Raw genomic sequence first — 144,179 nt, 5'->3', positions numbered from 1 at the left:
TGTGGTAATTCAGTTTCCAATTAGTTCTGGGTCTATATCACCCTGGCCCAATATTGCATATGACTTTTATTGCATTGTGATCTGAGAAAGATGTGTTCACTATTTCTGCCTTTCTGCAGTTGATCATTAGGTTTTTATGCCCTAGTACATGGTCAATTTTTAAATAAGTACCATGTACTGCAGAGAAAAAGGTATATTCATTTCTATGACTATTCAATTTCCTCCATAAATCTACCATATCTAGTTTTTCTAATAATTTATTTACCTCCTTAACTTCTTTCTTGTTTATTTTATGATTCGATTTATCTAGATCTGAGAACAGGAGGTTGAAGTCTTCCGCTAGTAGAGTTTTGCTGTCTATGTCTTCCTGCATTTCTTTCAGCTTCTCCTCTAAGAATTTTGATGCTATACCATTGGGCGCATATATATTTAATATTAAAATCACTTTATTATCTATGGTACCTTTTAGGAGGATATAGTTTCCTTCCTTATCTCTTTTAACACTATCTATTTTTGTGGTTGCGTTGTCTGAGATAAGGATTGCTACTCCTGCATTTTTCACTTCAGCTGAAGCAAAATTTATTTTGCTCCAACCTTTTATCTTTACTCTATATGTATCTTTCTGCTACAAATGAATTTCTTGTAATCAGCATATTGTAGGATTCTGGTTTTGAAGCCACTCTCCTATTCGCATACATTTTAAAGTAGAGTCCATCCCATTCACATTCAAAGTTATAATTATTAATTCTTTACTGCCCTCCTTTGCTATCATAACTCTGTAATTTTCTTTTCCCCCTCCTTATCCTTATGCCCCAGTATTTTGTTTCTGAATACCACCCCCTTCAGTGTGTTTGCAGTCCTATATCCACCCCTCCCCTTTCTTTCCCCTTTCCCTTTTTCCCTTCCCTTCTTTTTGTTACATCCCCCTTTCTCTCCCCCTCCCTTTCTCTGTCCCCCCTTTTCCCCTTTTAATACTTGAAAGGTTAGATGTTTTTTAAGTTAACTAAATATGTGTATAAGTTAACTTTAAGCCAAATCTTATAAGAAGAGGATTTAAATGTTTCTCATCTCCTCTCTTCTTTCCCCTATTATCATAGATCTTTTGTAGCTCTTTATGTAATAAAATTTATCCCATTCAGTCCCCTCCTTCCTCCCAGCTCCTTCCTGTTCCCCTTTTTAAGGAAAAGGTGTTTTAAAGTCATTCTATCTGAGTCATAGAAAATTCTGAGTATATATCACTTCTAGCTAAATACATTCTATTTAATAGAGTTACAATTCTTGAGAATTATTAGAGTCTTTCTCCCAAGTAAGGTTATAGTCAGTTTTATCCCATTGGATAGGAGTCTCATGGATAAGTCATGAGTGTCCATCACTTCTGGCTAGGTATATTCTCTCTGTTAGAGTTACAGTTCTCAAGAGTTATGAGAATCTTTTTCCCATGCTAGGATATAGCCAGTTTCAACTTATTGGATAGCAGTTTTTTTTTTCCTTACCCCTTTTAGTTAATTTTTTTACCTTTGTCTCCTTTTTTTACCTTTTTTTTAACCTATGTCCCTTGAACTTCCTTTTTGATGTCCAAATTTTCTATTTAGCTCTGGTCTTTACATCAGGAATTTTTGGAATTATTTCATTTCATTAAATGTCCATCTTTTCCCCTGAAAAAGAACACTGAGGTTTGCAGGATAGTGGATTCTTTGCTACATTCCTGGCTGCCTTGCTCTTCAAAATATCTCTTTCCAGGCCTTTTGATCCCTTAATGTTGATGCAACCAGGTCCTGCATAATCCTTACTGTGGCTCCTTGGTATTTAAATTTTTTCTTTTTGGCTGCTTGCAGGATTTTCTGTTTTATCTTATAGTTCTGGAGTTTGGTCACAACATTTCTTGGTGTTTTCATTTTAGGATCTCTTTCTGGAGGGGATTGATGTATTCTTTCAATAACTACTTTGCCATCTTGTTCCATGATATCAGGGCAATTTTCCATCACTAGATCCTTTAATATTATGTCCAGACTTTATTTTCCCTTCAATGCTTTCAGGAAGCCCAATAGTTCCCAGGTTACCCTTCCTCAATCTATTCTCAAGGTTTTGCTGATGAGTTATTTTACATTTTCTACTATTTTTTTCTATTTTTTTGGTTTTGTTGAACAGGCTCTTGCTGTATCATGAAGTCATTAGTTTCCACAGACTCCATTCTTTTTTTTTTAGAGAGGAGTTTTATTCATTTACCTTTTGCAACTTCTTTTCCAATTGGCCAATTCTATTTTTGAAAGAGCTTTCCATTTGACCAATTGATATTTTGAGAGAATTATTTTCCTTTTGCATTTGCCCAATTGAGGATCTGAAAGAATTATTCTCATTTTGTATTTGTCCAATTGTATTTTCCAATGATTTGTTTTCTTGTTGCAAGCTGTTAATTGACTCTCCCAAATTTTCCAATTGATTTTTAAACTCCTTCCTTATTTCTTCAAGGAAGTCTTTCTGTGCTGGAGACCAGATCACATTCACCTCAGAGGTTCTAGGTCTCTCTCTGTTAGGGTCTTTTCCTTCCAAGAATTTTTCTATGGATCCACCTTTCCACTGACCTTTCCTTATTTTGCTAATATCTTGAGTTGGGGAGGGGTTGGTTCACAGAGGTTTGGTCTTAGGATGCCTAGAGGCTTTACTCACTGAGTTTAATACCTCCAGCCAGCCAGTAGGAGAGGCCAGTTGCTTTTTCTGGAGTGTCTGTGATCTTGATTGAGGCCTTCACCCTTAGCCTGGAGGGAGTGATTGAAGTTATTAAATACTTTTGTCTTCAATCAAGGATGGGTTTTACCCTGGGGTGAGGTCATCTCTCTCCCTATTGTCAGCTGGATTGTTTCTTCTGCTCACATACCTGTGCCTGGGGCAAAAGTAGTCTGTAGTTGTGTTTGTTCTGGGAAGAGGCTTCAGCAGCAGTGGAAGCATGGACTCAGAGTTCCTTCAGACCAGAGGAGCCCAGGGATGATGTCTGCAGGTCTCCTGCACCAGAACTCTCTCTCTAGCCCTGCCTGGGAGCTCTAGACTGTCAGTGCCAACACCAATGCTCCTGCTCCTTAGTTGACCCAAGCCACCATGGTCAACCAGGCTCTAGCCCTGCTGATCAAGCAGGTCTGTCTCTTGGGCCCTCAGGATTCTGGGGCTCCAACCCCACAGCTAATCAGGCTGATCCTTGGCTGATAACCCTCTGTGCCTGGACACACCCATGATTGAGGAAGACAAATCCTGAGGTAGATGTTCTTTCCCCTAGCTCTTCTTTCTGGGTTTTGTTGATCAGATTTCTGTTAAGAGTTTTGTTTCATATCATAGATGAGGAAAGATCAGGAGATGTGTCAAACTAGCCAGATATAATAGCAAGAGCTAAAAAGAGAAATCCCATTTGCTCTAAATCACTTATTAGAGAATTTATTAGAGAAATGCAAATTAAAGTATCTCTGAGGTACCACCCCATACCTCTCAGACTGGCCAATATGATCAGAAAGCACAATGATGAATGTTGGAAGAGACTTGGGAAATCTGGGACACTAAAACATTGTTGGTGGAGCTGTGAACTCATCCAACATTTCTGGAGAACAATTTGTAATTATGTGCAAAGGGTAATAAAAATGTGCATATCCTTTGATCCTGCAATACCACTACTGGGTCTATACCGTGAAGAGATCATGAAAAAGGGCAAAAACATCACTTGGTCAAAAAATATTCATAGCAGCCCTGTTTGTGATAACAAAAATTGGAAATCAAGGGAATGTCCATCAGTTGACAAATGGTCAAACAAATTGTGGTATATGTTTTTTATAGAACTCTACTATTCTATTAGAGATCAGGAAGGATGAGATTTCAGAGAAACTTGCAAAAACTTGCATAAAGTGATGCTGAGAGGGACGAGCATAACCAGATGAATGTTGTACACCTAACAGTAAAATGGAGGTAACACTCAACCTTAATGGACTTGCTCATTCCATCAATGCTATAATCAAGGCCAAGTTTAAGGTATTTGTGATGGATAATACCTTTTGTAACCAGAGAAAGAACTGTGGAGTTTAAACAAATACCTTCAGTTTAAAAAAAAAAGTTGGCTCATGTACTACATAATTTTGCTATCTCTAATATTTTATTTCTTACTCAATATGGTTTTTTTCTCTCAAAAATTCAGTTTTGATCAATGCATATCATGGAACCCATATAAAGATTTTCAGATTGCCTTGTACTGGTGTGACGGGAGAGGGAAAAAAGGTTGGGGGGGAAATTGTAAAATTCAAAACCTTACAAATTTGATAGGTAGAAACTACCAATACATATAATTGGAAAACAGATAAAATAGTTATATAATAAAAAATAGACTATAGAAATAGGAAAGCTAGAAAGAAGAGTAGGCTTGTGACAAAAATTTTGAGCTCTGTTATAAATATATAGCGTTAAAATACTGTAATCCCTTAAAGTGCATGATGACACAACTGATAAGATATAAAAAGCACTATTAAAGATGGGAAGGCACACTATAAAGCATATTATATTAACATATTGCATTCAATATAAGGTTACCAAGGTTAAAGAGCCTGCTCCATATTATTATCTAAGTCACATTTATATTATAGAGTCTATATTTTTCTGAGTTTTTCTTTCAGTGTTGAGATGGTCCCAAATAGGTAAACTATAATAAGCCTTCTAGAATGTGATCCACCAGGAATGAGGCATCCTTTACTGAGAGGATAATATTTATAATATGCCTCTTTAATGATGATTTTTTTGAAAGTGTTCAAATAGCTACTTACTCTTCTGATTTCTAGTTTCGTCTATTTCCTCTTTGCCTCCTTTCTCTAACTTTTCCTTTGGTTGAATTATTTTTTTATATATGCCTACATTGATTGACTTAAGGGACTAAAATATTCATATTAATTATGTTGATTTCTAATGTGCTCCTATTTGCATTGATTGCTTCAAGAGTAAGAGTTTTTTTCACCTTTTTGTACTTTATTTCAATCTATTTACTGATTTTTTTAATTATTTTTTCTTACTGATTGTATCCTGCAAAGAAAGGTAAGGGAGTAAACACACACACACACACACACACGTGTGCATATATATCACCTAATAAACATACACACACACACACACACACACACACACACACACACACATATATATATATATGCTAAATGCTTTTAGCAAGCATATTGTTTAATCTTCATAATAACCATGTTAGGTGGGTATCATTATTATCCTGATTTTATAGTTCAGGAACCTGAGACAAATAAGTTAAGTGACTTGTTCAGTATCACATAGTCAGAAAGTATATGAGGGCTAATAATCCTGGTCTTCTATTCACTGCACACTAGCTGCTAAGATATATGTGGTTATCCAAAACAGTCAGTCAATGAAAAAAAAAAACAATTGTGAAACAGTTACTCTTGTTTCATATCATGCTAAAAATAAAAAATAAAAAAATCAGAAAAAAATGGAAAAGAGTTCCTGACCTTAAGTAGTATTCTAATGCTGGAAGATAAAATAGAAATAACATGAAATAGCATGAAAGATATATACAGAATAAATAAAAGTAGTTTGAATGGAGAAAGTGTTAAAAGCTGGAGTGGGAGAATTAACAAAGAATCTCTTGTAGAAGAAGAGATTTGAGCTGAGTCCTGAAGGAATTCAGGGAATCTAAAATACAGAGGTAAAAGTGAGAAGCATGTAAGTCATCAAGGTTAGTCAAGAAATATTTGCTAAATCATAGCCATGGCATTTTAAAAAAAGTTGCAGAAGTGTCTTTTTTATAACAAAATTTTAAAAGATTTTTTCTTTTAAAATTCAAATTAGAAGATTCAGAGCGTGACATATATTTGTAATTTTTTTATGAAATTACAAGAAATCAATTTATATTATCATTATTTTGTGTGTGAACATACATACACACACATGCACTTGTGTATGCACACATACGTACATATATACATATATGTGTGTATATATGGATACCCATGCATGCTCATCGATATATGGGAAACTACTTTTAAAATTTATATGTACAATAATGCCTTATAAAGTCTTTGGACAAGAAATCCTTTTATCTGTTAGCTCTTTAGTTCCAGTGCCAAGTGAATTTTTCAAGTTATTTTAAATTCACCAAAAGCATTTTATACAATTAAGTGTTCTTGCATTTGAGAATTTCACTCAGTTAATCTCAGTCTGAATAGTTAGGTGGCACAGCAAAAGAATACCAGACCTTGAATTAGAAAATTCATTTTCCTGAGTTCAAATCTGTCCTCAGACACTTACTTGCTATGTGACCCTGGGAATGTCACTTAATAATGTTTACCTCAGTTACTCAACTGTAAAATTAACTACAGAAGGAAATGGCATGCCACTCTAGTATCTCTGCCAAGAGAAACCACAAATGATATCATGAAGAGTCAGACACTACTGAAAAATGACTCAATAAATGTCTTTTCCCTCCCTTATTAAAAATGTTCTTCAGCTTGCCAAAAGACCCATTTTATGATTGCATTCCTTGAAAAGTTGCTTCTCTGCAGCTCTTGTTGGAATCAAATCTTGCTGAAAGTTATCCATAGTTGAAGCTCAGCTGTCCATAGGTTAAGGAATAAAGAAAATAGAACACTTATTTAACATTTACAGCTTAAAAAAGTCATACATATGATCTAATCAATTAGTGTCACAAATTTATATAAATCTGAAACAATAGAAAGATCACAGACTCTGGAGACAAAATACTAGGCTTTGTGTCTTCTCTCTGATGCTTATTACTTTTCTGAATTTGGACAAGTCACTTAATTTCCTTTGACTTTAGTTCTTCATCTATAAAATGAGGATGAAGACTTCACATCCTTGGATACACAAACCTCCTGTTTTTTTCCTTATTACTTCTACACATTTCCTTGTTCCTCACAACTTACATCTAGGATGAAAATGCTATGGTTTCCAACTATCCCAACATAATCAGTTTTACAAAAGTACAAATTGTAATGGAATAACAAGATCCTTCTGTGAGAATGCTTTCTGACTCCACTAAACTATAGAGTCATGAGTGACAACAAAGTCTGCCCCAAAGTAAATAATCCTTTCTCTATTGAGAGAAAAATAGTTCAAGGATGTTAAAATAACATTCTTTCAAAGAAAAATCATTTCAGAAATTGAAGGTGGGGTTAGTTTTCTGAATTTTTCTTATTTGTGATTCATGGTATTTTTCAAATACCATAAAATTGAAAAATAAATGTCATTTGAAATATTAGAATGTTCATTGATGGGCAGCTAGGTGATGCTATGGTCAGAGCACTGACCTCGGATTTAAGAAGACCTGAGTTCAAGTTCAAATCTAAGCTATAGACTAGATACTTAAAAAAACTACCCAGCTGTGTGACCTAACCCTATTGCCTTGCAAAAACCAAAAAAAAAAAAAGAAAATGTACATTGAGTGAGGTCTTAAATTTTCCTCCCAATTTATTTTCACATAGGACATCTTTTTTTACAAGTTTAGAAATTTTAGGCAATAGTAAAACAAGAAAAAATGTAAAAAATGTTAAGTATCTCTGAGAGCTGAATACACATTTCCTTCCCTTTAAAAAGTGCATTATCTAACATCCAGTTAAGATATTATTTTGCCTATGACTATACCTCCCTGAATCTATACTGTTATTCCCTTTCTTTTACCTGTCTAGTGAAATGTATTTTGTACTGGACTGTGTGCATATTCTTCTCTCCTTTCCTCCCATCCTTTCTTTCTCGAACAAACTTTATATTCTTCTATTTATTTTCTGACATAATTTCTCTCCACCCTTACCTCTCCTAATGCATTCCTTTTTCATTTTTCTTCCCTTTCTCCTTTTATAATCATCAAAAATAAGAGAAGTACTCCTTTGTCTTATTTGACTCCCTCTATTAAGCCTCATATCAGGGTTGGGATAGTCATTTATGTCCTCTCCCTTTATTAGTCATGTAACAAATCTTAAGTAAATAACTGGTCCTTCTTACTACTTTTAAGTATGAAGTAAATGAATTTTATTAATTTGAAGCTTCCAGAATTATTTATTTGCAATAGTATGACTTCAAGCACATAAAGATTGTGACCAAAATAATTACAGTAGTTAAATAATATTAATTTTAACATGTAAAATGAATAATGTGATATAAGTTACCCCTTCATTTTTTTGTCTCCATTTTGTACCTTGATTTTCAGTTAGTCATTGGATTACATCTTATCTCATACCATGATGGCAGAAATTAATGGGATAAAAGTACTCTATTCAAAGACAAATTATCATTTCACTGATCTACTTCAGTGAATGCAAATTCCCTGTGCTCCCATTAAAAGGTTTAAAGCAGTAGAAAAGTGCTACTTAATGAAAATTGTGTTTCCTTTCTCAGACTATAAAATTTTCATATATTCTTTCCCTAATACCCTTGGGTAAATATAGTAATTTTGAGGACTTTCATTTTCGGGTGATACATATTCAGGCATTGTTGCATGTCTGGATTTTTTCCATGGTACTTTAATTTTGTGGTTCAGTGAACAAAACAAAGAGTTCTTCTGGAGGACTTATTTGTATTGTACTTAAAACTGTCAGGGGTACACTGCATGCTGAAACAGTCAATCTTTTCCCTTGATGAGGATGTCCAGTCATAAAACTCTCTTCATGAAACGAGGTCAGGCTCTAATACAAATAGTCTCCTAATAGAAAAAAAATCAACTGTAATCTTTGAAAGTTAGGTTGTTATAAAGACTCAAACTCTAATTTCCATTTGGTAAATGCATCTTAATGGCAAGCCAAGATATATTTTTTACATTTGTTTTTCCCTCAGGTTTAAATAACTTTGAAAAATACTTTAAAGTGGAAGAAACACAAAATTAAATATCAAAATGAAAAGCAAACCCATCTGACAGTTAACTGAACATTCTTGCCAAATAGGAAAAAAAATAAGCTAAATGTAACTAATAAGGAGTGAAAATATATCAATTAAATCTAAATTCTTGGAGAGCTGGGGTTATTTTTTTTAAAAATTCTTTTTATTCCCAGACACACAGGACTAGGAATATAGTAATATTCTAAAAATGCCTGCTGGATAGAATTTAATTGTCTAAAATGTGGGAATTACTTAGATAGGAGATGAGAGAATTACAAAGAATAGGATAAAGATTTTCCCCTGAAGAACTTAATAGTTTAGTTAGAAAATGCAAATGGTATCTTTCTGTCTGGACAGTACAAGTAGTACTCAGGGTTTGTTTTGTTGTTGTTGTTATTTGTTGGTTGGCTTTTTTTGCTTTTTTTTCTTTCCACTATTGAAAAATTTTTGATGGGGATGTTAGGTCTTCTAATGGATCTAGTGATGGACCTAGAATAAGGAAGACTCATTATCCTGAAATAGAATAAGGCTTCAGATTACTTTAACTCTGTTTGTCTCAGTTACTTAACTATAAAATGATCTGGTGAAACCCTCTAGTATCTTTGTTAAGAAAACCTTTAGTTCAAGTTATTAGACATGACTGAAATGATATAACAAATTTTCTGGTGGTTGGATGCATGTCAAATCTCTTATAAAGGAGTGTATACATATATTTTCCTTCCATGGCAGAATTTATGTTATATTTCTCAGAACTCTTGGATTTGGATTGATTTTGGATTTTGACAAGGGGAATTTTTGAGTTGTAATCCAATGGCTGATTGGATGACTGACCCCAGTATCTTTTTTTTAAATAAGATTTTATTGATGTCTTTTGCTTTTTATATATGACCATATTTCCCCTCAGTATCTCTCTCTTCCACTCAGTAATTCCATATAACAAGTATTTCTAAGACAAAAAAAGAAAGACTAGTTATAACTGATCAAGACATGAAATATTCTGAAAATAGACATTCCACCTTTGCAAAAGGCTGGAGAGATGGCACATTTTAATCTCTCTTTTATTATTTTTTTAAGAAATTATTTTAACTAAGAAAAAATTTGGAATTTTTGAGTGTGTGGTGATTATTTTTTAACACTGGTATAATCATTGTATGTATTGATTTTCTTTAGCTCTGCTTCTCTCTGTATAGTTCATGTAGGTCTCTCCAGCTTTTCTGTATTCATTCATCCATCATTTTTTGTATTTCAGTAAGATCCAATTACAAGTATTTAATGCAATTTGTCAATTTGTTTAGCCATTTCCTAAATGATAGGGATCTACTTAGTTTCTAATTCTTCGACATCAGAAAAAGTATCATTCTAAATATTTTGATGTATATAGAAAATTTCTTCTCCTGAATTGACCACAGTCTCTTGATAGATGTTTTCTTGTTATCAAGCATTGTTCACTTGCTTATTGATTTTTATGCCAAGAGAAAACTTGCCAAATATAATATCCAAGTATATTTGACATATTATGCCAAACTCAAATGACTTCAGATTGCTGAAATATAGCAAGCTCAAGGAAAAAATGCAGTTTGGTCAGTAAACTACCTTAAAAGCCAATTTCTGATTGAGTAAATCCAGAAATCCTCATAACCTTTGACAACAAGGCAGCACTACCCCTCAAGGAGAGATAGAGCCAAGGGACAGATTTCTCACTGTGAACTAAAGAGGATGTGACTTTGACTTATTACTTCTGCTCAGTTGGGAAACATGCAAACTGCTAGGATGAGTGTTGGAATCCCCAGGACCACATTCCTGATAGCTGAATGGGATCAGTTTAAAGTCCTAGCTATTCTCCCTCCTCCTCCACTACTGTTCTTTGACAAATCCAGACCTGAGCTATAATTGTGATACTAATAGGACATATCCTTTTTCAGATTTATTTCTGAGTGATATTTGTGGTACTCTTTTGACAGTTTCCTGTTTTGAGATCCATGGTTATAAGATATTGGCAATAATTTGCAACTGAGGAATTCCTGGATGATTAGGAAGTCAGAATTAAGCCAAAAGCAACAATGAAGAAGATTTGTGGAAGGCAAATGTCCAGAAGTTGCTTCTGAAATGTTAACAATGACCAAAAAAATAATTAAAGTACGGTCAGAGTGAGTGTAAATGCAAGGCAAGGTCTGGGATTCACGATACAATAGTTTAGCCCCAGATTTGTTTTTATTGTTCAGTCATTCGGTTGTGTTTGACTCTTCATGATTCTCTGGACCATAACTTGCCGAAACTGTCCATTGGGTTTTCTTAGCAAAGATACTGGAGTGTTTTGCCATTTCCCTTTTCAGTGGTTTAAGACAACTGAGATCAAAAGACTTGCCCAAGGTTACATAGCTAGTAAATACCTAGGATCAGATTTGAATCCAGTTCTCCCTGACTACAGGTTCAATGCATTATCAAACTCCAGATAGGCAACATCAAAGCCATTTAAATTTTCCCCTCCCACTTGGTGAAGTTGATATTAATTTCCTTCTCACCTTTTCCATTCTAGGTCAGGTCCTGCTCATCATCTGTTTCCAGTCGCAACTCATAAACCATATCCTATATGAAGTTTATCCTGATGTCTGCAGATGTTAGTATTACTCTTCTAATTATCTTGCAATAATTATTTAGTGCCTCTCAAAATATAGCCTAAGTGTCTTCTCCTACCTACGGCATTTGTTGATAACTTCAGCTTTTGGTGCTCTATCCTTCTTGAAATTACTTTCTATGTGAATTATATATATACTTCCATGTTTACATGTTGTATATTTCAAAAATAATTTAATTTCTTGGAATATAGGGACTATTTCATTTTTTGTCTGATCTTACACACTTAATATTTGTTTATTGAAAAGAATGTAATTAATATGTGTTCTGTTTTTGAATCTTCTGGGAGGATGTCAGGGTGAGATAAGTATTTATTAAGCATCTGTTATTTGTCATTTGCTGAATTAAACACTTTACAAATATTATTTTTGCACCCCATATTACAGTAAAAGAAACTAAGGGAGGGAGAAATTTAAGAAGTGACTCATTCTGTTTCATATAACTTGTAGCAAGTATCTGAGAATGAATTTGTAATGAAATATTCCTAAATCTAGGCCCCATGCTCTAGCCACTGAACTAATAGCTTTCTCAGAGATAACATTAGTTCTTTGAGGTCAATGATTTTCTTTTTCTTTTTATATTTTCATCTGTAGTTTTCTAACTATAAATGTAAATCTTTCAAATAGTTACTCCATAGTTACTACATATCTCACTACATAGTCTTTATATTAATTGTTCTACTTCAGGCACAGCATATAACAAAAAATTAGATTGCTAGCAGTGATGGTTCATCTTCTTTAGTTTCTATGTTAATTTTATAAATAATCCCATAATATTGTATTTGCTATCATCTATGTTTAAGCCTTCCTAAATCCTCATGGTTCTTTCAAGGTTGAATTTAGGAGTCATTTCTCTCATGAAACCTTTCCTCAAAGGGAAAATACTGAGTTAATGATGAAAACAATTTGATTCACTAAATACCTCCATTTTTTCAAAGAATCATCAATTTAGAGTTGTAAGGGTCCTTGAATATCATTTTATCTAATTTTATTATAAATATATTATAAATATAAGATCAAAAAGCAACCCAGAGAGTAGAAATGATTTGTCTAAGCTTATTCAGGTATGATGGAAGAGCTAGAATTTGAATCCACATTCTCTGATTTAAAAGCCAGTATTCACTTTTTTTTACACTTCATTAAGTACCAACTGTATTCAGAGACTATGATGGATAAGATAACTATACCACATATACATTCTATGCTTTTGCTTTAATTATTTTTATATATATATACAAATTAAGTAAGAAATTTAAATAGCTTAAAAAGTATGTGCAGGAATACTTCAATTAATGTTGCTAAAAATGATGTTATGAATGAGTGATTAGTTGAATTACTTTGAATTGGGGAATCCCTCAAACATTATACTTTTTAGTACAAATGGATATATTCTGAGCAAATTGATATAGTAAAAACTGTCATGTTCAGTGTAAGTGTTGCTATTATGTCACATGTATATATATATATATATATATATATATATATATATATATATATATGTATAAATTAATGAGCATTTAAAAAATTTCCTGGGTTATATAGTTATATACTTGACATCAAAATACATATTCTTTATATATGCATATGTATATATAAAGAATATGTATTTATCTATCTATCTCTATATATATACATACACACCTGGACGTATATACAAATAAGACTCTATACATATTCTTCAGAATGTGGATTCAAATTCTACCTCTTCCATCATACCTGAATGATCTTAGATAAATCATTTCTACTTTCATCATGTGCAGGGTGTGTAGGACAAATGCTACTTAAATAAATTTTGGAGCTTTCTCAAGGTATGAAGAGAAAGCTTTATTTGTTTCTCCAGGAAGGGACCACAATCAATTACAGTGATTAAGGCAAAAGAAAAAGGCACAAGAATCACATTTATCCTAACTTGATTCCCACCCCCACTGACCCACCCTCATTAATGAGGAATGTGGTTTTACAATCTAGACTGGCAAACTAATCTAGGGAAAAGAGCATAAAATTCAAACTGAAACCAGATTCTCTCTTCAAACCCAGGAATTGAATGGTCATCTGGACTTCAACAGATAAGGTGGGGTCAGTTGACTCTTCACCAATATCCCAGAAGTTGCTTTGTGAAGAGAGGAGGGACACATAGTTAGCTATTCCCCAATCTTTAATATTCTACTGAAGAAATCTCAGACTCTATCCCACTCAATCCCTCCTCTTTTATTTTGATGAGATTTCTTCAAATTTCTGAGTTGGTCCTTAAGTCTAAATAACAACTCACTGATCATCTCCTTACTTCCCAGGGACTCTTTTAGATAAGGACTATAATCACCATGATAACAGGTACATTTCCAAAGTTACTGTACCTCTTTCCACTGCATGTTTTTATACCAAAGTCTTTAGAAAGGTCTTCCAGACTCCAAAATTGATCAAACTAAATTCCTGATTTTGTGCCATTGGATCAACCCCGAGATTAGCTAATATAATACCTAGTGATGTTCCTTAAATTATTTTTCTTGCAAATGGCCATTTCCACACTTTCCTTCCAGAGCCATACCAACTCATCATCAGTTTCCCTTAATAAATACCCCAGTTTGTGCATCTTTGCAAAGGATCCAGGTACCATCATTAATCTCACATGAGTCTGAGGCCACCTATCTCTAAATTGTACAATCCAGAATATATACACCCTGCTTCTGGACATATTCAGACATATTCTACTCCCCAGGTAAATATCCTGGCCAGTCAAGTTATAAACAATAGTCACCCTCAGTCATATGCCACTGGTGTTTCTCTCCCCTGGATCAGAACCCTGTGCCACAGTGCACCTCTGATCAGGGACTGAGAATCTAGGTCAAGCCCAGGGGTACTGCCACTCACTAATCTCTCTTTCTCTCACAATGGAGAACATTTCCACCCTGCCTCCCCTCTTCCTTTCCATAAGGAGAAGGACATAAATAGGGGTGTCACACTTAAAGAGTCAAGGGAAAGTTACAGATAAACAATGTACATATAGGTGAGAGATGGTGGAGATGAACTGGTTCAGTGTCTCTCCTCTCCTCTCTTCTCCTTCTCTTCTCTTCTCCCTTGGAGGCAACCAATGTCCTTCAGCATCCTCTGAATCTGTTCCAAAAAGTCCTCTCCAGCTCTGGTGACTACTTGTCTTCTGGTAAAGTAACTGCTTAACATCTTATTCAGTTCTTTATTCACAAAACAATGAGATTCTGGAGCTTATTACAATTTACAATTTGACTTACTGCCATATTGACACACATACTTCACTTTTAACACTTTTAACTTCTATTAGTATTTTACTACATGAGCAAACTCCCAATGAGAATGATCACATTGACTGAATCTTGTAAGATATACATTCAATAATCATCTTTGTTCTAAGAGTACCTAACATCTGGTTTAAAATAAAACAATTTTAACCTCTGTTCTCATTACAATAACTCAAACATCCTTAACCAAAATGATTTTTCCCCAAATATTCCTATTTTCCTTTTCTTGGTGTACTTATCTAACTCACATTCCTTTCCTTAAACTAGAATTTGAAACTCTAATTCTCCTAAGAATTTCCCATTCTTCTCCTTACCTAAATATCCCCTCTAACACAAAAACTAAGGAAACTTAATTCCGATATTAGCAATGTAGCAGGTGTTAGAGCCAGACCCCTAACCTATCTCTGGATATTAGATCCAATGCACCTAAAACTTCTTTTTTCTAGTTTGCTTAGTAACTAACTATAAAGATCCAGGACATTAAAGGAAAATTCCATTACAGAGAGAAGTATTGAGTGTCAATATCTAGGCAGGTCACATGGGTAAGTCAAATGTCTTAGGCCAGATTTATTCTTCCAGTTGAGATATTATCCAAATGTCATTTTAGAGAAATCAAGTCAAAGGGGTCCAACCTCAGCCATACTGAGAAGCTGCCCATTCAGCTGCCCATCCCTGTCACCTGACATCCTTGGCCCATTGGCTTCCTTTGCTCCAAGAACATAACATTTACCCAGTAGCATTTCTTTTTGTTGACCATCCTGGTATCTGACATAAGAGAAAATCAATTAAAAGTCCCAAGATCTAAAATGGTTGTTTTGCCTAGTTAGAACTTACAGTGAATACAATTCACTAAATTACAATTATAATCTTAATGGAGTCCCAATTAATGAAACCCCTACCTAAAGCTCGGATTATCCTTCCTGGGTCTTTGGCTAAAATCTGATATTCTAACTATGACTGGCCCTACAGGCCTGTCCCCTACCTCTTACTAGAGACATCCCTTTGTCTGAAATCATATCTACTCCATCTGTATATAAAGATGGCATATCAGATTCCACTTGGCTAGAGAAACCTTCTTCTAGTCTGTTGTATCTTACAATAAATAAATGCCTCCTTTGTCCAGGAGATTGTATAGAGAAATATTAAATTATCTTATCATTATCTTTCCTATATTATATAGTGCTTCTACTTCAAAGCAAACAACCACTGCTTTGGAATATACATATATAGATCCAAAATATTCCCAATTCACAAACATAGCTAGAAACTTCTATACATAAACTTGTTTATCTACTAGCTGTCCTCAACATACAAATGGTTATTTTTTCCCAAGGCAATTGGGTTAAGTGACTTGTTCAAGGTCACACAACTAAGCAATCACTAAGTGTCTGAGGTCTGACCTGAACCCAGGTCTCCTGACTCCGGGGCCAGTGTTCTATCCACTGAGCCACCTAGCCACCCCCCCTAACATAAAAATTACGTTTCAGAATTCTTTAAAACCATTAAAACATCTTAGGTAGCTTTAAATTTCCAACATGCATTATTAATTTCATTATAACAGGACATCAATAAGAGTAACAGAGTAACACACAAATTACTAGATTGTACAAAGAAATTCCTCCATTATTGCATTATTCATGAACCCACAGATCTATCCCAGAAAGGGTCATACTTTTTCATATTTCCCTTATTGCCCTTCAAAGTAATCACATTAATCTCAGGCTATAACAATATGGTATTTAAATAACATATTCACAACAGATAGCTAAATATTGCAAATATAATCTTATGGTTACAAAAGAATATCATATAACTGATAAAAATATCTTATTCATCAATAAGTTACCTTACAATAGGGCCCACAATTGCAATTTGTTCAGAGCCCCCCATCAGCTGTCTGCAGTAAGAGAGAAGTCCACATTCTTGACTTCTTTAAAATTAAACATACGTTATTAATATACATTAATCATAAAATTCTTATTTAAACATTACATTTCCCTTAGTACAAGAGAAAAATGAATATTCCATGTTCTTTACACTTTTGTCTCTTTACCCAAATTCTCAGAATCCAATCTCATACATATGACACATTTATTTTTTTTTTTCAGGGAAAGTATATTCACAAATGTTTAATTGCTGAATCAAGTTTTGGGGGTGATCATGGATGCATTAATGGCACATCTCCATACAACTGAATCCTCTAAGTGCATTAAGTTTTAAATATGGCTACAGAGTAGTACTAATGGTACATCCCTAAACTGGGCTCTCCAAGTGAATATACCACTGCTATTCGCATACTAAGAACATGTCTGTAATCTTTCAATTTAACAAGTCTTCAAAACAGGTACTTAGCAAGTCAGGAGATCATATCTCCAACTGAACTCCTGCAGTGATGGGATGCCCTTTACTCAGTCCTTAGACAGTACACTGAAATGCCTTTCAACAAGTTAAAGGCAGTATTTAATGAAATTATTATAATTAAGTTACTTATTCACATAGTTAGGTAACTTAAGATGGATTCAATAGGACTGGCCTTTGGATAGGCTGGGGCATAATGCCCCCCCCCCCCGCCCAAGAACAGTGCCCCCACCCCCAAAACCCCATAACAGGTAAAAGTCATATGAAATTATTTAGTAGGCTTTCCCCATAGTTTGGTGAAAGAAGCCAGATTTAATTAAAACTTTTCTAAGACGTGGGACACAGGCACCTAGCCCTTGCTTTTAAAAAAAAAAAGTTGCCTAAATCTTTTAAAATAAATATTCAAGTGTGACAGCTTGGTTGTGACTGGACTTATGGGCAAAACAGAGAGAAGGGATATTTCTTACCTAAACCCAAGCCTACCTCATCTACATAATTTCTCTATTAGAACAGTCATTCATGATCGAAATGCTCAGGTCGATGAAACCAATTTAAATAGGGTCATTATGGTACACGTACAAAAAGGAAAGAAGTCTTATGGGCTGCTTCTGACAATAAATAAGGCGGCGGCATGCATTACTCGTTGGTGGCCTTCTTCAGGTAGGCTATCAAGTCGGCCCTCTCACCCTTCTTCTTGATGCCTGCGAAGATCATCCTCGTGCTGTGGATGTACTTCTTGGGGTTCTCCAGGTACTCCATCAAGGTGTCGTCTCCCCAGGTGATGCCTTTGCTGTTGTTGGTGTTGGTGTAGGAGAAGCCAGTGGCCTGGCCTGTCTTGTGGCAGAACAGCCCATGCAGGTTGGGGCCGGTCTTGTGCTTGCCGCCCTTCTCCACCGTGTGGCCCCGGGTGCACTTCTGCATGAAGATCTTGCCCTTCTCTGTGTCTCCCATGGCGGCCCAGTCCCTGGCTTGGCCCGCTGCGCCCGGTGCTGCCTCTGCCATATGACACATTTAAAACCCCAATGTAATTACAACTCAACTAACTTTCCAACAATTTAGTTTGATAAAAACTCTAGAGTACAGTGAATCCAGCACTCACATTCCAAAAGCTCTATCCAAAATAAAAATACAATTGTTAGCAATATTAGGCTTAACATTAAAACCAATTAGAGCTTTTCCCAAAAGAAATCAGTAAACAGGGGCAACTAGATGGTGCAGTGGATAAAGCACTGGCCCTGGAGTCAGGTGTACCTGAGTTCAAATCCAGGCTCAGAAACTTAATAATTACCTAGCTGTGTGGCCTTGGGCAAGCCATTTAACCCCATTTGCCTTGCAAAATCCTAAAAAAAAAAAAAAAAAAAAAAAAAAAGAAAGAAATCAGTAAACATCCCTGATAAGCTAGGTATTTCACTTCTTTGTAACCCAATACCACTTTTTGTTAACCTAAAGCTGTTACAATAAAGTTTTAAATCCCAAACCACATCACTCCTTGCTAAAGCTACAATAGTGTTAAAATAATTTAATCCTAAACTAATTTAACAATCTAGGTTATGTAATTCCTCCCATTCTGTACAAATTTTGTCAGAATGTTACAACACCAGTATCCCTCTTTTAAAACCCTCAGTTTGTTTGCCAAAACTCTGGTTCAGAAATGTTACAAACAATGAGAGTCATCACTCAGGACATGTGGCCAGCAGATATTCATTAAATGTGATTTTCTTTCAATAAAGGAGTCTCTTAACTCCTGGATCTTAGATATTTTTTTTTCCCCAATTACATATCCCACCTGTGGAGAGGTCTCTTTCCCTTTAAGGCTTAAGAACTTGAGCTCTCCTGTCTATCCCCATTCCCTCCACAGGTGGGTGGGGCTCTCAAGTGGGCTGGGTCTAGGGTTCAAGTCTTAACAAGATGATGGATGGGATTGAGATCACCACATGTCCAACCCACCAACCTTTCCCCCAATCCAGGGAGAAAGCATGGAATCTTTCCCAGAATCTCGTAAGGATAACAAATCTTTCCTCCTAGAACTTCTCAATCTTCCCCTAAACTTTTCTAAACTCTCCCCAAACCACAGCTTTTCTCTTTAAGAATTCCCCTCCTGGAGTGGCTAGGTGGCGCAGTGGATAGAACACTGGCCCTGGAGTCAGGAGTACCAGAGTTGGAATCCAGCCTCAGACACTTAATAATTTCCTAGCTGTGTGGCCTTGGGCAAGCCACTTAACTCCATTGCCTTGCAAAAACAAAAACAAAAACAACAACAAAAAAAGAATTCCCTTCCCTTAACTCTGCATAGCCACTACAAGTTCCGTGAGGGAGGGGTCACTGCACAACCACTTCCTTCTCTTCTTAGAATGATTTGGAAACTGCTTTACAAAGTTCCCAAAAATCCATCTTTAGTATACGAAATCAAACCTGCTCAAACCTGTCTACATGCTTCAACCAATTTCCACACTTAAGTCCTTTTCATTAGCTCTTCTTGACTTTAATTCATACTACTCTGAGCTAGTCACTTAGCTTATACAGCTATATAAACCACAGATATGATTCCACTTGTCACAATACATTTTCCATTCCAAGCTTTTAATAGTTAGCATTTCTTGATTATAACTGCTAAAACCCTGGAGAAGGGAAATAGTCATCCATAAATCCCTTAGCCTAATCAGAATATTCCCTGTCCCCCATTTCTTCAAATAGAGTAAACTGAATAACTTTTATAGAGGCAAAATTCTTTGGGGGGGGTGGTTGATCTATTCTTAAATCCTTACATGTCCCATAATTTTCTGTAATAACTAACATTACCATACTCTAAACTGATAAACTCCTGAAGCTCTGTTACCATATCATTCTGGAAAAAAGATGAACTATTTAGTTTCCCCTAAATGGGCATATCTTGACAACCACATTATATATATACTTAAGGATTAACCTGACTCTCTAGTCTTTCTGAAATTTACTTTCTAGCAACCTCTTTTTTTCAAATTAAAATAGCATTTCTTTCTATGATAATGTTTACTGTCTCTTTCCTGTTTCTTTAACTTCAAAATAAGGTCACTTTGAACATTTATTTTGCTAATTCTTCCTGAAGTAACTCCCCCAGCCCCATCCTTTTTCTAAAAGAGAGTGAGGGAAAAACATTCTAGCACCACAGAATCATGGAGAACTTGAAATAGAAAGGAACATAATGGTAGAATATCAGGGTGAGTAGTTTAGCCTCCATAATCCATCCCTTTTTAATCAAAATAAAAATCCCTCTTTTAAGTGCTCAAGAGACAACCTAGGAATGAGGAGGGAGGGATTGATCATATTATCTATTGTAACACAGGCAGAAAGCAGGCTCAAGGGAAGAGCCAGAGAGAGTTAGATAGATACTGCCTAAAAATCCAAAACAAAATGAGGATACTCAAGGAACTCTTTAGGGGAACTTGCTAACTTCTCCTTTCCCTGTTTAACAAATCACACAAGTAAATAGACATTCTAAACATAAAGACAGACAAGGCACAAACACAGATCATACAAAATGCAACAGAATTTTCCAAACTGACAATTTTAAAACACAGGCCAATGGCAAATTTCTGATGTCTCAGGAATGCAGAGGGGAGATATTAGCCTCTCTTCTGACAATCTCTCCCTCCCAAAGCAGACCAATTTCCTTCCTTCCTTTATATCTTTATTTTCCCAGATAAGATAACAATACATAATCATTTTCTTCTTACTTTTCCTTTATATTTTAGTCTTATTTACCTGATTTACCATGGGGGAAGGCTTAGGACAGGGTCTTTCCCATTTTAAATATTGACAGAGATCTCTTAGGATCAAGTGCCCTTAGATGCAAGTCTCTTATGCCCAAACTGGAAGGGGTCACCCCCAACCTTCAGTCATCCAAATGGACCCTCCAAGAACCTAGTGCCTTCAGATTCCAAGGTCTAGGCTTACCCAAATGGACCCTCCAGGAATCTAGTGCAGATTCCAATGTCTAGGCTTACCATCTTTTGTCTCTCTGTGCACAGGAGTTCAATGACTGTTCTTTTTCCTCACTGATGGTCAGGTTCTTGCAGTGGATTTGCAGTTCTCTTCCTACCTAGTCTCTCTGCTTTGGGTCATTTACACAGAGGGGAAACCAAGGTTTCCCAGAAAAATGACAAACTGCCAGAATTTGGGGCAGTGGTGCCATTTTGCCAAGTCTTGAGAGGCCAAGGTCCCCAAAGGGCATGCAATCCCGTTCGAGCTCCCAAACTGTGTGGGACAAATGCTACTTAAATAAATTTTGGAGATCTCTCAAGGTATGAAGAGAAAGCTTTATTCCTTTCTCGAGGAATAGATCACAATCAATTACAGAGATTGAGGCAAAAGCAAAAGGTCCAAGAATCACATTTATCCTAACTGGACTCCCGCCCCCACTGATCCACCTTCCTTAATGAAGAATATAGTCTTACAATCTAGACTGGCAAGCTAATCTAGGGAAAAGAGCATAAAATTCAAACTGAAACCAGATTATCTCTTCAACCCCAGGGATTGAATGGTCATTTGGACTTCAACAGATAAGGTGAGTCAGTTGACTCTTCACCAATATCCCAGAAGTTGCTTTGTGAAGGGAGGAGTTAACTATTCTCTGATCTATAATCTACTGAAGAAATCTCAGACTTTATTCCAATCAAAGGGATACAGTCATAATCAGAAAAGCCTGGATATTTTGACACATTCTTATATCCTTTAAGAATAAGAGATTTATACTCATAATATATCTCTCAAATACACTGAATAACGTAAAGAGTTAATTTAGAGCATAGTACATAGTTTCCTTGACTCACAAATAGTTGCATTAAGGGAAATGGAGGAGAAAAAAATTAGGAAAAAAAGGTAGGCTGAAGCTAGATACTGGGAAGCATTGTTTCTACTCTAAGGTGTTTGAACTTTCTTCCTTAAGCAACAGAGCTATTTAAGTTTTTTAATCATAGGAATGAATTGATCAATTCATCAGAATTGTACTTGAAGATTATTAGTCTATAATTTCTTTGTAGCAAAAATTAAAAGAGCAAGAGATCTAAGACTAGGACATATGTTTAAATGTATTATTCAGTTTGACCCAACAGGGTATGCTTGTGTTTCAAGAAAGGGTAAAAACAGATTTGAAACAACTGTTGTAAAATGTGCTAAAAAATAAATATGATTTTTTAAAAAATTGCCAACCAGTAGTGAAAAGCTGATTAAATATGAATATTATTCTATAAAGTTCCATAGATGCACATTTCTTTGACTTTCTCCAGTTATCTTCTCAGAAGAAATGGAAACAGTAGATGACAATGGTATTTCAGGGTTGGACATTTGCATGGTGGCCATATAGAGAGTTTAAAATTTCAAGAAAGTTCACAAGTAAGGATTGTGTAGTATAGCAAATCTCACGATGCTTTCCAGGATATAGGATTTCATGTAGAATCAATAAGGGACTTTTGTTATATGTAAATTGGTAGTTCTGATTTGATGAGAGTGGTGGTGTTAAAGGACTGGAATTTCTGAGGATAGTAAATGTTTTATGTGTAAAGAATGTAAGAAACAAACACCTTACCAAGAACTCATAACTGCCATTAGTTAAGAAAAGAGAATCCTTTATTGAAATATTCTTAAGAACTCAGTGTCCCAAAACTGAAATGGGCATACCTGGAGGTCAAAACCATAGATTTTTATCCCCATCTAGAAACACAAGTCCCTCCTATGTCCCGAATTGGCTGGGTATTTCAGAGACCAAACATCTATCCAAAATACTTAATTCTCTACCCGTGCAGGTCACAAAACCTTATCAACCTTCTCTTCCCCACAATTTGGTTAACAGGCCCTTGAGAGGTATAACACAGAGATGTGAATTTGAAACTTAAACTGGTGCTAGCTAGTTTATTCACTATTTCACTCAGCATTGTAATTCTGTGGTCTCTTGCTTTCCTTTATCTACTTCTCTAAAGAGTGAACTTTTGTTCATGGTAAGATGTAAATAGCCTTGATTTACATCCTGTAAATCTACATTTCTCACTTCATAGTTTTTTTTAATTCATTCTCCCCAGCTGTCTTTCTAAGACATAGACTCCTTTCCTCAATTTCTAATTAGTAATATAGAAATGAAAACTAATCACTTATTCATTTATTACAATGAATAAGATAGAAAATAATGTTTCAGGGAAATGCACTAATAGAATGTGAAATGTCTGGAATACTGATGGTCTAAATACTTATCCAGTTGTTTGGTATTAAATAAAAAAAAGTATTCATCAGAGTTCCATTTGTGAGGAATGAAGGGCATTATTGGTCTTTATGGGTTGTGGAGGGGGGGCCCTTTGAAATCCATTATAAAGGGGGAATGGCCCCAGCCAGTCACTAAACTGGGAGAGTTCTCCTAATCCTATCCAAAAATGATTAGATTAGAAGAAACTTAAAGAGTACCCTAGAGTCTTGACCTCCTTTGCTCATGCTCAAAGAGTTCTATCTGTTATTGCTCACTAGTATAATGAGGAAAGAAAACATATAGGAACCAATGTATCAATTAGATTTGGGACCCCAGCCTATGATTGGCAAGAAGGGGCAGGAATAGTCTTTCAAAGTGCATAAAAGTGCTTGCATGTTGGGATTTCCCCACCCCCTCTCTCCCACCATGAGAGTGGTGTGCCATTTTGTTAAGATATATTAATAAAACTATTTTAATCACTCTGGAATAAGTATTCTCAAGCCATTTATAACACATTTTTCTTTTGGTTCTTTGTGACTTTTTTATTTGGGAGACAGTTATTTTATTTTAATTTTGGAATTGTTGTGTTATAAAAGACTTAGTACTTCTGGATGATCAGGATCAAAATTTGATCCTTCAGTAGATTCCATTCTGTTTACACTGTGGAGTGGATCTCTATTTTCATCTTTATGGGTATTCTTTCCAATGGTAAAGATTATAAACCTCACATACTTATTATTTTGTTCCATTTTACCTAATCTCATAAGATTATAAACTTCACATAATTTATCTTCCATTTCATCTAATCTTCTCATAAATCATCTAAAGAAGATTTCTTTTCAATTTAGTATTTATTAAACACATATTAGACTCAAGTCTTTGAAGACCTTCCTCTAGGTCATTTTACATTTTGTGTATATCATTTGAATGTTAGACTATTTACCCTTTAGGGTTTATTCTCATTACCAGCCTAGGCCTTCTTGTTTTCTAATCAATTAATAGATAATATCTGTTATTCTATTTAAATGTAGGCCATTAGAGGCAATACTGAAAGCCTACTTACTCTGACAATGCATCTCTCCATTTTTTAGTCCTTCCACAATTTTGATTCTTCAATAATTATAGTGTTTAGTGATTCAATGTCAAATTCCCAACTGTATGAAAACTTAGCCACTTAATAAGGAATAAAGTTATTGCAATTTCACCTTACTCCTAGAATAATAGTCTTTTTCTTGAAGCAAAGAATGCCCATTGTGATCAGGGAAAAGGTTTTTAGATTGTTCACCTTCTAGGATTGTTCCTAAATCCATGCATATTAACAAGCCTAAAAACAGAACAAAACAAAACATTCACTAAATGGTTTCTCTGATGTTGTGTTTAATTTACATATTGGTATTTTTCTCTCTTTTTAAATAGTAACTAGCTCTGAGGTAATTCATATTAGTATTTATGAGGTAATTTATTTCATTCTTTATGCTTTCCTTAGTAGTTGGATTATGGAGTAGCCCAAAATGAGTAGGGGTCTTCATTTAATTTTGGCCTGTGAAAATAAATATGTATTAAGTTTCCCAGAGTTTGTCCCAATGAGGGATAAAGATTAAATTCAGTTTGTCCTAATCATGGTCAAATTTTACCAGGGTTTTGGCTTTAAGGAAGAGCTACACAGAATTAAGTTAACATGTGCATTTATTAATAATTCTTTAAATCACAGATTATTCAACATTGCATGGAGATCTATGGTAGGATTTTTATAGTTTTGATTATTAGAAGGCAGGATCCAAAACATTACCTTTAGTTGATATAGTCAAAAAAGGGCCTTCCCCAAGCCAGATTGAGATGTAGACAACCCAGGAAGAAGCAGGGTCAACTCAGGTTGAAGTGGGAGAGCTAACATTAGAAATTCCAGGAAAAGGAATGCATTTGTGCTAAAGACCTTCAAAGTTTGGAGATGGCCAGAGAGGTTAAATTGATGGGTTTAAAAAGGCAAACCTTTATTCTATTTACAATTGAGAAGGCTCTCTCAAAGCTCCCTTTACAATTACTAAGTTGACCTGATCAAAAGGAGATCTTCTTTAGTATCCATATCAAAATTAGGTCATTCACCAACTTTGATCATAAAGACCCTGAAAAATATTCACACACACACACACATACACACACACACACATACACACACACACACACACACACACACACACACACACACATTAAAAGGAAAAAAAATTCCTTGCTCATAGTATTTATTTACCTTTTGGGGAATTTTGATTGCTTACAGTATATAAAAAACAAATACCATGCTTTCCTTCTTTTTTCTTTTCTCCCTTCCTTCCTTTCTTCCTTTATTAACTCTCCCTTTATCTTCATTCTTTCTGCTTTAGAGATTGAAGACAGAAGTTTTAAGGCCACTGAAAAAGTGAAGAAATTTGCAATTCTTTGGGGTGTTAAAACTCCTCAAGCTTTTATTATGGCAAAATATTGCTACAAAGTACACAGGTCAAGAATCAAGAGACCTCAAAGGGTCAGCACTTCCTGCTAAATACCCTGCTTTGGTAGGCTGGACAGAGAGGATGGTGCTTGAGGGGCAATCCTACACCCTGGACCAAGTGTCCTTCAATGGCAAGCAACATACTGATGATTCTTGTCCTGAGGTACTCAACCCCCAAGATCAACATGTCATTTCTTACTGGCCAGCTTCCAGGCCAAGGTTAAGTGAAAAGGAAAAGAGGGACAAGATACAGACAACAGTGTCCAGGGGAGACAGGATCTCAAGAATAGGAACCTCTACCCATTTAACAGATTTTGTTTCTGCCACATTCATGATTCTCTACATCATTTCCCTGCATCATTTCACCCCCTTTAAAATTATTTGGGACCCAGAGACTTCTGGGCCTTTCAGAGACCATTTAGCAATGAATGCATTGCAATGAGAACTTCTTTGAGGCAGGGTCCAGAGAATGGCATAGCTGGCTAGCATCCTGCAGAGGCTGGTCTTGGGCAAAAACCAGAGAGAGATATTTTAAGAGAGAAATCTATTTAACAGAGATCCAATAATTTGGGGGGTGGGAAACTAGAAGGTATATAAAAAACAGAATTATACTTTATGATCCTAAACCAGTATCAGAATACCTTTTAATAAGAACATGGATTCCAACATAACACAGTCATTAATGCATTAAACTATAACCAAAAGTTCACATACAGTATAAACAAATGTACCAAATAAGCATTTTAAAACTGCACGTGTCCAAAAAAGTAATTTGTGACAAAATTTTCTATTTTAGCCCTGTCCATGTTTAGAATGAACAAAAAAAATTCTAGTTGAAGAATGAATCTCTCCTTTAAAGCAGTTAAAATATAAATTAATAGATATTATCCTGATATAAGCAACCACACTGATATTTCTTTTCTTTAAGGGAACTTGTTGTGATTTAAAAAAAAAGTCACATCCTGTGTTCAAAGGTCAATACAAAATACTTGCTAATTACAATTTAAAAGATAGAGTTCCACTCTCATACTTAATTATCATGTACCTGGAATGATTATGGCAATTTGCTATTATAGAACAGAGAGAGAAAGGGAGGGAGGGAGGGAGGGAGGGAGAGAGAGAGAGACATGAGTACCTGTTTCCTTACATTTTAGATCTCTTTTACAGGAAGAGTTTATACAGATAATTCTTTTCCACTGAGCCAGGTAACAGGTTTGTGAGGCTAGTGCTTCCTTTAAGGGAATCCTATCTCAGCTAAGGCTGCAATATTCCAGTGAAGACAATAGCCCTATAGGGTTTAAGTAGATCTTTGAGGGACTATCCTCAAAGACTGTCCATCTATTTTAACATACCTGATGTAAGACAGATCAATTATCAATACATTATAATATAGCAATAACCTATAACCAGAACTTCAGGTGACTTGAGTACTAAGAAGAATCAAAAGTGTGCCAGTCTGTAATTTGATATGAGATCCAGAGAAAAATCAAATTTAATTGTTTGTCAGGTACCTAGGACAATGCTGTAACTGAAATACAATAAGCAGAATTTGTGATACAATAATCTTAATTTAGAAATGAATTGTTTATAAAAGCAACCTTTTTTGAAATGAACTCATTTAGTTATTTAACTATATTTAAAAAAAACTAAATATTTCCTTTGGCTAGGAGATTGCCATCATCTCCAGACTTCTCATATAACAATTAGTTAGAGATTGCCACAGAGAAATCTCAAATTGTCACTATTATTTTATCTTCCTCATGTTACATAGTTGCTTTTCCCTCAAAACAAATAACCACACTTTAGTCCCAGCTTACATCTTCTATACATAAACTTGTTTAACTATTAGCTATCTTCAAAAAACAAACTATTAATTTCAGAATTCTTTAAAAACATTAGAACATCTTAGGTGACCTTAAAATTCTAACATGTTATTGATTCCAATGCAATTAAACAATAGTAAGAACAACTTTTATTTAAGACAATTAACATATGAGTTAAAAGTTTACAAAATAATATTTCCACCATTATATTATACATGAACCCACAGATCCATCCCAGAAGGGGTCATAATTTATGATATTTCCCTTTTTAGACCTGTAAAGCAATCACATGTTTTTTTTTTTAATTTTTATCAAAGATATTATTTGAGCTTTACAATTTTCCCCCAATCTTGCTCCTCCCCCCAGATAGCACTCTGTCAGTCTTTACTTTGTTTCCATGAAGCAATCACAGGTTAATTTCAGGTTTAATCCTCTTAGAGTATTCAAATAGTGTGTGTGTGTGTGTTCACAAGGGATAACCAAACATTGTGAATATAACTTCCTTGCAGCTACAAAAGAATATCACATAACTGATAAGTATATCTTACTCATCAATAAGTTACCTTATAGTCATCTGTCATAGCCCCCCATATCACCTATCTGCAGTAACCATGAGAATTCTTGATCTCTAAAATTAAACATGTTATTAATTTACATTAAATGTAAGATCCTTTTTAAAAAATTCCATTTCCCTTAGAACAAGAGTCAAATGAACATCCCACTGTCTTTATACTTTTGTCTTACAGACCTCTTTACCCAGATCCTCCAAGAATCCAATCTCATGCATGTGATACATTTAAAACCCTAATGGAATTCTCATTTATGTTATACATGTTAGGCACTGTTAATGCACTATCTTATTTTCAAATAACAGTAGATTTTACTTTCAATCATATATATATATATATATACATATATGTATATGTATACATGTATATATATACATATACATATAAACACATAAACATATATGTATGTGATGAAAGACAAAAATTACTATAAACTTTCTTCCTTTACTAATAAAAGGCCTTATGAGAGTGTTGACAATGTATTAGCAATATCAATTTAACAACAAAACAAATCAGAATTCAGAATTTTCTTTCCCAAAAGAAATCCCTGATAAATGTCCCTGATAACATAATTATATATTATTCAATATTACCATTTTTCACATATAATTCGTCCTAATTATATTTTTCTTAATAATATATATATATATATATATATATATATAAATTCCCAGATTTGTTACAGAATTTCCAAATAGCTTGAAATTAAGAGATTAAATTATTCTTCAATTTAGTATTTTCCTTTTTAACCACAAGATGGGGGCCTTTTCTATCCCCTTAGAGAAGCTTCTTGAGAGCAGGAAGTCTACATTTTCTAAACTTTAAAGTCTCAATTAACATAAGTCCAATACAAGGGTCAATCAACATTAGGCTAACAAAAACTTAGTTCACAGGTGAGAACATTTCACAAACTTGGAACTTACACACTTTTCAATGTACAGTTGGTATTCAAATTCCCTAGTAAGGGGGTAGGCTCAGATCTCAACTCCGTTATCAATTACTTGACTTTAAATTAGCCTTTTTAAAACAACTTAATTCAATACCCAAATTAAAAGGAGTAGCATTTAACTCAGGTAAATTTAAGTATTTCAGATCTGAATTACCAAAGGTTTCAAATTTGACAAAGTAAGATTTTTGGACACCCTGTCTGGCAATGAAATTTCAAAATATAGAAACATTTTCCTATCTCTCCAGGCCAGTGGTCTGGATTGATGTTTAAATACACACATATACACACATATATTTATATTATTAATTTTGAATCATACCAATTAAGACTAGTCAAAAAATAATTTTTACAATGAATTGAGACTATTAAGATTTTGAAGTAGTCAATCAATAGTTAAAAATCCCTTAATATAGTTGAATGTTTCTTAAGTTACTTTATAAAATTCAAATCCAGTTACTCCATTACAGATATCTTAATTATTAGCATAGGCTTACTTAAAAGATATATCTGAATTTCCTAGGTCCCGAAGTTTCTTCCCTCCCCCCCTTTTTCTTCCTTTAATGAATTGACCAAGTCAATTGTTTGAAGCATGTCAATCATTCTTCCTCTTCCCCTTCTCTCCCCATGAAGGCTAGGGTTTTCTCAGTTGAGGTAATGCCTTCAGGGGATGGGGCTTGGAATAGATAACCATGTGTAGTCTAAGGAAAAAATTGTTTGCCCAGCCCCCCCCAAACAGGAAGAAGTCATAAATATCCCCTTTTAAAAATAATGGGTTAAATCAAGTTTTGGGTGGAGTCTTACATTTCTGCAGTGAAGCATGTACTTCACCTGAGATATAGGTTTGAACTTCTAAACTCTAAAAAAATAAGATTTTTTCTCTCCCTCCCCCCCCTTCTCCTGAAGTAGTTGGGGGCCTGACCCAGGAACTCAGGTGTTTTACTACTAACACAGTTAGCTTTTATCAAGTCTAATTGCTTCCAATGAGATAGCGCACAACCTAGGGGGAGGTCTTTGGTACCAAAGCAGTTTTCTACATATATTTTTTTAGTTTTTTTCAAGGCAATGGGGTTAAGTGGCTTGTCCAAGGCCACACAGCTAAGTAATTGAACTCAGGTACTCCTGACTCCAAGGGCTGGTGCTCTATCCCCTGTACTACCTAGCAGCCCTCTTTCCCCATGTTTTAATTCTAACAATTATTTCCTAGACTTCTAGATAAACAGATAACACCCTAATTGGGCCCACAACCAAAAATTCTTCTATAATCCTTTAAAATATGAGACAAAAAACCACACTACAATGGGAACAAACCCCAGGAATATAGCACTCCTTCCACCAAGGATGCTCATTGAGCTAATGTGAACCCCATGTCCAGGCAGACACCTCTGTTAACCCCCAACATACACACAATTCTACCTTCTCCCGCATAACCTCAGGGAACAAGAGAAGAGGAGAAGGAACAACTAGAAAGGGGGTTTAAAAAGGTCCCATTTAATTTTTCTACTTGTCTAGCAATCTTGGGTCTGGGAAAGCTTGCTTCTCACCTCTCCAAGCTTGAACAAGTTTCAAGGTTAAGGCAGAAATGAATCCTGGCTGGCTCATTATAAATATTGCTGATTATTAGAAAATTTAGAGAATGAAAACAGAAGACTTAAGGTCCCTGAAAAAATGAAGGAATTCACATACTCTCTGGGATGTTGAAACTACTCAGGATTTACATATGGCAAAATATTATTGCAAAGTACATAGGCCAAAATTAGTAAGAAAAGCAGGAAGCACCATAAAGAGAGGCCAGGTGAAGTCTGAATAAGGAGGAGGGGAGGGAGAGAGAGGAAAGGGCAGGCAGCTGTGGGGCTTGGTTTAAGCAGGCCTCACGATGAGGCCCAAGATGCTTCACTTGGATTTGGGAAGAGCCAAAAAAAGCCTCTTTCTTCTGGATGGGAGACCACAAGGAGAAAGAGAGTTCAAAGGTGTGAAATATGCCTTTATGTTAGATTGGACAGAGGGTGGCTCTTGGGGAAGCAAAAGTTCAAGTCTTTCCCTTTTGTTAATCATCTATCATTTGTTTCATTGATGAATAGCCTCAGTTTTATAGAATATGTTATTTTGAGTTGCAGTTTGATCTTGTTTGCTTTGTAGAATACAGTGCTGTAATCTTCTATGATTTATGAGTGCAAAATAGTCTGCATTCAAATTGATTCTTCTTGTTTTATAAGATCTTCCTCCCATGCTTAAAGATTGTGTTGTTTGAATGGTAGTTTTGGGGATTTTTTTTTTTGCAATATTTTTGTTCGTTTTCTTAGAGGAAGTTTAGTTTATTTTAATTGCTATTTTGCTTTAATATATGTAGAAGTTCTCAGTAGTTCATATATATATATATATATATATACATATCTTTTTCCTCTTCATGTTAATTTTTTTCTTGTTCTTATGTTTTTCTGGGAGGTCAGTAAAACATAATCTATCTTTGATAGCCTACTATTTTGCATGTATGGATATCAGGATATTTTTTTTACATTTTTCTCCTTTATGCATTCTAATTATTAGGTTTATATTAGTTAAGCAATGTTTAACCCTGCTCAAATCAATTTATTCAACTTAAAATCATTTTTTTTTAATTTCACATTTATCCCATTATTTATTCTTTGGATTCATGGAGATGTTGCAGAAGATATATATTTTTCCTTTTAATTTCTTTTTTTTGGCAGTCTAATGGGTTTAAATGACTTGCCCAAGGGATTTGAACTCAGGTCCTCCTGACTCCAGGGTTAGTGCTCTATCCACAGTGCCACCTAGCTGCCCATCCCTTTTAGTTTCTATGTTCAGTTGTCACAGTTATTTTTCCCCTGTCTCTAAAATTACATGAAAAATAGTATTGAAAGTTCCCAGATTTATTTCACGAACTGGAACTGTGTGTCAGGGTCAGGTTATACCATCTGTTGTTCATTTCATAGGGTGATCAGATTTATAAGGCTTTGTCTATGATCTCCTTTCTGTCTGTACTTCAAAAACATTGAACCCCTGGTCTTTCCTTATCTGAGTGTTTTTTTTTTTTTGTACTAGTTACTACTAACCCACACTCCCTACTTTTTGAATTTCTCAGGGAACTTCTGTTTTGCTTTCTGAAGTCACAGAGTCAAAGGATCTCTGATCCATTTCTTATTGTGCTGGGACTGTTTTGGCATCCTTTCCTTTTTCCCTCAGGCTTCTGGTTGATCTAATGTGTTTGCAAGGAAAGAAATCAATTATTACCATTTCTAGTTAGCTTTCTTGATTTTTTTTAAGTCTGATGCAGGCTTCAAGTTTTAACAAAGACAGTGTTTGCAAGCTGAGTAGTCTTTCCATTTAGGCAGTTTTCTTTATTGGAAACTACAATTCAGTTTTGAATTATTGCCTCTAAATGGTTTAAATGTAAGCTCAAAATAACATTTTTAATGTATATATAAGTCAAAAAACCTTGGACTTTCTGTTTTTTTGTTTCCTACATTATTAATTTCTTATTTTTTAAAATTTTAATTTTTAATTAATTAATTTATTTTTTCATCCACATGTACATATATATATATATATATATATATATATATATATATAAATACATATATTTAAGTTACAAAATATCCTTCTGCCTTCCCTTCCCAACCCCCTTCCCTCAGGGGCAGTCAGGTTTGTATTGTGCATAAATATTTTTGATAAACATGTTTACAGATTAGTTATTTTCAGTATGAGGAATTAGAATTAAAGGAAAGAGATAAATAAGAGATAATTTTTATAAAGTGTTAATCAGATTCTGAAGGGTTGTTTTTCTCTGTGTGTGTTTGTTTTGCTTTGTTTTTCTTCCTCTGGATAGGGATAACATTGTCCATAGTTGGTCTTTACCATCAAGGTTGTTCAAGGTTGGTGTTCATGCTGTTAATGTGTACATTGTTTTCTTGGTTCTACTCCCTTGTTTCAGCACCAGAACTTGTAAGTCAATCTATGCATCTCCAGAGTCTGACCATTTGTGCATTTTCATAAGAATAATAGTATTCCATAAGATTCATATGCCATAACTTGTTTAACCTTTCCCTAATTGATGGGCATAGCTCAATTTCCAATTCTTTCCCACTACAAAAAGAACAGCTAAGAATATTTTGGAAAATGTAGCACTTTTCATTTTTTTATATTTTCTTCTGGATATAGGTCTAGAATTAGAATTGCTGGGACAAAGGGTATAAGTAGCATTATTGCTCTTTGAGCATAATTCCATGTTGCTCTTCAGAAAGGTTAGATCTGTTCACAATTCCATCAGCAATGCACCAATATCCCAATCCTCCTACAACCTCTCCAACATTGATCACCTTTCCTTTTTCTCATCTTGTTTAATCTAATAGGTGTGAGATGATATCTCACTGTTGTTTAATTTGCATTTCTCTAATTAATACTGATTTTGAATATTTTTAATGTAATTATATATAGCTTTAATTTCATTTGAAAACTCTCTGTTCATATTCTTTGACCATTTATTATTTGGGGAATGAATTGTAACCTTATACATTTGATACAATTCCCTATATATCTTAGAAATGAGACCTTTATCACAACTGATAGTTGTGAAGATTGTTTTGCTGCTTTCAGTTTTTTTATCTAATTTTGGCAGCAATTTTTTTTTATTAGTGCAAAACCTTTTAAATTTAATGCCGTCAAAATCATTCATTTTGTAGTTTGTATTTGCTCTAATTCTTGTTTGGTCATAAATTTAGACTCCACCAATCTGATAGAGTATTTCTTGATCTATTAATTTATCTATAGTGTCACTCTTTCTATTTAAATCCTGTACCCATTTTAACCTTATTTTGGTTTAGGGTGTGAGATGTAGATCTATGCCTAATTTTTGCCATACTATTTTCCAGTTTTCCCAACAATTTTTGTCAAAAAGTTAGTTCTTATCCCAGAAGCTGATGTCTGAGTTTGTCAAATAGTAGATTGCTGTAGTAATTTACTGTAGTTTCTTTTGACCCTATTCTAATTCATTGATCTATTATGCTATTTCTTAACCAATACCAGGCAGTTTTGATGACTGTTGCTTTATAGTATAGTTTTAGGTCTGGTAGAGCTAGGCCACTTTCATTTACATTTTTTTCAGCAGTTTGCTATTCTTGTTTGCTCCAATTGCTCCAGATGAAATTTGCTACTATTCTTTTCTAGTTTGATAAAATAATTATTTGGTAGTTTGATTGGTATGGCACTGAATAAGTAATTTAATTTGAGTAGAATTATCATTTTCATTCTATTAGATCGATCTCACCATGAGCATTTGACATTTTTCCATTATTTAGATGTGATTTTATTTGGGTGAGAGCTGCTTTATAATTGTGTTTGTACAGTTTCTATGTTTGTCTTGGGAGATAGATACCAAATATTTAATGTTGCCTATAGTTATTTTAAGTGAAATTTCTCTATCTCTTGCTCTTGGGTTTTATTTTTCATATATAGAAATGCTAATGATTTATGTGGGTTTATTTTATATCCTGCTACTTTGCTAAATTTGATAATTTTTTCAAGGAGATTTTTAGATAATTTTCTTGGGTTCTCTAAGTATACCATATATATCATCTGCAAAGCAAAACACCTTTGCTTTCTCATTGTCAATTCTGAGTCCTTGAATTTCTTTTTCTTCTTATTTTGATACAGCTTACAGGGTATTAATTTCATTAAAAGTTTTTTACTGCTTCTTATGTTTTAATTAGAAGTGTCAACCTACCATGAGGATGGAGCCAAGATGCTGGTGTGAAGGTATGATTTACCTGAAACTCTTTCCCCCCAAAACTCCAAAAACCTTTAAATTATGACTCTAGCCAAAATTTAGAGGGGCAGAATCCACAGAAAGACTGAGTGATACAATTTCCCAGTCTAAAACAACTTGGAAGTTCCACGGGAAAGATGTGTTTTCCCTATCTAGGGGTTGGAAAAAAAGTGTCGGCCTCAATGCAGCCTGGGGATCAGAAGGAACAGCTTGAAGGGGAGATGAGAAGTCTGCTCCACCAGAGTGTGGGAACACCCACCTCAGAACAGCCCTGTGGCAAGAACCTGCAGCGGGAATCGGGGTAGCCAACCTGTACCTCCAGGGCACAGCCCACAGATGGTAAGGGGTTAGGGGAAGATTGTAGAAATCTCTCTGCTCTCCCTGGGACAGGACTCTGCTGTTTTCCCATACTCAGATCCAGATTGCATTTTGGGCTTCCATACTAAGATAGCGGAGCAGGGACCCACCTTACAGCTCCAGGGTGGAGGGGAGCAACTGTGGTCATCTACATATCAAAGCACAGGCAAGAGAGTATAAGACCTTGAAGGAATAAAGGTCCCAGCTGGGTGTCCCTAAAACCCCCCAAAACCTTGGAAGTGCAATAAATTTGTCTTAGGCTGAGGAAATGAGCAAGCAAAAAAAAAAAAAAGAAGAATCTGACTATAGGAAGTTACTTTGGTCCCATGGAAGATATAGAAGACAACAAACTCAAAGCTTCTGTATCCAAAGCCTCTAAGAGAAATAGAAAATGGATTCAGGCTATGGATGAGCTCAAAAAAGACTATGATAAGCAATTGAATGAGGTGGAGGAAAAATTGGGAGGAGAAATGAGAGCAATGCAGATAAATCATGAAAACCAAATCAGCAGTTTGGTGAAAGAAATACAAAAAAAAAATACTGAAGAAAATAATATATTAAAAACCAGTTTAGGCCATATGGAAAAAACAAAACAAAAGGCAAATAAGGAGAAGAATGCCTTAGAAAGCAGGAAAAAAAATCAGGCCAGCTGGAAAAGGAGATAAAAGAGTTCTCTAAACAAAATAACCTCTTGAAATGCAGAAGAGAACTAAGGAAAGCTGATGACGTTGCAAAAAGTCAGGAAGAAATTAAACTCTTCCAAAAAAAATGCCAAAAGTGAGAAGAAAATGTGAAATATTTCATTGGAAAAGACAAGTGACCTCAAAAACAGGTCAAGGAGAAATAATTTAATAATTATTGGGCTACCTGGAAGTCACAACCAGGAAATGAGCTTAGACTTCATTTTTCAATAAAAGATCTAAATTGCCCTGAGATCCTAGAAGCAGATGGTAAAATAGAAATTGAAGGAATTCACCAGTCACCTCCTAAAAGAGATCCCAAAAGAAAAACTTCCAGTAATATTTTAGCCAAATTCTAAAACTCCGAAGTCAAAGAAAAAATACTAAAAGTTGTGAGAAACAAACAATTCAACTACTGTGGCTCTATGGTAAGGATTACACAGGATCTGGCAGCATCTATGTTATGGGTCCATAGAGCTTAGAATATGATATTCCAGTACTGTGATCCCCTGACCAGCAGGGGATTCATTCAGCTCAGGAGAGAATACAAACACACATATACCTGTGTGGGGAATACAAGCAGAACAACTGGCAGAGCTGGTTTATTGAAAACATCAAGCAATTCTTATAGAACAAAACCACAAGATTAGCATACAGGATAAAAATATTGATGTAACTGTTATGGGCAGGAATTAACCCAGCAGGATGTGACCCAGGTCAAGAAGTTCGGAAACAGGGCTTATCAAACAGTGAGGCCACAAATGACACAGTTGTGTTATCAAATCAGAGTTCTGTGGAAGCATTCAGCTCAAGGGTCAGCAGAGCTCAGGTATTCTGGCCATAACTGTCCTCTTGACCTCAAACTCTCTTGAGCAACCTCTACACTTTCTTCTTTTCTGTTTACACAACAAGTTCACAGTTGCCCAACCTGATGTTCAATCTGGGTAACAGGATCCTGAATTCTATTGATAGCATATATCGTGGCTTTTGGTTACAGAAAAAAATAATACTTTGAAAAAACTTGGTAAACAACAAAAGAGAAGCATAAAGAGAATTAGTGCAAGACATAGCTTCTGGGCCTAATGCCCTCAGAGGGTTGGATGTACATAAGATACAGGGCAAGTGATATAGATGAGCCTATTAGAGATACAAGCATAATAGCTCCAACTACAAAACAACTGATACATTTCTTAAACCTTCCCGATGGGAGGTTTTTGTGTTATTGAATTAATTCACCAAAAACATGTTAAGTGGTGGATTTGTACTATACTTTGGTTTATAACATCTTGAACGTGGAAGCCATATTCTTACTTAGAGCAAAGATAGTTTTTTTTTTAATGAGAAACAAACAAGTGATCAACATCATATTTACAACAAAGAAATAAGCATAAATGATAACATGTAACCATGTACCAATTACAGGTGGAAAATACAACTAATCATACAAGTTCTTGCTCAAATCTATATATTCTTCCCTAACACAAATTGTTTATTACAGAAGTTTGTAATGCATTAATCAAATGATAAAGATTTTTATAAAGTCTTCTTCTGAGCCTTAAATGTTCTGTTAAAATTTTCTGACAATTCTTTTTTTAGCCCACTTCTTTTATAAATTAAAGATTTTATTTATTTTGAGTTTTACAATTTTCTCCCAATCTTATTTCCCTCCCCCACCCCCCATAGAAAACAATTTGTCAATCTTTACTTTGTTTCCATGTTCTGACAATTCTTGAGTAAATTTTGCTTCTGTCTTTTCTTTATTCATCATTTCTTTACACATGAATGCTCAAATAATACAATTGTAACCATTAAATTATTTCCCCTCTTTTTTCCAGTAATGATCATAAATTCTTCTATATGGGGGGTTGTGATACTATATAAGTCAGAAAAATTATACCTAACTTCTCAGCATCTTTTCTTTGACATTTCCAATAATAATTTTGCTATATCCCCAATAAATTTTCAGCTTCCCCTATCAAAATAACGTCAGTCATACTGTTATCTCCATAGTATAGTTTTGAATACAAGTCCAATATTCAGTTCTTTTTGCAGTTCCCAAATTGGCTTTCCTTTTGCATGGTCTGTCCTTCCTTCTCCTCTTATGCTTTCTTTTTTGATCTCTTAAATATAAGCTGTTCATTTTCTGTATTACTTGATCATCTGGTCTGATGTTTATTTCTGACATCCAGACATTTTCTACATCTATTGACAAAACAAAATCATAACACCTGGGGCGGCTAGGTGGCGTAGTGGATAAAGCACCGGCCTTGGAGTCAGGAGTACCTGGGTTCAAATCTGGTCTCAGACACTTAATAATTACCTAGCTGTGTGGCCTTGGGCAAGCCACTTAACCCCATTTGCCTTGCAAAAAAACCTAAACCCCCCCCCAAAAAAAACAAAATTATACCCTTGACCCCAGGTTAGTAACTGATCAAGTCTTTTCCAATGTCCATATTTCGTATCCTCCCATATTACTCTATGAGTACTCTTAGGGATGTTTATTATGTTATCTATAGTAACCAAAGTGTTTTTCAGCCAAGGTTTTATTATTATCATCCAAAGTCAAATAATTAATGAATACAAAGCTTTATTTAGGTGTAGTATTTAGGTGTAGTCTGGTATCTGCTTCCATGTATTCCATTTTTCTGTTTATGTTTTTTAATGAACTATAGGTTAGATCCAATGGATTATAATGAATGCCTGTAATATGTTTTATAATGTATAGACAGAATTGTTTAAATGCCATAGAAGTATATCCAAGGCCATTATATGCATTTATAAATTTTGGTATCCCTGCCAAACAATGTAATAGATGATCAATCACACCTTCAGTAGCCTCTGAACTTTGTGCTGTTGCTATTGTATAGGAACTAAATGTATCTACAGTAACATGAACAGATTTCATTTTTCTAAAAGGTGCATAATGAGTCACATCCATCTGCCATAACTCATTAGGATTCTGGCCTCTAGGATTCTTAAATAATTTGGAGGGGAAAATAAATAACCCTTTGTGGAGAGGATTTTACTATATTTATAGCTTGCTATCTGGTGATATTAAATTCTTTCCTTAGTAGAAGAGGCACTATGATTACTTTCATATATACAGATCCAGGCAATCCAGGGTGGGAATTTATATGTTTAATAAAAAAGAATTGTATCTAATTTTAATAACTTCTAGTAATTATTTAAAGAGATGATATAATACTCCATCAGTGCTATGATTAATAAAGGCTGTTATTATGTGTCTGATGATATGATAATTATACTTACTATCGATAAAATTATTAAGGAGTTGTGGCCATTCTCTTAATACCAATAATGTAGCTTATAATTTCTTTATGTATAGATGTAAATGTAGTATATAACTTATTTTTTATTATTGAAATATGCTTGTACATACAGGTATATAGAATAAAGTCCATTACATTGTTTAAAAATGTCAGGGAACCCAGAGGGTCATAACTTCTGATATTGTCCCTCATCTCTACAAAGTAATATAATTATTAATCAATCTTGAAAGGAAAGATAAAGGATGGACACCTGTGTATCAAGAGCGCTCATAAAGGAACATCAGGCAATTAAGATAAATATATTTTTTTAAATTTTTCATCAGGTCTAAAACAGAGAGCATTAAAATGGAACAGGGACAGTTTAAGGATAGAGGACATTATTTGAAAGTGCTAAAGCAGATAGTTAAAGAAAGAGACTTGTTAATAACAACAAAACAATTGAAAGAAATTATTAAATGTGTACAAAAATGCTGTCCTTGGTTTCCAGAAGAAGGAGTATTGAGTATTGAAAAATGGGAAACTGTGGGGAAAAGATGAGTGAACATTTTAAACAGGAAGGTCAGGAGATATTTCCTATAGGAGTCTTTTAATTGTGGAATATTCTAAAAATCTGCCTGACTCCACCTGGAGATGTTCCTTTGACTCAGAGGATATTAAAAGTTGACGTAGATGTTCAAACTATAAAGCAGGAAGATAAGAATAAAAAAGAGGGCTTTTGCCTCCAATGCCACCTCTGGCTCTATGCTGCCTTGGGTGGAGGGAGGGGTGTGTAGGCCAAGGCTTTGGCACCATACCTTCCCAGGAGAATTGTCCTCCTCCTGTCTCTCTCTTTAGGAACTTATACCAGAAAGTCTCCAGGAGGCCCCCCCACCCCCTCAGATTGCTGCCCCACTTCCCCCCACCCCTTCGCCTTCACTTTCTCCTAACTTTTATAACCAACCCACCTTCTTCTCCTTTATGATCTAAAGAAGAAAACACTAACAGAGATGGAACATATAAATGTTACTCAAAAAGCAGTGGTTAAAAAAGAGGAGATTCCATGGGACATGAGAGAGTTATTGTTCTCTTTTCCCGTGCTTCAGAGACCTGATCCAAAGTTTCCAGGGACTGTTTGAGAGAATATGATAATATAAATTTTAAAACATTTAAAGAATTAAAATCATAAACAAATAATAGCCCAAATGTTTTAACTATGATAGAAATATTAGCTAGACAAATATTGGCCCTGTAAGATTGGACTATGATAGCAAAAACTGCTCTTATACCAGGAGATTACTTAATTTGGAAAACTGAATTTTTTGAGAATTGTACTAGTCAAGCTAAAAGAAATGAAATAGCAGGGTTAAGAATAACATTTGAAATGCTTTCTAGCACTGGTCCATGGGCAGGAGTAGATATCAAATTGGGTATAGTTTACAGGCACATGAACAGGCATGGTTAAAATTGCCTGAAAAAAGAAGGAGGCAATGGGTGTGAGAGATCAAACCGCTTGTTTGCTCATGGCTTCACTTGCTTATCTAGATCTTGAAGTTAACTGAGAGGTGAATTAAGAAAAAGCACTTGATGAGAGAGAGAATTGGTTCATGAAGACTTGATTAAAAAAAATAAAACAAAATGTTAAAAAATTCTATTTAATTTCAGAAAGACAAAATAATCAAGTTCATTTTAAAGTATACAATTTGATTATTACAGAAAATAATGGGACAATTGAGGGTTTAAAAATAGAAGACAGCTCCCAGAAAAGATTTAGGGCTGTTCCTTTAAAAAGGAATTACTTGGTTTACTCTAAGCTGAAAGGGGACAGAGCATATTCCAATTAAGCTGAGAGATTTTTGAGTGATTGTTTGCCTTCTCAAAAGTTATAGTTATCTATAGTTAAAATCAAGAAAAATGTATTGTGAAAAATGGAATGTTCTCTGCATTTTTCCACTGGTTTCTTGGAAGATTTGTCACCTTTGGTGGTGTTTTGTTTTGTTTTGTGTGTTTATCTGATATCTTGTTTTTTTCTTTGTGTAATGTTTAAAGGGACCCCCTGGTAAGAGAGCAGAGTGGGGTTTCCTTGGATTTTGGGGGCCTCTCTGGTTCTAAATGCTCTGACTCCAGTTAAGTGTCTATATGTGTTTGCTTTAAAATACAGGCAGAGAGAAGCTCTCAGCTGTCTCTCAGGCCTGCTGTCATGTCTCTGTCTTGACTGGTCAATCTTCTTTCCATTCTCTCTTTTCAAAATTAGATCTTTTTTTTTCCCCAAAAACTCATGATTGGTGCCAAAAAAAAGAGATTTTCCTGAGAATCATGTTGTTTTTGGAGGAGAAGGGGTTCTATTATTTTCTCTTATTTTCTATTATCTCTTTTCTGGTTTGATAGACTAATAGAATTTTATTTACTGATTTGTCAAATTATACTTATAAGGGACCTGGGAGAAATTGATATTGTCCCTAAAATTATTTTTTGGACTGGTCTTATTTAGCATGTTAAAATATATATGTGTGTGTATTTACATATATACACACACACATATATATATACATATATATACATATATATGTATATATATACATATATATATAATAAATTTTGGGTGAGCAAGGAATGATAAACAGTAAAGGTAAATAATTAGTACATACTACCTTGATATCTCAAAATGTGAGGAATCTCCAATTCCCAGAACATCATTTTGTCAGTGAGGTTAGGATGCTCTTTTAAGTTAGAGCATTTAGAAGTTAGAATAGCAGTGATACAGATAAGAAGGATTTGCAAACTTTTATATTTTGAAAAGGAAAATATTTTAAGGTAATTTTGAATATGAGTTTGGAATTTATAATATTAAGAGAATTTTAAAGAAAATCTTGTAATAATAAAAGGGATTTTAGAAACATCTGTCTCAAGAAATTTTTGTGTATTTCAGAGTTTTAGGGAGTAAAGGGAATATACATTAAATTGAAATGTGTTATGTATAATTAGTAAACTTTGTATAAGAACAAATTCAGATAATTTTTTTAAACTTTAAGATTGTGTTACAATAACAAACAATGGATGAATTGAAGTATCATCTGTTATCACCTTTGTAAAGATTTGTTATAAGAAAAGTGGAGAATACCTTGCCAACAAGGTTATAGTTCTCAAGGTCTTTTGCTCAGAGAGATTGTGAAAAGCTGTGCGCTTCCACCTAATGTTTCTTAAAGGGAATATTTATATGTAAGATCAAAGTAACTTGTTTAATATCTGCTATTTAAGAAGAAGAAATTATATATGTATCCTGTAACCCTGGTACTGGTAAAAGTTTTACACTGGATTTTTTGAAATTATTATATATATATATATATATATATATATATATATAAAACTAAATTCATAGAATCTTATTTTCTTTTTGAAAATAGGTATGTATTTGAATAAGAAGAAAATAAGCTTAGAAAACTAATGTGAAAGAAATTTATATGTAACAGATATTTACTTATAAGGTTAACTAAGAGAATGAGATGTCAGCATGGTAACATTAAGTTTCATGTAGATTAAGAATTTAATGTTTAATTTTAAATAAGTAAAAATGGTAAACGTAGAAGACGGTTGTATAAGAAATTGGGAAATAATACTGAATAAAAGTGAGAGGCTTTGAAAAAATCATTGGGAGATTGAAAATTATGTAACCCAGAGTTAGGTAATTTACTGATGAACAAGATGTTGAAAAGTTATATGATCTAGTTTTATCAACATAAATCATTTTACTATAATGATGTCAAAGCCTGGGGTTAATAATTGATTGCTCTGTAGAGGTAATGAGGGAAAATATCTGAAGTTATGACACTCTAGGTTTCCTGAAATTTTTAAGCAATGTGATGGACCTTATTCTAGACCTGTAGGTCCAAGCATAAATGCATAAATCAAAGCATAAATCAAAACAAAAGAAAGGGGGCAGCTAGGTGGCATAGTGGATAAAGCACAGGCCTTGGAGTCAAGAGTACCTGGGTTCAAATCCGGCCTCAGACACTTAATAATTACCTAGCTGTGTGGCCTTGGGCAAGCCACTTAACCCTATTTGCCTTGCAAAAACCTAAAAAAAACCCAGAAAGAATTATATGTCCAATCAATGGTATTATTAGAACAGCCACAAACTGTAAACATTTTCACAGATAGTAAGTATAGTTATCAGGTGGTCAGATACATAGAAATAGCTTTTATTAAACATAGCACTGATGAAAACTTATATAAACTCTTTCAAGAGTTACAAGAAGTTATAGGAGAGATATAATCTTTTTTTTTTATTGAATACATACATTTCCAAACTGGATTGCCTGGGCCTATATATGAAGGCAATCATAGGGCTGATCAATTTACCCTTCCACTTCTTATAAGCTTAGTAGAAGAACAAGCTAGGCAGTGTCACAAAAAAATTTCACCAGAATTCTTCTTTATTAAGGAAAGAATTTAAAATCACCAGAAAGTAAGCAAGGAATATAGTAATATCTTGTCAACTATGCAATCCATATTTACCTACCCCTCCAAACTATTCTAAGAATCCTAGAGGCTAGATTCCCAATGAATTGTGGCAGATGGATGTGACTCATGATACATAGTTTAGAAAAATGAAATTCATTCACATTACTGTAGATACATTTAGTTCATATACAATGGCAACAGCACAAAGTTCAGAGGCCACACAAGGTGTGATTGATCATTTATTCAATTGTTTTGCTATTGCAGGGATAACAAAATCCATAAAAACAGATATACTTCTGTGGCATTTAAATAATTCTGCCTATATTACAATATGAAACATATTATGGGTATTTCCTCTAACCCCACTGGTCCAGTTTTACTAGAAAGAAAACATAAAGATCTTAAAAGATTTCTGGAAATGCAAAAGAAGGGGGAATATATAGGGACTAAAGGGAAGCAAGGAAGGAGAATAAATCTCACCTTATACACCATGAATTTTTTAACATTGAATGATATACAATTAAGACCTGTAGAAATATTTTTTTAATGATATACAATATGAAGAGAAAGGCATGGTCATGCGGAAGGATCTTAATCATCAACAATGAAAATGAATGGATCCATTATTAACCTTGGTCAAGGTTATGCTTCTGTTTTATCCACAGATGGAGAAACTGTCTGGATACTAGAAAGAAATATCAGACCATGCAGACCAGATGAATCAAGTAATACAGAAAATGAATAACTTACACTTAATAAATCAAAAAGGAAAAGTTGAGAGGACAATACGTCATGGACTTATGCAGAAGAGAAATTGTTGTTAACTGCTGCATAAGACCAGATATTGCCTTCATGATAGGACCTTTCAAAGATGTCAATATTATCAATGAAAAAGGGGGTATAATATTAACTGTTACAATTGCACTATTTGAGCATGTGTAAATAAGGAAGTGATGGATGGTGATATTGTTTTCATGATAAGACAACCAAAATTTGCTATAATATAAGGTAGAAGGCTGGTATTTGTCTCCTTCTGATAAGTTCTTAAAAGAGATATTAAGAGAATTAGGCAAAAGAGATGTGTTAGTTGCATTGTGTTTGGAATATTAAGTATCGTAGCAGCCATTATAGCAGTCATTTCAGTGACTATTTCTGGGGAATAAGGGAATAAGGATAAAATGGAAGCTAAATATATACAAGAATTATCAGAAAATGCTCAGGAGAGAATTAATGAAGATCTTTATCATTTGATTAATGTGTTACAAACCTCTGCAATGAACACAGGGGAGAATTACAATGAGATTATAGATTTTCTGCTATTTATATTACTCCTTTAAAATATAATACTTCATTTGATTGGATAAGGTATAATGATTCTATAACTATGAATATGAATCAGTTGCACAAAATTGTGAATAGTATTGCATTGGCACCTAGAATGGAAATGTACTCAGATATTGATAATTTGTTTAACTTTGTTAATAGCTTTCATACTTTTCATTTTATGAACCTATGAGTGAGCATGTTTCCTGGTATCTTTACATAATAATTGATATTGTGTATTGTTCCTATTTGTCTTAAACATCTTTTGTCACTGGGACAAAACAGATATCTTCACACACTGTCAAAAGCTTCAGCATGCCTAAGAGCCTAAGAAGGGGGAATCTGTAGAGGGCCAGAACCTGGTAGTGATTTTCACATATCCTTGATGACTTGCATGTTTGGGTATGTTTTCTACTTGACCTGACTCTCGTAAATTCATTTTCAGACCCACACCAGAGCTATCGTGGATGGTACTTTAGATTTGAATATCCTTTATACACAAATTTCTTTCATATCTCTGTATTATATTATTTTTCTATTATTTCAAATACAATCCTACTTTCAAAAAAAGATGATTCTCTATGAATATAGTTTTAAATATATATGTGTGTATATTAATTTCTAAAAACCCAATGTAAATATTTTTTTTTACCAAAGCTAGTGTTACAAGATATGTATTTAATTTCAATAGATATAATTTCATAAACATGAAGTGGAAAAACATTTCACAAACTCTCTGGACCAAAAAGACCTTGAGAGATATAATCTGTTGTCAAGGGTTTCTCTAATTTTCTTATAATAAATCTTTTCAAACGCTGGATGACACTTTAATTCATTCATATTTTGTAACACAACTATTATGTTATTATTATTGTAACACAATTTTAAATTTTCAAATAAAAAAGTGTTCAAATCTGTTCTTATATAGTTTACTAATTATATATAACACATTTTCAATTTAATGTGTATTCCCTTTGCTCCCTAAAACTTTGAAATAAAAAAATTCTTAATACCAGATATTTCTAAAAATTTTATGACTACAATATTTTCTATGTAGTTCTCTTAATAATCTTATAAATTCCAAAACTTATTTTCAAAATTACCTTAAATCATTTTCCTTTTTAAAATATAAAAGTTTGCAAATTCTTCTCTGTATTAGTGCTATTTTAATTTCTTAAAGTCTGTGCTGAACAAAGGTTTTTGACAGACTCCCAGCCTCTATCAAGGCCATTCTGACCCTATCTATTTTAGTATTCCTAATAGTTCTTTTTCCTCCTATGACTCTGGAGAAGCCAAAAAATATTATAACCAAAAAAAATTTTTTTACCAACCCCTTAATTTAGTTATATCTATTTACAGATAACTTTGTTCATAGGATTACACATTATAAATTTAAGCAATTTGAGGAAACAGTTACATTTACTTAGCAATTCCTTTCATATATAAACTTTTCACTTTATGGGGATTATTTATTACTTATGTATTCAATTCGTTGCCAAATATTGTTAAAGTGGCAGTTTAATGCAATTTTCAGATAATTCCAACTGTTCCATTATTCTTTACCATAAAATCTTTTAGTAAGACCAGTCAAGAAAAATCATCTTAAGGACAATTTCAATTTCTAGTAGATCCCTTAAAAGTATAATTTGCTAATTCAGTAAGTAAAATTCTGTTAGACAATCCAATCAGAAAACAAACAATAGAAAATAATACAGATTAAGAGAATCTCTTCTTTCCCCAAAACAGCATGATTCTCAGGAAAATCTCCTGTGGTACCAATTGTGTGTTTTTGAAAAAAGAAAAAAGATGCAGTTTTGAAAAGAGAGAAAGGAAAGAGGATTGGCTAATCAAAACACAAAGATATGGCAGCAAATCTGATCATGCAGAGAAAACTAAGAGTTTTCCTCTGCCTGGATTTTAAAACAAACACATAGAAAACACATAAACAGAATGAGAGTACATTTAACCAGAGAGGTCCCTGAACTCTGGGGAAAACCTCATCTAGTTCTCACAGTAGAAAAAAAATACATAGAACATTTAATATATCACAATACATATTTTTTTTCATAAAAGGGTATTAATATACTTAACAGTTTTGGTTTTTTAACTAGTATAACTTTTGAGAAAGAAAACAGTCATTTAAAAATTTCTCAACCTAATTGAAATACCCCCAGTCCCTCTTCTTTATTTAGAGTATACCAAATTACTTATTTCTAAGGGGACAAATCTTCTGTTCTTAAATCCTCATTTGACCCATTATTTTCTATATTAGCATTATCAGAAGCTATATAGAGAAACTCCTGAAGCTATAATGTTATTATATCATCTTGGTAAAAGATTAACTATTTGTTTTCCCCTTATTTCTTTTATTTATTTTTGGCATTACTAGTCCAAATTATATACTTTAGAATTAACCTGGTTCTCTTGGCTTTTTAGAATATACTTTCCCCCAAATTTTAAAAATATCATTTCTCTTTATGATTTCTTTATATAACATATTTGGTAATAGACAGTTTTTCCTGATTCTTTTAACTCAGATAAATATTCTTTTTTAGCACTTGCCTATCCAAATCTTCATGAAGTAATTCTCTCTCTCTCTCTCTCTCTCTCTCTCTCTCTGACTAGTAATTTCAAGGTCAAAAGATAAGAGTTAGATTGCAAAGATTGATAAGTCATAGAGAGGGAAAAGGGGTGAACATTCTGGCAGAATTACAGTGAAGAAGTGGGGAAGAAAAAATTCAACAGCATTTTATCATATTAATATTCAATTATCTATTCTATTCAAAGTACCTTCTAAGTTCAATTCTCCTTTCCTTGGGAACCATGGAGAACATCATAAACTGTGAAGACTTGTCTTATTTGTTTTTTGATAATGTCTAAGCCCTTCTTTTTAGTGAGTTTTTTAAAGATATTATACATACTGTCCTGGCTTTTTTAGTTCCTTGGAGATTTCTTTCCCCATAATATCCACTAAGCCTGCTTGGAAAAAAGAAAAAGCCACTGCTGTAAGAATGGCTCTACCCAATGCCTTCCCCTACCTCTGATCCTAGGATTCCTCACAGTTGCCAGGGAGTTTTCATCTCCTGATGGACTATCTTAACTTCTGGACAGCTTCAAGTCCTGTACCTGCCCCATGTAAAGACATCAAATGTGGTGATCCCCTGACCAGCAGGAGATCCATTCAGTTCAGGAGAGAACAGAAACACACATACACCTGGGCAGGGAATACAAGCAGGACAACTGACAGAGCCAGTTTATTGAAACCATCAAGCAGTTCTATAGAAGAAAACCACAAGATTAGCACACAGGATAAAAACATTGATGTAACTTTGTTATGGGCAGGAATTAACCCAGCAGGATGTGACCCAGGTCAAGAAGTTCAGAAACAGTGCTTATTGAACAGTGAGGCCATGAATGAAGCAGTTGTATTATCAAATCAGAGTTCCATGAAAACTTTCAGCTCAAGGGTCACCAGAGCTCAGGTTTTCCAGCCATAACTGGCCTCTTGACCCCAAACTTTCTTGAGTGATCTCTACATTCTGGAAGGCAAAAGGTCTTGGTTTACAACTGAGAATCAATTACCAGCAAAATTGAACCTTTATCAGGGGAAAAGATGGACTTTTAATGAAACAGGGGACTTTCAAACTTTCCTATTGAAACAACCAGAGCTGAACAGAAAGTTTGATCTTCAAGTACAGCACTCTGGTGAACCATAGAGGGGATGAATGAGAAGGACTATGAGGAACTTAATGATGTTGAACTGTTTGTATTCCTACATGGCAAGAAGATATTTATAACTCATATGAACTTTCTCATTTATAAGAGCTGTTAGAAGGAGCATATATGGACAGGGCATAGGAAGAAGCAGAATATAATGGTATAATATATTAAAAAATATGGACTCAATGGGAGATAAAGGAAAGTACTGGGAAGAAAAGAAAGGGGTTAAGATATTTCACAAAAGAGTCAAGAAAAAAGTTTTTCAATGGAGTAGAATGGAGTAAGGTATGGGGGGAATGAATGAGCCTTCATTATCATCAGAAATGACTCAGGATATAACATGCACACTTAATAGGGTATAGAAATCCATTTTACCCTAGGGAAAAATGAGAAGAAAGGGATGGTCTAAGAGGAACTGGAGGGAGGGAAGCGGGGAAATAGGTGATAGAAGAGAGGAACGATTGTGGCAGAGGGTATATAGATACAACAGACTTTTGGACTGGGACAGGATGAAAGTGGAGAGAGAGCAGAATAAATGAGAGTGGGGAAGAATAGAGTGGAGGAAATTACAGCTTGTAATAGTAACTGTGAGAGAAATATTGAAGCAACTTCTCTGGTAGACTTATATAAAGAAGGCAACTCACCCCAGAGATAGAGTCATTGGAGTTTGAACACAGACTGAAGTACATTTCTTTTTCTCTCTCATTATTCTTGAGGTTTCTTATCTTCTTGGGGGGAAGATGGTTTATGTTTACTCTCATAGCAAGATTATTGTAATAATATAAAGTAAAAAAAATTAAAATAAAATAAAAAAGAAGTGTCCCTTGGGGTTCTGACCTCAAATGCATTCTTTTTTCACCTTATACTACTTTACTTGGTAAACTCATCAGTTCCCCTAGAAGTAGCTCCCATATCTTGGTTGATAATTTTTCAAATGTACTTACTTATTTTAAACTTTCAGTTGTCCTCCAGTCTTTCATCACATACTATATTTCCTGCATCTTGAACTGGATATCTGGTAGGATTGTAAACTAGATGTTTCCAAAACTAAATTCCTTAGCCCCTCATCCCCCAAATTTCCCTATTTCCCCTTGAAGGTACTTTTATCTTCAGTCTTACAAATGTACCACTTAGATATTATTCTCAACTTTTCATGAACTATTTTGCCTTCTCCTAAAATACCTTTTGGGGGCGGCTAGGTGGCGCAGTGGATAAAGCACCGGCCTTGGAGTCAGTAGTACCTGGGTTCAAATCTGGTTTCAGACACTTAATAATTACTTAGCTGTGTGGCCTTGGGCAAGCCACTTAACCCCATTTGCCTTGCAAAAACCTAAAATAAATAAATAAATAAATAAAATAAAATACCTTTTGCCAAGACCTGTTTATTTCACCTTTACAGCAACTCTCAAGTGCCCTTTTCTACAATGATACTGGCATTAGATTGGTGTATGCCCTCAACAAAATCTCATGATGGTAAGTCTGCCAGTCTCAGTCTCTCTTTATTCAATCCTTCCTCCATTCAGCCACCAAAGTGATTTTTATTAGTACAAGAACTATGGTATACCCTACTTAATTAAACCTATCACTTTGGGGATCAAAAATATATATCCTTTAGTTGGTATTCAAAATCCTTCATACCTTAGTTTTTCTTATACATTCTTTTCAAGACTTACATCCTATTTTCTTTCATCTATTATTTCATTGCCCTGACTGTTTTGCTGTTTCACAAACAATATACTTATCACTCACATCAGGGGAGGGATATTTTCTAACTGTCCCCTAAGTCTTTCTTTGTTAAATTGTAATTCTTTAAGGCAATGGGGTTCAGTCACACAGCTAGGCAATTATTAAGTGTCTGAAGTTGGATTTGAACTCAGGTCCTCCTGACTCCAGGTCCAGTGCTCTATCCACTGTGCCACCTAGCTGCTCCTGTGCCCTACGTCTTGAATGCTTTCCATCCTCTGCATGCACAGATTCCTTGGTTTCCTTCAAGTACCAACTAAAATTTCATCTTGTATAAATAGAAGGGTTGTCCCATTCTCTCTTAAACCTGTGGCATTCCATCATTTAATTTTTATCTAGTGAATATATAACTTTTTGGTATATATTTGTTTACCTGTTGCCTTCTCCATCAAATTGTGAACTCCTTGAAGTCATACTCTTCCTCACCTCTTTATTTTTTAATCCTCAGGGTTTAGTCAAATAAATGGCATATAGTAAATATTTAATAATAAATGATTATTACCTCCCTGACTGCTTGGTAATATGAAGACAACAGAATCAAAATGTGTCTTTTCTGTCTATTAATTCTCAGTTTTTTTCCTATAAACATCTTAAGCATATTAATATATTAAATTTGTGCTACACTAAATGCTTTGTCTCTTATTTCATTGACTTTTGTATAGAACCAAGCTGACTTCTCCATGACTCTAATTTCCTCCTCTAGTGCCTTTCTCACTATTCCAAACATTATCTAAAAACTCCCTAGGACCCTTTATCAATCTCTCTTTTACTCCTACCTTAAAGGATGAAACATTACTACTCCTAAAAGTTTCTCTCTATTTCTGTCTTTCTCCTTCTATCTCTTTTTCTAGTTATCATTCATCTATCTGTTTCTTTGTTCTCATATTGTTCAGTTACCTTTGGGAACTTGACATATTACTCAACTCTCTCTTTTTTTAATTCAATTTCTTCCTGTTTAGTTCTCCTCTATTGCCTTTAAATATTGAAATATAATCCCTTAGTGTTGTTATCCTTCTGAACATCTGTCCTTTCCTTTTCACTTTTAAACTTACAGTGATATTTGTCAATATTCTTCATCTGTAAATATTACTTAACCATTTACTCCATAAAGCCTGGCAATTTGTTTTTTCATCCTGATATTCTACTGAAATGAATCCCTTAATGGTTGTAAAGATCTCTTTATTTCTCAATCTTATTTTTTCCCCCTCAATCCTCTTGGCCGTTCTATACATTTCATCATACTTGATCCCTCTCCTCTCATCATGCTGAATATTTCTCCTCATAGAATCATAGATTTATAGTTTAGTCAAAAATAAACATAAATATTGATGAAGGACTTTATAATGACCTGGTTTTATAGTAATGTCATGAGAAATGATCTAATGAATTTGCACACTATGTAGGTGGGGATAGTAAGAATGTCCTTAGTTATAGGTCATGTGTTTACCTCAAATATATAATTTCTCAGAATATTGACATAAATTCCTGATTATTTGTGAATATTTGTCAATGATATCTGAAGAACCATAGGGAATGGAAGTTATGATATAAGATGATTATAAAAGGGAAAATATTTTACCATTTTAAAAGAAAATGGAGGGGGTGTCTAGGTGGCACAGTGAATAGAGCACCAGCCTTGGAGTCAGGAGTACCTGGGTTCAAATCTGACCTCAGACACTAATTACCTAGCCGTGTGGCCTTGGCAAGCCACTTAGCCCTATTGCCTTAAACAATCTAAAAAAAAAATGGAAAATGCTTGTGGAGTCTAAAATTTCACATTCCAGCCTATCATCCATGTTCTAGTTTAACTTTTCCTTTTTACATCTTAATAATATTATTAACCAATTCAATGTAGAAATGTTTTCTTCCCTTGAATTGACCTCTGTTCTTTATTCTTCCTTGTTTGACAATCTTCAATATTTTTGTCACCCTCTATTATCTTCTTTCTATAGCTAGCAAAAAATTTTTTAGTTTGTTTTTTCAAATTTAAAAAATATATACTTAATATTTTGTTTTTTTTCCCCAAGTACTTAAGATAGATATCAACATTCATTTTTGTTAGATTTTGGATTCTAACTTTTTCTCTTTTCTTTTTTTACTTCCCCCTCCCCAAGACAGCAAATAATCTGATATAGGTTCTACATGTACAGTTATACTAAAAAATATGTCCACATCAGTCATGTTGTGAAAGAAGATAAGAACAAAAGGGAAATACTCGGAGAAAGAAAAAGCAAAACACAACAAGAAAAAAAGTGAAATAATATGCTTTGATCTGCATTCAGACTCCATAGTTTTCATCTGGATGTGGATGGCATTTTCCATTACAAGTCTTTTGGAATAGTCATTGTATTTCTGGGAAGAGCTAAGTCTATATAATTGATCATCCTACAATGATGATATTTCTATGTAAGATATTCTCCTGCTTCTGCTCACTTTAATCAACATTAGTTCATGTAAGTCTTTTCAGGTTGTGTGTGTGTGTGTGTGTGTGTGCACACACACACATGTTTATATAGATAGATAAATATTTATATAGATATATATTTGTACATGTTGGTTGTTTCCATTTTTTATGGTCTCTTTGGAATACAGATCTAGGAGTAGTATTGCTGGATCAAAGGGTATGCATAACTTTAGAGACCTTTGGGTACAGTGTCAAATTGCTCTCCAGAATGGTAGAATCAGTTCACAACTCCACTAATAATGCATTAAAGTTCCAAATGACCCATCTCTCCAATAATTATCATTTTTTTCTGTCATATTAGCCAATCTGATATTTATGAAGTAAAAACCTCAGAGTGGTTTTGTGTTTCCCTAATAATAGAAATTCGGAGCATTTTCAATATGACTATAGCTAACTTTAATTTCTTCATCTGAAAACTGCCTGTTCATATCCTTTGACCATTTTTAAATAGGGAAATGGCTTGTATTTTTATAAATTTGACTCAGTTCTCTGTATATTTTAGAAATGAGGCCTTTGTCAGAAAGGTAGAAGAGTAGAGGATGTAAGACCCTGAGTCCCGAAACATATGAACTTTTGCCTAAATTCTGCTCCTAAGTTTCTGCCTGGTCATCTATCAGACCATGCAATGAGGGAACCACCCCGAGGACCTGCATTCAATGATAACATGCCACACTATCTCCAGACAACCAGCAGATGCTTGGAAATTCCCCACTGAACCATATATAAGATCTCTCTTCACTTTACTCGGGGTTCCAGGATCCTAGCCCTGTCCTAGGATGGAACCCTACCTCGAGCTAGTTTAATAAACCCTTGCTATTGCATCTCCATCGTGTTGAGTGCCTTTGTTCTGTAATTGGGGACTTTTCTCGGACCTTAACATTTGGGGGCTCATTTGGGATCCCCAGCAGAGGCCACAAGATGTACTTGGAGGGGGGTATCTAAAGTAACCAAGGCTGAGGCTCTGTATTTGGACTAAACTGGCAAAGGACCCAGGTGGATGCACTGCTAAAGGTCACCAGTGGGTTGTGGTGGAAGACATTCCCCAACCCTTCGGGAGGTCAGTGCTGGAAGGACTGACATTTGGAAATGAGATAAGGAAACATGGTTAACCTGATTTTCTTTTAGGACCTGGCTAACAACACTTAGTCCCACTGGAAGGGACAGATGCTGACTGGTTATCTATCACCTTTGCTTCTTTTGCTTTGCTTCTGTTTTGCTTATCATTCTTATTCATTTAATCTAAGTTCCAGGTGGGATGGGAGGGACCCAGACCACTCCCCTGAGCCTGCTCCTAGACCACTTTAAGGAGGTCAAGGGACTGTCCTCCTTGATTCTGTGCTGCCAGAGTGTTTCCCCTCCCTCCTCCCTTACAGGAGAGAGAGCTACTTCAGGAAGAATTAGTAAAGTAAGTAGTCAGTTTTACTCTATTTGAAGAAGGGGTGGGGCAGGGAATGTTCTATTTGGGCTAGGGGATTTTTGAATGACCGCCTTCTCCAGAGTTTTCGCAGTTGTATTCAAGAAATGTTACATATTAAAACCTTGGAATGGAAGGTGCATTGTGAAGAGTGGAATCATAACTTGAGGTCAGGGGGAGCTAATGAAAAGGAATATTAGAAAATGTGAGTTGTATAGTTTGAGTAAGAGATTCTGAAAGTACTGGGAAAGAAAATCCAGACTTAGAGATTAGTATTTCTTTTGAACCATTTGTTAAGTAAGGAAAGTGATAAAAGTATGTAGACAGAAGGTTTGAGCAGGGTTGACTTTGTACACTAAAGCTGGATTTTGGGAACTTTGGAAAAAGGTGTACAAATCATTATGAGAAAAGAAGAAAGTATAGAACTGTGAATCTATAGGGAGATATGTGTTTATCTGAGATTGGGGTGATTTAAAATTGCATTAAATTGGTACTTTTTGCAATGTTTGGCAATGAATTGATAAGAAAAGTAATAAGCCCCATAAAGTGAAAAGTTTGATAAAGCAATTGCTAGGTAAATGTTAATTTTATTAATGTTATTATTGATCCTATAATGTGCTAATCTAAAGATACATGTAAATTGAATTAAGGGGTTTGTAAAGAATGTGTTTGAGTTTGGATTCTGATGTCTTGTGGCCCCTCCAGAGTCATAGGAGTCAGGACAGACTTGTGAGTTAGCTTTAGAATGACTAAACAAGAGGAAATTAATATTTTACACTGATTGGAATGTGGGTCATATATTTAGGAAGAATCTGGAGTGAGTGAGTAATGATAAACAGTAAAGGTAAAGAATTAGTACATATCACTTTGATATCTCAAATTGTGGGGGAATCTCTCATTCCCAGAACATAGAATGTTCTAATATTAGGAAATGTTGGTCAGTGAAGATAGAAAGTTCTTATGAGAGCATTGAGAAGTTAGAAATACACTGATGAAGATAAGAAGAATTTGCAAACTTTTTAGGCTTTTGGAAAGAAAATGATTTAAAACTAATTTGAATGTAACTTTTGGAATTTAAGAGAAACATGAAGAAAATCTTGTAGTCATAAGAAGGGATTTTTTTTAGCAACAATTAGTCTTAAGAATTCTTTGTATTTTAAAGGGTTAGGGAGAAAAGAGAACATACAAGCAATTGAAATATGCTGTGTACAATTAGTAAGCTTTGTATAAGAACAATTTAAACTACACTTTTGAGATTTTAAAATTGTTTTGTAATAACAAATGAATTGAAGTTTCACCTATCACATTTGTAAAGATTTTGTTATGAAAAAAAAAAAAAACAACTAGAGAATACCTTGACAATAGGTTATAGTTCTCAAGGTCCTTTTGGCCCAGAAAATTTGTGAAAGGGAATATTGATATGTGAGATCAGTGTAGTTTATTATCTGTTAAAGAGGAAATTATACATATTACTGTATTGTTAAATTTAGAACCCTCAGCCCCTGAATTTCCACACCCTATCCCCACCACCTGTCACCAAGTCCTGTCTGTTTCCCCTTGGAAGTTTCCTTTGCTAGATCAAAAGTGGGGAATGCGATAGTAGGGAAGGTAATGAACATTCCTAGACCTAGCTCCCCTTCCCCCTGAACCAGCCTACTCCCCTCTGGGAAGTTTCCTTCGCTGAATAAAAAGGGGGAAAAGAGGGTAGCAGGAGATGGTAGGGAACTCGGAAAATCCTTATCTATTTAAGCCTTAAAGGGAAAGAACCCTCCACAGGTGGGATGTGTGATTGGGAAAAAGAAAAAAAAATATCTAAGATCCAGGGGTTAAGAGACTCCTTTATTGAAAGGAAATAATGTTTAATGACTATCTGTTGGCCATGTGGCCTGAGTGATGACTCTCATTGTTTCTAAAGTTTGTGAACTAGAGTTTTGGAAAGCATTCTGAGGGTTCTAAAAGAAGAATACTAGTGTTGTAATATTCTGACAAAATTTGTACAGAATGGGAAGAATTAAATAACCTAGATTGTTAAATTAGTTTGGGATTAAACTGTTTTAACACTATTGTAACTTTTGCAAGGAGTTTGGGATTTTAAAACTCTATTGTAACACCTTTGGGTTAAGAAAACTGGTATTGGGTTACTAAGAAGAGAAACACCTAGGTTATCAGGGATGTTTACTGATGTCTTTTTGGGGAAAAACTCTAATTTGTTTTAATGTTGAGTTTAATAATGCTAACAGTGTTTTTATTTTGGATATAGCTTTTGGAATGTGAGTGATGGATTCTCTGTATAAGGTACTCTAAAGTTTTTATCAAACTAAGCTGTTGGAAAGTTAGTTGAATTGTAATGACATTGGGGTTTTAAATGTGTCATATGTATGAGATTGGATTCTGAGAATTTGGGTAGAGACAAAAATGTAAAGAACATGGGATGTTCGTTTTGCTTTTGGAAATGAGATGTTTAAGAATCTTAATGTTTAATGTATATTAACAATGTATGTTTAAAGAAGTCAAGAATGTGGAGTTCTCTCTTGGTAACTGCAGACAGCTGATGGGGGACTCTGAAGAAATTACAATTGTGGGCCGGATTGTAAGGTAACTTATTGATGAATAAGATGTTTTTATCAGTTATGTGATGTTCTTTTGTCACTGCAAAGACATAACATTTGCAATATTTAGCTATCTCTTGTGAAAATGTTTTTTTTTTTTAAATACTGTATTGTTAAATCCTGGGATTAATGTGATTGCTTTGAAGAGCAATAAGGAAAATATGAAAAAGTATGACATTTTCTGGGATAGATCTGTGGGTTCATGAATAATGTGATAATGGAGGAATTACTTTGTATAATCTAGTAATTTGTGTGTAACTCTGTTACTCACAGAAATTAATAATGCATGTTGAAAATTTAAAGCTACCTAAGATGTTTTAATGGTTTTAAAGAATTCTGAAAAGTAATTTGTATGTTAGGGGCGGCTAGGTTGCACAGTGGTTAGAGCACTGGCCCTGGAGTCAGGAGACCTGGGTTCAGGTCAGGCCTCAGATACTTGGTGATTGTCTAGCTGTGCAACCTTGGGCAGGTCACTTAACCCCAATTGCCTTGCATGATTTCAGACAAAGGGATATCTGAATGTAAGAGGTAGGAGATAGGCCTGTAGGGCCAGTCATAGTTGGAATACCAGATGTTAGGCAAAGACCCAGGAAGGATAATCCAAGCTTTAGGTAGGGGTTTCATTAATTGGGACTCCATTAAGATTATAATTGGAATTTAGTGAATTGTATTCACTGTAAGTTCTAACAAGGTAAAACAACCATTTTAGATCATGGGACTTTTAATTGATTTTCTCTTATGTCAGATACCAGGATGGTCAACAAAAAGGAAATGACACTGGGTAAATGTTATGTTCTTGCAGCCAAGGAAGCCAAGATGTCAGGTGACTGGGATGGGAGGCCAAAGGGGCACTTCTCAGTAAGGCGGAGGTTGGACCCCTTTGACTTGATTTCCCCTAAATGACATTTGGCTAATATCTCACTTGGAAGAATAAATCTGGCCTAAGACATTTGACTTACCCATGTGATCTCTGCCTGGACACTGACATGCAATACTTATATCTATAAAGGAATTTTCCTTTAATGTCCTGGATCTTTATGGTTAATTACTAAGCAAACTAGAAAAAGACATTTTAGGTGAGTTGGATCTAATAGCCAGAAGATAGGTTAGGTGTGTGGCTCTGACACCTGCTAACAGCTACATGTTAAGATAGGAATTAAGTTTCTTTAATTTTTAGAAGGAATATTTAGGTAAGAAGAAGAATGGGAAATCCTTAGGATAATTATAGTTCTAAGGTCTAGCTTAAGGAAAGGAATGTGAGTCAGATAAGTATATCAGGAAAAGGAAAATCAATGGTATATTTGAGAATATTTTGAAAAATTTCATTTTTGATTAAGGATGTTTGAGACATTATTGTAGTAAGAGCAATGGCTAAGATTGTTTTATTTTTAAACCATATGCTGGGTACTCTGAAATAAAATGATTGTTGAATGTATGTTACAAGCTTAAGACAGTATGACAATTCTCATTGGGAGTTCGCTCATACAGTAAAAGTTTATTGTGTTAAAATTAAGTATGTGCATCAATATGGCAATAAGGCAAAATGTAAATTGCAATAAACCCCAAAATCTCATTGTCTTGTGAAGAAAACATGTGTTTTGGTCTAAGTAAAATGTTAAGCAGATTCTTTACCAGAAGACAAAGTTTCAACTAGTTATCTGAGCTGGAGAGGACTTTTTGGAACAAATCCAGAAGAGGTAGAAGTATGTCTGAGGTCTCCAGGAGAGGAAAGAAGAGAGCAGAGACACTGGGCCAGTTCATGTCATGGTTCAACCAATCCCTGTGGCTCACCACATTGATCTCTACCCTGATTGGCCCCCTGATATTGCTTTTACTCCTCCTTACCTTTGGGCCCTGCATATTAAACCAATTGCTGGCTTTCATTAGGAATAGGTTCAACACTATCCAACTAATGGTACTCAGGCAGTCTAACAACAGTCTCCCTGGGGGTTCTGTGCATCCCTTTGAGGAGCATGAGTGCTCCTGGATTGAACAAGAAGAGGAGGGAATCTAAGACCCTGAGTTCCCAAAACCTATGAACTTTTGCCTAAATTCTGCTCCTAAGTTTCTGCCTGGTCATCTATCGGACCATGCAATGAGGGAACCTCCCCGAGGACCTGCATTCAATGATAACACGCCACACTATCTCAAGACAACCAGCAGATGCTTGGAAATTCCCCACTGAACCATGTATAAGGTCTCTCCTCACTTTACTCGGGGTTCCAGGATCCTAGCCCTGTCCTAGGATGGAACCCTAGCTCAAGCTAGTTTAATAAACCCTTGCTATTGCATCTCCGTCGTGTTGAGTGCCTCTGTTCTGTAATTGGGGACTTTTCTTGAACCTTAACAAGGTGAAATACTGAGATGACTTGGGTTGGGAACATTGAGACTGGGTAAGAGCAGGATAAGAAAGCAAGGGAAGTCAATCCTTCTATTCTTGAAATCTATGAGTTGAAGAAAGTAACAAGAACTAGAGGAGAGATAAAGATGAGGGAGAGATACAGAGAGAGAGAGAGAGAGAGAGAGAGAAAGAGAGAGAGACATAAAGAAAGCAGAAAATAAGAGAGCAAAGGCCAGGAGAAAAAAAATGAGAAAGACAGTTGAAAAATAAAAGAAAGCAATGAGGTTGATGGGAAAACGGAAGTTAGAAAAGTTGCCTTTATTTTTAGTAAAAACAATTTAGAATTCTCAAAGTAAGGTAAGAGAAAGGTGATATTATCAATAGATACTGAAAAAAATAACAAACAACCCCCCCCAACTACCAAATCTGAATTACATATACACACCAAACATCTCAAAGTTAATAGTTAAAAAATATGTGAATTTATTTAAGCTTATTTTATCTATGTAACTTTCCTGATTGACATGGGGACAATAGCTGATTTGCCATGAATCTCATATCTCTCCAGGAATAGCGAATTTACAGCAATGGGATTAAGAATATAGGAATACTACAAAATATGTTTTTTAAAATGTGTCCTGTGCACCCAGATGTGCTTCTTGAACACTAGATAGAAGACTTAACTTTAAGATTTTTCTGTTCAATTCCAGTATAATTAAAATCTTAGTGAAACAAAGAAATAGGGATAAAAAGAGGTCAAGAGAAAGGAAAGGGGAGCAGGGAGCTTGATTGCTGTGTAGATAGATTTTTCAAACTCTAATGCATTAATATTAATATATTCATGTTTAAGATAAACTTGACTTGCATTCATATGCTGCAAAGTGAAACCAGCATTAAAGATATTGCTAAATAGCCAAGTTTTAGCCAAAATGATGAAAGGATATAAGTATAGGCTATTATTTTTCCATACCAATAAAACAATAACAGAATTCCTGTTTGTCTTGCTTTTCTCTCAATTCATCTCTTTCCCTTCTTTTGGTATGTCAATGAAACTTGTTTTTAAAGATATGTCAATCAATAACTTTGAGTGACTACTATTTGCAGAAGAATGAAAACTTGGGGAGAACAAGGTTATATGTAATGTAATTCATTGATTTTCTACCAGTCTAATCACTCATTCTCAGTGTCTTTTCTGAATCTTCATCAAAGTCCCCTGTGCTATACACATGGTTCATCACACTCTGCTGGGCCTTCATTCTATTTTCGTATTTTTCATTTGGTTATCACATCAGCTCCCATAAATTCATTTTCTCTATACCTCTCTGCACATGCCTTTCAGATCAATTTCTCCTGAACAAGTGATAGTATTTTGTTAACACTGACACCTTCAAACATACAAAGCTCTCTGATAGGAGAGGACTCCCAAACTTAAATAGAATGGCTTATTCCTTTGGGGCATGTGGGTACCTAGAGTGTTTTTCCTTTCTGGGATGCTTTTGAGTGAAATTGTTCCAAAGAGAAGTAAATGAAGAAAGGTAAGACATGATTTGTCTTTGACAACTATAAAGTCTGTTTAAGAATTAACTCAAATTCTGAAAGTCAAATTTACCTAGTTTTGTCCCCACAACTGGGTTCATTTTGAAAGAAGATTAATTCCTGCAAACTGTTGCTCTTCATTAACCATAATGATTTATTTTAAGGCCAAAGCACCTTTTCATTTTCATTGGGATTAGCAAGTTGAGTTATTGATGTCAGCATGTTCTGAGTAATACCCTTTTATATTTTTCTAGAGCCACTGTTGATAGATTTTTGAAAGTTTTCCCCTTGATTGTTCACAAAAGACAGAAGGAAATGTGTTTCTTTTTTAATCTTACAATGAAAATGAAAGTTTGGATTTGATTATTGAGGAAAAAAAATTATCCTCAATTACTTTTTCCTTTTATTTCTAAACTTGAAAACACCATCTAAAACAGATATCTCCAAATACTTTCTCTTACAGTCTTCTTAACTCTTTACAATTTGGCTTCCAAGTACATCAATTAACTTAAATTGCTCCTTATAAATTTAAAATGTTCTCTTCTTAATTGACTTCAAATTCCTTATCTTAATTCTCATTCTTTATGTAAACCTCTTGAGGGTAAGGATTGTCTTTTACCTCGTCTTGTATTCCCAGCATTTAGCATAGTGTCAAACACTTAGGCACTTAATAAATGTTTATTGAATATTGATTGCTTGATCTCTGCAGTCTTTGAAAGATCTTGCTTTCTTCAAGCTTGAAAGACGCTTCTAAAAGGAGAGGACTCCCAAACCTAAGAACATCTTATTCCTTTGGGGCACAAGGGTACCTAGAGTGTTTTCCCTTTCCCTGATGCTTTTTTGGGTGAAATTGTTCCAAACAGATGTGAATGAAGAAAAGTAGGAAATGATTTGCCCTTGACAATGTAAAGCTTGGTTAAGAATTAACTCTTCCTTTTCAAATTCTTTTCTCTTTAGACTAGAGTTTCATGACAATAATACATTCTCCTTATTCTTCTTCTACCAGTCTAATCACTCATTCTCAGTGTCTTTTATTGGATCTTTATCAAAGTCACATATGTTATCTCCTTGGTTCATCACACTCTCTTCTGGGCCTTCATTCTATTTATGTGTTTTTCACTTGGTCATCACATCAGCTCCCTTAGATTCATTTTCTCTAAACCTCTCTGCACATGATTTTCAGATCAATTTCTCTAGGATTAAGTTTTCTCCTGATTTCCAAGCCTATTTCCATTCATCTATTGAACATCTCAAACTGGATACTCTATAGATGTCTTAAACTCAACATATCTAAGACTGAACATTATTTTCCTTCAAGTCTTGACATCTTCCTAAGTTCTCTATTACTGTTAATGGCAGGATCACATTTCTAATTGCTTTAGCTTGCATCTTTCATTCCATACTTGACTCCTCACTCTCTCTTCCTATCAACCCCACTGTTCCTTTGTAGCCAAAAATTTTCCAGGTCCAGTCATTTCCATCTTCATAACATAATATGCATGCATCATCTTTTCACCTGTCTCTCTGATCATGTTTGTGCAAGTCTTCATAACCATAAAACTGGACTACTTGTAATAATGTGTAAGTTGGCTTTCCTCTACAATTCTCTCTCCTCTCTAATTTATGCTCCATTCAAATGTCAAATTGATCTTCCTGAATCAGTCTCACCATATCTTTCCTTTGTTTAGTCAACTCTACTGATTCCCTGTTGCTTCTAGGATCAAATATAAAACATTCTGCTTGATTTGTAATACCCTTCAAGTTCTGTTCTTTTCTCATACTTCCAATATTCTAACACCATACACTTCACTCCATAAATTCTGCGATACAATGAAACTGATCTTTCGTTTGTCCATCTTCCTACTGAAGATATATTTGTTGATTTTCCTTAATATATGGAAGAAATTCCTTGCTTATTTCTCCCTCTTAGGCTCCCTTATTTTCTTCATATCTCAGCTGAAGTTTTCCCTTCTCCAAGGTTTTTCCAGTCCTCCTTACATTTGTTTTTTTTCCCTTTGATATTATCTCTAATTTATCCTTTGTATATACTGTTTGTACATTGTTTGCATGTTATCTTTTTCATTACCCTATGAACTTGAAAAGCAGAACTGTTTTTGTTTATTTGTTTTATCAAGCTTTATATCCTCAGTCACATGACAATGTCTGGTGCATGATAGGCACTTAATAAATCCTATTTGGCTGACTTGTAGTGTTTTTGTGAGAATCAAATAATTAAACACATTAATTATAGTTCAAATTTTATATCACTGTATAAATCCCTATTATTATTTAATTAATACAGATTAAAAAATCAAGGTTCAGATGAATTAGGGAAATTTCAAATTAACAGAAGTATTAGTGACTTGGATTGAATCCAGTTTCTGTAACTCTAAATTCAGTAATCTTGATATTTATCATATAGTATCCCTACACCTTAGAACTCAGCCTTAGTTGATTTAGTATTAGTTACCTTCTATAATACTGTACTATGTCTGAAGTAGGATTACTTTGGTTTCTGAACATATATGCCAAAGCACAGACATGCACAAGTTGAAAAAGAAACATGCATTAATTAACTCACACTCACTTCACATGAAATAAATATCCCTAAATAACCTCAGGAAACTGGAACTTCCTGATCTTCTTAGATGCTAGATAGTATATCCAGACAACAACAATTCTGAAAACCTAGAGGCATTTTCACTCAATAAAGAGTTTCAGATTATCAGTGGTAGATGAAGATGCGTAGCCTGTCTTGCTGTTCTGCTATTCAGGTGAAGAGGTACTTAATCTTTATATGTTATTGTGCTGCCAAAACGAAACAGAGCACAGAGTTCACCTGGCAGTTTGAAAAAGCATCACAATGAATGACTTCACATCTATCGAAAAATATACTGGACAGAGACTGTTTGCCACTGGAAGAATGAGCATAATGAAAAAGAGCTAGAAGGGACCCTGGGAGAAACATTACATTAAGTCTTTTATCTCTATGAGGTGCTTTTTAGGGTACATTTTTATCTTATACTTTTAAGAAAGCTGAGAAAGAAGGGACTCTTCATGAGCTCAATGTGGTAGCTATACTTTTCCATCTTGCGAGTCTGAAAGGAAAGATGTCACCCTTCGAACTGAAATCAAAAGGACTGTATAATAAAAGCTGGGCAAAGCCTGCAGGCATTTCGCTTGCCTTAGACTCATATCTAGAAGAAATACAAACTGAAGTTCCAGAAATAACATAAATTCAGACTTCATGAACTATTCATCAAATCTGATTTAATGGGGTCATTATATCTGGCATTCTGTATGTGTTAATAGCATCTAACACACAGATGCTTTTTCTGACTGTTGAATGAATAATGATCCAGGATTCAGGTTTTCCTAATGACTCCTTAATATCTGTTCCTTTTGGTAATAGGCGCTGGAAAAAATGCATGACATTTATTTTATATTAGCATCATGGAAACTGTGCATGTTTGTAATCAAGGTAAAATTTTTTCATGGTGTCTCTAATGATTCTTCCTGAAAAGTGGATGATTATGAGGAGTACACTTTGTATCATAAATATGAAATGGCAGCACATTAGACAGTGATGGGAAAATAAGTATCAATAGGAGGAAGTTACTGCTGGTTTACAAATGAGGAAGAAACCACTTCTTTAAACAAAGTAACTTCCTAGAAACTTTTAAGCTAAAATGATGTCACAAGAGTTGGAATAAATAGGAAACTTTCTCTTTGTATGGAGTATCTTTTTTTCCCCTGTTATCAGTTAGTCTTCTTAAATTTTGTTCCCCAACACGTGATTCTTCTTTCTAATAATGACTGAATGATTTGCTAGAGTGACTTAAGAATATGTGGAGTGATAGGAAAATGGTGGAAGATATGCTCTTCTCTGTGAAACTATTGAAGGCTACTCTGAATCTGTGAAATTAATCTACTAAGGATCATGTCATGTATGAATTATAGATGAGGATAAAAAAAGTATTTTAAAGCATTAAATGTCATGTGCTGAAATGGTAGGATGACTGATAGGTTGAAGTTTAAGTATCAAATAAGTTAACATATTAATTATATCTCAAACTTGATATCAGTATATAAATCATTCTTTTTACTTTTTAATATAGACAATAAAATCAAGACCCAGAGATGTTAAGGAACATGCAAAGTAACAGAAGTGGTGATGTTAAAGCTTGAATTGAATCTAAATTCTGTGACTCTAAATCCAGTAGTCTTGATAGTTCCATGCACTGTGTGCTAAGTGCTAGTGATAAAAAAAAGCAAAAAAAAAAACCCAAAGAAAGTTCCAGCCAACCAGACTAGGGAAGAATATTCCAAAATTGATTATCTATTATTCTATTATCTTCCTCTCATGAATTATATAGGAATTATCAAGTTCTTTTTGATTGATATTCCCACATCAAGAAAAAGAAAGGGGAAAAGTAGTAACAACAAAGAAGTAAGATGATCAGAATACATCATGGTGAGTCTAGAATTGATTATATTGTAAGCTTTCAGTAATCAGGAGAATATTGTCTATGGATAAGAATTAGAGGACCAAGTAGGCAGGGAAGGGAAGCATAGATGTAAAGTATAGAGATAGTCAGAATGCATAGTATGGTACATCTGGGATCATACAGTTATGGTGAATATGATTTTCCTTAACAGAAAAAACAGTCCCAAAACAGAAGCTTAAAGAGGTGGGGGTACTGTTAGATCTTTTCCCCAATGTTTTCCTGTACCCTCTTCCCATTAAATTATATTAATTATAAAGATGAATTTGTTACAAATTGACTTCAAATGAGGTTTCTGGGTCCCAGAGTCTGATGAAATTTATCCAATTTGAAGGATGGGTCTAGCAAATCTCGTTGAGCAATTGACCTTTCTGTAGTTTAGAATTTCAGTTCAATTCAAATGAACATAATTTCAATTGTTATTAATATATTTGACTTTTTTATATGTATGTTTTATATTTTTTATTTTTTTACAATTATATGTAACATTAGTTTTCAAAATTCATTTTTTGCAAGATTTTGTGTTCCAGATTTTTCTCCCTCCCTTCCCTCCCTGTTCCTTGACAGTGAATAATCTGCTATAGCTTATATATGTTAGACCAGTATGTTAAATATATTTCCACATTAGTCATATTGTGAAAGAAGAATCAGAACAAAAGAGAATAAATAAGGAGAAAAGTAACCTAAATTTTAAAAAAAGTGAAAATAGTATGCTTTGGTCAACATTCAGTTTTCACAGTTCTTATCTGGATGTGGATGATATTTTTCATCAAAAGTCTTTTAAAATTGTCTGATCATTGTATTGCTAAGAAGAGCTGGTTCTTTCATAGCTGACTATCCCACAATGTTGCTGTTAAGGTATGCAAAATTCTTCTGGTTCTTCTCACTTCACTCAGCATTAGTTCATATAAGTCTTGCATTTTTTTTCCTGAAACCCACCTGCTCTTGATTTCTTAGAGAACAATAGTATTCCATTATAATCACATATCATGACATAATCAATCATACTCCCATTAATGGGAACCTCCCCAGTTTCCAATTCTTTACTCTATATTTCTTAGCCAGTACCATACAGTCTTGACTTCTGCTTTATAATATAGTTTTAGATCTGGTACAGCTAGATTCCCTTCCTTTGCATTTTTTCTTATTAATTCCTTTGCTATTCTTGAATTTTTTCTCTAGATTAATTTTGTTATTATTTTTTTCCTAGATCTATAAAATAATTTTTGGTAGTTTGATTGGTGTAGCACTGAAATTGTAACTTTTAGTATTGTGATATGACATTAAATAAAAAAATTTAATTTAGGCAATGTGAGTGACATTAATTTGTATTTCATTAGTCAGTAGTGATTTACTATTTAAAAAAATATGACAAAAGATAGCTTAAATCTCTTCTTTTGAGAATTTCCTATTTTTGTCATTGAGGCATTTATCATTTGTCTTTTATTCTTATAAATTTGAGTCCGTTCCTTATATATCTAAGAAATGAGACTTTTATCAGAAAAACTTGCAAATAAATTGATTTAGATATATTTCCCTTCCAATCCTAAATGCAGTGAATAATACATATGTGAATACAAAAATCTGAAAGGTAATTTCTTTTTTTTTCTGTCAGGATGGATGTTTTATTTCAACAGACATTTTTGTTTTTGTTTAAAAAACAAAAACAGAAGAATCAAAAACAAAAACAAAAAAATCAGAAACAAAATTCAGAAATCAATCAGTCGTCTCATCCTATTAGGGAGTCAAAGTTCCCAACTTAGAATTCAACAGTTGTTTCTAGAAGAGTCACTTGGGAGTCTCTGTTGGCCCCAAGAGATTTGGAAGCTGCATTTTTCTAAGTTTTATTAAGAAAATGAAATCCAATGTGTTCCTTCTTAAGGAAGTGATGGCTGGGGCCCTAGGGAAGAAGGTCCTGGACTTGGAGCTGCTGGGGCTCCCAAAGGTGTTAGATGGGAAGGGCAAGACCAGGCCATCTGGTACTGGGTAAAGGGAAAGATGGGATCCTTGAGGAAATCAGTTCCAGAAGGCTAGAATCCATATTTGGCTTGGGTCTGCTGATGGCTGAGTTTATTTTCTGACCAGGTGTTCTTCAGCTTCAACTCTGGCTCTTTAGCCTGATGAATCAGATAAGTGAATTGGTGTTTTTGCCTCTGCTGGCCTGTTGGCTGCTCGCCTTTCTTCTTGCTGAATGACTTCATGGTTTTTTCTTCTGTCAAGGACTTGGTCATCCACTGCTGGGCCCTGCTGAGCTGGTCATCCCCTTTGATCTCCACAAAGTTAATCTCCTCCCTTCCCCATTCCTCTTGCCCTGAAGGCGCTTGAAGGCTTCATCATCAATGAAGGAGGCATCTGGAGTAATCTCCTGGGGGGGGGGGGAGCTAAGGCTGGATCAGACTCCAAGTAGTAGTCATCACTGTAGTAATCCTGATAGTAAATGCCAGTGGCATTAGCATCACCATATATAGGGAACTGGTTCTAGGGCTGACTGCTCTAGTCTTCCCCAGGCTTAGGCACCCAAGGAGCCCCACTTGAGCCAGCCACCATCTTGAATTCAAGGGGAGCATTGGCCACATCATCCTGGAAGGTGGGATCTGGGTCTGTGTCTGGGGGTGGCTCTTCAGAAGCAGCAGGGACAGGGTAGGGGTATGGCTCAGCTCCAGGAGGCTCAGCCTTGTCTGGAAGGGAGAAGAAGTTCTCAGGGGCTACTTCCTCATCACTGTCATCCTCTTCTTGTGTGATCTGTTTTGTCACCTGTAGGGCAGCACTCTTGGCAGCTGCTTTGATGGCTGAGGGTGATGGGGTAGTAGTGGTGGCACCCACAATAGGGGCAGAGGAGGAAGTAGAAGAAGCAGATTTGGTCTTGGTGGTTGGCTTGGAGAGCTTACTATCGGCAGAGCCATCAGTGGGTCTTCAGGAGAAAGCATAGGGCAGGAGCAATCGCTTAGTCTCTTTTGTGGTCAGGTTTTTGGGTTGGGGAAGCAAAGCTGATAAACCTGTCCCTTCACCAGATCCCTGAAGAACAGTTTTCTTTTTTGTAGGTTCATCTTCCTCTGAATCTGAATCTCCCAGGTGCAGCTCCGGGGCCGCTATCTGTACCGGCTTCATCTCCTCTTCTTTGGCTTGGGGAGTCCCAGGTGGGGCTGAGGCTCAGGGCCCGCGGCAGGGGCAGCCCCAACCCCAGCCCCTCTCCCACCCCCGCAGCCTCGGCCAGACTGAGCCCCGGGGGTGACAGGAAGCAGCCCAGGCCGAAGTGCAGCAGGGGCGGGGGCTGCAGTCTGGGGTCTCCTGCGTGGGGAAGCAGCAGCCGAAAGGTAACTTCTTACTTCTCTTATATGTTTATAATGAGAATTGTAAGGACTTAGTCGTGTAATGATTTTGAATGTCACTAGCTCTAAGATGTGAGACCTAATTTCTAAAAGATTGCAATTAATGTATGTTGTCAATTTCATGGGTCGATTTTTTTCTTATATTATCTATTGTATTTTAATTTATTGTGAATTTCCTTTTTTTCATATTTTCATTCTGACAATTTTGTTATCCTCTTAGTTTTAAAAATTCAATTGAACTAATTGTTCATATATTCCATTATGCTAACTGCCTCTAGTTTTACATATTATTTAAAATTTTAAACTATGATTTTTGGTTAATATTTTTTCAGGATTCCTATTTTGGTTTTAAATATATGTTTTTTAAGTTTACGTGCCTACTCAGTTATTGCTTGTTCTTTCTTTGGTGGCTAAAAGTATTTAGAAATATAAATTTTTCCTCCAAGATATTTTAATTACACCTTTAAAATTGTGCTGTGTACTTACATTGTTGACTTCATTCTTTTTTTTAATGTTACATTATCTTATTTTTTCTAATTACTTGCAAATATAGTTTACAACATTCAACTTTTTTAATCTGTTGAGTTCTAAAATTTTTCTGCCACCCTCTCTTCTTCTCAAGGCAGTGAATGATCTTATATAGATTTTACATGTACAAACATGTTTAACTTATTTCCATATTAGTCATGTTTTGAATGAAGAAGTAGAGCTAAAGGGAAAAGAACAATGAAAGAAAAAGTATGAAAGAAATTTTAAAAAGTGAACATAATATACTTTGTTGTACACATCCAGATAAAAAATGTGGTTGTTGTCTTTATTCTTAAGGTTCCATGATCCATCAAGTCTATAAGATTATTTAATTTGCAATTAATTTTAATAATTTTTCATGGTTCATTAATGTATTTTATTGAATTGTGGTAAATAAAAAATTTAAAAATATTTTTCTGTTTTTTTTTAATTTGCTTATGAGGCTTTTATGCCTTAATATATGATTCAACAGATGAAATATGTGCTTCTTTTTAATGTCATTCAGTAGTCAGCAAATATCCTGCCTAATATTTCTTTGAATTCTTCTTAGATTCTTAATTAAAGGCAGAAATTGGGTTCCTCCACTACACTACATTTGTTTCTTCCTTTAACTTTTTGAACTTATCTTTTACCTAATAAGATGCTCTATCATCCCTTGCATATGTTATAGATTAATATTTAATTATTAAGCTTCCAGGACAGAGCAAAGATAACTAGTATGCTCCTGGCACTTTTCTCTACACAGATCTCACCAAAAAAATAGATTGAAACAAATTTTCAACTGTACACATCATGAAGGATCTTCAAATAAGCTCTGTCTCTTTAGGGGAAAAGGGGAAGTAAAGTCCAGGTAGGTGAGAGAGTGGGAAAGCCAGTGAAAGGCTTCTAGCCACTGTGCAGTCCAGGAAGGGACCCAAAAGGACCAAGGAGGGTCCCAAATCTAGAAAAATCTGAACCCTGAGAACACTGGGATAGCAGACGGGACTGGATTCAGAACAATCTACTGCATAGGCAGAGCCTGGACATAAAGGAGGAAGCAGACTTCTGCATAGGCAATGCTTAGATTGCATAGGCATCATCTTGACAAGCAATCAGAACCAGCTCCAGCACAAAAAGTTTGGGACTATATTCCCTATACCCCAGAATGGAGCTCATCAATCAAAATGAGCATAAAAGAAAAAGCACAAAAAGTAGAAAGCTACAATGAAAATAGAGATGACAAAAATGCCATCTCAGAAAAAGAAAGCAGTAACAAATTACATGTATGGAAAGTCTCAAAGGAATTTTTGAATTGGACTCAAATTTAAAACCACATTGAAGAGTTTTATTTTTTTGGGTTTTTTTTTTTTTTTTTTTTTTTTTTTTGCAAGGCAAATGGGGTTAAGTGGCTTGCCCAAGGCCACAGAGCTAGGTAATTATTAAGTGTCTGAGACTGGATTTGAACCAAGGTACTCCTGACTACAGGGAAGGTCCTTTATCCACTCCTCCACCTAGCCACCTCTCCACTGCGCCACCTAGCTGCCCCATCATGGAAGAGTTTTAAAAAGATTTTTAAAAATCAAGGAAGAGAAGAAAAATAGAAAAAAAAGCAATAAGAATCATGCAAGAAAATCATGAAAAATTGACCAAAGGAATTAACTTCTTTAAAAGTAAAAATAACCACTGGAAAAAAGAATGTACCTCTTCAAAAAAATAAAATCAACCTACTGAATAGGAATGCAACTTATCTAAAAGTCAAATTGATCAACTGGAAAGGGAATCCAATTCAGCAAAAAGTAAATTTAACCAACTACAAAAGGTAACTCATTAAAAAGGAAAATTAAACAACTGGGAAAGAAAAGACAAAATCTAACTGAAGAAAATGAGTCTAAAACTTTGAATAGGATTAGAATTGGAAACTAATTAATTTAGAAACTAATGAATCTCTGAGAACTAAAATTCTATCCAACAAACTCAAAAGGCTAAAAATAAATGAAGAAAATATGAAATATCTTTTAGGAAAAAGGAAGGATCTGGAAAATAGATTTAGAAGAGAAAATTTATAAACTATTAATCTACCTGAAAATTCAAATTAAAGAAATCCTGGAAAAAAATCTTTCAAAAATATCATGGAAAACTGTCCTACTATTCTAGAGTAGGAAGACAAAGTAGTCCAAAAAGAATATACAGAACACCTCCAGAAAGAGACCCCAGGAAAAATACTCTAAGGACTAAAATAGTCAAATTTCAGAATTCTCAAATTAAGAAAAACATATTGTAAGCAGTAAAAAAGAAGCAATTTAAATACAAAGGCAATCAGAATGAGAGAATACTTATTAAATTCAACATTAAAGGATTGAATGGCCTACAAAATGATATTTTGGAAAACAAAGAACTTTAGATTATAACCAAGAATTTACTACTCTGTAGAATTTAGTATATACTGTCAGAGGAAAAGATGAATTTTTTTTAGGTTTTTTTTTTTTTTTTTTGCAAGGCAGATGGGGTTAAGTAGCTTGCCCAAGCCCACACAGCTAGGTAATTATTAAATGTCTGAGACCAGGTTTGCGCCACCTAGCCGCCCCATAGAAAAGATGAGTTTTCAATAAAGTAGATGACTTCCAAAATTTTCTGGTAAAAAGATCAGAAATGAACAGAAAATTAGATTTACAAATACAAGACTCAAGAGATGCATAAAAAGGTAAAAGGAGGGGGAGGGAAATGCTAATCAGGAACATGAAATTATAACACAAGTGAAGTTAACACCTGTAATTCTTGAGAAATGTATTTTTCTTGGTATAGTTAAATGAGTGAATATCAGATAATAGAATGTATGAATAGAAATAAGACATGAATGCACAATGCTGATTAGGAGGGTGAGGGAGAGTACAAATAGGTTTTATGAACAATTAAATCACAAAGTAACTTTACTAGATACTTTACTTAAGGAGGGTTGTAGTACAATTGTTTCAGAGGGTTGAAGCATATTTAGAGAATTGACCATAAATAGATTAGGAAGTGATCTTTTCTTATTACCTACTTAAGTAAACAAGAATTACAGTGCTGTTATTGAGGAGCTAAAGGCACAGAGGAAGAAAGTATAACTTTAATTCTCTCATAATCTTTTGGGAAAATGTTCAACAAGATTGAAAACAGCAAAAACAGAACCAACAGAAATCATATGATTATCTCAATAGATGCTGAAAAATTTTTGACAAAATGCAACATTATCTATTAAAAAACACTATACAGTATGGGAATAAATTGAGTTTTACTTAAAATAATAAGCAATATCTGTCTAAATCAACCAATATTACATGTAATATGCATAAATTAGGAGCATTTCCAATAAGACTAGGGATGAAACAAAGACGTCTATTATCACTGTTTCTATTCAGTATACTATTAGAAATGTTAACACTAGCAATAAGAAAAGAAAAAGAACTTGAAGGAATTACAATTGGAAAAGAGAAAGCAAAACTTTTTCTCTGATGATATACTTAGAGATCCCTAGAAAATCAGCTAATCAACTACTTGAAAGCAATTAACAACTTTAGCAAAGTAGCAGAATATATAATAAATCAGCATAGATCAGCAGCATTTCAGTGTATGAAAACAAAGCCTGTGGGGCAAGAGATACAAAGAGACATTCCATTTAAAGTAATTACAGACAACATGAAATCCTTGGAAATCTACCTCCCAATACAAAACCAGACCACAATTATAAAACCCCTTTCCATACAAATAAAGTTAAATCTAAACAATTGGAAAAGTAGCAATTATTCATGATTAGGCCAAGCTAACGTAATAAAAATAACATTTCTACCCAAATTAAATTACGTATTCAGTGTTATAAAAATCAAACCACCAAATAACTTTTACAGAGCTAGGAAAAATATTAACAAAATTCAATTGGAACAACAAAAGTTCAAGAATATAAGGGGAACTGTTGAAAAACCTGTAAAGGGAAGTGGCCTAGCTCTACCAGATATAAAACTATAAAGTAGCAGTCATTACAACTGCCTGTTACTGGTTAAGAAATAGAATAACGGACGAATGAATTAGGATGGGTACAAAGAAACAACAATAAATGACTATAGCAATGTATTGTTTAACAAACACAAAGACATTAACATCTGGCATAAGAAATCACTCTTTGACAAAAACTTCTGAGAAAACTAAAATAATAAGGCAAAAACTAAACATACACAGCATGTGACAAAATAATGTCAAAATATGTGCAGGATTTAGACAGAAGGGATGAATTTACAGATCAAGAAATACTCTGTTGGATTTATGGAAAAAGGAGAAATTTATGATGAAACAAGAATTCAAGTACATTATAAAATTGCAAAATTGATGATTTTAATAATATTAAATTAAAAAAGGTTTTTCACTAATAAAACCAATGCAACCAAGATTAGAAGAAAAACAGAAAGCTAGAAAACAATTTTCATACTTAGAGGCTCTGGTAAAGGTCTCATATCTAAAATATAGAGAGAATTGAATCAAATTTATATGGTTACAAGTCATATCCCAATTGATAAATGGTTAAAGAATATGAACAGTTTTCAAATGAAGAAATTAAAGCTAAATATGATCATATGAAAAAATGTTACAAATCATTATTGATTAGAAAAATCCAACTTAAAACAACAAGGTACCATCTCACACTTACCAGAAACTCTAAGATGTCAAAAAAGGAAAAGATCAATGTTGGAGAGATTTGGGGAAGAAAGGTTGGGATATCAATGCACTATTAATGGATTTGTGAACCAATTCAATCATTCTGGAGAGCAATATGTAACTATACCCAATGGCTCGTATCCAAAAGAAATCATAAAAATTGGGAAAAGTCCCACATGTTCAAAAATATTTGTAGCAGCTCTTTTTGTATTGGCAAAGAATTGGAAATTGAGTGGATATCCATCAATTGTGGAATGACTGAACATGTTATGATAAATAAATGTAATGGAGTACAATTGTCTTATATGAAATCTTGAATGTTTGAACTCTATAGAAGCATGGAAAGAATTACATAAATTAATGCAGAGTAGGGACAGCTAGGTGGCATAGTGGATAAAGCACCAGCCCTGGAGTCAGGAGGACCTCAGTTCAAATCCCGCCTCAGACACTTAATAATTACCTAGTTATGTGACCTTGGGCAAGTCACTTAACCCCATTTGCCTTGCAAAAACCTAAAAGAAAAATAAATTAATGCAGAGCAAAGGGTGCATAACCAATACAACTTTGTATACATTAACAATGATATTTTGAGTTTATCACCCATGATGGATGTAGTTCTGAAAACTAAGACAACCCTGGAAGACCATATCCAGATGAGAAAAAAAAAATTAAAACCCCAAAACAAAAGTTAAAAAACCACGGAATCTGAATGAACACCATGTTCACCTTCTCTCTCAATTTCTCTTATGCTTTTCCTTCCATTCTCTTGGTTTTCTTGCTTCTCCCTTAGTCCTAATTTCTCATACACAAAATGACTAATATGTGAATATGTTAAACTCCAAAGTGCATCTATAATGTTCACTAAACTGTTCACCACTAAGGAGAGGGAAGGGAGGGTGGAAGAAAATTGTGTTAACTTGTATGTTGAAGAATGTTCATAATATGTCATTGGGAAAATAAAATATCAATAAAATTAATTTATTATCTGCGATTATCCTCAGAAAAATAATTTCAACTTTTTATCTCTTAAGTTTATTTTTATATTTGGCTTATTAGAGATGATAATTGCTACTTCCACTTTATTTATTTTACAAGGCAATAGGGTTAAGTGACTTGCCCAAGGTCACATAACTAGGTAATTATTAAGTGTCTGAGGCGGGATTTGAACTGAGGTCCTCCTGACTCCATGGTTGGTGCTCTATCCACTGTGCCACCTAGCTGCCCCACTACTTCTACTTAAAAAAAAGTTTTTTTTCTTATGTTGTATTCCATTATTTTAATTCTTCGTGAATGTTTTTGTATCAATGTCCTTCTTGTAATACACTGTTGGATTATGCTTCCAAATCCATCCATTTAATGTGTCAATCCATCCCATAATATTCACAATTATTAAAACTATTTTAAAAATATTTTCTACTATATTCCCTTATGTTTTTCTATCAGATTAATGATTCTTGGTTTATGTTGCTCCTCTTCTCTTCAGTTAGACAGCAAGACAGCAAACACAGATTCTTATCATTTCTTTTTAAACACCTTTTCATTGGTTTCTCTCCAATATATAACCTTGATTTTGCTTATGATTGTACCATCTCTAGATCTTTTAGTTCTCTCATTTCTCTTTTCCCTTCTCTTCTTATGTCTTCCTCTTTCCCAGGGACTGAGTGTTTGTACCTTTGACATTTTGTTCTGGTTTTTTAACCTGGCTAAAATGAAAGTGATTTTGAAGCAATGACTGCTTCCCTTCACCTTCCTTTTTTTTCACATGGAGTTTTAAATGTTCCTCTAAATTTTGCAAGTTAATAAGTTCTCTTCATGCCTCATTTTGCCTCCATTATATTCTCCCTTTCCTTTCCTTTCTTTTTTTTAACATCACTAAAATATAACAAATATCACTCAAAGTTCTTCATCATTGACTTTCTTTATGATCACTGATGACTTCCTAATTCTTATGATGTTTGTATTATCTCTTTCCTCTTAAGTTTTTTTTAATTTTCACTTATATTTACCATTTTATGTTTTTGTTTATGCTCATGCTTGTATTTCAAAGCTTCTATATAGCTTTGGTCTCTTGGTCATGAATATTAAGAAAACATCTACTTTATTAAAATACATTACTATAGAATTGTGCTGTTTTCCTAGGTAATTATTATTAATTGTAAGATTATATGTTTTGCATTTTGGAATATCATGCTCCATGATCTCTATGCCTTTACAAATGGGATAAATGGGGTGTTCATGGAGAACTATAATCTATGGTGTGAGGACTTGCCAAGTCTTTTTTAAAGCTGCTCATCCACCTTTGGGGTTCATCTTTAACCCAACTCTTGTGGCTTCAAAAAAGTTGTAGCAGGTATAGCAGTAGCATTCCCATAAATCTGACTTGGTTAGGGTAACTGGTAGGTCTCAAATCCATTAGTGAGTTAGAGGGATACCTACCAAAAACATGAGGCAGACTTCCTTCAGCAGAAGGGTCGATGAGAACAATTTATTTCAATGGCCCTAGAATGTTTCAAGTTTCTTGAGAATAAAGTATGTGTGTGTGTGTGTGTATATATATATATATATATATATATATATATATATATATATATATATATATATTAAATATACACCTAGATTCATATATACATACACATAAACTTATGCACATACATAATAAAGACAAGTATACACATTGTTTATATATGCACATGTATTTATTCATATATGCATGTGTATTTATGTCATATGTGTATGTACACATATAGTACATGTGCTCTCTTGTATATTTACATATTTATACAATGCATTCATGCATATGTGCATGCCTGCATCTATGTCTTGAATCTAGTGTTGAGTCGTTAATCTAACTTGAGCAACCCAGAATTGTTGGTTTAATTGGGAGCTTTGGAAAATGATCTCAAACACTTTTCTTTATATGTATGCATGTATACATGCATATCTGTATGTTCATGTGAACATGCATGTATACATATTAGTTTTACAATTTGTTCTTAACAATTCTATTGTCCGGGTTCTGGCCATGGAGTTTATGTAGGAGTCTCTTTGGAGGACCTCATGATACTTCCTGGGGTCTAGAAATGAGTCCAATATCTTCTCTGGGATATTCCTACTATAATGGTCTTGCTTATGTTTATAAGGACTAAATTCTTAGTCTTGGCCACATAAGAGACACTATAATGCTTATCTGATTCCCAACCTGAGTTCTTGATCACTTCAGATATCTTGATACTTCTATGTTTCAGCTTTGAGTTTGGCACTATGAGGCTATAATGCAGGATCATTCCTATTCCTTGGTTCTTATCTTCATTACTTTCCTGTAGTATAAAGTAGTGATCCTAAGCAAGTGACTTGTAGTTTCTCCTTCAGTTTTTCTTTTCTGATTCAATCTGTCATTCATGCTTTTGAAGTAATGTGAGGGAGCCAAGATGGTATATTTCTCACTGCTTCTACTGTGTCAACTTCTTTGGTCCTCAGAAATGCTATATTTAAAATCTGGGCAGATATAAAAATAATAGAATGCAAATTTGAGGAGAAATATCTTTGAATTGATTAATTATCTGACAATGTGGAATTTATTTCTTTAGAGGTGAGGATAAAGCAAAACATTTTCAAATATACATTAAGTTCCATTTTATATAAAGAAGAACTTATGTAATTCTCAGCAAGCATAAAGTTTGAGTAGGATTTATACAGTGGATTTGACTTCAATGGTTTTCAATTGGATGACATCTTCCCAAGGTAAAGTAAATGAGTCAAACTAATCATTAGTATGTTTAAAAATGGATCTAAATTAACGTTTCACTGCAGAAACAGTACAAGATGAGTTTTTTTAAGGATGGCAACTAGTCTTCATGAATTCTTCAAAGATATTACACTGAAAGATAAGTTCATCTACAAGATATTTGCAGAATTTTTTCATACTCCCCATTGTTTTCTAAAATAGAAAGAGAAAGGTTTCACACAAGTGAAAAATATGAAAATTAGTTGTCTGATTGAAATGATCATCAAAAGGAATTCTCTTGGAAAAATGACTCCGAAATTGGAACTGGCTAAAGATTTGTCAAACCATGATATTGTGCAGGGACTTCAGAAAAACTTAAGTGACTGAAAAATGGAGTAAATTGCAGCAAAGGTATGAGATTTGGGAAGTTAGTGGGAGACTCTCAGCCACATCTCAGCTGAAGTTCTGTACCACTGTATAGTGGATCAGTACTGTGGGTCCCAATTCCAGCTTGGACAGCAAAGTTCGAGTCCAGGAATACTAATGAAACAGGTGGAATTGGATCAGGCAACCCTAAAAAAGTCAAAAGCACCTGAAAAATCCATAAGCACCGGCAGATCAGGGACTAGACCCCCAGAGGCAGCACAAAAAGATTGAGACTATACCCCCTAAGCCATAGGAGTAGAATTGTATCAAAATGAGCAAAACAAAAAAGAAAATAAAACCAAAAAGAGTACTAGCCATAGAGAGGTACAATTCTGATAAGAATTATAAAACCACTATCTAAGAAGAAGAAAACAGTGATCAAATGCCTGCATGGGAAGTCTCAAAGTGGGTTATAAATTGGTCTCAAAACTGAAAAGACCTCTTGGAAGAACTCAAAAATGGATTTTAAAAACCAAAGAAGAGAAGAAAAAATGAATAAAAGAAATGATGCACTCTCATGAATGAGAAATTATGAAAAATTGACTGAAGAAAATAATACTTTTAAAAATACCATTGGTGAAATGGAAAAAGAAAAAATACTCTTTTGAAAGTAAAAATGACCAAATGGAAAAGGAATTGAACTTATCAAAATAAAATTTTTCATCTGGAAAAGGAAACAAAAAAAGCTAACTGAAGAAAATAAAAGCCTAAAACTGGAATTGTACAATTGGAAATGATTGACTCTATGAGATACCAAGAATACAGCAAACAAAACCAAAAGGCTGAAAAAATAGAAGAAAATGTGAAGTACCTCTTAAGAAAAATGACAGACCTGGAAAATAGGTCCAGGAGAGATAAAATGGTCTATCTGAAAGTCATGATCAGAAAAAGAGCCTGGTCAATATCTTTCAGGAAATTATCATGGAGAACTTCCCTAATATCCTAGAACAAGAAGACAAAATAGTCCTTGAAAGAATACATCAATCACCCCCCAGAAAGGAAGATTCTTTCCAAATTTCAGAATTTTCAGTTAAAGGAGAAAATTCTGCAAGTAACCAAAAAATAATTTTTAAGGAGTAAATTAAAGTAAAACTTCAGAAGTATTTTCCCAACTATATGCCAACAAATCTGACATGTATAAAATAGATGAATATTTACAAAAATATAAATTACCCATTTTGACAGAAGGGAAAATAAAATATTTAAATAATCCTATTTCAGAAAAAAAAAGGAATTAAAGAAATCATTAATGGACATCCTAACTAAAAAATCTCCCTGGCCAGATGGAATCACAAGTGAATTCTACTAAACATTTAAAGAGCAAATAGTTCCAATTCCATTTTTGTTTGTTCCCTAGAAGCAATGAAATTGTCATTTTTTCAAATATTTATTCTAAGTTTTCATGACCAATATAAACTATGTCTTTGACAGAACAGCCTTTGATTGGAATGTGGCACATGAACTAGTCATGGAAGATAAGTGAACTAAACATACATTATTTCACAAAGGTTTTGAACTATCAACATTATTTTCATTTTGGATTTTGTTTAAATTCTCTTAAATCAACAGAGTTCTTTAATTGACAATTTAGGATACTAATTGTTCAAGTTGCTTTATAGTTTGTTTATTTTAAACATCCCACCGTGGTCTGCATGCACACAAGATTGTCTTTGAGCCCTGTACTTATTGACATTAATGTTTTTACTTCAGATGACTAGTATTAAAATTGTGAATTTAGTAAGCTATGTAGAATGAATCTCCCCTGAGAGGAATATATTAAATTTCAAGAGTATATTAAACTATGAACTCCTTATGAGCTTGCATTCTTCTACGTTGCTTTTCCCCCTCATTTTTTGCATTTAAAAAATATTCCAAGGGCTTAATATAGTAACAGAGTAAATTTTAGTTGACTAACTGGGTCAGTTTGACTGACTGGAACCAATAGAACACCAAGAAAGGAGCCATGGCATATTTGAAGTGTGGTCTTATCTCTCTCAATTGGGATAAGTTATTAAATATGCCAGTAAAAAAAAAGTAGTGAAGATTTAAGTTTAGATGCCTTGTAGACTGTTTCATAGATTAAACAATTACTGTTCTTTCAGTTCTTTTCATAAGACACATATCTAGTTCTTTCATCATCTAGTTTTCATGCTCTACACAATTCAATCTGTCAATGTCCTTTTACAAGTATAATAATGAACCAGATTCAATTGTTTCAAATTATCATTCAAAGTGCCTGATTCTTCAATTTACATTAATGTCAAAACATTCCAGGTAAACATCCCATGTTGTAGTGGATAAAATCTAGACTTGGAAATAAAGACTTGGCTCAAACCTTGCTTATGATATATTACTTGAACCTGTTCAAATAATTTAAAATATTATCTTACAGGGAAAGTTTCTAAGACTAAGTTTCTTAAAAAGTACTGATCTATATTATCAAAGGAAATTTCTCACTAATGAATTCATAAGTCAAGTCAAAAAAGTAAATAAATAAACACTGCCAGCAGCATTGCTCCTAGAAGCACACAAAGTATGTTTCAGAAAACTCTGATATGTTTATTTGCCTATTAGACTGCTTTGTAGGTACTCTGTCAACTTGGATTTAAATTATAGCATTGCCATTATCAGTTTGACCATAGGCAAATTACTTACCTCTCTGCATCTCAAGTTTTTTTCTATTTCTTATATTACTTTATTTTTTCTATTTACATGTAAAACATTTTAGCATTCATTAAAAAAAAAAACTGTATTTAGTTCCAAATTACCTCCCTCTCTTTCTCTGCTTCTCCATCCCTGAGACAGTAGGTCATGTGATATAGGTTATACATATGTAATTGTGCAGAACATATTTACATCATAATCTTGTTCTTGAAGATGATACAGATCACAAAATAAAGTGAAAAATAGTATGGTTACAATACATTCACACTCCATCAGTTTTTTCCTTTCTTTGGATTTGTATGGCATTATTTTTGTCATGAGATCTTTAGAATTGTCTGGAATCATTGTAATGCTGAGAATAGCTATGTCATTCTAGCTGATGAACATTCAGTATTGCACAATATGTTCTCTTGGTTCTGCTCACTTCACTCTGCATCAATTTGTGTAAATCTTTCCAGTTCTTTTTTGTAATCTTCTTACTCATCATTTCTTGCAGCACAATAGCATTCCATGACAATCATATGTCACAACTTGGATAGCCATTCCTTAATTGATTCACATCACCAAAATTTCCAATTCATAGATTTCACAAAAGAAGCTGCTATAAATAGTTTTGAAGAAATGGTTCCCCCTTTTTTTGATTTTCTTGAAATATAAACCTAACAATGACAGTTGGTGATTAAAGGGTGTATCCATTTTATAGCCTTTGCACAATTTCAATTTGCTCTCCAAAATGGTTAGATTAGCTAATAACGCCACCAAAAGTACATTAATGTCCCAATTTTTCCAAATATCCAACATTCACCATTTTCCTTTTTTGTGATATTAGCCAATCTGATAAGTATGAGATACTAACTCAGAATTGTTTTGTTTTGTGTTTCTCCAAATAATAGTAATTAAAAGATTTTTTCCCATATAACTTTAAATGGTTTTGACTTCTTTTGGTTCTCATATTTTTTGACCATTCATCAATTGGGGAATGATTTGTATTCTTAAAAATTTGTCTCAGTTCTCTGTATATTTGGAAAATGAGACATTTATCAGAATTATGCTGTAAATTCCTCTCCCATCCCAGTCTTATGCTTTTCTTCTAATCTTAGTTATATTGGTTTTATTTGTGCAAAACTTTTTATTTAATATAGTCAAAATTACAAATTTTATATTTTTTAATGTTCTCTATATTTTATTTTTTCATATATTCTTCCATTTTCAATATATCGGACTGGTAAAGTATTCCTCACTCTCTTAGATTATTTATGATGTTGATATTATATATATAAATCATGGACCTATTTTAATCTTCTCTTGGTATGTGATTTAAGATGTTGATCCATACCTTTTTTCTTAACATCCTGTTTTCCAGTTTCCAGCTGTCTTTGTCAAATCAGGTTCTTCAATTCTAAAATTTAAAAGTTTGGATGACCACTAAGATTTTTTTTAAGTCTTACCTAGGATTTTAAGAATAACCTGGTCCCTTCTCTCCCAGGCCACATGGTTGGGTCAGTTGTATGGGAACCATAATTTTAAGTCCTCATTCAGATTAAAATCTGAAAATGATCTCAACAAGTTCTCCTCCTTTTTGTAGATGAGGAAAAAAATAGTTTAAAACTGGCCCAAAGGATTTATACCCTGGTCTTTGACTTCAAAATAAATATTCTATTTTTTTTTTCAGTCTTACTGTCTTCTGCTTCAAATATTGCTTCTCCCTGGAAGGAACACAAATTATATTACCTAGGACATGAAGATTGGGAAACATCTCATGACTATGAGATCATGGAGAATGGATAAGAGAGTAGCTGGATGTTTTAAAATAAGTTGTCAATAGAGTCTGGATTAGGGAGGAAGATAGCAATGAAATGTACATAGGAAAGGTCCTTGTCCATAGGAAGCAGAGATGAGATTTGAAACTTAGAATCAAAAGCATGCACTTTACTCACTAAGAACGTAAGAATCTCAAACCACAACTGAATATTACTCTAATTTCCACAATTTTGATAACTTATTATTCAATTTAAGAAAAAATTAAACATTTTTCTTTATTTTTTATGTATTAACTTGTCTTTGCTCAGCTTAGCATCATTATTTTATGATCTACTCATACTCATCCACTGGATGTCTTTTCATGGTTTCACATAGCCCTGACACTGAGCTTTATTCTGTCAATCATTGATATAAAAAAATTAAGATAAGTTGAAGAATCCTAGGATAGTATTAGGATTCTTTAAATGTAACCTTTAGAAAACTCTACTGACCTAACATGTTCATTTGAAATACTTGAAAGAAGGTGAGATTGTATCCTCAGAATCAGAAAGATAGGGATATTTTCCACTATTGTGAGAGAATAGATATGGCTTCAATTCAAGCATGTCTGTGCTATAGACAGTTTGTGTGTTCGATGAGGTGAAACTATTTTTAATTCAATTCAGAGCATAGCACATTGGGAACTAATGAGCCAATTTCTTCCCCAGTGCTTGTCACTTCTTCCATAGTCAGACATGTAGGGCTCACACTGAAGAACTATTTCCGCTAGTATACTGAATGAGCCCCTAGTGGCCTCAAAGAGTTAATAAAACCAGTGGTAAAGGGAATGTCTTAGTAAGCACTGAACATTATTCCCAGAACATAAAAAAGTAGCGATGGTAATTCTTTGTGTTACTTTCATTTATTCTCTTCATTTTTGCTGTTATAAACTGAGTATATAGCATAGAGGAAACCAAAGTGACTCCATCAGATCAAATCTGATTATGGAAAAATTATGCTAAGGAACATGCTTTCTACATTTGTATAGACTTGATTGATTATATTTGCCCTTATTTCTCTGTTCTGTTTGCAATATACTTCGGTAGATCTTTGCCTTCATAGATATTAGGACTCCCAAATTGCATCTCCTAACCCATCTCTCTCTCTCTCTCTCTCTCTCTCTCTCTCTCTCTCTCTCTCTCTCTCTCTCTCTTCATTATGACTCATTCATTTTTTCTCATATATGTTCCTCACAATATGAGGTTGTTTTTTCTCTGGACCTTTTTTACTTTGCATGGATATCAACAATGTACCTTTTTAATCTCAGGATCTTATATTACTGTCCTATTTATTAACATGTTTTAATTTATATATTTCACTGATGATATTTATTATATTACTCTTCTTGTGCATGAATGATATCTTGTCTAGTTGTCCCTTAATGTGATTTTTTTATAGTTTTTTTTGCAAGGCAAATAGGGTTAAGTAGCTTGCCCAAGGCCACACAGCTAGGTAATTATTAAGTGTCTGAGGCCTGATTTGAACTCAGTTACTCCTGACTTCAGGGCTTGGTGCTCTATCCACTGCGCACCTAGCCACCCCTTTAATGTGCATTACACATTACACTTCCATTATACTCTTTTCTTTAAAAAAAAGGAGCATTAGACAAGAACCATAAAGAAATAAACCATTTTGACCAGATACTAGTTTTTTGTAGGTAAAGTCTTAAGTTTTGCCTTTCTTTCTATGCCTAGTACTTACCACAGTGTCTCACAAAAATTAAGTGTTAATGTCTATCTATTGACACTCCCTTCCATTCTTTATTTTAAAGGTTTTTGCAAGGCAAATGGGGTTAAGTGGCTTGCCCAAGGCCACACAGCTAGGTAATTATTAAGTGTCTGAGACCGATTTGAACTCAGGTACTCCTGACTCTAAGGCCGGTGCTTTATCCACTACGCCACCTAGCCGCCCCACTTCCTTCCATTCTAACAGCAGTCAGTCATATTTGAATTAAGCACCTCGAAGTATATAATATATATAATATTTATGTATGTCTATGTGTTGTTAGTCTCAAAAGAATGCAAAATCCTTAAGAGCAGGAGTTGCTCTATTTTTATTTGTATATTCAGTGCTAACCAGTTTGTATCTCAGAGTAAATACTTAATCAATAGATAGTAAATGTGTGGTGACTGACTAAGAATAAAATGAGATAGTATTCCTAAAGCAATTTGCACAACTGAAAGTACTATTACCAGTACTGATGCAACATATAAATATAGTTATATAGCAGCAAATCTGTGAACATCACAATAAAGGGAAAGTTAAAACTGCTATTCAATAGAGAAGCATATACAGTGGTGATGAACATAAATTGCCTGTTACATTTTAACCACTTACAAGAAATGGAGAATATCTTCAAAGACAAGAATAAGAGTCCTCTAGAATATTGTGAGGTTTTTAGTGAATTTTCAGAAGAAAAAAAGCAAAAGGTAAGAATTGAATCAGTAAAGACTATGTAAGGAGAATATAATTTGCATAGGTAGAAACTAGTCAAATCTATGAGATTATATACATCTATCAATATATTACAATACAAATGTCATGATCTTGAAATAATCTAATCCATGGTCTAATGGGTAGAGACTATAAGAGAATATAAATAGAAGCTGCCTAAGAGCATGATATGGGTTTTTTGTTGTTATTGTTTCCTTGTTTTTAATATATCCTAATTGTTTTAGTTGAATTCTTAAAATGGGGCATTGTTTGTCATTGATACCAGACTAAAAACTGTTCGAAAAGTTATCAAATAGGACCCATGAAATAAACATTTATGAAATATTAATTAAGCACCTACTATGTATGATGAAATGTGCAAGGTACTAGAGATACCCTCAATCATCATTAAATATGGGGCTAACTTTCAAGGGAATAATAGAAGTATGCAATTTCCCCCAATATTTAATCATAGCCTTTAGACCAAGGTCATTTTTAGTTTCTTCACAGTACAATCCTTGTCTCCACTTCACCTAACATAACATTCCAATGGGTAGACTATCCTCAACATTGTCACTGCACACCCAAATTTGCTCAAATTGACCCCTCTGGCACTGTTGCCCCCTGTGCACTCACAGTTTTTTTAGACTGTCATATCTTTGTTTGGGCTCTCTCAGAACCCTAAGGATATTTTATTATTAATTAAAACATGCAAATCTATGACAAGAGATATAGTCTTACTTCATTGATTATATTTGAAATAGGAAAAAAATCCTCATCTGGAAGAATCAGTACTTTGGATATTATAAATAGCACTGACATAAGTGAAAAGGACTCAACAGGAATGCAATGGTACAATAGATTACTTTCACACTTCATTCACTAGTCACATCAGGAAAATATTTCCAGTGGAATAAAGGCAGCTACTAAACAGGGCACTAAATAATGCATAATGCTGTCAGATAAGAACAGAAGATGAATGTTATGTTCAATGAAATTGTAAAGGAATTTGAGATAAGCAGACTGGAATTATCCAAATTAGATTCTTTTTTTTTTTGAATTCAGGATTTTAGTAGTAATACTTTCAGTAGTAATTTTAGTAGTAATACTTAGCTCCTGAAAACAATGAGAAGTATCTATATTTAGAATTATAGCCTTCAAACCAGAGTAGAATGGAAATTATTTGGAGAGAAGAAAATAGTGAAAATTAAAATTATGCTAGTGACTTGATATTATAAAGAAATAACATAGGGAGAAGCAGCACTGTGCATTGAAAAGAAAGCTATCTTGAGAATCATGAAAACTTGAATTCAAATCTTTTCTTCAACACATGCAAGTGGTGTGAATCTAAGAAAAGTTACTTAAAGTTCCAGAGTTTCCAAGAAATTCGGTATAAGTTAAAAGTGAGTGGAAGCAATTCCACATAAAGTCCCCAACTATGAGCATAAAGTATAATATTAACACCCTAATAAGATCTCATTAGATATTTTTCTAAGTTGAATTTTGTTTTAATTCACAAAGTGAAATGTAATTATATTTTGTTGTTTCTTCTTTTATGAATTCATTTTGTTCATATCATGATAGAGAGCTTGATAGACTCCCACCTAGCTATGATTCATCAGTCTAGTTTTCTTGGCCAGATAATGCAAATATATAAACCCCAGATTTGAGTGAAATGATGGGGATGGGGTGGGGTGATCTTTTAGAATCTTTTTAATGATACCAAATTTCTCCTTAAAACTTAGATATGACATAGTCAAGAAAGTAGAGTGAGAAATCACGATTAGCCTTACTTTACCCCTAAATCTTGTTCATGATGGACTATAAAGAATATCAAGTTCGATTCTGGTTGGGAAATCCAAGGAAAGTCATTCTATTTCTAGATCTGGGCAGTTTAGGAAATGTAACAGAAAGGTCTTTGGCATTAGGCTGGAACTAGTCTGAAAAAACAACAAAGTAGCAGGAATAACATAGGGGTAACAAATAGAAGTATCACGAGGCTGGGGCAGTGACAACAATGACAAGTAACAGTTTAATGCCCAGTGCTGGTAAAAGAACTGATAACTTAAGCAAGAAGGTATCTCAGTGAAAATTTTTACTAGGAGTAGCAGCAGGGATACATGATATCTGGAAGCTCTTTCTCACATTAGCCAGCTCCAGCTCATACAGTTCCAGGTAGAAGAGGAATAGCTTTGGTCATGAAAGAGCAGGAACCTACTTAGTTAAGAAGCAACTAGAAGGTTCCAGAATCTAGATGCATGATTCTGAGTCTAAGAGCAAAGTAGGATTCCATTTTAACCTTTGCCCCTGCACATAAACTTGTATTAGAATAAGGGCAAGAAATCAAAATCAAGGGATTGATGCATTTCAATCCCTTTCAAACTGAAGAACATTGTCAGGCATTGACTGAGCCAGGTAGAGCCAAGATTGTGCAGTATCCTCATCTGTGCTCTCCCTGAAACCCTTCAAATATCTTTAAATAAAAACTCTTAAGCAAATTCTAGAGTGACAGAACCCATAAAAACAGTTAAAACAATTTTCCAAATCCCCAAAGCTTACAATGTGTACAAGAAAGGTTTGTCACAATAGGGTGAATAGTCCAGAGCAGAGACCAGGGGCCACTCACAGTTCCAGGGTGACTGAGTAAAAGTCTACAGAAATTCAAACATAGACAATCCAACAGACCTAAATCAGATTAGGAAATGCAGAATACAGAAAAGATCTTTCCCCAAATTACACTATTTTGGAAGCACTGAAACCTTACAGGCCTCCAAACAGCTGTCAAGGCAAAAGGATATAATAATCAAGAGCTTAGGATAAACTTTTCCTATCCACTCTCTTCAAGTGAGTAGAGCCCAAGAATGTAGTCAAAAGTAAAAAAAGCAGACCAGAAAAATGAGGAAATCCTCTCCCAGAAAGATAAGAAAACCCTGACCAAAGAATAATGAGTAAACATCTATAGAGAACTCCTCAAAGAAAATGAAAACTGAACAAAAGCCCAAGAAAATTTAAAAGTTTAAAAAGAGACAAAAATAAAAAATAAAGTCAAACAAGGGCAATAAAAGAAAAATTGGGACTATGAGTGAAAGCTATCAAGTAAAATTAAGAGAATAAACTTCTTGATAATGGGTTACAAAAACACTGAGAAAAATAACTCCTTAAAAATCAGGATTGTCCAAATAGTAAAAGAGTAAGAAACCTCACTGAAGAATTTTTCTTAAAAAATTGAAATTGGTTAAGTATAGGATAATGACTCCATGAGATATCAATAAATACTGAAACTAGAAAAACAGAAGAAAAGGTGAATTATAGGAAAAACAACTGATCTGGGAAATAGATTGAGTGATAATTTAAGATGTGTCAGACTATTTAAGAGCCATTAAGAACAGCACAAAAAAAGATCCCAGGCCTCATTTTGTAAGAAACTGTAAAGAAAAAACTACCTAAATATCTCACAAGGAGTAGGTAAAGTAAAAATTAAAAGAATTCACTTCCTGAAAGAATTCCCAAGATGAAGATTCTACAGTCAAAACCACAATTCCTAAGCCAAAGAGAAAATGCTACAGACAGAAAAAAAGGAAATATGCAACCACAGTTAGTATTATATAAGATTTAGCATTTAATCTACTATTATCATCTAAAACAAGGATTGGAATAGACATTTTGAAAGGCAAAGGATTTAGGATTATAAATTCTTACAATTATACTCAGTAAAACCAAGTCTAGGCACACAGAAAAAAATGACATTTCATAAAATAGAAGACTTTCAACAATTCCTTATGAAAATGACAGAGGTGAATTGAAAATCTGATCTTCAAACAGAAAATACAAGAGAAACATTAAAAGTTAAACATGAGTAACAAATACAAAAGGAACAAACAAGTTAAATTGTTTATATCCTAAATGGGAAGAAGACATACTTATGTTACCTCCCAGAATTTTATATCTCTAAAGATAGTAGAAAGATTCAATTTAAACAGAGGACAGGGGATGAATATATTATGTTGTATGGAGCTCAGATAAATAAAAGGATGAAAAGGGATTCACTGGGACCAAGGAAAAGGGAGGGGAAAATTGAGGAAATTATCTCATAAATAGGGTGCACAAAGAAATATTCAAAAAATGTAAGGAAAAGGCAGGGTGGGAAACACTTGAAATTTACTCTCATCTGAACTGGTTCAAGGAAGGAAGAATGTGACAGAAATGCTTTTAGCAAACAGGGAAGGGCAAGAGAAGAAATTAAGAGAAGGCGGGAGAGTAGATTGTAGGAGAAAATATTCAGGTGTAAAACAGATTCTTTTTTTTTTTTTGAACTGATGATCAAGGCAAATATTTACTTTTTCACAAAGAGAGATAATGGACCAATATGACCAAAATGAGTATTACGGAATTAATTTTACACTATTCCTTATTTTTCACAAAAACAAAAAAAATAGGTGCTTAATAATTGGAAGAAAAAAATTTAATTTAAAATGTAATCCATTGAACTTCATGTTTTTGTACATCTAAGGGCAGAGTCACATCTATGAAATTCAATATATTTAGCAGAGATTTGCTTAACTATATGATTAGCACTTAGCACACTGCCTGGCACATAACTGAGGCCTGATAAATGTTTATTGATTGATAAATTAAATAAATGTAGTTATTTGGCTTTTTTCCTTTTTATTTCTTAATTTTATTTTATTTTCTCCACTTATAAGTAAAATCAAATTTTTACATTCATTTTAAAAACTGACTTCTAAATCTCTCCTTATCCTACCCACTCCTCTCATTAAATAATTTACTTGATAAAGATTAAAAATATGTAGTAATTAAAATTATTTCCATAATAGTCATGTTGTTCAAGTAAACATAGACCCCCCCCCAAAGAAACCTAAGAAAAATAAAATATAAGAAAGTATGCTTCAATCTATATTCAGACACCATCAGCTCTTTCTTGGGGGATGGAAAGCATTCTTTATCAAGTCCTTCAAAATTCTATTGGGTCACAGTTTACTGAGAAAAGTAAAGTCATTCATAGTTGATCATTCTACAGAATTGCTGATACTTTGTATAGAATATATTCTCCTTAAATTGTAAAGAATAGAATAGGACATTTCCCTTAAACGAGCATCTGCATGTTTAAGTCTTTTCAATTTTTACTGACAGCATGCTACTAATTACTTATAATTGATTAGTATTCTATCATAATCACAGATCACACTGTTTTTGTAATTGATATTTTATTTTTCCAAATACATGGTATGAAAATTTTTCAACATTCATCTTTGTGCATGTGTATATTCATGTTACGAATTTTCCTTCTACCCTCCCTTCCCAAACCCTCCCCACAGTGGCGAACAGTCAGATTAAAATTGTACATACATATTTGTGTTAAACATGTTTATAGATTAGTCATTTTTGACATAAGGAATTAGGATTAAGGGAAAACGATATACATAAGAAATTTTTTTTTAAAAAAGTGAATGTAGTGTTCATTAGATTCTGAAGGGGTTTTTTTGTTTTGTTTTGCTTTGCTTTTCTTCCTGTGAATGGGTATAACATTGCCTATAGTTAGTCTAATAGGGTTTTCCTAGCTCTCTGAAGTGCTAAGAATTGCTGCTTCCATCAGGATTGATCATTGTTAATGTGTATATTGTTCTCTTGGCTTTACTCATATTGCTCAGCATCAGCATCATTCTATGCTTCCTTGATCATGAATAGTTTTTATAGAACAATAGCATTCCATAATGTTCATATACCATAACTTGTTTAATCATTTCCTAATTGATCAGTATCCCCTCAATTTCCAATTCTTTACCACTACAAAAAAGATTTTGAAATATGTGGGACTTTTCCCATTTTTAATGTTTTCTTCTGGATATAGACCTAGAATTGGAATTGCTGAGTCAAAGGGTATGAACAATTTTATTGCTCTTTGTGCAAAGTTCCATATTGTTCACCAGAAATGTTGGATCAGTTCACAAGTTCACAACCCCACCAGCAATGCATTAATGACCCAATCCCCCTACCAAATCTCCAACACTGATGATTTTCCCTTTTTCTCATCCTAGCCAAAGTGATAGGTGTGAGGTGATACCTCATAGCTGTTTTAATTTGCATTTTTCTAATCAATAATGACTAGGAGCATTATAAAATAGGATTATATATTGCTTTAATTTCTTTATTTGAAAACACTGTCTATTCATATTCTCTGACCATTTATCAACTGGGGAATGAATTGTAACCTTATAAATTTGATGCAATTCTATAGAAATGAGACCTTAACCAGAACTCCTAGTGGTAAAGATGGTTTCCCAACTTTCTGCTTTCCTTCTAATTTTGACAGCATTGATTTTTATTATTGCAAAACCCTTTTAATTTAATATAGTCAAAATCATTTATTTTGCAGTTTATAATGTACTCTATTTCTTGTTTGGTCATAAATTTGTTCCTTTTCCAAAGATCTGATAGACAAGAGTATTTCTGGATTTATTAATTTATCTATTGTGTCATTCTTTATGTCTAAATCCTGTACCCATTTTGACCTTATTTTGGTGTAGTGTGTGAGATGTGAGTCTGTGACTAGTTTACCATGATGTTTTCCATTTTTCTCAACAATTTTTGTCAAATAGTGAATTTTTATTCCAGAAAATAATGTCTCTGGGTTGGTCAAACAATAGATTACTGTAGTCAGTTACCACTATTTCTTTTGACCCTATCTTAATCCACTGATCCTTTACTTTATTTCTTAACCAGTACCAGGCAGTTTTGATGACTGCTACTTTATAGTGTAGTTGTAAATACATATCTCAATTTGTTCAGCCATTTCCCAATTTATGGGCATCCTCTCAATCTCCAGCTCCCTGCCACCAGAAAAAAAAATGTTTCTATAAATATCCTTTTACAAATAGGTCCTTTTCCTTCCTATAGGTTCTTTTCATCTCCAGAGGTACTAGTTGTATTGCTAGGTCAAAGAAGATGCATGATTTTACAGCCCTTTGGCATAGTTCCAAATTGCTGCAAGGAATAATTGAATCATTTCACTGCTCCAGCAGTGCAATAATGTCTCATTTTCCCTACATGCCCCCCAGTATTTGTCATTTTCCCTTTCTGTCCTACTAAAGAATCTAATAGGGATAAGGTAGTATTTCAGAATTGCTCTAATTTGCATTTTTCTAATCAACAGTGAGCTAAATAGCTTTGATAATCTCATTTTAAATGTTCATATGTTTTGATCATTTATCAATTCAGTTCTGTCTCTTATTTTTTCAGACTTTAGTCTCAGTTTTCTACATTTGAGAAACAAGACCTTTATTAGAGAAACTTGTTTCAATATTCCCCCCCCATATTACTATTGCTAATTGTGTTTCTCACCATCCTATTTCATTTCCCATCATCCTATTTATTCTATTCTCTCTCCTTTCAACCTGATCCTTCTCAAAAATGTTTTGCCTCTGACTACCACATTCCCCAGTCTACCCCCTCTTCTATCAATCATTTCTCTTATCCCTTTTCTTCACTCCCTAATTTCCTGTAGGAGAAGTTAGAATTTCAATACTAAATTGAGTTGGTATATTCCTTCTCAGAGCCAATTCCAATGAGAGCAAGGCTCCCTAACTCTCCTTCAACAGCTCCCCACTTCTATTACACAGCAAATGCTTTTTCTTATCTTTTGTATTTGAAATAACTTACCCATGCTATATCTTCCTTTCCCTTTCTCTCAGTAAATTCCTCTCACACCTTAACTCCACCTTTTTAATTTATTATCCCTTCCTATTCAACTCCCACCTTTGTCTTGTCTTTATATGCTCCTTCTAACTGGCCTAATAAATGAAAAAAGTTCACATGAGTTATCATTATCATCTTTCTATGCAGGAATATAAACACTTCAATATCATGAAGTCCATTATGATTTCCCTTTTCTCTTTACCTTTTTATGCTTCATTTGATTTTCATAAAGACCAATTTTTCTATTCATCTTTAGTCTTTTCATCAGTAAAGTTTGAAAGTCTTCTATTTCATTAAATGTTCATCTTTTCCCCTGAAAGAGAATTTTCATTGTTGTTGGGTAGTTGTAATCCAAGATCTTTTACATCCATAATATCATATTACAAGCCATATGATCATATTATGTAGAAGCTGCTAAATCTCATATTATTCTGACTTCTTTCTGGGATGCTTATGATATTTTCTCCTTGACTGGGAGCTATGAAATTTGGCTATAATAATCCTGACAGTTTTCTTTTGGGGATCACTTCCAGGAATCAGTGAGTCCTTTCAATTCCTATTTTTCCCACTGGTTATAGAATATCAGGGCAGTTTTACTTGACAATTGTTTGAAAGATAATGCTAAGCACTTTTTTTGATCATGGCTTTCAGATAATCTAGTAATTTTAAAATGATCTCTCTTGGATCTATTTTCCAGGTCAGTTGTTTTTCCAATGTGATATTGCACAGTTTCTTGTAGCCTTTAATTCTTTTGGTTGTATTGTTTCTTGACTTCTCAGGAAGTCACCAGCTTCCATTTATTCAGTTCTAAATTTTAAGGAACTATTTTCTTCAATGAACTTTTGTACCTCCTTTTCCATTTGGCCAGTTCAACTTTTTAAGTTATTTTCTTCAACATGTTCTTGTGTGTCTCCTTCACAAAGTTGCTGACTCCTTTTTCATGTTTTCCCCACATCACTGCAATTTCACAAAGTTGCTGACTTCTTTTTCATGTTTTCCCCACATCACTGCAATTTCTCTTCCCAATTTTTCCTCTATCTCCCTTAGCTTGATTTTCAAAAATCCTTTTTAAGCTTTTCCATGCATTGAGGTCAATTCATATTTTTCTGAAGGCTTTGGGTAAAGGAGTTTTGGCTTTGTTATATTCTTCTCAGTGTGAATTTTTATCTTTTTTCCTTCTGTTGTTTCTTATTTTCCCAGTCTATAACTTAATTTTAATTTTTTGTTAAAGTAAGGCTCTGCTTCCAGGCAGAATGGTGCTATACTTCAAGTTTTAAGAGTTTTGTGCAACTATTTGCAGAGATACTTCTAGGGATCTGCAAGTTTTTAGATCTTTCTGGGTGGTATGATATAAGGAGATTTATTTTTTTGCTATTTTCCTACTCTAGAACTGTGAGGAAGTTCCCCATTCTCTGGCAGCAAACTCTGGTGTGCTAGTGCTCCTTTTCTTTCTGTGAATGCAATCCAGGACTGTGATTCAGGTCTAAGTATGGGCAAAGCAACAGAGTACTGCCTCAGTGATAGCAAATTTCCCTTTGACACCCCCCTTCCCTTACTGTCTGTGGGCTGATAGCACCAGAAGCAGCTGCACTGTTAAGGCCTGCCCTGACCTCTACTCTCACCCTATTGTGTCAGACTTTTCCTGCTGACCTCCCAAGTTGTCCTTGGCAGTTTCTGGACTGAGAGGTCTAACAACTGTCATTACTGCTACTGACTCAGTTGCCCCATTGCCTTTCCTGGATTTCTGGGACTGATCTGTGTTGATTCTACTGCACTTCCCTCTCTCACCCTGATGTAGCAGAAATTTCCTGACCATCTTTCAAGCTATATTGGGCTCAAAAACTGTCTTACTCTGTCTTTTTGTGGGTTCTAACACTCTAGAATTTGTTTAAAGTCCTTATTTAAAGGTATTTAAAGGGGTTTGGGGGAGAGCTCTCAGTTCCAGCCCAGTAAAACAGATTCTTAGAAAAAAAGGATAGGCTAAATAAGACAATGATAAATAGAAGAAAATATGATGGAGGGAAATATAAAGTTAGAAATGAAAACTTAATATTAAATGAACAAATTCATTCAAAATTTGGAAGAAAATGGGGGAATATTTTAAAAACTAAAATACAATAATTTATTAAAGGACTCCCAATCAGAACAGAAAAGTACTTATGGATTTCAAATAAGATATTGAAGATCAGTCTATAATGCTTCAGCTGAAGTTAAAAAAGAGGCAGAGAAGAACAAATGGTCTCAAATAAAACAAAATCAAATACTGGACTAAATCAGGCAAAACTACTGTTAAAAAAGTATTAAAATAATTCCAATATTGAATATATACATAGCATAATTAACATAAAATTTTTGAAGGAAAAGATAAATGAACTACAGGAAGCAATATGTCAAGGTCAAGCTATAAAATTGTTTTGTGTGTGTGTGTGTGTGTGTGTGTGTGTGTGTGTGTGTGTATGTATTTGTATCTGTGTGTGGTGGGGTTGGCACTTCATTTTATTCCTTTCTGATTTATAAAGTTCTAACCATAAAATAAATAAGAAAGAAGTTTAGGTGATAAATAGTATTTTACAAATTTTAAATATTATAGATTTCCAGAAAATGTTTAATGAGAATAGAAAAGATTAGATTTTTCAGTTTTTATGAAAGTCACCTGTATAAAATTGATCATGTATTAAAAGCATAAAAATATTCAAAAACAAAATTTAAAAAATAGTAATATGAAATGCATTTTTCTAATCATAATATATAATATAAGCAACTTTCCATTCCCCAAACTATAGAAGTCTAAAAATGAAATAAATAAAAATGAAATTAAGAAAATGAAAAGAGTTTTCAAAATTAATGTATGATAGACCTATGGAGAAAATTGAATGGGATTAAAAAGGAATATATCTTTATGTCAACTGTACATGATACCTAGAAAAATTAGCTATGTATTAAAATATAAAAACCTTACAAATACAGAAAATTGCAAATCTTTATTGGAAACTTTTCATATCATAATCTGACAAAAAATTATCTTCAACAAAGAAATTAGTATAAATTAAAAATTAAATGGAAATTATATTTACTTAATATTGAAGAATGATTTGATCAAAAATCAAATCATAGAAACAATAATTTCAATGAAAACCTTGAGATACCATACTTTAATTTGGTAGGGAAGTTTCACATCTCTAAATAATTTCATCAAAAAAAGAGAGAACATGTAGGTCAAGAAACTGGGCATCCAACTAAAAATAATCTAGAAAAGATTTTCTAAAAATTAATTTATTTTACTTTTTTTGATATTCCATTTTTCACATTATTAAAATAGTCATGTTGTAAAAGTAAACCTAACCCCTCCCAAAGAAAGATAAACCTCAAGAAAAGTAAAGTGAGAAAAAAATAAATGTCTACTTCAGTCTCTATTCAGACTTCATCAGCTCTGTCTTTGGGTAGCATTCTTTAGCATAGGTTTATTAGTGAAATTGCTTCAATAATTTTTTCCACAACTGTTATTGCTGGCTGTATTTCCCTCTATCCTATTCTCCTCCCACCCCATTCATTCTTTTCTCTCTCTCCTTTCACCCTGTCCCTCCTCAAAAGTGTGTTGTATCTACTAACCTCTTCCATGATTTTACCACTTTTCTATCACCTACAACTGCCTCCTGTCCCCCTGTCCCTTTCTCTCATCTTTTCCCTCTCCTATTTAGGTTAAGGTAGATTGCTAGAACCAAATGAGTGTGTATAATATTTTCTCTCTGAGCCACTTCTGATGAGAGCAAGGTTTACTCACTCCCCTCTTATCTTTCCCCTCCTTCCGCTCCATTGCAAAAACTTTCTTGCCTCTTTTATGTGAAATAACTTAGCCCATTCTACCTCTCCTTCCCTTTCTCCCAGTAACATTTCTTTCTTGCCCATTAACTCCATATTTTTAAATATATTATTCCTTCAAATTCAACTGCCTCCTGTTCCTAGTCTATATATGCTCCTTTTAAATGTCCTAATAATTGAGAAGATGCATTTGAGTTAGCAGTATCATCTTCCCATGCAGGAATACAAGTAGTTCATCATCATTAAGTCCCTCACAATTTGCCCTTCCCATCCTCTCTCTCTCTATGCTTCACCTGTTCAGCTCTGGTCATTTCATCAGGTAAGTTTGAATGTTCCCATTTCATATCCATCTTTTCCCCTCAAAGAAGATGTTCAGTTTTGCTGGGCTGTTGATTCTTGGTTGTAATCTTAAGCTTTTTTGCCTCCTGGAATATCATATCCCAAACCTTCCAAGCCCTGCAAACCCTTAATGTAGATATTGCTAAATCTTGTATAAATCTAACTGTAGCTCCATGTTATTTGAATTGTTTCTTTCTGGCTGCTTGTAACATTTTCTCCTTGAATTGGGAGTCATGGAATTTGCCTATAATATTGCTAGCAGCTTTCATTATGGAATTTTTTCAGGAGGTGATTGCTAGATTCCCTCAATTTGTATTTTTCCCTTTGCTTCTAGGACATCAAGGCAGTTTATTTCTTGAAAAATGAATTCTAGGTGCCTTTCCTGGTCATGACTTTCAGGCAGCTCAGTAATTTTTAAAGTGTCTTTTCTGGATCTGGTTCCTGGTCAATTACATTTTCCTGAGAGATATTTCACATTTTCTTCCAGTTATTCATTCTTCTGGTTTTTGTTTTATACTTTCTTGGTTTCTCACAAAGTCATCAGCTTTCTTGAGCTCTGTTTTACAATAGAAAGAATTATTATCTTCAGAGAGCTTTTGTATCTCCTTTTCCATCTGATCAATTCTGCTTCTAAAGATATTCTTCTTCTCATTGACCTTTTTGGATGACTTTTTCTATTTGACCTAAAAGAGTTTTTAGGATGTGATTTTCTTCAGTATTTTTTGTATTTTCTTCACCAAACTGCTGACTTGGTTTTCATCATTTTCCCACATTGCTTTCATTTATTTTCCCAATTTTTCCTCAATCTCCATTACTTGATTTTCAAAATCTTTTGGAGCTGTTACATAGCCTGAAACCAATTCCTATTTTTCTTGGAGGCTTTGGATACAGAAGCTTCGACTCTATCATCTTCTGAGTGTTATATTTTGATCTGCCATAGGACCAAAGTAATTTTTTATTGTCTGATTTTTTCTTCAGTTTGCTCATTTCCCTAGATTATACCTTGATTTTAACTTTTTCTTAAGGTGGAGCTCTGCTTCCAGAGTGGGGAATGCATTGTCCCAAGCTTTTGAGGGTTTTTGTAGTTGTTTTCAGGAGCACCACCCAGGGACATCAATTCCTCCAAGACCATATGAGAGGCTATGACTGCTCTCCTGGGCTGTGCTCTGGTCTGTGAATGACCACAAGCACTCCCGCCATGCCCTGGAGCTGTGAGAGGGTTCCTACCCTTCCATGGCAACAAAACTCCTTTTCCTGAGACTGGGTCCCAGACTCCAACCTAGATCTGGGTATGGGCAAAGCAGCAGAGTCCTGCCTCAGGGAGAGATAGCAAAGAGACCTTTGTAGTCCCCTCCAATACCCTTACTGTTCATGGAATGAGCACTTGGAAGCAACTGCCAGGTGGTTCCCCAGGCCTGTTCCTGGAACCCTGGGGCCAGGACTGTGCTGAAACCTGTGCTTGACTGGGCTCTTTGCTCACTCTATTGTGGCAGAGCTTTCTTGCTGACCTTCCAAATTGCTCTTGGAAGTCCCTGGGCTGAGAGGTCTGGAAATCACCACTACATTCACTTACCCAGATGTGCCTAGGGACCCAGGAACCCTGTGGGCTGTTTCTGGATGACAGGAGCCAATTTACTCTGGCATGGCCTGGGTTGTGCTGGAGTCCTTTCTATCTGTGGTGTACCAGATCTTTCCCATGAATCTTTCAAGTTGTCTTAGACTGGAAAATTGTTTCACTTAGGTTTTCTGTGGGTTCCACCACTCTAAAATTTGTCTAGGGTCATCATTTAAAGGTATTTGAAGAGGTTTTGGGAATTGCTTCCAGGAGTTTCTGCCTTCACTCTTTCATCTTGGTTCTGCCCCCAGAAATGCTTTTAAAAAATTAAGCATGAGAATAATAATCCTAAAAAATCAAAGGAGAGATTAATAAATTTGAATGTAAAATACAAAACCTTATAAGTTAAAAATAATAATCTTCAGAAGTAGGGTCTAATATGACAGAATAGCATGAAACAGTACAGTGAACTCCTCTCCATAGCCTCCTTAAAATCAATAAAAAATAAAAAAAATAAACCTTAGAAAGTGCATTAGACCAGAAACTGATGGGAAAATCCAGCAAAACCTACAATGAGTCATTTGTCTAGTTCACTTCAACAGAGTTACACAAATAGGGAAGACTGTACAACAGGTTTGTATCAGAACATTGAGCAGAATATCCAAAGTATTTGAGTTTGAAAGGAAAGTCTGGGCACTTGGGCCAAAGGAGGTCTCACATGAGGTATTACCAGACTAATGCTGGTGCATGAGTGTAACTGACTTTTTTGGTTACTTCTCAGTTTCAGGACACAGATACAAGGCAGTGTGAATGATAAACTTGTGCAGGGGAGAACCCTTCTTTGGTAAGGTAGCCTTGGGCTATGTATGGAGAAAGGAGTAAGTTAGAAGACAGGCAGCATCATTGTGGTGGCTCAGATCTCATGCTCAAAGTACAATCTTACCTATATCACCTTAGTCAGACAAATGGGGAGTTTACACTTCTTTTATTCTGAACTAATAGAGTTTTCCAGTTCTGAATTCAGTAGCAATCTACTCTTGCATAGACCCACATCCAGAAAAGAAACTTGTAAAGCCCATCCTTCAAGGGAGGAATACAGGCAGCAATCAATCTTTGCTCTGGATCAGGTGGTTTGGAAAGTTCCAAAAAGCCATGAAGGACATCATTCTGTCCCTGAGATACTAGAATGACAAAAAGTTGAATACTCCAACAAAACAAATTTAGAACTAGCTTAAACTTACTCTTCAGAAATGTGGCAGAGTCTTTCCTTAATATCAATTCTGAAGACAGGAAGTAGGCTGGAAGAAAAGGTAAACAAATAGACAAAAGTGAACTATACTATAATAAGTCATTATGGTGACAGGTTACTTCTTCAATGACCTGGAGGAAGGAAATTTTGAGTTATAATCTGAGTCCAGATAATTACTAGCCTCTCACTCTGTACAAGTCATTAAATTTCCATGTGCCTTGATTTGCTTATCTATAAAGTAAAGATACTAATTTTACTTGCTTCCTAGAGTTGTGAAGATTAAATGAGATATTTGAAAAGTTCTTTGCAAACTATAAATCCTTATGTAAATATATGTAACTATTGCTGGTCAAAAAATTTTCATATAACATTCAAGAAAATAGTGAAATCTCATTTTTTCCATGAACACCATCCCTTAATCATCACTGTCACAGTAATATTTAATGGCACACACTTTAGATAGTACCTTAAGATTTATAAAAAGCTATAAATACCGTTTTTACTTATCACAATTACCAAATATAACAGGTTCAATAATTATTGCTCTCTTGAAGATAATAAAACTGAGAAATAATTGTGATCTACTCATGGATAATACAGAGAGTAAATACCAAAGGTAGTATTTTAACCCAGATCTTTCTTGATTCTAAAAATAGCACATTAATGTAAAAATTATTTTTCATTGATTTTCTTGAAAATCCTCCTATCCCCATGAGGAGACTAATAGTTATATAAAAATATATCAAATATACACAATTTAGTCAGATGACATTTACTTTGATTTGGTAATTACATGTTAAGGTTTTTTCTTTACTTTGTTTTTTTTATGATTTTCCCTGAGACTCAAAACCCCCAATCTACTGGTCTAGTGGCACACTTTCCCTTCCTTTCCCCCCATTTCTCTCATTATCTCTCATGAATTCTAAAGATCCTCACTCAGATAATCTTTATCACTTCAGAATTCTGAAAAGAAAACCTAATTAATACTAAACCTACATTCTCATTGTAAGTCTTTATTCCAAGGCTCATCCAAGGCCAATAACTATTCTATATTTCCTTCATTCACATTTTCTCCCTCTTACTCTCTTCTATAATCTTTACCACTATCATGGTTTTACACTACATCATAAGCTCATCTGATGGCATGTATATTATCACAACACAACAAAACTTTCTCAATCACAGGTATCAAAAGCATATGGTGACTAACATGGAAATATGTTAAACACAATTGCTCATATACAGCTTCTCTCAAATTGTTTGCTGCCAGGGGAGTAGGGAAGGAAAAGAGAGTGGTAGAAAATGTGGAATTCAAAACTTACAAAAGGATGAATGTAGAAAACTATCTTCCCTTGTCATTGGAAAAAAAATAAAACATTTTTAAAAAGAGTATTTTGGTATTTTTCTCTCTCCTTGTCCATTCACAATGATGCTGCATGTCTTCTAACTTATTCTCACCATGTATGTATGCTAACTAACAATTGAACATAAGAGTATGATCAAGGTGGCTTTACTTCACCATTAACCAACTTCCCAAAAGATTCTCAAATTTCAATGGATTTATATTCCTATTTGCATAGTAACTTGAAATTTACTTTTCTTTGAAACTTTTCCTTAACATTTCAAGAATCTAAGAATACTTTGGTTTGAAATTTCTACCAATGAAGACTGTTAGCACTCTATATTTTAATAACATTATTCAATGACTTCATTTTGCTGAAAATATGATCAAACTGCACCCAACTTAATAATAATAGTTGATTTTTATATCATTCTCTAAAATACTCAACATCCTTTATATTAATTTATTACTTAAAAGGGCGGCAAGGTGGCACAGTGGATAGAGCATCAGCCCTGGAGTCAGGAGTACCTGAGTTCAAAACCAGCCTCAGACACTTAATAAATACATAGCTGTGTGACCTTGGGCAAACCACTTAACCACATTTGCCTTGCAAAAACCTAAAAAAAGACTTAATGAAGAAAAGCAATAATTGAGATAGTTTCCTTTAAAGTATAAAGATCAAGCATCACTCTAGATTGAGGAGAAAAAAAGTCACGTGAAATATTTACGCCTACAATGTGCATACTTTATTTGCATTGAAGACTTCATCAGTTTAACTTCCAAAAGTTTATTTTATATTAATTTAATATTTTATGTTAATTATATTAATTATTTCTTTTATATTGATTATTTCTTTTGAATCTCATAGCACATGATTTCTTCTCTGAAGAAAATTAAACTGATCTTTGAATGATAATGATCCAAACAGCACTTAGAAGAGTCCTTCTGTTATAAGAGTACATTTGAGAATCAACATTCATCCTGGACAGCTTAAAGAATAAGAGTAGAATTATAAGATTGAAGTGAAATATTTTATATAATTATTTTTATAACTTTTTGCTTTTCTATATGGTAACATTATTCATACAGTTATAATTTCCTAATAAAGTGAACAAATATTCTAGTGATAATTAACATACATTTAAAATACATTTATGACATGAAAACTGAATCATATTTTAAAAGAAATAAACTTTTGGGAGTTAAACTGATGAAGTCTTCAATGCAATTAAAGTATGCACATTGTAGGCGGAAATATTTCAGGTGAGTTTTTTCTCCTCATTCTAGAGTGATGCTTGATCTTTATACTTTAAAGGAAACTATCTCAATTATTGCTTTTTCTGCATTAAGTCTTTTTTTTTAGGTTTTTGCAAAGCAAATGGGGTTAAGTGGTTTGCCCAAGGTCACACAGCTAGGTAATTATTAAGTGTCTGAGGCTGGTTTTGAACTCAGGTACTCCTGACTCCAGGGCTGGTGCTCTATCCACTGTGCCAACTAGCTGCCCTTTTCAGTAAGTCTTGATATTTTTACCTGGTTCCATATCACTTCTGGAATCAAATGCAAAATCCTGTTTAGGATCCAAAGCAGTTCAGAACTTATCATATCCCTTCGCTACCCCCTTCTAATCATTTGACTCGATTCATTCCCAAATAATGTTTATGTCAGTTACGCTCATGTCCTTACTGTTCTTTTAACAAAACATTCCATTTCTTGGTTCTAATCATATTTCTCTGCCTATCACCCATCCCTGGAATACTCTCCCTTCTTATCTCCACTTAGTTTTCTGACTTCCTTTAAATCATACCAAAATACCACTTTTTAAAAGAAGTTTTTCTTAGACTTGCCCGAACTGATGCTGAATGAAGTGAACAGAATTAGGAGAACATTGTTTACATTAACAACTACATTGTAAGAAGATCATCTATGATGATGCAGCTCCTCTCAGCATCAAAGGACCTATTATGGAAAAATGTCATCAACATCCTGAGGAAAAAACTCTGTAATCTGAATGCAGAGCAAAACAAAGTAGGTTCACTTTAAAATTTTTCTTTTATGTTTTTCTTTTCTTTTTCAAGGTTGTTTTTCCCTTGATTCTAATTCCTTTCTCAAAACATGACTAATACAGGAATATTTTAAACATGGATGTACATAGACAACCTACATCAGATTACATGCTGCCATAGGGAGGAGGGAGGGGGAAAAGGGTCTTTGAAAAATGTGGAACTTAAAAACTTGCAAAAGGATGAAAACTGAAAACTATCTTTACATGCAATAGGAAAAAAAATAAAAAGAAAAAAGAAGCCATTCCCAATCCTTTTTATTGAGGTATCTTTTCTCTGTTAATTATTTTCTATTTAACTCACACAAATGTGCATTTTTATTCCATTCTTGTAACTATGAAATAAGATAATCATTCTGCAAAATAATTTTAATTATGAGAAAAGTCAACCAATTTTTAAACACTCTTTGACTCAACAATTCCATTACTTGTCATATGCCTTAAGGAATTCAACACCAAAATAAAATATATTCAGGGCAACATGAAGAAGAGAGTTAATGTCCATCAATTAGGGAATTAATAAAAACATCATATATTAAGTTATTATTATAAATATAAGGAATCACAATATAAAGATATATGAACATATGAAGGGAGTCAGAACTAGAACTAGAATGTTAATACATGTGTATATCTATGTATTTATGTTTATATACATATATTATGAATGTATATGGTGCTTGTTCATAATTTTTAACTGAACATTTCCTTCACTATATTGGAAGCACCTTCAAAGCAGGGCTGTCTTTTGTTTCCTACTGCAACCCCATTTTTTAAGACAGTACCTGGTACATTTAATTCTTATCATCTGAATGATTGTCTGAATTTTCTTAAAATGATCACATCCCCACTTAAATTCTTAATAATAGATTTAGCAAGGGTAAGGGAAGGGAAGAGAAAAGAAAGGAAGGAAAGAGAAGGAAGTAAAGGGGACACAAAAGCAAAACTAAAAGATAAAGGCTTGTGCTTAAAAGAACACACAACATTCACTACATATAATCTTTCACTTTTTATTGTCCTTTGAGAATAAGATTGGTCATTACAATTAATCTGACCTAAGATGTATTTAGGCATTTTTATTTCATTTTTGAGACATAAAAACATATGCACACCTTACATATATTTATGGAGATATGAACATAGATTTAGATATGCCATATCTCTTATAATTAAAATTATTTCCAGAATTATAGGCCTAATTCACAGCTAAAATAGTGGAATATGAATTTACCTGTCTTCCTACATTTTACCCAATGTTTATTATTTCAGTTGTTTTATGATTTTTACTAGTACCCCATTTATTTAAATAAATCCTTACCACTTTCATATAAGTATTTAGATATTCCAGGTAATATATACTTAGATAGAAATAAATGTAAATCAAGATGGTTAATGAAATTCTTTTTTTATACATAAATCTATAAAATTATATGCACAGCTTGATGGCACAATAGATAGAGTGCTAGAGCCAGAGTCAGAAAGATTCATTTTCCTGATTTCAATACTGGCCTTAGACATATTAGCTGTGTGACCCTCGGCAAGTCACTTAATCTTGCTTGCCTCAGTTTCCTAATTTATAAAATAAGCTGCCATTAGGAAATGACAAACTACTGTGCTACCTTTATCCCCCCCCCCATAAAAGGAATGATGAAGAGTTAGACATGACTAAAAACAGCTTGAACCCATGCAAATATTCAACAAATATACCTCATATTCTGTGCTACTTGATTTTACTTTTATTGATATAATTAACTTAATTTCCTCCTTCTCTATATACAGTATGACATAGGTGTTTTATTTTCCATGATAAAAATGAACTAGAAGATCAAATATGAAAAATCAAACTTCCAATGTCAACAAATAAGTTGATTACTTTAAATTATAATATTAGAGAACAATACAGAATCAGATAACCTACTTCCTATATATGCAAATTGGTCAATTTATTTAACCTCTTTGTGACTCATTTTTCTCTAACAATAAGAACATAGACTACAGTTTAATAATAATAGCTGATTTTATCTCATTTTCTAATTTATGCAAGGTCCTTTATATTAATTATTTCTTTTGAATCTCATAGCACATAATTTTTTTCCCCAAAAAATTATAGATGAGGAAAATGACAGTTCAAGAGACCTGGCCATCATCACACTGCTAGCAAATGTGAAGGAAGGAAATGACATAACCTAAGTAAATGTAACCATCAAAGGACAATTGATTAATTAATATAATGCATCTATTCCTAAAGAGAGACTCATATGTACCATTTCATAACTCAAAAATTATATCAAACATTGCTATATCAATGATCAAATCATGAAATCAAGGTGGAGATGAAATCTGGATCAAGGTAAGAATTTTCTCTTTGCCTTTCAAATGAGAAATTTTTGAAAAAATCTTTCCAGAAAAAAGTTATCTTGCAGAGATTACACCTGACTCCCATAAAAAAAAAGTCCATTAAAATTTCATTGCCTGCTTGGGACATATTTGAATCTGCCCTGCAATATTTCAGCAGGTCATAAAATGGAACTTTCAAAATATGATACACAACACTCTATATTATCAAATATAAAGCTGAAGGAGGCAGGGAGTTCATCTCCCAAGATTAAAAAAAATAAACAAAAAACAGAAAATTTTCAACAAGAGCATACATGCTGCCAATCATCTCCCTGACTCCTCAAATAGTAACAGTGAAGAGAATAAATGGGTACTAAAATTAATACTCCAACTTGTTTAATTTATAACAAAGCCTCCAAGTATATCATGGTAGATTTTTGCTTTTTTTTAAATTGGTGGGACTGTACAGAAGAAATATATTATTTAGACAGTTCTAATACAAACATAAAAAACTGATCTTTTGAAAAAAGAAACAGTGATAAATAGTCTGATTTGGGAGTAATTTTCATATTAAACAAAATTTATGTATTTCTATACTTTCAGAATTCAATTTATCTTTATTATAAATTTAAGTGATAAACTGAGATGCAGCAATCTTTGTTTGCAGAAAATATTGGTCCCTATGACAAATCTTATTATAAGACATTAGTGCAATTGGTAGGTCAGTCTCAGGCTTTGAAGGTTATGTCAAAAGTGTAAGCTCCAGAAACTTTTGATTATGGTAGAAACAACAGACTGTATTCAGTGATTTAGGGACAGGTAAGAAATCTGGCAAACAATGGCTTCTTTTACCTAGTCAAAAATATCAATCTGGAAAGAGAAACAGGAGAAGGGGAAGGGAAGAGAAGAAAGAAAGAAGGGGAGGGCGAGAGAAAAGGGAAAGAAAGAGCTGTGCTGAAAAGAACTAATTCCTCATTGATTTTTATAGTAATTATAACTATAAAAAGTCATAAAACTTAAAACCACATAAATAGCTAATGACAGAACTGATCAGTAAGTTGAAATATATTGATGTAATGATATTAGCCAATTAAGATTACAAATATAAAGAGCATAAGGACATGAAAAGACTCCTATGAAATAAGGAAAATAAAAATATCAAAACTAGAAAAATGGATAGCACATTCATTATGACTGTAAGAAGAAAAGTCATTTGGAATGAATGGATAAAGAATTCTGCTAATAATGGAATTAACTGAAAATTTTTACATAATTTCATGCAGGAATATTCATTTATTTAAGTTTAACCATTCACAATATTTACTTGATTACTCAATATTATTTATAATAAATCATTTTAACAATAAAATAAAAAGAAGAGCTAGGGTATAGTGGAAAGAGCACTGCCCTTGGAGTCAAGAGGGTAGGAGTTTGAATTTGTCTTCAGATATTTGACACTTACTAGATTTGTAACCTAGGGAAAATCACTTAACCCTGCTTGTGTGGCATCCAGGACCAGCTCCAGTTGTCCTGATTCATATCTGGCCACTGGACCCAGATGGTGCTGGAGGAGAAAGTGACTGGTGACTTAACACATCACCTATTCACTCAACTCCAATTCATGTGCTTGTCATGACTTTATTTCTCTGATGTCATAATCTTCTTTGAGAATGAAGGCCAAACAATATTATTATGGATTTTCATGACAGACCAACTCATTTTCCTTTATATTTTCATTTTTACAGGACAACTAGCCTAACTTCATTAGAATTAATCAAAGTAGTCTATAAAGCCTCTCAAACCATTCTTGTGGAGGAGATAGTGATAAAAGATAGACAGTAATGCAATTGAGTTTATGGCAATGGTAGAATAGTTTGATATCTACTAAGTGATACAGATGACTTTTCTTGAAGATGTTTTGTATAGCATTTAAATTATTTAGTTAACAATAGAGGAAGAAGAGCTAAAGTACTTGAGGAGTCAGAAGTTTTTAAAAATTATCATGTTTAAATGAAAGGTCAAAGTTGATAAAATTATACTTAAAATAAATAAAAATATTATGTTTAGGAAATAAAATCCATGAAAATTAATTTGGAGAGATACTGCTAAGTTTCTTGGTACTAATTATTAAAAGTACTTATTACTTTTAGTCAATATGAAAATTATAGGATTTGAATCAAGAATATAAAATTATATGCAATAAAGTTCAAAAACATAGCATTGATATTTCTTTTTAAAGTTTACAAATTTTCTTATTTTATCTCATTTCAAAAGAAATTTAGGAGATAGGTGATGATATTCACTATTCCCAGGAAAATGAAATATAGAGTTTAAGTGACTTGTTCAGTGTGGGTGTTGTATGTCCTTTTTAAATTTTTTTTTGTTTATTTATTTTGTATTACTACAATAATCTTGTTGTGAGAGAAAGCATAACCCCCCTCAACCCTCTCCCCCCAAAAAACATAGGTGAAACTCATGAATAGTGAGAGAGGAAAAAATAGTGTACTTCAGTCCATGTTCAGATTCTAACAGCTCTGTCTCTGGAATGAATTGCCTTCTGTGTCATAAGTCTACCAGAGAAGTTGTTCCAATATTTTTCCCAAGTTGCTATAACTAGCTGTATTTCCCTCCACTCTATTCCTCCCCACTCTTTTCCATTCCATTCTTTCTGTCCTTTCATCTTGTCCCTGCTCAGAACTGTGTTGTATCTGAACATCCTCTCCCACAATCCTCTCTTCTGTCACCTACTTCCTCTTCCCCTCCCCCATTCTCCCTTAACCCATCCCTTCTCTTTTTTCGCTAGAGTAAGATAGATTTCTATACCCTATTAAGTGTGTATGTTATTTACTTTCTGAATCATTTCTGATGAAAATGAAGACTCACTCATTTACTATGGCTTTCCCCCATTCCACTCTATTAAAAAAAGCTTTTCTTCACTCTTTTATGTGAAAATATCTTAGCCCCTTCTTCCTCTCCTTTCCCTTCCTCCCAGTACTTTGCTTTATCACCCATTGACTACACCTTGTTATTATATTATACCATTATATTCAAATCCTTCTAGTTCCTTGTTTATATGTGCTCCTTCTAACTGCTCTTATAAATGAGAAAGTTCATATAATTTATCAGTACCATCTTCCCAAGCAGGAAAACAAACAGTTCAACATCATTAAGTTTCTCATAGTTAGTCTTTCTTGTCTACCCCCCTCTATGATTTACCTGAGTCCTGTACTTAGAGATCACACTTTCTGTTCAGCTCTGGTTGTTTCGATAGGAAATTTTGAAAGTCCACTGTTTTATTGAAAATTCATCTTTTTCCCCTGAAAGAGGATGTTCAGTTTTTTTGGGTAGTTGATTCTTGGTTATAAAACAAGTTCTTTTGCCTTACAGAATAACATATTCTAAGTCCTAAGACCCATTAATGTAGAGGCTGCCAGATCCTGTGTGAACCTGATTATAGAGCCACAGTAGTTGAATTTCTTATTTCTTGCAGCTTTTAGTATTTTTTCTTTGACTTTGGGAATTTTGGAATTTGACTACAATATTCCTGGAAGTTTTTCTTTTGGGATCTCTTTCAGGAAATGATTGGTGAATTACCTTAATTTCTATTTTACAATCTGTTTCTAGGATCCCAGGGCAATTTTGCTTTATTATTTTTGAAAAATGAAGTCTAGGTTATTTTCCTGGTTGTAACTTTCAGGTAGTCTAATAATTTTTAAATTATCTCTCTTGGATCTGTTCTTGTTTTTCCAATGAGATGTCTGACATTTTCTTCTAGTTTCTGGTTCTTTTGGTATTATTTTTTTGCTTCCTGATTTCTCACAAAGTCATCAGCTTCCTTTAGTTCTATTCTATGTTTAAAGGAGTTATTTTCTTCAAAGAGCTCTTCTAATCTCCTTTTCCAACTGACCAATTCTGCTTTTTAAGGTATTCTCCTTGTTTGCCTTTTGTGTTTCTTTTTCCATTTAGCCTAAACTAGCTTTTACATATTATTTTCTTCAATTTTTTTGTATTTCTGTCTGATTTGGTCATGATTTATCTGCATCACTTTCATTTCTCCTCCTAATTTTTCCTCTGCCTCTTTGAATTGCTTTTCAAAGTCTTTTAGATCTCATCCATAGCCTGAGCCCATTTTCTATTTCTTTTGGAGGTTTGGGGTACAGAAGCTTTGACTTTGTCATCTTCTGAGCATATATTTTGATACTCTGTGGGGCCAAAGTAATTTTCTATGATCAGATTCCTTTTTGTCTTTTGTTTGCTCATTTCCTCCGTCTATGACTGATTTACCACACTTCCAAGGTTTTGGGGGGAGGTGGGATACCCCACTGGGACTTCAATTACTCCAAGGTCTTTTGAGAAGTTGACTGCTCTCTTGCTTGTGTTCTGGGATGTGTATGACCACAGGTCCTCTCTTCTGCCCTGGAGCAGGAGAGCAGGGTTCCTGCTTGGCTAAGATAGTATAGGAATCTAAACTGCAACCTGGATCTGTGTGAGCAAACAGCAGAATCCTGCCCCAGAGTGAGCAGAAAGACCTCTGCAGTCTCCTCTGAGCCCTTACAGTTTGCGGGTTGAAGCTCTAGAAGTGCTGGGTGGCTTCACTGATTCCTGCTGTAAGTTCTCACCACAGGGCTGCTTTGAGTCCAGGGCTCCATTCTGACATTAAAGAGTTCTTTCACCAACCCTTCAAACTGTCCCAGGTGATCCTTGGGGCAAGAGGTCTGGAAACCACCCCTTCTGACAAGGACCCATGCTTCCCCGGGGATCCAGGCACCCCATGGGCTCTTCCTGGAAAGCTGGAGCTGATTTGCTCTAGCTGTGTTGTGCTGTGCTATGACTCTTTCTAACCCCCAGTACCAGTGGAACAGATCTTTCCTGTGGAGCTTCTAAGTTGTCTTGGATTGGGAAATTGTATCATTCAGTCTTTCTATGGATTCTGCCCTTCTAAATTTTGGCTTTTAGAGTCTTTTGAGGAATAAGTTTCCAGTAATTCCTGCCTTCATGCTGCCATCTTAGCTCTGCTACTTATATATCATTTTAAAGAGGACAAATGATCTCATGCTGTGAGGTTTCAATTTGTTTATGAATTGGATTTAATTGAGGAAAAGTTGCACGAAGTCATGAGCTTCATTCTCTCTTCCAAAGTTATCTAAGTCCAGTGGTAAGATCAAAATCAAGATGACTGATGGTGATCCAGGATGCAAGTGGATGGCCTTAACATTTTCCATAATTCACCACATTTGAAGCACTCCATATCCCCTTCTCCAGCCACTTTCATGGTTTTTGTAACAAATTATTCTCATCTGCTCATTCTGTCAGTGAACGTCTTTACACACTTGGGTTACACACATCCTTAACTCATGATAGGATTTAGGGCATGTAAATTTCCCTCAGGATTGCTTGGTATTGTCCAACTAATAAATGCCTATGACAGGGTTTTGAACTGAGAACTCATCACAATTTCCCCTCACCACTCAGGAGACTTTACTATGATTTTATTTTGCATTTGAATAAGTATTGTAGTTAGATTTAAGGAAATGCCTATCCCTCTGAAATTTACTCTTTTTATGGACAAATCTTTAATTTTTTTGCGTTAAGTCTTTATTACTTTTGGAAGATCTTGAACAAATTGGCATATCACTTCAACCTTCTGTACTCTAGTTTCCTCATTTGGAAAATAGAGTTTAAGACTTTTCTGTCTCTTCCAGCTTTAAATTTATGCTGTAATTGTTCTTATGATCTACATTTAATTTTAAAATTATTAACATTTGATAATGTACATTTTAAATTTACATATATATGTAAATTATATTTGTAGTTTTATAATAAATTTAAATATATCCTGGAAATCATGACTCCTTTGTCTCTCTGTAGTTATAGAGCATAAAGAACTATCATAAAAATGGTATTGCTATTTTTCCCTTTGTGAATTTTAAAAAATAAACATCTTTGAGAAATATCACATTACTTGACATTAATTGAAGGTTGTCAATGTGCCAGACAAAGCATAGTGTGGGTTTCCATTTTCAAGTATATCTTGAATTATTCTTGTCACTATGTTTGATCATCAAAACATTTTAGAATGGTTTTCACAGGGATATGAGATACAAAAGTTTCTGAATTTGGTAAAAGTAAAATTCAACCTGAATTTCTCTTTTATAATTAAAACAGCTTCTAAAATTTGAGTTTAAGGATACATCAAATTGCACAAAAAGGTGATTTAGCTATTCAAAATTCAGTTAAAGAAAAGATAATTTAGCTATTCAAAAGAAATGTCAAGGAGAGAGCGAGACAGAAGAAAAAAGAAAAGACAAGAAAAAAGAGTGGAGAAGGGATATAAGGAAAAAGATTCACTTGGAACAAGGGAAGGAAAAAGAGGAACAGGGAGGATAAGGGGAAAGGAGAGAAGGGAGAGAGGGAAAGACAAAAAGAAAGAGAATGAAACTGAAAGAATGAATCAGAACACTAGGACAAATTCTAGACATTTTTCTGAGATAATTAGATGTATGTTCAAATTCAAGAGAAAAATTACCTCTCCCTCCCTTCTCTTTGTTCTTTAAAGACTGGGTAAGTAGTTAAATTTTTAACAATAGAATATATTAGAGTAAAATATCATTTTAAAATTATAAGTTTTATTATGATTATATGAATTCATGTACTTACCAAGTTAAATTCTTTCCTATGAAACCAAAACCCAAATAGAGCAAGTCACAGATCCACTAAACTACTAATATAATATAGAAAGTATGTAATATAATATAGAAAATATGCTGTTTTTCACTATGTCCAAAATGCATTTTATCATTTTTAATAAAGAATTTAAACTTCAAAAAAAAAGTCACACAAAAGATAAATCTCTAGAAGACTGTGGCTCTTCATGTCATATTATTTAGTTTTTTTAAAGTACAGAATGAATTCCTCACATTATTTTCAGTGCTGCTTCTCTGTGATATTTTATTCTGAACTCTCTTCTCTTCTGTATATATATTTTAAATAATGGTCTTTTTTTTTAGTTTGCTTCATTACAGCATTTTTGATACCTTCTCCTTTGGCCAGCTTCCAGTTAAAAATGGAGAGAAAGAAGGGGGGGGGAAGCATTGTAACATATAATCATACTTTAAGTAAAGTCAAATCCATAGAGTTCCTTGATCTAGCAAATGCTTGTTTGTTTTTTTTTTCCTTCACATTATTTTGATCAATTTTTTTTCCCCTCAGGAGATAGTTAGCTTGCTTCTTTACAACTCCTCTCTTTTCAACATTGCTGTGCTTCTACAAATTATGCTTCTTACTTCACTTTTCTAAATTCATACTACCCAGAAATCTCATAAAATTTCTTTCATCATTTTTAAACTTTGCAACAATTCATTTAAACATTTCCAATCAAGAAATAATAATAAAAAACCATAGATTCTTAGTTTTTGTATTATTTATTTTCCTTTTAATTCCTCCTTCATGATCAAGAACTTTTTTTTTCCTTTTGGTTTTAGTCTCTTTAGTGTTATCCACTACATTCTACCTCCTATTTTTTCTCTGATGTTTTTGATGTATTTCTCCAAACTGTGTGTAAGTCTTATTTTTCTGTTTCAGTTAAGAGTGAATTTCATTTGATGCTCATTCCTTCTACTGCTTCTTTAATGTGTTTATATTCTTTTTCATATGCACTCCAATTATAAAAATAACAAGTTACTCTCTGACTTCTTCCTTTATCACTAATCTAGTCCTCCTTTTTCCAATCCTTCTATAGATCTTCAGCACTAAAATATACATCCCCAGGATTTCTATTTTATTACTTAATTTCTATAACTTTGATATTACTAAGATTTGGAAGGGCCACTTATTTCTTCTCCCTTTATTAAAATGTTGCCTCTGTATATATAGTCTTATATTTCCTTGCATATTTTCAAATAACTTTGCCTTTTTTAGGTTTCTCTGGATACTTGAGTTTGCATTTCAAAGTTTCTGCTTAACTCTATCTTTCCATGGAATCATTTGGAAGTACTATATCACATTAAAGTCTATACCTCCATACTTTCATACCTCCACCTCTCACCAACAATGAGATTAAATTTAACTTTGCAATGAGATATTTGTGGTTATAAACAAATATTTTCTTTCTATTTCTGTCTTTTAGAATATAGCATTTCAAGATTTTTCTCATTTTAATAGAAGCCGCTTTCATAGGCATGATCTTAAATATGAATCCTTGGAACTTGCACTTTTTCTTCCTTTATGATTTACTTCAGCACTCTAAGTTTTGATTATGATATTCTTGGGATTTTCTATTCTTCTGTTGTTTTCAAGAAATCATTGATGTATTCTATCTACTTTAGCTTTGTCATTTAATTCTGTTAAATCTAAACCATTTTTAATTTATAATTTCTTGAAATATAGTATACAGAATATTTTAAATCATGGTTTTCCTGGGCATCTACTGATTTCTTACATTATCTTTCCTTAATCCACTTTCCAGGTCAGTTGTTTTAATTCCAATTATTTTACATATGTGTCTTTTATTTTTAAATTTTATTCTAATATATCTTAATTTCTGTTGAAGTTATTGATTTTTGTTTTTTTATTTTACCTTTCAGAGGTTCAATTTCTTTTCTAAGCTAATAATTCTCTGTCTTTTCTCCAAAGCCTTTATTATTTTAAAAAATTCTCCTTCTTCTTTCCTACTAGATATGAATGCTGTCTTTACAGAAAAATTTATTTTCCCCCTTGAGTACCAACTTGAATTAATTATGAAATTATATCTGTAAAAAGTTGTTTAGCATTTACTGATGTTTACTTTTTTATTCATTTCTCCAGTTTTATTTGCTAAATTTGAGGTTTGTGCAGGGGCCAGGATCTTTCCTACATTATTGGGTAAAATGACTCTGCTTGGTTTCTCTCTTAGTCCTCTCAGATCTAGCATTGAACTCAAATTCTGATTATTAGATATTTTTGAACCTTTGAGATTCAGATACTCAATTTTTAGGACACTTATAACATCTTAGGTCAGAGTCCAAGGGACCTGTCCAGATCTGAGCACTGTAGAATTGGGCTGGTTGCTTGGAATTGGTGACAACTCACTGCCCCTTCCAGGAACTTCCATAATTCCCACTGAAGGGCTCTCAGACTACCCCAAGAGACCCCTTGCTACTTCCATGTAGAGATCTGTATAGGCTACAAAAGGCATGTTTGTATAATCACATTACTTAAACTTTCCCCTTCCTAGATTGGAAGATTTTATTTTTTCCACTGTTTTTTGTTTTCAGATATTATCTTTACTTCAGAGAATGAGAGTGAAAAGATATTTGAATAGATCCTTCTTAATAATTTACTGTTCTGTCCACCTTGGGGCTTTCTTGGAAGATCCCTCTGCTTTTACTGACTTCAAAAACATAGACTTATGTCTAGTCAGCCCAGGTGATTATCCTTGGCTGGCATTGACTTTTCTGGTTAGCTGACTTTTCTATGTATAATGGTCTTGTGTTTGCATTATCATGCAGTTCTGAGAGTTTTGAGTATACATTCAGTAGAACTCTTTCAAACTGTGTTTGCCATTTGCTACCTATGTTATCTTAGACAAAGCATTCAACTTGCATAGACTTTAAGTTTCTTTATTATAGAATGAAGAGGTTGGATTCATTGCAAAGAATCTACTTTCTAGATCTGAATTTATGATTATATGAATGAAGATTTACTTATTCTTTACAATTAAGATTATCATTTGAATAAAATAAAGAATAAAAGTTATAGGCATAAAGCTGTAATAAATTGTGAAGATAATATAAATTTGAAGTCTATATATACTTGTGCCCAACAGATTACTCTGGAATGTTAATTTCAGTCATGTTTTCAGGTGACTGAAGAGAATTTAATGTGACTTCTATTCTGCTGTTGGGCTTCAAGTGATGGCAGATTTACTTGGTGAAAAGAGATTTTTTTTTCCTAGTAATGAAGCTTGATTAGCAAGGGGAAAATATCACTTGAAGAAAGATTTTCATTTAATGGCCTTCCCTATTCCCTCTGTTCATTTATTTTAGATGTTCAAATCTAATTTCTTCCTCAGCAGGTGATCATCAGCTGGAAACATCCCTGTTGACCTCTGTCTTATGTTCCAGTTAAAATGTTTGTGTGCCTTTTTTTTAAATTCACAAGTCTAATTTTCTCCCCAGAGGGTGTTCACAGCTTCTTCAAAGGCTTCAGTGTTTATGTAGTAGTTGAGGTTTTCTTTGACAGTGTTCACACATTTCCTCCTTCAGGTCTCCCTGGTCAGCTCAATGGAGAAAAGAACCCCAGACAGGATTTTCACCTAGCTAGCTGTTGCTAATTAGAGGGTGTTAGAGAGAAACACTACATTTTATTCTGTTCCCCCCTCCATAATCTGGGAGTTTAGCCATTATCTAAGTAGGCAGTAATAACTATTTGATCTGACAATAAATCTGCCCCTCTTGATTCCTTTACATTTAATCTTGGTTTTATTATTGTTTTTATATTGTCCGTGTTGATTTTTCAAAACATGTTTTAAATATTGAAATCTTGAATGTTGCAGCTAAACTATCTAGTATCATATCTGGATATCTCAAAGGTTTGACTTTTCAAATGTGCAGGTGTCATTAAATGGAGTTGGTTATTGATCTATTCTTTTCCTTAGGTTCATCTAAAATCTGAAAATGATGTAAAAATGTATTGTATTATTCTTAATACATCCTAAATTTTGATGAGAGAGGTTTTATTGTTAAAAGTGCTTTATTCTTTGAATTTTTATATAAATCCACAGATCATAGGCATTTATCTGTATCAGATTTGATTGGAATGAAACTTGGATGTCAATTAATTCAAACTCCTCAGTTCATATTTGAGAAAGCAATAAAATAAAGTAAAATAATTTCCCCATGGTTGCTCAGACCTCTCTATGTTTAAGAAAGAATCTTTACACAAATTCTTTGGTACCAAAGTGAATATTTTGGGGTTTTTTGTTTCCATTTCACTGTGGTGCCCCTACTTAAATCCTATTCTTAAGACCTAATTCTAGCATTGATTTGAAAAAATTTAACTGTCTGAAAGTAAACTCTCAGGAATTATATCAGGGCAAAAAGTCTTTCAATTTGGGTCTAGTGATGGATTCAATCTATAAAACAAATTTAATAAGAACTTGCTACAGGTTAAACACTATCCTAAGTGTTAGGTATAAAATATATACAAAGAATCCTTATTCTGAAGAATATACAAGCATATGAACAGAACATATGAAGAGATTAAATATAAAATATATAAAGTAATTAAATACAATATATTTAGAAGAGGGAAACTAGCAATTGGGAGGATGAGGGAAGGAAAGGAGAAGTTACTCTTCCTTGTGCAATATTACTTCTGTGATTCACTATGTAAAAATTCAGATGAGTTGTATATACCATAGCATTCAGGACTTATTTTTTCCTATAAAGTGTCCTGAAATGAAATTATCAGCATACCGTCTGCATTACATTAAAAGAAAAATGTTGGGTTTTCTAATTTCCATTGTTATACCTATAATTTATTAAATATTTCACTGAAGAGATTGTATGGACTTAATGGTGTATGTCCAATAAAAAAGAATTCCTATCAAGCTATAAGAGCAGACTATTCTCTATAAGGAATCTAATCTCCATGAGTTATAAGAACTACCTATTTGCCACACTCTATTAATTGTAATTAAAACACTGAATATCTAATTTGCTCTCTTATTGTCTAAAAGTACATTACTGTATATGCTCATATCTCTAGACTCCCAGTAGTGTAGATATCCTAATTTTATTCAGTTTAAACCCCAACATTGCATATCTTGTTGGACTTATAGAAATGACCTTTCTTTCTCTACTTCTTTCTGAGAGTGGAAATGATTATAATATCTATTTCTTGAATGACAATCACATTTTAGGTTATATTTGAAAATAAAAATTGAGCCACTTGTTATTCACTATCACAATATTAATTAGATAGTGTTGTCTGAATGTATTTCTTTGCAAAATGTGACAGAATCAACCATCTATAGTCTTAATTTAGTCAAGTAGTTCCGCCTGAATGTGTCTACCCTTGGCAGCATTCCAATACAGTTGATACTTCTGTTAAGGGAAATTTGATGATTAGAAACTAGTGTTCAGGGAGGAACAAATCTACCCATCCAACTGTTTAATTTAGCTGCCATTTATCAATTTCAGGATCAGCAATTTGGTTTAAACAATGGTTATCCATTTAACTCTGCCACTTTTGCATCTCTCTGTCTCCCTGTGTATCTGTTTTTCTGTCTCTCTGTCTCTCTCTGTCGCGCTGTATGACTCTGCCTCTCTGTCTCTGTCTCTCTGTCTCTCTCTATTGGTCTGTCTATCTCTGTCTCTCTCTCTCTCTCTCTCTCTCTCTCTCTCTCTCTTTCTCTCTTTCTCCTCCTTTTTTCCCCTCTCAATTGAGCCCAGAGAAAAAAATTCCACACCTAAAGTTCAAATGCAAATGCTTGGATTGTGCTCTTTTGAAAATGCCCCCTAAAATCTGTTTTATAGCATAATTATAGAAAATACCAATGTGATAATCATTGGAGTTTGTTTTTGTTGCTTTGAATATTATCATCCCCGCACACTCCATCGCCATTAACAATCCAATAGAAAACAACAGGGACTGAACTGTCAGGATTATTTCGAAAATTATATTGGCAAAAAAATCTGTCTATTATAATCTAATGTAACTGCTTTGGAGTTATGCAAAGTCTATCCTGGAAAAGTGATGGTGTGATTCAGCAGGGGATTTTCAAGGGGAGTTAATTTTGTTTGATTACCAGTATAAAGAGACTAAGAATTTTATTGTAAATTTTGTATACTGTTGTAACTTGGACATATTTGAAAGGCTAAGTACAATCATTTAAGAATACAAAATGGATTTTATATACAAAATTCATAATATACTTTCTTAACTTAAAACAAGTTCTTAAACAATTTTGTATCATATTTTCTTTTGGTATCTTCTGAGGCTTATGAACCACTTCTCAGAATAATAATATTAAGTAAATAAAAAAGGTACATAGGACAATGGAATCTAATTATATAAAAATAGATTTATCATAATATTTTAAAAAATACTTAGATCATAGATTAAAAATCTTGTTTTTAAAGGTATTGTCTTTTCTCCCATTTCAATCTAAGAAATATTTATTGTTTTCCCATCTTGCATTAATCATGTGTCTTCTGCCATTATCTCCACCTTCCCTTCTGACTCAAAAAGAAGAGAAGACCTTTCTCCTTGTCAAGGAAAATCCTTCTACATGAAGAAGGGAGCCAGTGGAATCTTCTTTTTAATACAACTGTTTCCAAATATCTCATAAGGTTATGTTACTATTTTAATTTCTAGCATTTTAGGCCTTCCATGATTGCCCTAAATCAGCTTTTCTGAATTTTATTTCCCATCTTAAACTTTTTACTTTCATTAACTATCTGGAAACTCTCCTTCAAACATAACTTAGCATTTCCTTTTTCCAACCCTTTTGTCCCATGCATGTGTCATTTCCCATTGTAATAAAGATTCTTTCATCTCCTTTTTACTTATCCTGCTCATCATTCTTAAATGCTATTTCAAGGAATTTTCCTTAACAACCTCCTCCTCTCCGCTTCTGTAACTGGGGGAGATGTTTGACGTTTTTGTCGTCTAAACCAAACAACCTGGATTTACTATTTATTCCTATTGTTCATGTAGCTATGCATATATATGTATATATGCATGATTTATATACATATATATATAATTTATATATTATAGATATGCACACTATTATTGTATGTATATTGTATACACATAAGCAAATATGTGTATATGTACATATACATATATACATATATATATATATATAAAATCTAGATAGATATACATAGGTAGATAGGGAAAGAGGGAGAGAGAGAGAGAGAGAGGGAGAGAGAGAAAGGAGATTGCAGTTTTACTGAACAACATTTTGAAGACACAGATTATATTTAATAGGATTGTTCTGTGACTATGTTTAAATTTTGAATGCACTAGAGATTTTAAACATGTAGCTTATAATTCTCCTGAATTCAATCAGAATAAGGTAAACATTTAACTGGAAAACATTTAACAGAATAAATTTTAAAAATAGGTAACATTAATGACTGCTTTTCTATGTTAATATCAGTTCATAAGAATTCTTATATATGGTTTAATGACTCCTCTGACTAAGTATGACACCAGTGAATCTCACCTGAGGACACAGATTATATTTTATATGTGTTTTTGTTAAATATTTGTAGTAATGACACATACACACATAGACATCTAGATAGATAGATGATATATGTACTAACATATATAAAAATATTATATACATGTATGCTATTTATATATGCTTACATGTATACTTATACATAGATACACAACATTGAATAAATATATACAATACACATACAAAAGTATATACAAATATGTATATATGCTTGTATATATGTAAGTGTATATATATATATATATATATATATTTTATAGATAGATAGATATTGTAAATGTTTGCGTGACATGTATGCTTGATGACTTTTTAATTCACTTGTTTCCAAATTCCTATTAAATCCATTATGTCTTCAAGGTGTAGTTCAATGAAATTTTAATTCTTTCTCTCTCTCTCTCCCCCCCCTACCTATTTACCTAGGTGTGTGTGTGTGTGTGTGTGTATATATATATATATATATATATATATATATATATATATATATATATATATATATATATATATTTAAAACTAGATTTTTATATATACACATATATACACACATTTTCTTATGTATATATGTTATACACAACAATAATATCATATGTATCTATCATATATAAGTTATATATGTATCTAAATTATGCATCTATATATCTACATGTATACACATGTAAGTGTATACATACATGGATATATAATACACATGTGAATATATGTGTATTTATGTATGTGAGATGTATGGTGTATTCAGGGAAGAATACCATCTCTGGTGTAACAGCTTTCCAAGTACTTTTCAGGGTTGATCTTCACCTTTGGTATCTTCCTGATATTCAATTCTCATTTGTGCCTGGAGGAAACTATGGGATGTACAGCTACCACAGCCTGGTAAAGCTTTTCAGTAGATGATTAAACAAAATTGAGGCTGAGCAACATGCCTAAAACACATCTGTGAATAAGGAGGTAGTCTATGTCAAATATTTGAATATTTCCTTTCATGCATTGGACAATTGAGAACAATTTGTTCCTATGAACATGAATGCTACGAAGGCAGCTAAAGCAGATGCTTTGGAGTGCTTAGAGCTTGGTAGGAGATCAAAGATGACAAATTAATCCATTACATCTCAGGTCATCTCCAGTTGTCTTAACTTTTCTTGCCACTGGACTTCTCTGGAAGAAATAATAAGGCTAAAGATTTTGTGCAATTCTGTCTTAAGCACTTTGACAGAGAATCAAAACATTCTCTGATGGGATTGGTTTGTATTGAAAACAAAGAATGAGCAACTACACAAATGCTAAGCTATGGCAAATTGGGGAAAGATTGATTCAATTTAATTCAAGAATTAGTATACCTTATTATTTTTAGTACTTAGAGTCAGAAAAAATATGGATTCAAATCCAACTGAACCTCAGATTTATGTACAAAATATGATAACTACACTATTTAATTTTTAGGTTTATTATGATATTAAAATATTGTACTTACTCTATGGTAGTCATATAAGTTTATAGTCACCTAAAAACTTGAAATTAAGATGTAAATATTTCTTTGCTGTTATCAATATTGTTGTGTAAATTGACATTAAAGATTTATTTTATACAAAAGCCAAATAGAATTTTAGAAATAACTACAGTCCTGATATCAAAGATTATTATATAACATTTGAAAGAAAAATTATGAGAAACTTGATATCATGGCATAAAAATTAAAGGCTCTCTAAGGGGGAAAAATTTGATGGGACAAACTCAACTGATTTCTAAAAGCATGAATTATAAAAAAGGTCCTTATGAATGTGTAATGTACTCATTGACCAATTTAGATTGTAACAGAAGCAAAAATTGGAAGTAACGGGGATATTATAAAATACAGTATGTACTAGTGAGAATAAAATCAGAGAATTAAAATCAGAAAAGAACAGTGACATGATACAAGTTAAACAGAAGCAACCCCATTTTACCTGTGTTAGAAAAATAAAAGAACCAGTAGAACCAGCATTCAGAATGGAATCAAAATCATTGATGAAGAAGGAAAAGAAAAAAACATGGAGTTATTCAATATTTATTTTGTTTTTTTTCTTTCCAGTGGCAGCACTCAAATGATAAACAGAGAGAAAAGAGGACATATTGTCAAAGCACCTAATTTTCCCTTGTGGGTAATATCAGTGACTCCAAAAAAAAAAATCCTGATAAGCGTGCTTTGTGAATTGATCTTTGAAGAAAAATATGGGAGAGATGCCATAGAATGGAAAAAGACAAACATTCTTATTTTGAAATGGGGAAGAAAGAAATTGTTCAGGATATAGGTAATTCAACTTTATAATTTTTGTTAAAATTCTGAGAGTTATTTGTTAAGATAAAGATTTGTGATCTTTATTTTAATATTAGAAAGCAGTACACTAGGGAAATATTTATATCGAACTTCTGGAATAAGGGACTGGTATCCAAGAAATACAAACCAAGAATGATATAAAACTAACTGATATTTTTTGATATATAAGTAGTTAAGCTTGTGGACAAACTTCAAAAAAATATCACAAATTATTAAAACTATATGAAATATTATTTCAAATCATTAATGAAAGAAATGAAAATCAAAACAACCCTGAGAAAATAAGGAAGCAGAGTCAAAATGGTAGAGATAAAAACCCAGGTGTCCTTCAAAACTTCTCCTCTAAACAATTGTAAAATAATATTTCAAATAGAATTCTGGAACACCAGAGTCATGAAAAAGACAGATTTTTTTTAAACAGTCCAAGGAAACTTAATTGTTGGCAAGAGAGGTCTGTGATATCAGGTTGAGGTTCAGCCTGGAACACAGCACCAGTAGCAGCAGCAGGAAATGCTGGAGGAAACCCTGACAGCATCAAAAGCAGCAAGGTGGTCAGACAACTGTTCAGAAAGAGATTATAGGAAACTCTTTCCTAGCACTGGGTACAGCTGGTATTCACTGTCAAGTCTATTAGTTCAATGTAGGCCTGGGTCACAAAGGAATACTTGTGGACAGTTATAAGGGAGCTGGGACTGGAGTCAAAGTTCCAAGACAGAGAGATGTTCTTTTTTAAAAAAATTAATTTATGGGGCAGCTAGGTGGCGTAGTGGATAAAGCACCGGCCATGGAGTCAGGAGTACCTGGGTTAAAATCTGGTCTCAGACATTTAATTATTACCTAGCTATGTGGCCTTGGGCAAGCCACTTAACCCCATTTACCTTGCAAAAAGAAAACCTAACAAAATTAGTTAATTTATTTTCATCCATATACACATGTATATTTTTAAATTACAAAATGTCCTTCCATCCTCCCTTCCCACTCCTCTCCCCTCAGTGGAAAAACAGTAAAGTTAGCTTTGGATATACTTATTTTGGATAAACATGTTTTCATATTAGTCATTTTCAATTTGATTAATTAGGATTAAGGGAAAGAGATATATAAGAGATAATTTTTAAGTGTTTATCAGATTTTGAAGGGTTAGTTTTTCTTCCTCTGGATGGGGATAACATTGTCCATAGCCAGTCTAATACAGTTGTCCTAACTCTCTGAACAGCTGAGAGGAGCTGCATCCATTAAGGTTGATCATCCTACAATGTTGTTAATGTGTACACAGTTCTTTTGGTTCTGCTCCCTTCACTTATCATCAGATCCTGTAAGTCATTGTATCACTCTCTAGCGTCTGACCATGCATGGTTTCTTATAGAATAACAATATTCCATATTATTCACGTACCATAACTTGTTTAGCCATTCCCCAATTGATGGGCAGAGAAATTCTAATATTTGTGGTTTTACTAGAGTAGGGGTCACTTTTAGGTAAAAACCTGAGCACAAATCACTAGAGCAATGTCCCTGGAGTACACTACCTCACAACCACCAAAACAATTTCAGACCCCAAGAATTGGTTCTGAAAAAATTAGTACCAAAAAGCCAGAAGTATGGGACAATGTCTCTCCACCCTAAAGTGAACAGAACCAAATATTGACAAAGTTCAGTCAAGAAATAGATTGAAAAAGCTAAATAACAAAGAATTCCATAAAATAAATAGGTCAATTGGGAAAAAAGAGATAAAAAATTCACTGAAAAAAATAATTCCTTAAAAATTGGAATTGGGCAAATGGAAGCTAATGACTCTATGAGACACCAAGAAACAATAAAACAAAGTAAAAGAAAAGAAAAAAAGAAGAAAATATGAACTGTCTTATCAAATGATATGAAAAATAGAGAGGAGATAATTTATTATCATAGCTCTTGGAAGACAAGAGTCGAGACATTGTATTTCAAGATATTACTAAGAAAAAAATGCCCTACATAAAAACCCTAAAATCAAATGCAGAAAGACAGAAATAATAAATACATACTTCTCAGACAATGAAGTGATAAAATTAAATGTAATAAAGGGTCACAGAAAAAGAACTCAAAAAGTACTTGAAAGCAAAATAACTTTATTCTACATAATGAGTGGATCAAACAACAAATCATAGAACTAGTCAGTAATTATATTCAAGAAAATGATAATAATGAGAAATCATACAAAAATTCATGAGATGTAGCCAAAGCAGTTTTTTTAGGTGTTCTGGGTTTTTTTTGCAAGGCAAATGGGGCTAAGTGGCTTGGCCAAGGCCACACAGCTAGGTCATTATTAAGTGTCTGAGACCGGATTTGAACCCAGGTACTCCTGACTCCAAGGCTGGTGCTTTATCCACTACTCCACCTAGCCACCTCCCAAGTTTTGAGGGGAAACATTATATCTCTAATTTGCTTATATGAATAAATGGAGAAAGAAGAAATCAATGAATGGGTATGCAACTAAAAAAGCTAAAAAAGAACAAATTAATGACCCTCATTTAAATACAAAATTAGAAACACTGAAAATCAAGCAAGAGATTAATAAAACTGAAAGCAAGAAAACCATTGATCTCATAAATAAAACAAAGAGTTGGTTTTATGAAAAAGTCAATAGAAGAGCTAAACCTTTGGCTAATCTGATTTTATAAAGAAAAAAAGATAACCAAATTACTAGTATCAAAAATGAAAAGAGTGAACTAATCATCAAAGAGGAGAAAAATAGACAATTCAGAGCTATTTTCACAACTGTAAAGCAACAAATTTGATTATCTGAATGAAACGAATGAATATTTACAACATACAATCTACCAAGATTAACATACTTAAATATCCCCATTTCAGAAAAAGAAATTGAAGAAACCATCAATAAACTTCCTAAGAAAAAGTCTCCAGGTCCAGATGGATTTACAAGTGAATTGTACCAAACATTTAAAGAACAACTACTTCCTATTCAACCTAAACTATTTTAAAAAATAGGAGGAGTTCTACCAAACTTCTTTTATGACACTAACATGCTGATACCAAAACCAGGAAGAATCAAAACAGGAAAAGAAAAATTATAAATAAATCTCCACATTAATGCAAAAATCTTAAATTAAATTTTAGCAATGAGATTACAAGTTAATACTAGAATAATGTATGATGATTGGGGAGGGTTGATATCAGGTAGTCAGGGATGGTTCAATTTTAGGAAAACACCCAACATAATCTACCATTTCAATAGCAAAATCAACAGAAATAATATGATTATCTAAATAGATGCTGAACAAGGCTTTGATAAAATACAAAATACATTTCTGTTTAAAACACTGGAAAGTTTGGTAGTAAATGGAGCTTTCCTTAAAATAATAACAAGTATCTATCTAAAACTATCAACAAATATTTTATGTAATAGGAACGAACTCATAGCATTTCCAATAAGATCAGAGGTGAAGGAAGAATGCCCATTATTACTATTACCATTCATATATACATACACACACACACACACACACATATATATATATGTATATATATAGTTTTAGAAATGTTAGCTCTAGCATTAGAAGAGAAAAAGAAATTGTCAGAATTGACAATGAGGAAGCAAACCTTCTACTCTTTGCAGATGATATGATGGTATACTTAGAGAACCCGAGAAAATCATCTTAAAAAATTGGAAAATTTTCAATTGTTTATGGTTTGGCTGGGCTAATATAATAAAAATAAAACTTCTGCTCAAATTAAATTATTATTCACTGCCATACTAATCAAACTAACAAATAATTATTTTATCATGCTAGAAAAATAATAACAAAATCTATCTAGAGCAACAAAAGGTCAAGAATTGCAAAGGAACTGTCAACAAAAAGGAGGAAGAAGAAGGTGGCCTGCTTCTACCAGATCTAAAACTATACAGAAAATTAGTAGTCAACAATACTGTCTGGTACTGCTGATGAAATAGAATAATGGATCAGTGGATTAGGATAGGTTCAAAAGAAACAGTAGAAAATGATTGCAGTGATCAACTGTTGGTCAAACCCAAAGACATTAGCTTCTGGGATAAACTCATTTTGACAAAAATTCTTGGAAAAACTGGAAAATAGTATAGCAAAAGCTAGGCATAGATTGATGTCTCACACCCTATACCAAAATAAGGATAAAATGGTTACAGGACTTGGAAATAAAGGGCAATACCATAGATAAATTAATAGATCAAGAAATACTCTTATCTTTTAGATCTATAGAAAGTGGACAAATTTATGACCAAAAGAGCAATAGAGTACATTATAAACTTCAAAATGAATGATTTTGACTATGTTAAATTGAGGAAGTTTTTGCCCTAGTAAAATTAATGCTGTGAAAATTAGAAGGAGAGCAGAAAGTTGGGAAGTAATCTTTCCACCAAGCAGGAGTTCTGATAAAAGTCTCAAAGTCTCATTCCTAAAATTATATATATATATATATATATATATATATTTATATATATATATATATATATATATATATATATATATATATATGAGAGAGAGAGAGAGAGAGAGAGAGAGAGAGAGAGAGAGAGAAAAGTGCATCAAATTTATAGGATTACAAGTCATTCCCTAATTAATAAATGGTCAAAGTATATGAATAGATAAATTTCAAATGAAGCTATAAATAAACATTAAAAAATTCTCCATAACTATGAGGTATCACCTCATACCCATCAGATTGACTAAGATGGGAAAAAGGGAAAATGATCAGTGTTGGAGAAATTGTGGGAGGATTGGGACATTAATAGAGTTCTGGTGGAGTTGTGAACTGATCCAACCATTCTGGAGAGCAATATGGAACTATGCAGAAAGAATAATAAAACTGTTCATACCATTTTACCTAGCAATTCTAATTTTAGACCTATATCCAGAAGACCTAAAAAATTCTAAATCTTAGTAGCAGCTCTTTTGTAGTGGCAAAGAATTGTCAAGTGAGAGAATGCTGATCAATTGGGGAACAGTTAAACAAGTATTGATATATAAATATTATGGAATACTATTGTTTTATAAGAAAACATAAATTGGAAGAGTTGTGAGCAGAGACAAGATGGTTGCATGAAAACATGAATTCCTGGAAACTTATTGCCCAAAAAACTCCAAAAGCCTTCAAATTATGACTAGGCAAAATTTAGAGGAGTAGAACCCACAGAAAGATTGAGTAATACAATTTCCTGGTCAACTCAGAAGCTAATTTATTCATGTAAGCATTTAAGGATATAATATATCCCCTGACAGCCACCTTGAGTGAACCCCATTGGGTTGTATATATTTCATTATTATCATTATCTAGAATGAAATAATTAATTCTAAAATTTGCTGTTTGAACCACTCATTCTTTAAAATGAGGTTATTTGGTTTCCAATTAATTTTGGGTCTATGTCTCTCTGGTCCAATATTGCATATGATTTTTACTGCATTATGATCTGAGAAAGATGAATTCACTATTTCTGCCTTATTTCAATTGATCATTAGGCTTTTATGCCCTTGTACGCAGTCAAATTTTGTGTATTGCAGAAAAAAAAAGTATATTCCTTTTTATCACCATTCAGTTTTTTTTCATAAGTCTATCATATCTAGGTTTTATAGCAATCTATTTACCTCCTTTACTTCCTTCTTGTTTATTTTATGATTAAATTTGTGTAACTCTGACAGTGGGAGGTTGAGGTCTCTCACTAGAACAGTCTTGCTGTCTATGTCTTCCTGTAGTTCTTTCAACTTTGCCTCTAAGAATTTGGATGCTGTACCATTGGGTACATACATATATAGTATTGAAATTAATTTATTGTCTATGGTACCTTTTAGGAGGATATAGTTTCCTTCCATATATATTTTAATGCTATCTATTTTTGCAGATGCTTTGTCAGAGATAAGGATTGCTAGCCCTGCTTTTTTCACTTCAACTGAAGCAAAATATATTTTGCTCCAAAATATATTTTGCTCTTTGCTTCAAAGAATTTCTCGGCTTCAAATGAGTTTCTTCTAAGCAACATATCATAAGATTCTGTTTTTTAATCCACTCTGCTATTCACTTATGTTTTAAGGGAGAGTTCATTCCATTCACATTCAAAGTTACAATTACTAACTCTTTATTGCCCTCCTTTCTATCTTCCAACTGTTTGTATTTCCCCTCTTTTTCACTTTATCCACATTCCCCAGTATTTTGTTTCTGTATATGACCACTTCAATGTGTTTGCCCTCCTAAATCAAGCCCCCTCCCCTTTCTTTCCCTTTCTCCTTCTTTCTTCCCTTCCTTCTGTTAGTTCCTCGTTTTTCTCCACCTCTCCACCCACTCCCCTTTTCCCCTTTTAGTGCTTGAAATGTAAGCTAAGTTTCTTAGCTTAACTGAGAGTGTGTAAATTGACTTTAAGCCAAGTCTTATGAGAGGAAGATTCAGGTGGTTCTCATCTCCTTCCTTCTTCTCCTCTATTGCAATAGGTCTTTTGTACCTCTTAATATAATGAAATCTTCCACATTCAATCTCCTCCATCCACCCATCTCTTTACTGACCCCCTTTTAAAGGAGGTATAATTTTCAAATCATTCTGAGTCAAAGAAAAGTTTATTCTCTCTAATAAAGTTACAATTTTCAAGAGTTAGGAAAATATCTCAGGTGGGGATATAACCAGTTTCATCTTATTGGATAGCAATTGTTTTCTTCCCCACCCCCTTTTTTACCTTTTCATGTGTCTCTTCAATCTCCTGTTTTTGTATCCAAATTATGTATTTAGCTCTGGCCTTTTCATCAGGAAATGTTGGAAGTCTCCCATTTCCTTAAATGTTCGTCTTTTCCCCTGGAAGAGAAGGCTCAGCTTTGCCGGGTAGTGGAGTCTTGGATGCATTCCAAGCTCCCTTGTTCTTCTGAATATCTCATTCAAGGCCTTTCAATCCCTTAATGTTAATTCAGCTAGGTCCTACAAAATCCTTACTGTGGATTCTTGGTATTTAAATTGTTGCTTTCTTGCAGCTTGCAGGATATTCTTTTTTTTCTGCTGGTTCTGGATTTGACCAAAACATTCCTTGGTGTTTTCATTTTAGGAATCCTTTCTGGAGGAGATCAATGTGTTCTTTTGATAACTTTTGATAATGATTTTGTGCTCTGGTTCCATGATATCAGGGTAATTTTCCATTACTTAATACTGTAATATTTTTCTCTTCAATGTTTTCAGGAAGACCTCTAATTCTCGTGTTGTCCCTTCTTGATCTATTCTCATGGTAAATGTTTCTGCTGATGAGGTATTTTACTTTTTCTTCTATTTTTTTCAAACTTTTGGTTTTCTTTAATGGAATCTTGTCTCAGGAAGTCATTATTTTCCAGATTTCATTCTTTTTTTTAGAGAAGAATTTTCTTCATTTACCTTTTGCAAATCCTTTTCTAATTGGTCAATTCTACTTTTGAAGGATTTTTCCATTTGCCTAAGTGTAGTTTTGAGGTAATTATTTTCTTTTTGCATTCATCCAATTGCATTTTCCAAGGATATGTTTTTTGTTGTGAGATGTTGATTTTCTCTTGCTTTTCTTTAACCATTTTTTCCAATTGATTTTTTAAACTCCTTTCTGATTTCTTCCAGGAAGTCATTCTGGGATGGAGATCAATTCATAGTCTCCTCAGGAGTGCTAGATCTCTCTGGGTTAGAATCTGTTTCTTCCATGAATTTCTAGATGGGCTCCCCCTTTCTGCTGGCCTTTCTTCATTTTCCTAGGGTCTTGTGTTGGGGGAGGGGCTGGCTCTCAGCGGTATGCTTTTGGCGACTCTAAGGCTTTGTTCACTTGGTTTAGTAATTCTAAGGGTCATCCAGTAGTATGTGTTGGTTGCTTTCTCTGGAGTGTTTGAAGCCCTCTTCCTAATCCAGGATAGAGTAATGAGGGAGGGAGGAGGGGCAGCAGGATCTGAATTGTCCTTGAAAAATGAGCTGGATGCAGGGGGGAGGAAGTTAATCTCCCTTTCAGCTGAGTGAACTTTGTTGGCCACACCTGTGCTTGGTTGGGGTGGTTATGATTTATTTTGGGGAGAGGGCTCTGTCAAAAGTATGGAGTTCAAGTCCTGAGACCAGCTGGTCATTTTCCAGGGTTACTCAGAAACTCTTTGTGCTGTAACTCACCCTCCTGATGATTGGGTTTCACTAGACTTCCTCTGCACCCTGCCAAAGATTCTGCAACTAAAATTGGTTTTTGGACCCACCACTCACCAAACTCTCTGTGACTAAGTCTATTCCTCTGTCTACATTCCATTGTTATCCCAGTACTTGACCTCTGCTCTTCAATCCTGGTATAACCTTGCTCCTGTGAGGTAGACCTTGCTGGTAGGTGTTCTTTTCCTAGCTTCTTTTTCTGAATTTTGTTGACTGAATTTCTTTTAAGAGGTTTCTTTCATAGAATGAGTGGACCAAACCAAATTATAGAGAAAGAATTAACCATTTTATCCTAGATAATGGTAATAATGAAACAACATAACAAAACCTATGGGGATTCACTCAAAGCGACTCTCAGGGGATATATATATATATATATATATATATATATATATATATATACATATATCTATCTTTAAATGCTTACATGAATAAATTAGAGAAAGATTAAATCAATGAACTAAACATGCAGCTAAAAAAAATTAGAGAAATAACTAATTAAAAATCCCCAAATAAATACCAAATTAGAAATTCTAAAAATTAATGGAGAAATTAATAAAAGCAAAAGAAAAAATCTATTGAATAAATCAGTTTTATGAAAAAAATATAATTGATAAACCTCTGGTCAAGTTGATTTAAAAAAAAAAAGAATGAAGAAAACCAAATTGCTAGTATCATAATGAAAAAGGTGAACTCACCACCAATGAAGAGGAAAATAAAGTAATAATTTGAAATCTTTTTGCTCAACTCTATGCCAATAAATTTGATAATCTAAGTGAAATGGATGAATATTTGCAAAAAATATAAGTAGGCCAGGTTGAATGAAGAGGAGATTAAATACCTAAACAACCCTCTCTCAGAAAAAGAAAAATTCATCAAGCCATCATTGAACTCCCTAAGAAAAAATGTCCAGGGCCTGATGGATTCACAAGTGAATTCTACCAAACATTTAAGGAACAATTGGTTCCAATTCTATATGAACTCTTTGGAAAAATAGGGAAAGATGGAACTCTGCCTCACTCTTTTTATGAACCCAATAGGGTACTGATAGCTACACCAGGAAGAGTTAAAACACAGAAAGAAAATTATAGACCTATCTCCCTAATGAATATAGATGCAAAAATCTTAAATAAAATATTAGCAGAACAATTACAACAAGTTATCACCGGGATAATACATTATGATCAAGGATGATTTATCCCAGGAATGCAGGGTTGATTCAGTATTAGTAAAATTGTTAGTATACTCAATTAAATCAACAACAAACCTATCAGAAATTATATGATCATATCAATAGATGATGAAAAAGCTTTTGACAAAACACAGCATCCATTCCTACTAAAAACACTAGAGAGTGTAGGAATAAATGGACTGTTCCTTAGAATAATTAGCAGTATCTCTCTGAAACTATCAACAAGCATTAAATTCAATGGGGAGAGGCTAGAGGTATTTCCAATAAGATCAAGGGTGAAACAAGAATGCCCATTATCACCACTATTATTCAATATAGTATTAGAAATGTTAGCTTCAGCAATTAGAAAAGAAAGAATTGAAGGAATTAGAATTGGGAAGGAAGATACAAAACTCTTACTCTTTGCAGATGACATGATAGGCTACCTAGAGAATTCCAAGAAATCATCCAAAAAACTACTGGAAACAATTAGCAATTTTAGCAAAGTTTCAGGTTATAAAATAAACCCTCATAAATTCTCAGTTTTTCTATATATGTATAGCAAGATACAGCAGGAAGAGCTAGAAAGAGAAATCCCATTCAAAGTAATCTCAGACAGTGTAAAATACTTGGGAGTCTTCCTGCCAAGGCAGACTCAGAAACTTTTTGAAAACATTTATAAAACACTTCTCACACAAATTAAATCAATTTCAAATAACTGGGTAAATATCAACTACTTATGGATAAAATAATATATAATATAATATAATATAATATAATATAATATGATATGATATGATATAATATAATATAATATAATATAATATAATATAATATAATATAATATAATATAATATAATATAATATAATATAATAATATAATAAAAATGACAATTCTACCAAAACTAAAATCCCTGTTTAGTGCCCTACCAATCAAAATTCCAAAAAATTACTTTATTCCATTAGAAAAAATTGTAAGTAAATTCATATGGAGAAATAAAAAGTCAAGAATTTCCAGGAATTTAATGAAAAAATGTGCAAAAGAAGGGGGCTTAGACCTACCTGATCTAAAATTATATTATAAAGCATCAGTTATCAAAACTGTTTGGCATTGGCTAAGAAACAGAGTGGTGAACCAGTGGAATAGACTAGGTGCAAAAGCAGGAGATGATTATTGTACTTTGCTGTTTGATAAACCCAAAGAGTCCAGCTATTGGGATAAAAACTCTCTCTTTGATAAAAAACTTCTGGGGAAAATTGGAAGTTAGTATGAAAGAAACTTAGATTAGACCAACACTTAACACTATTTACCAAGATAAGATCCAAGTGGTTACAGGAGTTAGACATAAAAAAATTACTATAAGCAAATTAGAAGAACAAGGACTAGTTCACCTGTCATATCTATGGAAAGGGGAGCAATTTATGACTAAGGAAGAGATGGAGAATATCACCAAAAACAATCTAGATGATTTTGATTACATTAAATTAAAAAAGCTTTCGCACAGATAAAACCATTGTAACAAAGATCAAAAGAAATGTAGTAAATTGGAAAACAATCTTTACAGCTAATGATTCTGACAAAGGACTCATTTCTAAAATATACAGAGAACTGCGTCATATTTTTAAAACAAAAAGCCATTCCCCAATTGACAAATGGTCAAAGGATAGGCAAAGGAAATTTACAGATGAGGAAATCAAAGCAATCCATAGCCATATGAAAAATTACTTTAAATCATTAATTAATAGAGAAATACAAATCAAAGCTTCTCTGAGGTACCACCTCACACCTCTCAGACTGGTCAATATGACCAGAAGGGATAATGATCATTGTTGTAATGGTTGTGGGAAATCTGAGACACTATTATACTGTTGGTGGAGCTGTGAAGTCATCCAACTTTTCTGTAGAGAAATTTGGAACTATGCCCAAATGGCAGCAAAAATGAGCATACCCTTTGATCCAGCCATACCACTACTAGATCTATACCCTGAAGAGATGATGAAAAAGGGTAAAAACATCACTTGTACAAAAGTATTCTTAGCAGCCCTGTTTGTGGTGGCAAAGAATTTGAAATCAAGTAAATGTCCTTCAATTGGGGAATGGCCTAGCAAACTGTGGTATATGTATGTCATGGAATATTATTGTTTTATTAGAAACAAGGAGGGACAGGAATTCAGGGAAGCCTGGAGGGATTTGCATGAACTGATTCTGAGTGAGATGAGCAGAACCAGAAAAATACTGTACACCCTATCAGCAACATGGGGATGATGTTCAACCTTGATGGACTTGTTTGATCCATCAATACAACAACTAGGGACAATTTTGGGCTGTCTGCAATGGAGAATACCATCTGTATCCAGATAAAGCACCATGGAGTTTGAACAAATTTCAAGGACTATTCCCTTTAAATTAGAAAAAAAAACCAGATATCTTCTTGTTTGATCTTGTTATCTCTTATACTTTTTTGTTTCTTCCTTAAGGATGTGATTTCTCTCTCATCACACTCAATTTGGATCAGTGTAATACATGGAAACAAAATAAAGACTGACAGATTGCTTTCCATGGGGGTGGGGTGAGGGAAGGGAAGTAAGATTGGGTGAAAAATTGTGAAACTCAAAACTCAAATAAAATCTTTAAAAAAAAGAGTTTTCTTTCATGTTATCTTTCAGGGGAACTAGGAGTACTTAACACAGTGCCTGTCTTCTCTACAGCATCTTGGCTGGAAGTCCCTAAACTGGTTTTTAACACATTATTTTCTTCAGCATTTTTTGTATTTCTTTCACCAGGCTGCTGGTTTGGTTTTCATGATTTATTTGCATCACTCCCATTTCTCCTTCAAATTTTTCCTCTATCTCCATTAATTGCTTTTCAAAGTCTTTTTTTTTTTTGAGTTCATCCATAGCCTGAGCCCATTTTCTATTTTCTTGGAGGTTTTGGGTGAGAAGCTTTGATTTTTGTCATCTTCTGAATCTTCCATGGGATCAAAGTAATTTGATCAGATTCTTCTTTTTCTTTTGTTTGCTTATTTCCTCAGCCTATGACTGATTTATCACACTTCCAAGACTTTGCAGGGGAGTTTTGGGACATCCTACAGGGACTTTAATTCGTCCAAGGTCTTATGAGAGGCTTTGATTGCTCTTTTGCCTGTGCTCTGGTATGTGGATGACCACAGGCCCTTCCTTCTGCCCTGGAGCTGTGAGGAGTGTTCCTGTTTGGCTAAGTGGTATGGGGACTCAGGCTGTAACCTGGATATGAGTGTGGGCAAAAAGCTGCATCCTGTCCCAGGGAGAGTAGAGAGACCTCTGCAGTCTCCCGTCACTGCCTTGACTGTGTACTATGCTCTGGAGGTTCAGATTGTCTTCCCCAATTCCCACTGCTCTGTACCCTGCTACTGCACCCCAGGGCTGCTCTGAGGCCAGTGCTTGTTCTGCCATTACTCAGGTGTGTCAGAGTTGTCTGACCAGTCTTTCAAGCTGTTCCCAGTGATTCCTGGGCCAGGAGGTCTGGAGACTGCCCCCCTCTTCCATGGACTCAAGACCCCCCAGGGATCTAGGCCTCAGGCCTAGCTGCAGTGCCCTGTAGCTATGCTTGCCGTGGCTTTTTCCAACCCCTGGTCCCAGTGACAATGACTTTTCCTGTGGAACTTCTAAGTTGTCTTGGACTGGGAAATTGTATCACCCAGTCTTTCTGTGGCTTTTGCGCCTCTGACTTTTGGCTAGAGTCATAATTTGATGGCTTTTGGAGTTTTGGGGGGTACTAGTTTCTAGTAATTCCTGCCTTATGCCATCTTGGCTCCAAACCTCCACCCCCAAGTTACTTTTAATATAGTTGATTTCTTGGTCCAGTTTTTCATAATCTTCCTACATTGATTCTCATTTCTTTTTTTCCATTTTTCTTATTCCTGTCTTCTTTCGTTTTTAATTTCTTTTTTAACCTCTTCAAAGAGCTTTTGTATTTGAGTCCTATTTATAGACTTTTTTGATGCTTCCCTTGTGAGTAATTTTTCACTGTTTTCTTCTTCAGTCAAGGCATGGTTATCATCTTTGCCTGTAAAGTAGTTTTTTTATAGTGATTGCTATTTTAGCTTTTTTTGCTTATTTTTGTTGTTTTAGCTCTGCTCCTGGGGTATAGGAAGTATAGATCCAAATTTATTTTTGCTGGGATTGGGGTCTGATCCCTGGTTAGTCAGTGGTCAAGATGTTGCCTATTCTGTCCAGGCCTTGCCTATGCAGAGGTTTTTTCCTCCTTTATGTCCAGGTTCTGACTTAGTAGTGCTTTGTTGCCAACCTAGTCCTGTCTTTTACTCTGGTGTTCTCAAGGTTCAGACTTTGTTTGGTTTTGGGATCCTCCCTGCTGGTTTGCTGTCTAGTTGCCAGAACCTCTGTTGTTGTTAAGCTGTTGGGACCTGGACTGCCCTGTGGTTCAAAGCCTCCCACTGACTTTCCTGCTCTCCAGCCTCCTGGACTTTACTTCCCCTTTTCCTCCAAAGAAACAGACCTTCACTGAAGATCCTCCATGATGTCTACAGTTGAAAACTTCTTTGAATCTTCTCTTTTTCTTGGTGGGATCTGTAGATTGAATGTCAGCATAGAGGCTTCATTTTTATTTGGTAGGGAAAAGCTCCAGGAGCATGTTAGTTTCACACTGCCAACTTGGTTCCAGAAACAGAGGTATGTATGACTTTATAGATCTTTAGGCATAGTTGCAAATTTCTCTACTGTATGGTTTTATCAATCTCTACCACTTTATTCATAGTGCATTAGTCTTTCAATTTTCCCACATTTTCCCCAAAATATGTAATTTCCTTTTCTTCCATACTAGTCAATCTAAGAAATATGAGATGGTCCATCAGAATTAATCTATGTAATAATGATTTAAAGCATTTTTGTCATATTATTATGAATGGCTTTGATTAGCTCATCTGAATACTACTGTTCATATCTTTTGACCATTTATCACTTGAGGAATGGCTCTTATTTCTATTCATTTGACTCAGTTCTCTATGCATTTGCAAAATGAGGTCTGTATCAGAGAAACTTTTTATAATTTTTTTCTCACAATTATCATTACAATGTATTTCTCTCCATTCTATTGCCCTCCTTTACCTTATTTTCTCTCTCTTTTCACCCTGTCCATCCTTCTGACATTTAACTCACCCAATTTGCCTTCCTTTCTACCAGCTCCACACCTTCCAATATCTCTTTGCACTGCTACTGTGGTAAGATAGATTTCTATATCAAACTGAATGCTTATGTTCATGTCTCCTACTCAACTCCATCTTTCCCTCCCTTCTAAAAGTGTCTCTTCAATTTCAGATAATTTATCTTCTATGTAACTGCTGTTTTTTTCATGGTTTCCTTGCATTATTCTTATTTCTCTTTCCAATTTATCCTCTACCTCTTTTACTTGTTTTAAAGAATCCTTTTTGTATTCTTCCAGGTTCTGAGACCAAACTTTTTTTCTTTGAGAATGCATTTGATAGTTTTGATGTTGTTGTAGTTTCTTCAGAGTCAGTGTGTTGATCTTCTCTATCATCATGTAACTTTTAATAGTTAGAATATTTTTCTGATATTTGCTCATTTTTTCCATTTGATTTCTTGTCTTTAAATGCTTTGCTAAAGTGGGTTCTACTTTCAGAGTTGAGGGTAATCAATTCTAAATTTCACTTTTTCTTTGCTGTTTCTTGGAACTTGCAAGTTTTTTTCCCCTACCAAGTTGGTAAGATCCAGGGAAAAGTTTGTTTATTACTTTTCCTGGCCTGTGCCTGTGAATGAAGAGAAATACTCTTTCCTGCTCTGAAACTGCAACCAGAGTTTCATTTCTACTGAAGCCAAAAGCTCTGGTCAGCTAATGCTTCTCTCATCCTGATTATGAAAGATCCATGACTGCAATCCAATCCCAATATGATTAACATAACAAAGATCTTCCCCCATTATCAGCCAGCAGATACCTTTAATTTCCTTCTGACCAGTTGTATGACTCCAAGCCTTAATGTTGCTTTTCTAGTTTCCTAAGGCTCCACCTGAACTCTATGCTTATTTCAGTATAGCAGACCATTTCTGTTAATTTTCGAAGTTTTCTTAGGCAGAAAAATTGTTGTATCTCATTCTCTTTTGTGGATGCTTGCACTTCATAATTTGTTTGGAGGCATTTGTTAAAGTTATTGGGAGAGATTTTTGGTAGTCCTAGCCTTTTCTCCAACATCTTGGTTCCACACTATTTCTATTCTATTCGTTTTAGTTTCATGTCCTTATGTTTAGAATTTTCTCCCACTTCATTCATACCCCCTCAATTTCTTGCTTTCTTTCAAGTCTATGCTAAATTCTCACATTATACCAGAAATCTTTTTTATTTTCTATGTGTTGATTATTACCAATATAACCTTTATGTATAGAAAAGAGTATACGATAATTTAATAATAAGGCATTCAATCTATTACTAAAAGTTAAATCAATGGTATACCTTCTTTTGTATCAAAGACCCAATGCAATAGTGCTTTTTGTACTTAATATTATTTGCTTAACACTTCAATGAGAAGGTAAACCAAGAGTTCTCATAGCTCCTCACCATATTTGAGAGAAGGGCCAAATTGTGGGTTGGCCCTTCAGAAATCTTTGCATTTATTATAACACTGTCTGAGCAGCTTGAAAGCAAATTTCATAGTAATCAGAAAAATTTTTAAAACCAAAATTAATGTAGCCAGTAAAAATGAATATAATCCATTAATAGAAAAATGGATATTTAATAAAATTGAATATTTCAAGCATTTTCGATGAAAAGACCAGGACTGAATACAAAATTTGACACTCAAACACAAGACAAAAGAAGCATAAATAGATAAACATGGAAGAGAAGGGACTTAATAAGAAAATATCACTGAAATAGAGGAAATCTAAGCAACAGGTTATGAAGACTGGTTTATTTTAGAATTGTATTCTTATGTGATCTGGGAAAGTGAAAATAGTAAATAAACAATTAACATAAGGCTTTTGGATTGTCAAAGTAAGAGAATTTATATAAAGAAATTAATAAATATGATTTAAAAGATAAGACAAATTTATATTTAATATGTGCATATGATTTAAATAGAAAAACATAAATTATAATTAGGACCTTAAATCTAAAAATTCATGAATCTATTAGTATCTTTTCAGAATATTCATTTTTCCTTTCATATATCTGAATTTTAGTCTCAAATCTGTCAGGATTCTCCCAAAGAAGTAAAAACTTCATCCATGTTGCAAGACAGATCTTTAGTAAGTGGCTACACTTTTCTAATCCAAATTTCATTAAAAAATAGTAATCATTTGAGTATGAAGGTGGCAGAACAACTAATTATTATTCATAATGCTTTATCACCACCACAAACATTTGACTAACAAAACACATATACTAAATTGCAGAGAAATAAAAATAGTTACTTAATCTATTAAAATATTAAAATATTATTTTGTGATTACATACAATTTATCAATCAAAATAAATGATATACTTCCCTTCTGACTTAAGTGACAGAACTATCCTAGAATGCAATTGGGAGGAATATTTATGACAGATTACTTCAAAATCACAGTATAATCTCTGCCCTTTAATCTTGCCAAGCACAGCCTACTGACAACATAGCTAATCCAACATCAAGAATAATCTTCGCTATTTCTCTTTACCAACACATACATTTCTCTTCTTTCAAAAAGAAAATTCTGTATGATTTCCACATACTGGCCCTATTTGTCTTCAGTCATGCCAATCTTTCATGCAAACAGTCTATCCTTCCCTCTGTAAATAACTGATAGTAAGAGCAGATAGTTACAAAAATATACAAAAAATATACTTAAAAATGTTTTTGCCACTCTAGGATTTTAAGATCACTTTTGCTAAACTTTCTTTTCTTTCAGTAAAGAAAGTTCTTGAGAGAGTATATCATGCACTTTGCTTAGCCCCTTCTTTGGCATGTGACATTACAGTTGTGATTTAATGACAGATTACCTAGTTTAAAAACTTGGCTCTACCTTTTACTACATGCACTTTTCCACTGATTCTCTCTGGGTCTCTTTCTTCATGTGCTAACTGAGGGAGTAAGGTTAAGCATATTCTAAGATCTCTTTTAGCTCAAAATCTATGAGATTTTGATGGAAGAGCATGTGTTCTGAAAGCCATTAAGGTGGCTAAACAAAGGCATGTTAAGTAACCATTCAAGAACAGAAAGATGTTGCTATTTCATATGCAATATTATCATATAGGGCAGCTAGATGGTACAGTCAGTAGACCACTGATGCTGAACCCATTCCAACTGCAGACACTTAATAGCTGTGTGAACTTGGGCAAGTCATTTAAACCTGATTGTTTCACATCCATGGCCATCTTTGGTTGTCCTGATGCATCAGACCCAGAAAACTGCAGAGGAGAAAGTGAGGTTGGTGACTTAGCACAGCATTCCCTAGCTCAAATTCAATTCATGTGTTTGTCATGGTATCACTTCCATGATGTCTTGGTCTTCTTTGAGGACTAAGAACCATCATCATTATTTTCATACAATTTTTGTAGTTAATGTACTCAAAATTTTTCAGTCATAAGATAAAATTTATCTGAGCCTTTAGGCTATTTTTATCACGTTATATACATAATATGATAACTCTAGAGCAAGAAGGATCTTCAGAGGTGAAATGCAAACCTTTCATTTTATAAATTAAGAAACTAAAGACCTATGACTAGAGGTGACATGCACACTTTGGTGATCTGTCACATCATCAGGTGTGTGTGATCTGAAATCTAGTCTCTTCTGATTCAAATCTAGCACTACCTCATGAACCCCACCAAACTCCTGTGAATTAAAGTATTAATGCTTCTATTAAATTTCTTTTTATGGAGGTAGAAACAGAAGTTCATAAGAATGAACTGACTTGCCTAGCTTCTTAAAAATAGTAAGTGACAGAGCCATGGTTTGATTCTTGAGGCAAAATGCCTAGCAAGAGCTCCCTATTGGGAAATGTCAGCCCGGAATAATAGATTTTAGATTATACTCTGTCAATAAATTATAGATTAGTTAAGGGACATACAGTAATAAGTTTGGAAGAGATAGACCTTAGTTGCCTGACAATTCCAAAATAAAAATTAACATTTTGTATTTGATTTACAGAGGAAAAAAGTAAAATCTAAATAACTAATTTTGAGATTAATAGATCCAATTTCTTGATTTGACTTGGAAATGAATAGGAAGATAAAGCAAATATTAGGGGATCAAGTAAGAGTAAATTGCATTTTAAAGTTTCATTGTTCCTAATATCTAACCAATAATCAGTCACATGACAAGGTAACCAGTATGGGTCAAACAACAAGTCACCTTGAAGGAGAGACTGAAGACAGTATTTGGTAGGCAAGTTAAGAACTTCTGCCATATTGATGACAATCTTATTAGACAATGATTACCTAGCTGTGTGCACTTAGGCAAGCCACTTAACCCCATTTGCTTTGAAAAAACCTTAAAAAAAAGAAAAAAGAAAAAAGAATAAATTAAACCTATCATGTGCCACCTATGAGGAAGATGTTGCATTAAAATGAAGAAGCAAATGCAACATGTGTCAGACAATACATATCATTGCCACAATTTCCATTTAGATTTTGAAGGGGAAGACCCTGATCCTAAGCACCTTGGGAAAAGTAACAATTCCAAAATAGTTTCTTTAGCCATCATCCTGGGAAACAAACATGGTAGAAATGCAGTCTAGCAATTGTTTCTGCAGGTATTTTAGTCCCAAATACTGAAAATTCAGAAAAATATAGTTTATATCTTCAAAGTCCTTGGTACTGTTAAATGATTCTATGTGAGAAATTGAAATTATTGCATCAGGAGAACTGACATTAAAGAATCATTGTCATCTACTTTATCTCTGTAACATTGAAGACCCTGTCACAATTTTATATAATTTACATATCAAAAAATTTTGAAATGTGTTGTCTATCTCTAGAAAGACCAAAATGCATATATTCCACATGCATACTCAGTACTTAGGCCAGTGTCTTTTACATATTAAATGCTCAGTTAAAATATTCATTAATTTATTTTTATTGCTACTGCTTGCATTTTTATTTAATATTTAAATTTAAATTTTAAATTTACCTTTTTTGTTAAGAAATGACCAAAATACTTTGGAACAGGAATATAATGGGATTTCAATACACCTTATGAAACACTGAATATAAAGACTACAAAAAAAGTGTGGGAATGATTGTTAAAGAGAACAGAATTTGAAAACACCACATAATGATTAAAACACCAAAGGAAATAACAAATATAAGAATAATAATAGAAAATTTAAGATTATGTAATTTCATTTGTGCCTGACCCTGTAAAAGAGAGGAAAGAGGATATGTTTTGTGGAGATAGAAGTTTATTGGTATAGGATATTGCATATATTTATAAATTGAATTGATTTACTCTTTAGTTCTACTGAAGTGGTTTTAAAAACTCCTTTATTTTCTTTTTTACAAAGTATTTCTTTCTGGGGATTGGAGGGTAGACAGTTATTTTGGGAAATAAAGGTAATAAAACAAAAGATGAATATATTCAAAAAAAGTTTAGCATGGAGCAAATATTCATGAATCATTATTTTCCTTGAATAATATCTATTATAGGGGTGGCTAGGTGGCACAGTGGATAGAGTGCCAGCCCTGGAGTCAGGAGTACCTGGATTCAAATCCGACCTCAGACACTTAATAATTACCTAACTGTGAGGCCTTGGGCAAGCCACTTAACCCCATTTGCCTTGCAAAAAAAATCTATTATAAAAAAAGCCATTCCCCAATTGACAAATGGTCAAAGGATGTGCAAAGGCAATTTACAGATGAGGAGATCAAAGCAATCCACAGTCATAGGAAAAATTGCCCTAAATCATTATATATTAGAGAAATGTAAACTAAAGCTTCTCTGAGGTACCACCTCACACCTTTCAGAGTAGCCAATATGACCAGAAAGGACAATGATCATTGTTGGAAGGGTTGTGGGAAATCTGGGACACTATTACATTGTTGTTGGAGCTGTGAACTCATCCAGCCTTTCTGGAGAGCAATTTGGAATTATGGCCAAAGGGCAAGAAACATGTGCATACCCTTTGATTGATCCAGCAGTACCAATACTAGGTCCACACCCTGAAGAAATGATGAAATGGGGTAAAAACATCACTTGTACAAAAATATTCCTAGCAGCCCTGTTTGTGGTGGCAAAGAATTGGAAATCAAGTAAATGTCCTTCATTTGGGGAATGGATTATCAAACTGTGGGATATGTATATCATATAACACTATTGTTCTATTAGAAACCAGGAGGGATGGGAATTCAGGGAAGCCTAGATGGATTTGCATGACCTGATGCTGAGTGACATGAACAGAACTGGAAAAACACTTTACACCCTATCAGGAACATGGGGGTGATGATCATTCCATCAATGCAACCATCAGGGTCAATTTGGGGCTGTCTGCAATGGCGAATATGTCTGGATCCAGAGGAAGAACTGTGGAGTTTGAACATAGACCTAGGATTATTACCTTTAATTTAGGAAAAAACTCATATCTTATTGTCTGATCCTGCTATCTCTTACACTGTATGTTTCTTCCTTTAGGATATGATTTCTCTCTCATCACATTCAATTTCTATCCATGTATACCATGGAAACAATATAAAGACTGGACAATTACCTTCTGTGGGGGGTGGGGGGAGGGAAGTAAGATTAGGGGGAAAATTGTAAAACTCAAAATAAATAAAATTTTTAATCTACTGAAATATAGTTATTATAAAAAATTTGGTAAGTTCTGATATTGCATTTGTTGTAATCTTCTCTTTCATTTTCTTCACACTATGTAAATGGATGATCGAATGTGCATGTCTCTCACACTTTTCGGACATTGCAACTGTGTTGATTTTCTTCCAGAAGAAAATGACAGTGAAGTCCTATTGCAAGTCATCTGTTGGAAAGAATACCAGAAAAGAGTATTTCTCCTTACCCAAGTCTAACCAAGAGAACACTGACAAATTGATAAAAATAGAGAATAAAAACAAAAATAAGATGTGGACAGTCACTTGGATTTACTAACCAGAATACTTTTTTAAGATAAAATTTTTAAAGTATGATTTATATTACGTAGAAAAAGAAAATTATAAGAAGCAATCTGAAATATTTCAATTGCTTTTTCATAATTTTTTTGCTACACATAAAATTGAATATTTTAAAATAATTATCCATGATAAAGAAATGGTATTATTTCTTATCCATTTGTCAAGGTTAACTTTCTCATATTTTCCATCAGGTGTATGAAGAAAATGATTAAGGAAAGAATTATCTGCTTCAGTAAAAATCTATTGTCTTTGTTCTAGGGTGAAAAATGGCCAGTGAATTATTTACACACACACACACACACACACACACACACACACACACACAAAACACACACACACATACTTATACACATACTCATCCGATTCTAATAATGTGTGGGATGTTCTTTAAAATAAATATAACATGAAATATGTCCTCAAGGAGCTCATATATTTCATGATCATTCAACAATTCCCAATAGTACTATAAAGGGAGCCAAAGATACATACAAAGATATCTCCAGGATTCAAATCAGGAAATGAAGAAAGTAGAGGAAACATAGGTGTAGGAATTGAGCTAGAGAAAGCAGAAAATTTCTTTAGATAAGATATTTTTAACTATTTAGATTCATAACATCAAGAAATTTATATTTTGTAGTGAAGTCTTTCAGGTACAAAATAATATATACAAATACTACCTTATATTCCTTTGTGCAAAGTAAAGGCACTAAGAAAAGAGGTTCAGAAAGTTATAACTCATCAAATAGGTTTGTCTGAATTAATTTATTTGCCTAGAAAAATTCCCATCATTTTTCCTTAAACTAAAAACATAAGCCAAGATGTTAATTCACATAGGTTGGACAATTCTCTCCTTTTTTCTCTGT

The 144,179-nt window shown here is 33.8% G+C and overlaps 2 pseudogenes; both read right to left on the bottom strand.

The window, feature by feature from the left end:
* Positions 1–17,770: 17,770 nt before the first annotated feature.
* LOC141489829 (cytochrome c, somatic pseudogene) lies at positions 17,771–18,085 on the bottom strand (annotated as a pseudogene).
* Positions 18,086–67,399: 49,314 nt separating this feature from the next.
* On the bottom strand, positions 67,400–136,467 carry LOC141489346 (proline-rich protein PRCC pseudogene; annotated as a pseudogene).
* Positions 136,468–144,179: the final 7,712 nt, after the last annotated feature.

Source organism: Macrotis lagotis, chromosome 5 (genome assembly GCF_037893015.1).
Source record: "Macrotis lagotis isolate mMagLag1 chromosome 5, bilby.v1.9.chrom.fasta, whole genome shotgun sequence".
Classification (NCBI taxonomy): domain Eukaryota; kingdom Metazoa; phylum Chordata; class Mammalia; order Peramelemorphia; family Peramelidae; genus Macrotis; species Macrotis lagotis.
This window is presented reverse-complemented; position numbering and strand designations above follow the sequence as displayed.